Raw genomic sequence first — 138,285 nt, forward strand, 5'->3', positions numbered from 1 at the left:
AAGCAGCACGCAGGCCTAGCCTCCTTTGAGACTGGACTGCTCAGCTGTAATGTCCCGCTCTTCTCTTATACTGGAGTCACATTCATTTCTCATAGCTAAAGACCCTTAATTTTGGGTGCCACATACTTTGGCAGTCTTTTAATCACAACCACATTTTGTTTCAGGGTGGTTTTTTTTTTTTTTTATATGAAGTTACTGATTTGAACATTTTTTTTCCATGCTAGCTCTAATAATCCTGGGTTAGAAATCACAGGTTATTACTGAATACACATAAATCTTGGGACAGACCTGTTTCCAAATTAGAAAGTCATCCTCTACCTAGCAAGAGAAAACAGTGTCCAAATTCCAGGCAGCTCTGCACACAGCATATTGCCATCACTATTAACTTTGACATAACACTCAAACAGACTTTTGAGATGTGAATGGAGGTTAATTTTTAACTGATAAAGCTTTTTTTCCCCACCCACCCCCCACTTGTTTTTGATAACCATAGAATGTAGCCTAGATAGCCTAACTACACCACTTCTGGGATCATCCTTTTATTTCAAAGAGTCAATGTTCTGTTGGGTAAGCTCCTGAAGATTTTATTAAATAAGCATTTATGTAGACTAATATCTTACCTCGGCCTCCTATAGCTTCACAGGCCCACCTTACCTGCCCTCTTTCCAACCAGTGTTCTGCAGACTCCTGGCTTGAAATAGGGCAGCAGCAGTGCCCAGAAATGCCAGAGGTGCTTGGACACAGGCTGAAGTAGGAAGATCCACTGTGAAGACTAGGTAATGTGAGATTTCTCGGGAGGCAGAGATGCACCTGGTCTAAAGCTTGCTCACAGGGTCTCTCCCATCCCATGGGTCCACCATGTTCCCAAGTCTTCCAACAACAGTCCACCAGAGGGAAGGGCTCTCTGGGTTATGACGACCCAGAGAAACCCAGGTAGAGCAGCACCTGGGAGCTTAAGAAATCTGTAAATGGTAAGATGCCATGAAAGACCAAGATCTGATAAGGTAGTGAAGATTTAAGGAGTATATTCACCCCCTAAAAGCCTCCCTACCTCAGTTTAGAGTCCAAATAAGGAGTGGGCTCCAAAATCCTGGGATGGGAAACCCAGAGGAATGTGCTATATTACCTGAAATTGCTGGGCCAGCAGCAGTGGCTCCCTCCGAATATCTGGAGGCCTCACCTGTGGTAGGTGATTTAGAAGATGTCTGCCTCAAAGTTTGCTCCAAGTACCATTTCTAGAATAGACTGGCAAACCCCCCTTCAAATCCAGTCTGCTACCTGTTTTTACATGGTCTGTAATTTAAGAATGTTTTACAGATGAATTGGTTTAATGTTTGGGAACCCCAATGAAAAATGACTCCCCAAATGAGTTCCATTCTTATTAGTAGACTTGTACTACAAAACATTGCACTTAAATTTTGAGTTCTGTCAGTAAATACTGGAAATTTCAAATATGCCTCAGCTTGCAAAACAAAATACTTGCTATCTAGCACCTTCAAGAAAACTGCTTTTCATGTTCCAGAAAACTAGTATCAGGACTTAGCATGACAGAAGGGAGAGGCCCCAATATAGAAAAGAGCTGTAGGGCTTCTTCTGTGTGGACAAGACTCCTAGCACCCCAGGGGACCTGGAGGACACTGGACCAAAGGGTTAAGTGTAAAATAATTTGTAATGGGCATCTCTTGGGACTCAAGATTTAAATTAAATGCTTAGAGTCCATCCTAATAGTCTGCTGGGGTCAACTATTGAAGCTTGGAGATAGTGACCTACAGGAGGGTTGTGTGCTGGGTGTTGAGAAAAGGGGTCATCAGACTCCGGTGGGCATGGTAGGGTTTAATATGTGAGGTGGGGGAAAAAAAACAGCTAAAAATGTTCTGCGGAGGGTGCCTAGTGGGCTCAGTCAGAAGAGCCCACATCCTTTGATCTTGGGGTGGAGTTTAAGCCCGATGTTGGGTTTAAATAAAAGTTCCTGTTGAAGGGCCCCAAGATGCTTCCAATTTGATAAAGGAATGTGCTAGTAAAATGTACCAGCATCTTAAGTTTAATGGATATTCTCAGCCATGGTTGGCAGTATGAGAAAATAGGGTTAAAAGGATTCCAGAAAAGCAGCCAGTGGGTAGTGGCACCATCACATGTAAGGTAACCATGATTGCCCTAATGGACAGTAAAGCCCATAAGGCAGAATAAGGGCTTCACCTGGCCAGATCAGCAGTGAAGACTAATAGACCTCTGTATGGCCAGGGGCCACACATAAGCACAGCCATAAGGTCTATCACTTTCTCCTCGCAGCTATTACTCTGGCTGTATGAGCGGAAAGCTAATTGAAAATCATGATCTTATCTTAGAGTGGGAACATGAGAAGGCCAGGTGAGAAGTGGATTTCCAGGCCAAGTTCATCTCACCATAGGTCAGATAGGTGTGCAGACTCCTCAGGTTATTGCCCTGAGTGAATTAGTATGAAGGGGTACACTAGGTAGCTGACAAAGCACCCCCTCCCTCACCTCCCGCCTTACTCTGGATCCCTGGCTTGTGAAGTAAGAGTCATAATGGTAGGAAAGACCGAGTCCTCTTGGCCTCCCAAATGTCATTACCTATTCAAGACCTTGAATAAAGAGAAGTGCCACATCTGAGGTTTGGGCCATGCTCATAGGCTTTGCAAAGGCAAGCAAATAATCTTTTAATTGTCTGGTTTTAACAGATGAATTCTGGTAGAGGAGAGCAGATGACTAGGACCTTAACCAAGTTGTTGCCTCCACACAGCTCAGCTTAATGTGTCTTTGCCATATAGGCCAACAACTCTCCAGCACTTGAGAAGCTCCTGACCTAGGGAATACATTCTCTTCCATCAGCATCAAGGAAATTAAAAAATATTTTATGTTCTCATAACATGGATATTAGAACACATTCCCTGTCTTTCTCCAGGGAAACTGGAGACTGATAACTCCTGATAACTTCTGCTGTTACAGTAGAGTCTGAAGAGACATTGATCATCTTGCCATGATCCACTATATTAATGTCCTCATTGGGTTTGTTGGGGAGAAAGCACGAGTGCTCTGGTTGACTTAGGAGGACAGGTGTGCTCGAGAGAGGAAGAATTCAGGGCTCTGCCACATTAGGGAAGTTTTTAGGGTCTAACAGTCTTGGGTGAGAATGGGCAGAGTAGGGTCCTAGGGCCAAATCTGGCCTGCTGCTTGGTTTTTGTTAAATGTCTTATTAGCATACAGCCATGCCCATTTGTTTTGTCTGGTGGCTGCTCTTGTAAACTACATTGGCAGAGATGGGTAGTTTTAACAGAGACTGTGTGGCCCACAAAACCTAACATTATCTTAGTGTATGTACAATCTGAGCCTTTATAGGAAGAGTTTACCAATCTTTGGCCTTGAGCAGAACTAGGACATTTCCTCCAAGGTAAAGGCCAAGATCATGCATCACTAAGAGGCAGAAATTTTGGTAAGACATTTTGGATTTTGGAGAAAGTTTACACATGAAAATACAGCTCCTACCTAATTATTAGGTGACCAGAAGGCTGCAGGGGTTCTGCAAGCTGCCCAGCCATCTGCCAAAAAGGACAGTAGGCCCCATCATGGAGGTATCTGTTCGTAAATGGTTTTGTGTGGTGTCTCTGACAAGTCTCAACAGTCACAGCTTAGACCCTGAGTATTACAAATCAAGGCCATGTCTCCTCCGTCACAGAGCTATTTACTATTCATAAAGCAGCTCCTGGAGCACCTGGGTGGCTCAAACATCTGCCATTGGCTCAGGTCATGCTCCCAGGGTCCTGAGATGGAGCCCCATCAGGCTTCCTGCTCAGCAAGGAGTCTGCTTCTCCCTCTCCCTTTGCCCCTCTTCCCCAACTCGTGCTTTCGCTTTCAAATCTTTTTAAAAACAAAAAGCCTCCAAAAGCAGCTCCTAGAGCTCCTGTGTTCACGCTGCACTAATACCACCCATGCTGTAGGATGTTGGCAGATGTATCAAGTCATAAGGCTCTTTTTTTTTTTTTTTTCCATTCATGAGAGACATGGAGAGAGAGAAAGAGGCAGAGACACAGGCAGAGGGAGAAGCAGGCTCCATGCAGGGAGCCCGACACGGGACTCAATCCCGGGTCTCCAGGATCACGCCCTGGGCTGAAGGCGGTGCTAAACTGCTGAGCTACCCAGGCTGCCCTCATAAGGCTCTTTTTTTTTTTTTTTTTTTTAATTTTTTTTTTATTATTTATTTATGATAGGCACACAGTGAGAGAGAGAGGCAGAGACACAGGCAGAGGGAGAAGCAGGCTCCATGCACCGGGAGCCCGACGTGGGATTCGATCCTGGGTCTCCAGGATCACGCCCTGGGCCAAAGGCAGGCGCTAAACCACTGCGCCACCCAGGGATCCCCTCATAAGGCTCTTTTAAGGCATCTCAGTTTTGTTTTTCGTTTTTGTGTAGAAATTTTTGCATATATTTCATGAGATTTGTTTCCAGGTATTTTATTATATGTTACACGTGTGTGTTTTTTTTAATTCATGAGAGACACAGAGAGAGGGGCAGAGACCCAGGCAGGGGGAGAAGCAGGCTCCATGCAAGGAGCCTGATGCAGGACTCAATCCCAGGTCTCCAGGATCACACCCTGGATGGAAGGCGGTGCTAAACCGCTGAGCCACCAGTGCTGCCCTATATGTTACATGTTGTCTCGGATTTGATTTGCTGCGAGTATTTTTTTTTTTTAAGATTTTATTTATTCAGAAGGGACACATAGAGAGGCAGAGACATAGGCAGAGGGAGAAGCAGGATCCATGCAGGGAGCCCGATGCGGGACTTGATGTGGGACTCGATCCCAGGACCGAGGGATCATGACTTGAGCTGAAGGCAGACGCTCAACTGCTGAGCCACTATGGATTTCTTTTTTAATTTTTTATTTATAATAGTCACACACACACACACAGAGAGGCAGAGACACAGGCAGAGGGAGAAGCAGGCTCCATGCACCGGGAGCCCGACGTGGGATTCGATCCCGGGTCTCCAGGATCGCGCCCTGGGCCAAAGGCAGGCGCCAAACCCCTGCACCACCCAGGGATCCCCACTATGGATTTTTTTAAAAGTAAACTCTACATCCTAGTGGGGTTTGAACTCACAACCCTGAGATCAAGAATTGCATGCTCTACTGACTGAACCAGTCAGGTGCCCCAAGAAATACTCTAGATTTAAAATATATATATTTATTTATTTATGAGAGACAGAGGCAGAGACGCAGATGGAGAAGCAGGCTCCCTGCGGGGAACCCAATGTGGGACTCTATCCTGGGATCATGCCCTGAGCTGAAGGCAAACACTAAACTGCTGAGCTACCCAGGCTCAGATTCTTTTTTCTTTTTCTTTTTCTTTTCTTTCTCTTTTTTTTTTAAGATTACTTATTTGAGAAAAAGAGAACTGTGAGGGACAAGCAGACTCTGAACTGAGCACGGAGCCCAGCACGGGGCTTGATCTCAGGACCCTGAGATCATGATCTGAGCTGAAATCAAGAATCAGATACTTAACAAACTGACTCACCCAAGTGTACTCAAAAAAGATTTATTTATTTTAGAGAGCACCAGGGTAGGGGGCAGGAGAGGGTGAGAGAATCTCCAGAAGACTCCCCACTGAGCACAGAGCCTGACATGGGGCTCAGTCTCATGACCCTGAGATCATAACATGAGCCAAAATCAAGTCGGACCTTCAACCAACTGAGCCACAAAGGTGTCCCGAAATACCATGGATTTCTATATTGATTGTGGCCTTGCTAAATTCACTTAGCTATGCTAATTTAAATGTGAATTTCTACATAAAAAAGTTTGCAAATGATAGTTTTATTGATTATTGTTTAAGATTTTATTTATTCATGAGAGACAGAGAGGCAGAGACAGAGGGAGACAGGCAGAGGGAGAAGCAGGCTCCATCCGGGTCTCCAGAATCAGGCCCTGGGCCGAAAGCGGCACTAAACCGCTGAGCCACCGGGGCTGCCCTTTTATTGATTTTCTAATCTTTATGTCCTTTATTCTTTTCTTGCTTTGTTGCCTGCTCTTAGATCTAAGTTTGTTTTTTATCATTAGAACTATGATGCTGAAAGAAAAAAAAAAACAAAACGACACTGAACGAAGTTGGGGTCAGAGGACATCCTTGTCTTATTACCAAATTCAGAGAGAAAGCTTTTGTTATTTCTCCCTCAAAATATTGTTAGGACTGGCTCAGTCAGTGGAACATGCAACTCTTGATCTCAGGGTTATGAGTTCAAGCCCTATGTTGAGTCTAGAGATTATAAGTAAACTTAAGAAAAAGAGGGGCACCTGGGTGGCTCAATCAGTTAAGCATCTGCCTTCAGCTCAGGTCATAATCCCAGGATCCTGGAATTGGGCCCCACATCGAACTCCCTGCCCAGGAGGGGAGGCTCCTCCTTCTTCCTGCTCTTATTCTGTCTCTTTCTCTCAAATAAAATCTTAAAAACAAAAAAAAACCTTTCACAGTTCTAAAGGGAAGAAGTCAAAATCAAGGTGTTGGCAAGGCCACACTCTGAAGTTCCAAGGAAGAATCCTTTCATGACTCTTTCTAGCTTCCATGGTTGCCCACAACTTGCTGTTCCTTGGCTTGCAGCTGCATCATTCCCATCTCTGCATCTATTGTCACATGGCCTTATACCTGTGTCCAGATTTTTTTCTTATAAGGACACCAGTCATTAAATTAGGACCCAACCTAATTCAATATGACCCCATCTTAAAATGATTATATCTGCAGGAGCTCTATTTCCAAATAAGGTCATACATAGTTCCAGGTACTGGGAGTTACAACTTGGAACATAACCTTTTTAAGGTACACAGCTTAACCCACAATGCATACATTCAGTTTTCTTCTGAGAATCTCCATACATCATCTCATGTTTAGTCTTGCTCTGATCACTCCAAAATCTGCATCTTCTTTCTCTGTGTCTATGTTGTCTGGTGTCTGGTTTGTCTTTTATGCCTGGATATTTTTGATAAGGACACATATCATGTATGTATATCAGAGGAATAGGATAACCAGAAGACTGATGTGGTGGAATGCCTGAATGGCTCAGTGGTTGAGCACCTGCCTTTGGCCCAGGGCGTGATCTTGGGGTCCTGGGATCAAGTCCCACATTGGGCTCCCTGCATGGAGCCTGCTTTTCTTCCTATGTCTCTGCCTCTCTCTCTCTCATGAATACATAAAATCTTAAAAAAAAAAAAAAAAAAAAAAGACCCATGTGCTATTATCATTTTTGAGGGGATGGTGGCAGGAATGCAGCCAGATTTTTAAAAATTGCCCTAAGAACATAAGCTCAAAATGGCCAATATGTACTCAATGGAAACCATAAAATGGCAATTTGAGAAGAGCCAAGTCTGTGAACAAATTTGGAAAATTTCGTAGGCACCAATTTGAATGTACATTCTGGTAGGGGTGGGAGACCATAACAAATCAATAAAACATCAGTAGTATGAGAATTAGGGCTGAATACAAAGGAGCAGCAGCATACAGTGATGAAAAGAGAATCCTGGTGCAGTTGTAGTGTGGTCAGGAGGCCTCCTAACAAGGGCCTAAAGGAAAGGAGTTGGTAATGCAAGGATGCTGGGGAACTGGGAGAATGGCCAGTAGAGGGAAGGGAGTGTGGTGCCTTAAGGCTGAGGCTGGAGCCTACACTGTGTTCAGACAACACCTAGGAGGCAGGGCGAGTGTAGGAGAGAGTGGGTGAAGATGGAATATTGGTAGGGCCTGGAGTCAGAAGTAGGGCCTATAGGCCATGTTAAAGGGATTTTTCTCTAAGATAAATAGGGTATCTCTGGTTCATCTGGAGCAGAGTTGATCTGATCTTGCCTTAAGAATATTCCTCTGATGGCTGGGTTGAGACTTGAGTAATAAATTCATCTACAGAGCCAGGCATAGGACCTAACCAGCTATCTACCCAGATGGCTCCAGTCATGCTCCCTTGTGTTAGCCGTTGGCCTTACTTCTTACCCTAGGTTTTAGAGCATTTTACATAAAAATTGAGGATAAGGGGTGCCTCACTGGCTCAGTCACTAGAACATGGGACTCTTGATCTCAGGATTGTAAGTTTGAGCCCCACATTGGGTGTAGCAATTACTTAAAAATAAAATCTTAAAAAAAATGAAAATAAGGTGCTGCTACCTTTTGGGAAACAGAAATATTACAATGTTTAAGCCATTAGTCTTAGAATAAAAACTTACAACTTTTTCTTTAGTAGGCCCTTATTTTAAAAACTCTGATGACTACTTAGCAATACAAAGTAATGAACTATTGATTAATATAACAACATGGCTGGATCGCCAGAGAAATATAGAATGCTATATAACTTGTATATAATATATAATATTATATTACTTATATATAAAATTATAGAATATTATATCAAACTTTCCCCTTGATTGTTTCTGAATGCTGGGTTAAAAACTGATTTACCTAAATGAGACATCTCTGTAATGTTCAGGCTTTCTGTAATAAGCATGAAAAATATTTGCAATTGGAAAAAATAAGATGGGGCACCTGGGTGGCTCAGTTGGGTAAGTGTCCGACCCTTCGTTTTGGCTGAGGTCATGATCTCATGGGTCACGGGATCCAGCCCTGAGTTGGGCTCCACTTTCAGCAGGGAGTCTCCTTGAAGGTTCTCTCCCTCTGCCGCTCCCCTTACTCTTGCACCCACATACTTTCTTTCTTCCTCTTCCTAAAATAAATAAATAAATCTTAAAGAAAAAATAATAAGATTATTTAAATTTAAAAATAGGGAAGGGGTGCCTGGCTGGCTTGGTAGAGCATGAGACTCTTTTTTTTTTTTTTTTAAGTTTATTTAAGTAATCTCTATATCCAACTTGGACTCAAATTCAGGACCCCAAGATCAAGAGCCTCATGCCCTTCCGACTGAGCCATCCAGGCAGCCAGAGCATGCAGCTCTTGATATCCAGGTCATGAGTTAAAGCACAACATTGGGCATAGAGCTTACATAAAAAATAAATACACATACATACATACATACATAAAACAAGGAGGGATATAGATAGTCCCCAAGTAGGCACAATCACTGGGTTCTTTCTCAGAGTGATAAATACCAGAAAGGCAGCGTAGCCCAGTCCTTGAGAAACACTTCAGGAGCAAGATGGCCTCCGAGAACCTCTGAAAACTTTGGTCTCATCCTATGCACAGATGGAATAATACAAGTTCCCATAAGCTCCTGGGAAAATTGAGTTAACACGTGAAGTGTTTATAACAGTGACCATCACATATTAAGCGTTCAATTAGGTAGAAATTACCCTTTGCTTACTCTGGTTCTTTCCTAGGCAAACTCCTCCTCTGGGAGAAGACAACAAAAGGAGGAATTGTAGCTAAAGCCAAGAAGAAACAGGCCCAGGGAAGGGGGCTCTGGGGCACCGGGAGTAATTTCACAAAGGGAAGCCTGGGCAGAGACTCCTCTCATTCTATGGCTACCTTTCCCTCTCCCTTCCAGGGGGTTGGTGGTTGAAATGGGGAGTAAGGATGGGGGTAGAGGCAGACTTGTTCTTCTTGGGAATCAGCAGCCCAACTCCAGGGCCTAGCTGCCAAACTCACAGGCTAACATGGATTCCACCCCCTACCGCCTATCACATTCCCTGACTTCTACCTGTGATTTTTTTTTTAAAGGTTTTTAAAAATGTATTCATGTGAGACAGAGAGAGGCAGAGACACAGGCAGAGGAAGAAGCAGGCTCCACACAGGGAGCCCAATGAGGGACTTGATCCTGGGACCCCAGGATTACGTCCCGGGCCGAAGGCAGGTGCTAAACTGCTGAGCCACCCGGGCATCCCTTACCCATGATTTCATCCAGACCCCAGATATTCTCCATGAGCTCCTTACCCCAGCCTTGGACAGGCAGAACCAGCCTAAACCACTAGGTACCAGCCTGTAATTGGACAAAGTCAGGCTCACTGATGCTGGCCGATGAAGGAGTCACACATGCTGGGGGTAGTGGGGTCATGGCGTTCTCCACCCCAGAGTGGTTACTTATGGGAACATTTGATCAGATGAAGTTAGAATAAAGCTGTGTTTGGCCGGCAGAAAGGAAAGCAGGCCTGGGACTGGTGTCCACCTCAAAGTGGAGCCTGGGCACAACATTAAGATGGAAGTGGAATGTGTGCAGAAACCCTTTACCAGAGCGGGTGCCCAGGTTGGAATCGCTGAGTCTCAGGTCAGAGTGTCTTAGGTCCCACTGCACCTGGCAGGTGTAGTCAGTAGGGCATGTCATTTGTGATCTCCTGGTGAGTTCGAGCCCCAGGTTGGGTTTTTGAGATTACTTAAATATATAAACTTTTAAAAAAAGCAGTTCGGTCACCCAGAAGGTAGAGTTCTGACAATGTCACCATGGTGTCTGCCACCCCAGCCTCACAGAAAGCCATAGCCTTTGCTGTTCTAAGCACAGCTCATTTTTACTTTCTCAAATGTGATCCACTCACACTAGCATCCCCCCATGCCCAAGGAGAAGAGGACACGAATGTACCTCACTCCCCAGGATAGCAAAGCAAGTCTGGAAGATGCTTTTCAGGTGCTCTGGCTTAGCGGGCACTTCTGGCTGCTTCCTCAAGGTGGGCTCCACCAGCCCGGACGCCCCAAGCTCTCCGGCCTTTCTCCTGCTCCCACCTCCTGTGCCAGCTCAAAAGGGCTAGTGGTTCTCCCTGCAGGGGCCGCACCTACCTCCTCTTTGATCTCATTGCCTATGTTCCATTCACACTGACTTTTCTCTGGTCCTCAAAAGGCTGACTGCAAGCACTGTTCTCTGTACCAGGAAAGAGGTTTGTGCGCTGGCTCCTCTAATCATGCACTTTTGAGGATTCAGATGTCCTCTTTTTTTTTTTTTTTAAGATTTTTAAAATCCATTTATGAGAGAGAGAGAGAGAGAGAGAGAGAGAGAGAAAGGCAGAGAGGCAGAGACACAGGCAGAGGGAGAAGCAGGTTCCATGCAGGGAGCCCGACGTGGGACTCCATCCTGAGTCTTCAGGATCACACCCTGGGCTGAAGGCGGCGCTAAACTGCTGAGCCACCCGGGCTGCCCCAGATGTCCTCTCTTAACCCAATCACATCACCCATTGCTGCACATGCACACCTGCTGCTGAAACACACTCATTTTGTTTTCTTCACAGGATGCACGAGCTTAGAATGCTGGGCCTTATAGCATCAGTCCTGGTGGGTGATGAGCTTGGCACAGCCACCGACACCCATGGGTCCCTGCCACCCTTGGTCATCCACTTAGACAGTGGCTGCACTTTCAGCCAGGTGTCCCGAGTCTTGCTCAGGTTCTTGGAATTTCTGCTGCAGCTCTGGCCCCACCTTGGAACCCTCCCCGACCCCTATCTCCTATGTGTCCTGTTTCAAGGGCCCTAAGGAGATCTCTGAATCTCATTTTTATACCTAGGGGCCTGGGATGGCCTGGCAACCAGGAGGCGGGGTTAGCTTTCAGACTCCCCTCCTCTGGCCTCCTAACCCAGGTCTACAAGTCAGGGGCCTGAAGTCCAGGACGCATTGTAATTTCCACAGGACCCAGCACCACCCTGAGAAGTGGAGGGAGGGTTTGGAAAAGTGCACCATTAGAGAGAGCTGGCTTGAAGCAACACCAAGATGCACCAACATGGCTGTCCCATCATCCCAGATCTGGTGCACCCCAGACCCTGCACCACTATCTGGCAGAGACAGGGCAGATCTCTGCTGCTTCAGCCTGCCTCTAATCCAGGGTCAATGCAGGGATCAGGGGCTGGACTCTGCACCTTAGCTCCTTCCATCCTGGACTATGGAAGTTGGCATGAAGGATGAGGCTGCAGGATAGACAGGCTGACGAGGTGGGAGAGGCATTTCCCCAGCTGCACCCCGTACATGTAGGGACCTTTCAAGTGAGGTGTTTCAGGAGTGGACTTTGGACATACCAGGACCTAGATTTGTATGGATGGCTTTTGGTTCTAGATGCAGGATTTCTTGGGATATAGTGCATAAGGTCCTACAGGATATTATTTGGGGTGGACAGAGAGTCCATGGGTTTGTCTGAGGTTTATATAGGGTTTTACTGGGGTGGGTTAATGAAAGAATTGCTTCATTTTCTGAGCTGTGTGAAAGCTATAGAGCATTCACCAAGTGAGGTGGCATCTTAGTGGAGTCACCCTCCTGGGGTGGGATCCCCTCCTGGGGATCATTTTAGGTGAGAGAATGTCATGGGTACCTGGCTCACTGGGACTTCTAGGGCCTCTAGGCAAGGTGTGGAAATGGTAAGGTCCTTTGATATAATATTGAGGTATCCTGCACGGTGCATGGATGAGACAATTGCAGAAGATCAATTATCCAGAAGTTTTCAAAGTGGGGGGCATGCTGGGAGTGGGCCTCAGGACAGACATGTGGCCACAAGAAGCATTAGCAATTCACAGGAACCCCTCCCCACTAGCCACTGAGGGGCCAGGGCATTCCTGAGCAAGATGTCAGAGTCCCTGCCCAGCCCTGCCCAGACCCACAGAAAGTCACAAGACCACTGGAGGGGGGAGATGAGACAGTTTAATAGAGAAATAAGCTTTGGACAGCCTCCTGATCAGAAGGGAGCCTTTCTTGGAGTGAAAGGCCATTATGGAGGCTAAGGCCGCCAAGTAGGGAGGGAACAGCATGGGAGATGGTACCAGGAGTGCCTGTGCTCAGCAGGTACTGGCAGAGCCTGAGGAGAGAATGGGGGTCAGGTCCTCACAGACATGGTTACTACAAAGACAACCAACCCCCTCAGCCTCCCGAAACCCCAAGGCTGGGCTGGCTCAGGACAGCCTTATGCATGGTATTTAGTAAGGCTTGAATACTACGGCCATCCTGCCTGAGTGCCTGGAAGTCTCTTAAAGAGGCCAAAGAAGCCCGTCTCACCTGGAGTGATGAGTGGAGTGGCTTTCTCAGGTAAGGGGCTGAGAAAGGAACACATCAAATTAGCATCCCCAGCCCTTCTGTCCTTATCCCCCAAGATGACGCCTGGTGTTCCCTCCCAGGGGGCACACGTACTTGCTATTCTTCCATTGTCACCTTAAACAATACTAAGGGTTCTAGCTTTCCCTGATGTGGGGCACTTCAGGGTTGATTATCTGTGAATAACAAATCCCACTGCAAGCCCAGGGAGTAGCCAAGAGGCTGTCCTCTTTAGCTAAATTGCCGGACTTTACCCCACATAGGTGTGCTCAGCTCCAGGGGCATACAATTTCCGGGCTCCCCACCCTTACCCCATCTCACCTGTGCTTCTGATTGTATTTGCATTTGCATTTTCCACCTGTGAGAGGATGAGATTGTCAGTGTGGAGAACCTGGGGAGCTTGGGCCATCACACCCCTCCCCTTGTGCCCACCACCCTACCAGCCCCACCACTCACTCAGGGCTATCAAGATTCCAGCGATGCACAGGAGCCCTCCAAAAATCATCCCGCCCAGCTGCAGGCTTTCCCAGTCTGGGGGAGCAGAGAGTGAGCTGGCACCAGCCTGGCTCCAACCCCCTCATTCATTCAAAAGATATTAGTGATCATCTGCTTGTGAAGATGTGCTTACATTTCAGGCAACAAAAAAGGCCAGTAAACAGAAACGCCGTATACTAAATGCTGTGAACAGCACTATGAAGAAAAAATAAGCAGGAAAGCACAGAATAAAGAAGGGAGTTGAAAGGCTTTTTGATCAAGGCAGGCTTTTCTGAAAGGTGGCATTTGCAAGGAGGCTAGGGGAAGAGGAAGGGTGTGCAGGGTCTGTGGAGGATGGTGGCAGGCAGAAGAGGAAAGCTGCTGGGGCTGCAGGGCGACAAGTAGCTGGTGCTGGGCTCTGGCAAGTTAGAGAACTGAAGGAATGTTAGGGGAGATAATATCCTGGGGGCCCAACAGTCTCCAGCTCCTTCCCCAGAAATTTTCCTAAATGTCTCATGGGTACCTTCCCTCCTTTTGGAATGAAGCTCTCCCAAAGACCATGTTGCATGTTGGCCTCTCTCTCTTGTCATAGACCATGCTGACTCTGTAATCCCCAGTCCCAGCCCTCACCAAGCTCTAGCCAAGAGGTCCAGGAAAGACAAAGGTAGGAGTGGGGGATTGGGGTATCAGCTCTTACCATAGTAGAAGGGACTGTCTTTATCTGCAGGAAAAGGGGAGGAAAATAAAAAAGAATAAGGACCAGAACCAGGAGGCAGGATTTTTTTTTTTTTTTTTTTTTTTTTTTTTTTTTAGGATGTGGGGTCTTAAAGGGAAAATGTGGGGTAGCAGGAGCAGGGCAGTTTGGAGTCCTACTCACCAACCAAGTCATTGGCTTCCAAGGCAGGCAGGCCTGGGTGGGAGAAGCAGAGGGAAATGGGTATTCATTCAGGACACTGGTCTCAAAATGAATTAGCAGGCATGTCCTCAGCCCAGAGCAGGCTCCTGGGTGGGGGACGGGGGACCCTCACACCTTCCCCAGCTCTAAATAGCCCTGGAATTTTGCCTCACCATAGCCTTTGTGCCCCCCTGCCAACCCCCAATCAATCTTCCCACCATTTCTCGGGCTTCCAGCTATTCTTCCTTGCATTGAAATGGGATGGTATATTGGTATCTTTTTACCCTTCTCTGAGAAGCCTCCTACACAGACCCTGGCTAATGCCCTATCAGGGAATAGGGAATGCTTCTCTCTTTACGCCAACAGATGGTTACTGTTTTCCAAAGTTCAATTATTCAGGACAACTTTTGCAATACCCACTTCCTCCCTGCACTATTATTTCCTTAGTGTCACTCTTTAAATTGACAGTTTATTTTATTTTTAAAGATTTATTTATTTATTCATTCAGAGAGAGCGAAGAGAGAGGCAGAGACACAGGCAGAGGAAGAAGCAGGCTCCATGCAGGAAGCCCGATGTGGGACTCGATCCTGGGTCTCCAGGATCACACCCCAGGCTGCAGGCGGCGCTAAACCGCTGTGCCACGGGGGCTGCCCTAAATTGACAGTTTAGATGAAAATCCATTTGTTCAACATCAGACCCCCTTTGGGAAATGCTGCCCTCGTTTTCACTGCCTTGGTTGAGAGGGTAAGTGGCAGGAGGTTCATTCTGGGAGGACTCACCTGCCAGTGTGAGGAGCAGGCCCTGCGTCATTCTCTTCATGGTACGGCTGCAGAGGGGGGCTGCAAGGGAGGAGGGCGGGTTGGGATCAGACAACTGGGATCTGCCCTAGGTTCTGGGGCAAAGAGCCAGGGCACAGATCCTGAGGGTGCACTTGGTTTATGAGGTGGTCTTGGGAAAGTTACTAATTTCTGTTTCCTTATCTAGAGATGGTAATAGTAAACGCCTAGTGGAGTTACATGGATTGAGTTAATACTAGTTAAGTACTTAGAACCTTGCTTGCACATAGTAAGTGATTTGTTAAAGTCTTTGTTCAAGTTTTTAATCAGATGTCTGACCCTAGGGCAGAGGAGCAGGGCTACTCTTCTAACTCAGCCTTAGGTTCCTAACCCCCAGTCAAAAGGCTAAGGTACCCTGAGCTATTGTTCCCAAAGGTCTGGGCCCCGGGCAGTATCAGGATGAATTCCAAGATAGTCTCTGCAAAGGGCCAGGGTATCCAGGGCTGTGCAGCAGAGTAACCAGCAGCTGAGCAGGGGAAAGGTGGTAGCGGGAGCATGTGAGAGCCTCCCATCCCAGCCCCAGCCAGGGATCCTACTTTGGGCAGCCCCAAATTCCATAGCAAGAAACTGCCTGGTGGGTGGAAGGAACATTGCTTCTTTCTTTTTCCTTGGGGTGGGAACTATCCCACGAGTTTCTAGTGGCTGCTTCCTTGAGATAAGACCCCTTCCAGCTCTCTGCATGTTGTTCGCTACAGGCAAATTTAGGGATTATCAGCTGTTGCAAACTAAAGCCCCTATTATCTACTGGGCCCAAGGGGCTGGAACTCTAATCCCCTCAAAACCACCTAACAGCTGTGTGACTCAGTGGGTTACTTAACCTCTCGGTGCTTCAGTGTCCTGTAAAACAAGGAAAATTAATAGCAACTGCATAAGGTTATGATTGAATTAAATGAATTACTATATGTGAAGCCTAAGTATAATGCCAGGCACATACTAAGTAATGAAATGTGTTACAATAAATAAATACATAGCCCTCTATTTGCTAAATGGGATGCTGATTCATGAATGACTTAATAAGGCAAATTTGATAGGTAGTTATATACACACATGGGTCCTTTTGCCCTAGATGGGAGGGACTAGTAACATGCAGCTTCTGAATGTGAGAGTTTATCGGCTTTTAGCAGTCTCCGAAGCAGGCCTCCTTTAGACTCATCCCCTCTCACCACCCTAGGATTCCTGAGTCATGGGGGTTGCAACTCCACTTTATATATTCTTTAGCCAAAGACTGGTTCCTGTTTCCTCCCGCCCCTAACCCACTGTCTATATGATAGTGGTCACAGAGCAAGTGGCCTCCAACCATCAAACACCTCAAACATGCATCCTGTTACTGAGAATACCTGGGCACCCACCACCTCTTCCTCAGACTGGTACCCCCTCCACCCTCACTCTTCTTCTGTCACCCTTCTGCTTAGCAGCCCTGAAGTCCTAGAAGACACTCACCTGAGAGCAGAGCGAAGATCTGGAAAGGCTGCTGGGGCTGGATTCAACTCAGGTGGGTTCCAGCTCTTTAAACCCAGCAGCTCCGCCCAGGGCAACAATACGGGCAGACAGGAGGGAACTGGTCAGATTCCTTAAGATTCCTGTAGCTCCTTCTCTCCCAGCCTCCTCCCCCACACTGTGCTCTTGAGACAGCTTGCCCTACCACACCCAGTGCTGAGCTCCTGGAGGCCCCAGGGCCATCAGAGGTGGTGGGAGAGGTGGTGGGAGAGGGCCGGGCTGGGCCTCAGACATTTCTCTAGAGAAGATGGACTTTCAGCTTCTTCAGCTCACCTAGATCCTAAAAGAGGGGTCCAGAGGGGTGCTGGAAGGGGACAGGATGTTTCTGGGTTATTGTGCCAGCAGTGGGGGTTCCAGGACTTCTGTGTGAGGTATCCTGGGGACAGCTGAGTTGATTAGGAGTCAGGGACTGGTGCTGAGGCTCCATTTGCTCAGTGGTCCCATTGTTTTTCCTTGGACTGGGTGTTTATTGAGGGGGAGGGCTGGGGCTGATGGCACCCTTCAGGGCTGCCCACCCTCTGATGAGTCCCAGACACCCACTTAGCCTAGGGAAACTGATAGCTGGGATTAGAAACCACCCTGGCCCAGACCCTGGTTTCCTGCCTGCTCCACAGTGTCAGGGGAGGGGTAGTGCCAGGAGGACGACTGCAACTCCAGGCTAAATAGTGGGCTGCTTCCCTCTGTGGACCCCCATATCTGCCTTATGTGCTTCTGGCCAAACTCCCCTTTCATCCCTCCCTCCACCACATGCTTTTAGCCTGTGCCCCTGGGTCTGGATGACCCCAGGCCTCTCCTTCTTCCCCAATTCCTGTGTTCACTGCTTTTGCCACTGGATGGTGATCAGCTGAAGGCAGGACTGTTGCCTCTCTTATTCCCAAAGGCCTCTCTTTATTCCTGGACACCAATAAATAGATTTTAATTGAATTGTTGAGTCAATGAAGACAGGAAGCCACCAGACGCTCCCAGTGCTGGGGATCAGGGAGGGAAAACAAAGCCCTGAAAGGCAGGTTGAGGAGAAAGGGTGAGTAGGAAGGGGGAGGATATTCCTAGTGTGAATATGTTCACCTTCTCATGAAAACCTTCCATGGTGCTCCCTGCCTTCAAGATTCAGTTTCTGGGATGCCTGGATGGTTCAGTGTTTGAGCGTCTGTCTCCCTTTGGCTCAGGGCGTGATCCTAGGGTCCTGGGATTGAGTCCCCACATAGGGCTCCCTGTGGGGAGCCTGCTTCTCCCTCTGCCTGTGTCTCTGCCTCTCTGTGTCTCTCATGAATAAATAAATAAAATTAAAAAAAAAAAAAAGGATTCAGTTTCTGTGGAGTTCAAACCCAGGGGCTCTGGGGCCAGGAAGAGCTAGAGTTGAAGCACAGCCTGCCATTTGCTCACTGGGTAAGCTCAGGTAGCTCCTTCATCATCTGGAGCGTCCGTTCCTTCTCTAAAATGGAATAATGATAGGACTGACCTCTGAGGTTTCTGGTGTAGGTTCTGCAGGAGCATGGAGCTGCTCTGTGGTCAGCCCTCAATATGTATTTGTGGAATGAGTGCCTCCCAGACCTGGTGTGAGGAAAGTTTGTTAACCTTGAGATCCAGAAGAACCATTAATTGCATATACTTTGAAGTCAAATCCAGGCTCTGTTAGTTACTTGCTATGTGCACCCGAGCAACTAATTCAGCCTTTCTGCCTAATTATTCATCCATAAAGTAGGAACCATGACCGAGCCTACTCTGAAGGTTTGTGGTGATTGTGACATCTGATTATGCTGCTCAGTTCCCTGTAACTGTAGCTGGGAATGGTCCTGATATACACACAAAGAAATCTGCAATATAAGAGAAAGGGGGTCATTGGTAGAGAGCCCCCCATGGAGAAAGCACATTCCAGAGAAGAGAAAGGAAGTATAAAAAGGACCTTAGGTCCATTTCTCCAGAAGGCCCTAGTGTCTTTGCTCTGCCCTGCAGCTTCTGCCCTCTTCAGGGATCCTCCACTCCTAGCCCTGGCACCATGAGATAGTATCATCTTTAATAGATAGGTAGAAAGAAGGGGCAACTGGGTGGCTCAGCTGGTTGGGCAGCTGCCTTCAACTCAGGTCATGATCCCAGGGCCCTGGGATTGAGCCCTGCATTGGGCTTCCAGCTCAGCGGGGAGTCTTCTTCTCCCTCTCCCTCTGCCCCTCACTCCACTTGCGCTCTCTCTCAAATAAATATATATAATTTTTTTAAAAAAAAGATTTTATTTATTTGAGAGAAAGAGTGAATGAGAGATTGAGCGTGAGCAGGGGGAGAGGGAGAAGCAGACTCCCTGCTGAGCAGGGAGCACAATGGGGGGCTTGATCCCAGGACCCCAGGATCATGACCTGAGCCAAAGGCAGACGCTTAACTGACTGAGCCACCGAGGTGCCCCATCAAATAAATAGATAAATAAACAAAATCTTAAAAAAAAAAAAAGAAAAAAAGACAGGTAGAAAGAAAACTTCACCTGAGTCTGGTGGTATTGACACTGGTCCAAGGTAGGGGGATAGGTTGAGCCAGAGGCAAAATCAGGGAGAGGGAGCCGAGCTACCTGTGTGTGACTTCTGCAAGCACAACGGTAAGTCACTACCTCATTTCTTCATTTTGCCAAAACTGGCTGTAGGTGTAGGCGCACCATGGCTGAATAGTGCATCTGCCCCTCTGGGGGGCCTCAAAGGCTGGCCATTCCCTCAGTGGCAGGCAGCAATGCCTTCTACACTGGAAGTGGTGCAAAGTCAGTTCCCAGGTTAATGAATTTATCTTCTTAGATATTAAAAGCAGTACTTATTGGGACACCTGGGTGGCTCAGAGGTTGAGCGTCTATCTTTGGCTCAGGACATGATCCAGGGGTCTGGGACTGAGTCCCACATTGGGCTCCTTGCGGGAGAGCCTGCTTCTCCATCTGCCTATGTGTCTGTGTCTCTCTCACTCTCTCATGAGTAGATCAATAAAATCTTAAAAAATAAAACCAGGGATCCCTGGGTGGCGCAGCGGTTTAGCGCCTGCCTTTGGTCCAGGGCGCGATCCTGGAGACCCAGGATCGAATCCCACGTCAGGCTCCCGGTGCATGGAGCCTGCTTCTCCATCTGCCTGTGTCTCTGCCTCTCTCTCTCTCTCACTGTGTGCCTATCATAAATAAATAAATAAATAAAAATTAAAAAAAATAAAAATAAAACCAGTACTTATAAATGGTCATGAAAGTGGGTGTTGAAACCTTTAGAAGTTTTGCATATTAAGAAGTGTTCACTAAATTGTCCGTTCATTCATTAGCAGTGTTCAGGATGAACAACCGCTCTCTCAAAGTATAATACCTGAGAGGCTGGCCTGGCAGTGAACTGTTTTCAGGAAATCACTTTCAAGTAGGGCTGGTCATAGCCCTGCTTCTTGGACATGCATTCCTCATCAGAATCTCTGGAGCCATCTATTTGGGTCTGATTTCTTATCTACCAAATGGAGAGCTGGGTAAGAGGCACTGAGGCTTACAGGGAAATCAAACCTTGGGGTGGTGGAAGGCTGGGAAGAGTGGGTGATGGAGAGCCAGACTTAGAAGGGTGGGTGCAGATGACAGCTGGGAGGTATTAAGAGTTGAGAGAGAGAAAACTGCAAGATCCAGTTCTAAAGTCCTTCTTCCCCTTCTGGAGTCAGTGTTGCAAGGTATACAAAGGACCTCGTGTAGAAGGAGGGAAGTCTGTTGCCCAGAGTGGCGGCCTGAAAATCAGCGCTGACGCTCAGGATCCTGCCTCTGCTCATGTCAATCACTGCCCCACCTCCTCACACTCTCAAACTGTGATCTTCCCTCTTCTGCAAGCACCAACTATTGCTCTGTGGAAAACAGAGATGCATCCTCAAAGCCATGAACTTCCCTGAGGAAAGGCAATAAAACAGGAATTATTTCTAAGATCGACCAGAAATAAAAGAGAAGTGACTAGCATCTTGCCTGGCACGTAGTGGGAGCATTTTTTTTTTTTTTCTCACCTTCCAAGATGGACTGAATATCAGTATCAGCAGAAGGCTGGGATTGTCTGTTTTGAGGGGGTCTGGTAGAGGGGGGAGAAGACCCCAATCGTGAGGGGAGAGGTTATCTCTCTCCTCTGAGGCTTTTCCCAGTTGTCTCCGATGTTTGATCCCTATGAGAAATACATACTGAGATCCCACCCGGACCCACCTCCTGGGCCGCCTCTCCCAGGGGTCTCGCTGCTCTTCTTTCTGCATTTTTGTCAGGTCCCCCCATGTGTGTTGAGGGCTAGTCTGGGCCCCCAGATCTGGGGCTCACTCCCTTTGAGGATGGGGGTCGGGGGACGAAGGTCGGACAGGAAGAGATGCAGCCTGCGCGAGGCGGTTAGCGGCTGTCAGACAGGGTGCGAGGGCGGCCCTCTGAGGGCTCTTCTAGGCCTTGGCCGACTCTCGCGCCTCAGGAAGGCTGCGGATCCCAAGGGCCATCCGGAAGACGGGATACGGGCACGAAGCGGGGGCGGGGTCCCCCGAAGGGGGTGGGATATAGGGATCTCCGCGGCAGCCTCCCCTCAGCACGGCAGAGCAGGAGCCGGGCTCTCAGCGGCTGACGCTGGGCTATCTTTGGCGGACTCCGACCTCCAGAAGCTGCTCCCCGACCTCTCCGAGGCCCGGTGCAGGAGGCCCTCCATTACCGCCCTCCCCCTTCGCGCAAAGGACCGAACGGCAGCCAATTGAAATAGAATCGTGTGGCTTCCAGCCAGTCAGCACTGAGATGGCCGCCGAGGCGGGGCCGCGGGTGAAGCCGCCCGGGAGGCGACGGCCCAGGTGGCGGGGGCGGGGCTCTTCCGTCCTCCGTCCCCGCGTGGATTGGCTGCGCCGCTGCACCCGCGCGCTCGTCCCGCCGCCGTCCTCTTAGGCGCGCGCAGCCGCTCGGCCGTCTCGTCGCCGTGGAGGGGTCGCGACGCGCGCGGGGTCTTGCCGGAGTCTTCGTCCGTCCGTTCGTCCGTTCGTGCCCCGCGATTGTCACGGTCTTCCGGAAGTCGTGGGACCCTAGAGGCCGTGAGGAATAGCTAAGGCTGAAGGGACAGCCCAGTTGCTGAGTCCGGAGCAGGCCAGGAAGGAGGAAGACGAGAGCAGGGCGGCCTGAGGGACGGGCGGGAGGCGGCGAGCTGCATGGAGTGAGGCCAGGAAGCCGGCAGGGGACCTTGGACTTGGGGAGGCTGCAGACCCGTGTAAAAGGAGAGGCGGAAACGGTCCACCGAACGGAGGCCGGGCGACGTCACTTCTCAGCGACTGTCATTCTGCTTCTGTTAGATTCAGTAATGCTTCCCCCCACCCACAAGCCCCTTAGCATCCTTGTCCAACCACTCTAGGTGTCTCGTCCACCAGATTTCTCAAGCCCTCCATCTTGTAATCAGGATCTCGTGGACGCACCTCCTCTTCACTTCCTAGGGGTACTTGACACTCAACAAGTTACCAATAACTAAACTAAGCTAACTACCTTCCCAAGTGCCTGGCTGGCTAAGTCGGTAGAACATAGGACTCTTGATATTGGAGTTGTGAGTTCGAGCTCCACTTTGGGTGAAGAGCCTACGCAGTTAAGTGTCTGCCTTCGGGTCAGGTCATGACCCCGGAGTCCTGGGATCGGAGCCCCCTGGAGCCCCTTGTCGGACTCCCTGCTCAGCCGGGAACCTGCTTCTCTCTCTCCTGCCCCACCTTCCTGCTGTCTCTCAAATAAAATCTTAAAAAAAAAAAACAAAAAAAAAAACAAACTTGGGAGGCCTGGGTGGCTCAGTGGTTGGGCATCTGCCTTAGGCTCAGAGCATGATCCTGGAGTCCCAGGATGGAGTCCCACATCGGGTTCCCTGCATGGAGCCTGCTTATGTCTCTGCCTTTCCCTCGCTCTCATGAATAAATAAATAAAATCCTTAAAAAAAAAATCTTCCCATTGTCACAACATATAATTTCTATACCTACTGTTCAGCTTGAACTCACAACCCTGAAATCAAGAGTTTTATTTTTTGGCATTCTCTACCAACTGAGCCAGCTAGACACCCCAATTTCTTTCTTATTTATTTATTTATTTTTATATATTTTAAAGATTTTATTTATTCATAAGAGACACACAGAGAGAGGCAGAGGCATAAGCATAGGGAGTAGCAGACTCCCCACAGGGAGCCTCATGTGAGACTTGATCCCAGGACCCTGAAATCACGACCGGAGCTGAAGGCAGATGCTCAACTGCTGAGCCACCTAGGTGTCCCTATTTATTCTAAAAGTAAACTCCAAGCCCAATGTGGCGCTTGAACTGTCAATCTCAAGATCAAGAGTCAAATATTTTACAGGCTGAGCCAGCTGGGTACCCCTAGATATTTTGAATCAGTAAGTGTATTTTTTATTTTCACTAGGGTGCCAATTGTCAAATTTTTCACCCTAGTGAAATTTTCACCCTAGTGCCAATCACTATATATGTACTACATGTGCCATGCTTTTTAAAATAAGTTATAGTGGTTCCTGGCTGGCTCAGTTGTTAGAGCATGAGACTCTTTTTAAATTTTTTTTAAAGAAGATTTTATTTTATTCATGAGAGACACAGAGAGAAGGCAGGGACATAGGCAGAGGGAGAAGTGGGCTCCTCGCACGGAGACCAATGTGGGACTTGATCCCAGAATTATGGGATCACACCCTGAGCCAAAGGCAGACGCTCAACTGCTGAGCCACCCAGGCATCCCAGAGCATGAAAATCTTGATAGTAGAGTTTACTTACTAAAAAAAAAAAAAGAAACAAAAAGAAATGATAAAATAAGTTACAATTTGATTTTACAACTTTTCAAAGTATTTTCATTCTAATATAATTAACCTGTTATCTATTTAATAATTCAACACACATTTTGTTTTTTTTTTTTTTTTTTTTTAAATTTTTATTTATTCATAACAGGCACACAGTGAGAGAGAGAGAGGCAGAGACACAGGCAGAGGGAGAAGCAGGCTCCATGCACCGGGAGCCTGACGTGGGAATCGATCCCGGATCTCCAGGATCACGCCCTGGGCCAAAGGCAGGCGCCAAACCGCTGCGCCGCCCAGGGATCCCTCAACACACATTTTGAATCTCACCCCAGTTCCAGGAACTGGGGATTCTGAACCAGGCAATGCAAAGCTCCATCATGGTGAGGACAATGAGTTGGAAAAAGAAATAGATGGTACAATATTTCAAGTATTGATTGATAGGTGCACTGAAGACACATAAAGCACTGAGACCTAGAGAATGATGGAGGAGAGAGATCGCTTTCTTAGACTGGGAGGTCAGAATTGGTCAGTGATAGAAATATAGTTTTAGGGGTGCCTGGGTGGCTCAGTGAGTTAAGCGTCTGCCTTAGGCTCAGTCATGATCCCAGGGTCCTGGGATCAAGTCCTGTGTTGGGGTCCCTGCTCCATGGAGAGCCTGCTTCTCCCTCTTTCTCTGCCTTCCTCTCCCCCTGCTTGTGCTTTCTCTCTCTCTCTCTGTAAAATAAAATCTTAAAAAAAAAAAAAAAAAAAGAAACATAGGTTCAAAATATTTGTATGCCACAAATTGCCCTTTGCTGTTCTTTTTTTTCTGGTTAAATTGAGCCAGTGAAGTCAAACATATACCCAGATTTTAGATTAGAGCATAATTTACAAAAAGGGTTTTTTAATCTAGAGCCAGTGGCTCTGATTCCAAGAAATGTCTATCAAGTCTGTTTATCTTGTTAAAACAAGACAACAGGCCCTTCAATGGAGTCACTCATGCTATGCCCCACATCACCAAACTTAGACTTAATCTAATTACAGTTTTGACCTTTTCCAAAATGGAATCTTAAACCAGTCAATCAGGAACTACCTGATCATCACTAAAGGGGTAATCTGGCTGATAGACCCCTGCCGTCTCCTAAAGGAAAGTGACCTTACCACAGCCAATCCACTTTTTGCTAGTATAACTTCTTTGTTCCCACTCCCTTTTGCCTATAAAGTCTTTCATTTTGTGCAGTGCCTCAGAGCTCCTTTCTATCTGCTAGATGGGATGTTGCCAGATTCATGAATCATTTAATAAAGCCAATAAATAAGATCTTTAAAAATGTGCTCTGCTATTTTTTTTAGACAATCTATATTTTTATGTAAGTTAGTTATAATAAGTGTCTTACAAGGAAAATTAGTTATTGTCAGTCATAGAATAAAAGAATGTTTTTACTGGCACTGTTGAAAATCAAAAGACTAAAAATGGTGGTTCAAGAGACCAAATGCACTATGATTGGAAAGATTCTGCATTGGAGCTGACTTTAGTTTTGTGATAGCACAGAATGTTGACTCTGAATGTCAGTAGTTTCCAGAAGCTTGTCTGTGAAGTTAAAGAATGCATTGAATTTGTGGCCGCTTGAAATCTGAATGCAAATACAATCAAAGCTGGACAAAGTCTTTGTTGTCTCCACTGCATTAGCTAATTTAAAAACCCTGCAACATTTTACTGTCATTTGTTATGCAGTTTTACTAGTGGACAAAGGGAGTTAGTGTTATATTCTACTCCAATCAGATTACAAAAGAGAATAACAAGTTCCTCCAAGCAATGTTTACCAAACTAAAAAGAACTATTGAGAAACTGAAGTTTAGTAAACAATGGGAAATAAATCATATTGTAAAAATTGAGTAGCAGTGTTAACTTTTTCTTGTAATGTAAAATTAAAATGCCTTGTAGGTTGGTGTATACTTACCTTAACTTCTTAAGAAACTGGTAAAATATTAATGTATTAACTTCTAATGATCAACATTGGGATTTTCCACAGCGAGAGCTGAAGCCATTCCCTCCACCACACGCCCTTGGAGAACCAGTTTTGCTGCTAGAGGTGGGTGGAGTTTGCTATAGTCTACTCTTTCCTCCATAGGACTGAGACCTTCTGGGCTTCTAGGTTTGAGCACAGTGGGGTACACAGATCTCAGTTCCATTTCAAAAGGGGTACACCTGTCTTAAAAAACAATATTACTTATGAAAATTGAAATTGTGTGAACCTGGTGCCCAGCGGTGATGCCCCAGGTATGTCACTCAGAGAATAAACACACCTGCCCCAGAAGACCCCCATGGGCAGATCCCGGAAGTGGAAGCTGAAGCCGCGCAATGCCAGTTCTCTCTAGGAAGAGAATGCAAAATTATGAGCATAATGTTTGTGTGATATATATTATTTTTAAATTAATCTATATACCCAAGGTGGGGCTCAAACCTACGACCCTGAGAGCGAGTGATACACTTGAAAGACTGAACCAAAAAAAAAAAAAAAAAGAAAGATTGAACCAGCCAGGCAGCCCTGAAGGTTTATATTTGTTTATTTTTTTTATTTTTATTTTTTAAAATATTTTATTTATTTATTCATGAGAGACACAGAGTAAGAGAGGCAGAGACACAGGCAGAGAGAGAAGCAGGCTCCATGCAGGAAGCCCGACGTGGGACTCAGTCCCCGGACTCCAGGATCACACCCTGGGCCAAAGGCAGGCACTAAACCACTGAGCCACCCAGGGATCCCTTATATTTGTTTATAATGACAAAGCAAAGCAATCACAAATTTTAAAAGCTGACAACAAAAATTTTAATATAACAAATTTTAAAATTAATTGCCTGTCAAAATATTAACTTTACTGGTAATATTAACTGCATAATCATAGCCACTACTTCATATGATAGTGATTTTCAATATTTTAAGTTAGAATATGTAAAATTAGAATAATTTCTATGAGAAAGAAGGGAAGATAACTGAGCCTTCTATAGAGTGATTAACCTACACTCTTCTTTCAAAGATTTTTATTTATTATTTGAGAGAGAGAGAGAGAGAGAGAGAGTGCACGAGCAGGGGAGGGGTAGAAGGAGAGAGAGAGGGAGAAGCAAACTCCCTGGTTAGCCGGACAGGGGGCTAGATCCCAGGACCCTAAGATCATGACTTCAGATGAAGGCAGACCCTTAACAGACTGAGCCATCGAGGTGCCCCTAGAGTGATTAAACTACTCTTCTAAAAACATTTTTACTGATAATTTAGAAAATTTGCTTTCAGCTTCACAATTTATCATTGCTAATGTCTTATAAAAGTTTTGGGTGCTGTCAAATTTGGGAAAGCCTCTATGGAGTGTTTTTTATGTATGAGCAGCCAGATTGCAGGATGTTTCACGTTTTCCTGTGCATTGACCAGTCTTCACCATACACTTCTGCCACCAAACCTCCAGAGGCCTTGGAAGAGGCCCTGGGAGTATGTGTGGGAAGGGAGGGTGGGGCCAGGCCTAGAGCATCTTGGAGAAGGAGGAAGGGGTCTCCGTGGAGCCTGGATAGTGTGTGTGGGAGGTCTGGGCATGGTGAGGGAGGATAAGTGTGGATGAGGGGAGTGAGGGGGTGGGGCTGGGGAGACAAGGTCTGTGTATGTGTGTGTGTGTGTGTGTGTGCGCGTGGTGGGGAGAAGCCACTCATGAGGAGGAGACTGGGGTGTGGGGACACAGAGTAGGGGAGGCCCAGAAGGTTGTGGCCAGAGCTTCGGGAGATCCAGACTTGGGGTGGGGCTTGGGACCTGGGAGAAGAGGACCTGGGCTTGTGTCGGGGAGGGGCCTGAATGGGGGTGTGGTGACACTGGGGGACATAGGAGAGGGGGTTTGGTTGTGGAAGGAGGCCCAAGTGTGGGTGGAGTTGGGTGTTGGAGGAGGGTCAGTCCCTGGGGTGGGGAGTTGTGTTCCAGCCTGCCCTGGCTTTGGGGAAGGGGCCCAGATGTGGGGCTGACAGACATGAGGGTGGATCCCAGAGCTTGTGGAGTGGCCTAGGATTAGGGGGACAGAACTTTGAGGTCATCTGGTTGTGGGAGATGTGGGGGAGGGGGTCTGGACATGGGCAGGGATCTGGGCAAGGGAAGCTGGAGTGGAGGGTCATCTGACTGTGGGCAGTGGCCTGGCTTGGGTGAAGTTGGGGGTTGGAACCCAGGCTTAAGCTTTGGTAGCTTTAGTAGCTCAGAAATGTTCCCATCAGGACTGTTTTTGATAGAAGGAAACCCAGTGTTAATATACAATGACTAGAGAAAGAAAATTATGGCATTTCTTGGGTTATTTGGTGGTGAAGTGAGTGATTTAGTCATGGATTAGGGTAAATACCAGAGTATGGAATGAAAAAAAGTTGTAGAAGAATGCCATTTATATATAGATTAAGACTGTATAGTGTAAAACTATGAATGAAAGTACTGGAATAGATAATATAAAAAGTAAGTGCACAGTTCAGATAGGGTTGCCTCTAAAAAGCAAGGAACAGAGTGAGGTCATGTGTGTACAGAGAGGCTTCACCTGCCCCAGTAATAACAGGTCTGTTAAACAGGACTTGGTGCTAACTTGTTTGACTATCGTACTTTATGTTGTGCAAGAAAATCAACCAGAGCACAGGTGAAGCATAGTTGATGCTTGGCAGGAGGAAGCTATGAGGGAGTAAAGGGACTACTAATTTAAGGAAGGCCTTCCAGGTTTTTCATGGGAATGGTACAGCTGGTTTCTGAAATGGGAATAGAGGGATTATTCTGAGGACCAGCAGCTGTTGTTCGGACAGCCTGGGATCAATGAGGAATGGAGGGAATGTTCTGAGGATTAGCAGCCGGTAGGCTGGGCAGGCCAGACTTTATGGAGAGGGATGAAGAGGAAGAGGTGGGGGCTAGGTTGTGTGGATGGATGAGGAGGCACAGCTGAGGGGATGGGACATTTGATAGCCACCGGAGCCAGGTCTCACATCTCAGGTCCTTTAGAGTCTCTCAGACATTTAGTTGGATACTCACAACTGACGAGTTTAGAGTCACTGTACCCATTTTACAGACAAGAAACTGAAGTTTGGAGAGATTAAGTGAATTTCCCCAGGCCAGTGTGACTCCAAGTTTCCTTGTCTTTTTTTTTTTAAAGATTTTATTTTTTTTTATTCATGAGAGACACAGAGAGGCAGAGACACAGGCAGAGGGAGAAGCAGGCTCTGTCTGGAGCCCGATGCGGGACTCAATCCCAGGACCTGGGATAACCACCTGAGCCGAAGGCAAAGGTTCAACTGCTGAGCCACCCTGGTGTCCCCCAAGGTCCCTCATCTTAACACTGTTCAGTATCACACTTTGCAACATGAACTCATTGACTCCTCACCACACTGCTGTGAGGTGGACCCTATCAGTATTCTGTTTTATAGTCAAGGAAGTGGAAACACAGAGAGCCAGATGGTAAGTAGTGAGACCAGAATGAGAATCCAGGTCAGGTGCCATTATCTAGGCCTCAGGGCCAGTGACAGTGACAGTGGTGGTGGTGGTGGTGCTTGAAGAAACTGAATGTGGCCAAGGGCTGACAGGCAGTGGGGAGTGTAAGAAGGGAATGCAGGAGGATAGTGGGTGGAACATGTGAGTTCCCGTCTAACCTCTCCATCCCTCCACAGTTACTGCATCCCCAGTTCTCCCAGAGCCTGCCTGGTGCCACAGGCACGGATGCAGTCCTGGTTCTGCTGGTGAAGTGGTGAATGAGTGGAGTGCTCGGTGCAGGTGAGGAGGTGGGTTGGGACAGGACCTGTTTTTTGTCAGCCAGGCAGAAGTCTTCACTGAAACCCAGGGAGGATTAACGGGCCCTCCAAATTCACAGCTGTTTATCAGCCTCAGTAAGAGAGCCAGTTGGGAGAAAGCCCGCAGTAAGTTTTGTTTTCTCCCAGGCAAGTGCCTGTAGGCATTTTTATGTATATGAAAATGTACATCATGTATACGAAAGAGGATAGGCAAACACTGGCTAGAGGAGAGCTGGGGTGAAGGTCTGGGAAGCTGGACAGCTGGACCTACTGCAACAGGGCAGCATCCTAGTCCATCCGGGGAATGCCCTGCAGTAAGCTCCCTTCCTTACCCCCCTCTCTTTCATCCTTCTGGGTCTCTGAGGTGTTTGCCTCTGTATTTCTGTATCTTTGCTATGTCCAGGTGTCTCTCAAAGGTTTGCTACATTTGCTCTTGTCTGACATTCCTGTGACTCCAGATGTCTCTGTGGTACCTTTCAGGCCAGGCCCAGCCACTCGCCCCTAGGTAGGCACCAGGCCAGGGGTTACCTCATCATTTTATCCACCCAGGGACCTTCCTGGGGCTTGACCTCTGAGTCAGGCAAGTAAAGGTGTGGGATTTCCCTGCAGTTTTCGTTTGTGGGAGACAGGGACGAGTCCACCCCGCATAGCCACAAGGTGGCAGTAGAGGACTGTTGCCGCGTTACTTCCTTGCCGAGACCCTCCCAGGTTAGGAGGACTCCCAGGTTTGGGATTTGGGGGCTTTTTGTTTTGTTTTATTTTTTAAAAAAGATTTTATTTATTCATTCCTGAGAGACCCAGAAAGAGACGCAGAGGCATAGGCAGAAGGAGAAGCAGGCTCCATTGTAGGGAGCCCAATGCGGGACTCGATCCTAGGACCTGGGAATCACGCCTGAGCTAAAGGCAGACGCTCCACCCCAGAGCCACTCAGATGTCCCAATTTGGGAGTATTTGTTCAAATTTGAAGTTTTCTTTAAAAGTCAGGACTAGCCCACCAATTCTCATGACATTTAAAAGGTTTATGGGGTTCCTACTGTGCCAGATGTTCTTTGTTGGTGCCCAGGTTCCTTTATTCTAAACTGGGGTTGATAGAATAACCTACCTAGTGGAGGTAATGTGACATGAGCCCTGCTGCAGACTTAGTGCCTAGTGAGCACCATTATGGTCACATGCTCCTATCCATGTTCACTGCTGACTGGTGCTACCCCCATCCTGGGTCAGGGATCCCCTGGGTGCACTAGGGCAGGACCATCTTTGGCTTGACATTACTAGGGTTTTAGTGGGAAAAATTTGTCTTCATATAGTGTCCAGGTGCCTTGACAAGTATACTTAACTAATCATGAAGGATCTGAATATGTATTTTTATCACTGAATACATCTTATCTATCTAGAAATGTCAAAAAAATTCTGTGTAAACATTATATTTATACATTTCTTAACCACTGTACAGCTGGAAATGCCTATCTTTACTTAACTACAAATAAAAATGTGTATATTTTTGTACATTTTACCATTTTTCCACCTGGAATCAGTTTAAGCACCATTGTATACTTTTTCTTCATTTTTTCAGTATATATGTAGCCACTATATTTGTCTAACCACTCTCCATATTTATATATAATTTTTACTAAAACAGTCTACAGTCTTCTGTAGGAAGATGGTTGTATAATACCCTTCATAGTTGGCACATCAGATTCTAAATTTTTGTTTTTTTAAAGATTTTATTTATTCATTCATGAGAGACACAGAGAGGCAGAGACACAAGCAGGCCCCATGCAGGGAGCCCAACGTGGGACTTGATCCCAGGTCTCCAGGATCACACGCTGGGCTGAAGGCAGCACTAAACCGCTGAGCCACCCGGGCTGCCCCTCTGCCTCAGTTTTACAGAATGTCTTATGTACTACATGCTTTATATCACTGACATGTGCGCACCTTGCCAGTGCTCTTCATGAGGACCTTTTTAAGCAGACTGCTGTTTTCCATCATTCTGAGCAACCATTTTCTGGGAGGACCTGGTAGGTGTTTGGATCCAGAGTTTGTGGTCAGAGAATCACCTGGGGATTCAGAGAATCAGCCTGGGGGAAGGAATGGTGGGCTTTGGTTTTCTCACAAGCAAAAGGGGCCTATGAGTTAGGGTTCGGCATTATTCGACACCCAGGGTTTAATAGATAGATGTTTCTGCCCCCTCCAAATTCAACTGCCGAAATCTAATTCCCAATGTGATTGTATTAGGAAGTGGAGCCTTCTGGAGGTAGACTAGGTCATTGAGGGTAGGGCCCCCATGATTGGGATTAGTACCTTTATATTTTTACTTATTTATTTAAATATTTATTTATTTATTAAAGATTTTTATTTATTCATGACAGACACAGAGAGAAAGAGAGAGGCAGAGATACAGGCAGAGGGAGAAGCAGGCTCCACACAGGGAGCCCGACGTGGGACTCGATCCCGAGTCTCCAGGATCACGCCTTGGGCTGAAGGAGGCCCTAAACCGCTGAGCCACCCAGGCTGCCCTAAATATTTATTTATTAAAGTTTTTTTTTCTGGGATCCCTGGGTGGTGCAGCGGTTTAGCGCCTGCCTTTGGCCCAGGGCGCGATCCTGGAGACCCGGGATCAAATCCCACGTCAGGCTCCCGGTGCGTGGAGCCTGCTTCTCCCTCTGCCTGTGTCTCTGCCTCTCTCTCTCTCTCTCACTGTGTGTCTATCATAAATAAATAAAAATTAAAAAAAAATAAAGTTTTTTTTCATTTATTTATTTGGAAGAGAGAAAGAGCACAAGCAGGGGGAGTGGCAGAGGGAGAAGCAGACTCCCTCCTGAGCAGGGAGCCGGATGATGTGGGGCTTGATCCCAGGACCCTGAGATCATGACCTGAACTGAAGGCAGACACTTCACCAACTGAGCCACCCAGGTGCCCCTGGATTTGTATGTATGTATGTATGTGTTTATTTATTTGAGACACAGTGAGAGGGGCAGAGACATAGGCAGAGGGAGAAGTAGGCTCCCTGCGGGGAGCCCGATGTAGGACTCAATCCCAGGACCCTGGGATCGTGACCTGAGCCAAAGGCAGACGCTTAACCACTGAGCCACCCAGGTGCCTGATTTGTACCTTTTTATTTTTTATTTATTTTTTTAAAGAACAACATCTTTATTTATTTATTTTTAAATTTTTATTTATTTATGATAGTCACACACACACACACAGAGAGAGAGAGAGAGAGAGAGAGGCAGAGACATAGGCAGAGGGAGAAGCAGGCTCCATGCAGGGAGCCCGATGCGGACTCAATCCTGGGTCTCCAGGATCACGCCCTAGGCTGAAGGCAGTGCCAAACCGCTGAGCCACTCCGGCTGCCCATTTTTCCAAGATATATTTGTGTTGTAGCATAAATCAATACCTCATTCCTCTTTATGCTCAAATAATATTCCATTGTGTGGGTATATCATATTTTGTTTTCCATTTGTCCATTGATGGACATTTAGGTTGTTTCCACCTTTTGGCAGTTGGGAATAATAGTGCTATAAACATTTGTGTACAAGTTTTAGTGTAGAAATTGGTTTTCGTTTCTTTTGAGCATATATCTGTGGGTATAATGTCTGGGTCATATGGTAGCTCTCTTTAATTGCTTGAGAAATTCACAGACTGTTTTACGAAGTGTCTGCACCATTTTACATTCTCATCGAGTATAGTGTTATAATTTCTTCACATCTTCATCAACATTTATTGTTAGCTGGCTTTTTTGATACTAGACATCCTAGTGGGTGTGAAGTGGTATTGTGGTATTGATTTGTATTTCTCTGATGACTGTATCAAGCTTCTTTTCATGTGCTTATTGGCCATTTTGTATATCTTCCTTGGAAAAATTTCTATTCTGATTCTTTGCTCACTTATAAACAGGGTTATTTGTCCTTTTATTATTTTATTCTTTTTGATGCTATTGTGAGCATTTTTTGAAGTAAATTTTTGGATTGTTCACTGCAAGTGTGTAGAAATACAGTAGACTTTTGTATATTCTTATTTTATCCTGTAACCTTGCTGAACTCATTTTTTAGTTCTTAAAATAGTTTTTTTTTTTTAGTGGATTCTTTAGGATTTCCTATAAACAAGATCATGTCATCTGTGAGTAGAGATGGTTTTTACTTCTTCCTTTAAAATCCAGATGCCTTTTAATTGTTTTTCTTGCTTAATTGCCCTGGCTATCATCTCCAGTACAATTTTGAATAGGAGTGGCAAGAACAGACATCCCTTGTCTTATTCCTGATCTTAGGAGAAAAGCAATCAGAATCCTGATTCTCCACCACCTGTTCTGGCTTGCTTCTGTTGTTGTTTGCTTGCTTATTGATTTGCGACTTCACTTGTCTGTTTTAGTGGAGTCTATTTTCCCTACAACTGAGCCTCTGATGACACTCCTCAAAGAGTGTAGTCTTAGGCAAGTGCACCCTGAGGTGATCATATTTTTAGCAGGGTTCTTTTTGACTCTTTCCTTGATCTCTCTGTTTAGCTGTCTGCCTCATTTGGTATTACAACAATGTTAGGTTCCAGTGCCCTGGGCATAAATTGCTCATTGGTCTGATCCAATTAAATTCAGGCAAGGGAAGTTTCAGAGGCTGCCTTTTTTTTTTTTTTTTTTTAAAGATTTTATTTATTTATTCATGAGAGACACACACAGAGAGAGAAAGAGAGAGGCAGAGACACAAGGAAGAGGGAGAAATAGGCTCCATGCAGGGAGCCGGATGTGGGACTTGATCCCTGGTCTTCAGGATGACGCCCTGGGCGGAAGGCAGCGCTAAACCGCTGAGCCACCCCGGCTGCCCCAGAGGCTGGATTTGGAGTAGGTGGGCTATTAGCTGTCTTTTTTTCCTGGTTGTCTAGTGAATTAGCTGGCCTATGCTTTAGTTTGTTGCTCTTAATCAAGAGGAACTATTGTTTTTAAGAGTGTCCTTAGAAATCCCTGGGTGGTGCAGCCGTTTGGCGCCTGCCTTTGGCTGCCCAGGGCGCGATCCTGGAGCCCCGGGATCGAGTCCCACGTCGGGCTCCCGGTGCATGGAGCCTGCTTCTCCCTCTGCCTGTGTCTCTGCCCCTCTCTCTCTCTCTCTCTCTCTCTCTCTCTCTGTGTGTGACTATCATAAATAAATAAAAATTAAAAAAAAAAGTGTCCTTAAACTTGAACTTCTCTACACTCCATTTCAAACAAAGTCAATTTCTTTGTGGAGAGCTTCCAAGCTCTTTTCTAAATGGCTGCCTCTCTCCCCCAGGCAATATCTGTGATCTATTTACGGAGCCGAGTGGGTGTGGTAGCCTCTGGTCTTCTCAGTTTACTTTCCCAGGTAGTGTCAGAAATGAATTGTAGGACAGCCAGCTGGTGTTGCAGAATTGTATCATGGGTAGAAAACACACATATCTGGTGTCAGGAGTGTTATGAGTTAAAGTAGTATGAGAATAAAGAGAAATACGAGGGTGTTTTTCATTTTTTAAATAATATTTTATTTTTAAGTAATCTCACCCAGCATGGGGCTGGAACTCACAACTCCAAAATCAAGAGTCACATGCTCTAACAAATGAATCAGGAATGTTTTTCTTATGCAAAGGGTTACTGTATTTCACCAGGAGAAGCAGGACACCAGCACTTCTCACTACCTGGAGTTAGTGTCAGATCCCATAGTCTAAGGGTTCACCCCCTCAAGACTACAACACTTCAGATGCCAATTGCAAGTTCCATATTGCCATCTGTACTTATGACTAACTGGCTATAAATTGGGGTTCCTATGACACCCTCCTAGGGGCTTACAATTTGCTAGAGTGGCTCACAGAACTCAAGGGAATACTTACTTATATTTAGTATTATTAAGGGTATAATTAAGGATATAATGAATAATCAGATGAAGGTATACCTAAAATGAGGTCTAGAAAAGTCTCAAGAGCAGGAGCTTCTGTCCTTATGGAGTTGGGGTGTGTCACTCTCCTGGTATAGAAGTGTGTTCACCAACCCAGAAACTCTCCAAATCCCATATTTTCAGAATTTTATGAAGGCTTCAGTATATACATGGAGGCATGATCTATCATTAACTTGGTCCTCAGCCCCAGAGGATGGGGGATGAGGTTGAAAACCTCAAATTTCTAATCATGGCTTGGTCTTTCTGGTGACCAGCTCCCATCCAGAAGCTATCCAGGAGCCCACCAAGAGTTGCCTCATTAGAATTAAAGACACTATCACCCAGGAAACACTAAGGGATTTAGGAACTCTGTGTCAGGAACTGGGGTCAAAGACCAAATATTAGAAAAAAGATGCTCTTACTGCTCTTATCACTTAGGAAATTATAAGGGTTTTAGGACCAGCCAGGAACTGGGGACAAAGATCAGTATGCATGTTGTTAATTATTTTACACCCTTGTTGGGGCCTGAGGGAAGAGGGAGACTTGTCTTTTTGGCTACATCTGCCCTGAGTAGAGCTTTTGTCAAACTAAGCCGAGGAAAGGAGAGGAAGGACAGAGCAGGATGCGGTTCAAATCCAGACTCTCATTCTTCTTACTGAGTTTTAGTAGATTTTCTTGAATAAATGTTTCTTCACTTATTGAATACCCTTTGGACAATTGCCAGAGACTTTAAATGGTGTGGTAGTAAAAAAGTAATTTTTACCAGCTTTGCTTGTTTCAGTAGGGATTGGGCTCCTCATGCAGCCATCCTGGAAGTGGAATTCTATGAACGGGATTTCTTAACAAGTGCTGTGGTCTTTGCAGAGACCCTCAGAGAAAGGCCCTCCAATTTGGTTCTGCCCTCAGCCACTGCCTCCCATTCTCCCACCGTGGTACGGAGGAGTTGTTTTCATATATTACATGTCTTTATTTAGCTTGTATGGATGTGTGTCCTCATTTTGTTCCACAGTTTTTACCAAAAGTCCTTCAAGCAGGGAGGTGGCAGCAGCTTGGCCGGCCAGTATGTCTTATACATGGATCACTGTTGCTCCAAGGATTCCCCATGTAGTCCACTAACAACCCACCTTCCAAAGCTTACTTGTACTTCTCACTTTTCACTGCCTTGTTCTTTTCTTTGGGAAGATTTCTTCCTTCCTGGGGAGGTGGCAGGATGGGGGGGCGGGTTCCCAGGCCACAAATCACCTTGGAGCCTAAGGGCAGCCCCTACAGATGGAGGTCTACAGAGATAAGCCCCAGGTAGCCTGACACTTGACTGGCCTCATGGCAGGGGAGTGGGGCCAGCAGCTGAAGGAAGCTTTGTGCTCTGTGTGGCTGTCATTGGCAAGTGCTTGACGGTAAGCTTTTGAGAGCCCAGGCACTCGCTTCAAAGGCATTCATCTCGATCAACAGACTGCCACCTACATGGCACAGCTACTAGCTGTACGACTAGATAAGGTGCCAGGGCTGCACCATCCATGAAGTTCCCCTCTTACAAATCCCTGGGGGATCTAGATAACCCACCCCAATTCCTGCTCTTATGTTTTAAATTGGCCAATAAAGAGTGAACCTCTGAAGCTCTGAGCAGCCCAGGCACCAAGGAGAGGCAAGTGGCTGAGTATGACTTCAGAGCCAGGCTTGCCTTGCCGTCCTGCTGCAGGGGGGGGGGCACTGGGACCATGAGGAAAGATTTTGGCTGTGCTCATTCCTCCCCCTCCCCCTTTCCAGAAATTCTATTTCTTTTTCAATTTCCCCATCCTGGGAAAGCCTTCCGACTTCTATAGCTTTATCTGGCTTATGTCCACCTGCTCCCCCAGACCTTTGTCATGCCCTTCTCCAAACTTTGCCCTCCACCTTCTGCTGCAGCTGGTTGGCTTCTTCTGTGTACCTCATCTAAACCTGTCCCTGGGGGGAAGTGCCTTGCCTTCCCTGTGCCACAGCAGTCCCGGAGCTGGGGGCCCAGCAGCCCATGTTCACAAATGTCTGCTCAGTGCCTGCTCACTAAGGCAGCGAAGACAAGGCGCCTGTGTACAGTGGGCCCTGGGGGTAGACTTCTCTATCAGCAAGCTGGGGGAAGGCTCCCTGGAGAGAAGTGGCAGTAAGCACTGCACCAAGGCCACGCCCATCTGGGACACAGGGTTTGTAAGCCTGTCACAGAGAGAAGTTTGGCCAGGAATAAAGTTTCAGAGGCTGATTTTCTGCTCCTGACCTGATGCTCTGTCTGCTCCTGACCTGATGCTCTGTCCAGGGTTTGATGGGCAGATTCGACTGGCAGTGAGCCACACCCTGAGGCTGGGAGGCTCCTGCTGCCCCAGGCTTCTATTTAGGGCTGCAGGGGCAGGGAAGCACCAATGAACCACCTGCTGTTTGCTGCCAGAACAGTTGATGGAATCAATTGGTGTCAGTGGGCACCCACTGAGATGTCCTGCTCTAGAGACCTGGGAACATCTACGGAAATCTGGGGTTGCCACATTGTTTTCTGTGTATTTGGGGAAAAAAATTGTGCTCGAAAAAATGAATAGCTGAGACAGTGTGCAGTGAGCAAATAGAAGCCTGGGAACCTTTCGGGGCACAGCAGGGTCTTCTTTCTTGTGGTTTATGGTGCGGTATCACAAGATGAGGCCAAAGGTCTGGTATCCAGAAGGAGGCAGACACTTGACTCTAGGCCCCCTGCATCCAGGCCAGGACTTCAGGGGCTGCTCACTGTACCTGGAGCAATGAGAGAAGCACCAATCCTGAGACCTGGACGGCCCCCTCCACTCCCCAGTCCACACCCAGGCTGTTCAATATAAAAACATAATTCAGGGGCACTGGATGGCTCAGTGGGTTAAGTGTCTGCCTTCAGCTAGGGTCATGATCTCAGGGCCCCAGGATCAAGCCCTGAATGGGGCTCCCTGCTCAGTGGGGTGCCTGCTTCTTACTCTGCCTCTCTCTCTGTCCCTCCCCTGCTTCCCCGCACTTGTGCTCTCTCGAATAAATAAAATCTTAAAAAAAATTCAAGCTAAGGTAGACTGGCAGAACTGAGAAGAAGGTTAATGGGGGACAGATAAATAATCATCTATCTGGTCCAGGCTGGTACAGCAGCTCTTATTTCTCCAGAGCACTGCTAGTGATGGGATGTCTGCGGGCAGGGGAGCGTGAAGGGAGAGGGTACCACCCTGGCCTCGCCCTCCCAGCATTGCTGCTGGAGGTTGTCCTTGCTCTAACCAGCCCCTGCTCCGCCTTCTTCTGTTTCAGAGGTGCATGTGTCTATGTGGAAGGTTAGAAATGTAGCCACATCAGGCTGTGGATGGTGAGCCTGCCTGCTACTCCCTGCAAGGCTGAGTGGTGCTGAGGAGGAACTGGGGAGAACCACTGCTGAGCTCAGCCTGCTGGCAGCCACACCTCTGCCAGAGAGCCCTTGGCCCCAAGGAGCAGCATCTCTTCTTGAAGCCCATCCCCCTGCTCTCTCTGCAGGCAAATACTGGTCTGCTTTCTGCCACTATAGATTAGTTTGCATTTTCTGGAATTTTATATAGATAAATTCATACAGTATATACTCATTTGTCTGGCTTCTTCCCATCAGCATAATTGCTTTGAGATTCATCCGTCTTACTGTGTTCACTCTTTTTATTGCTGAGTAGTGTTTCATTTTATGGATGTGCCATAATTTGTTTATCCATTCTCAAGCTGATGGACATTTTAGGTCGTTTCTCTTGTTTGGCTATTGCAAATAAAGCTCCTAAGAATGTTAGTGCATAAATCTTTATTTGGGCATATATTTTCTTTCTTTTCTTTTTTTTAAGGCTTTATTTATTTGAGAAAGAAAGAGCATGGATGGGGGAGGGGCAGATAAATAAGCAGACTCCTCACTGAGCAGGGAGCCCTACACTGGGCTCAGGCTCCATCCCAGGACTCTGAGATCATGAACTGAGTGGAAGGGAGACACTTAAAGACTGAGCCACCCAGGTGCCCCCATAAATTTTCATTAAACTTGGGTAAATAGCCAGGAGTGGAATGACAGAGTTGAATGAAATTTGTGTGTTGAAATTTATAAAAACCTGCTAAAGGACAGCCCGGATGGCTCAGCGGTTTAGTGCCACCTTCAGCCTAGGTCCTGATCCTAGAGACCCCGGATTGAGTCCCACACTGGGCTTCCTGCGTGGAGCCTGCTTCTCCTGCCTGTGTCTCTGCTTCTCTCTCTCCTGCGTTTCTCATGAATAAATAAATAATAATAAAAAATAAAAACCTGCTAAACCTTTTTCCATAGTGGTTGCACTATTTACGTTCCACCAGTGTAGAAAGTTCTAGGCTCTCCACATCCTTGCTGACACTGGTCTTTTTGACTGTAGCCATCCTAGTGGCTATGTAGTGGTATCTCTCTGTGGTTTTAATTTACACTTCCTTCATGACTAATGATGTCAGGCACCTTTTCCTGCACTTATTTGCCATGAGTTTATCTTCTTTGCTGAAGTGATTATTCATATTTTTTAACCCATTTAAAAAAAAAATAGGAACAAAATCTTGTGCAAGTAAGTGCTCACAACCTTCTCCTTCCTCTGTCTTCTGATGAGGTGTTGGTGTTTTTGCTGCTTCTAAAGGGGCAGAGATGGGAAAAAGGGGCATGGGTCTAGAATGATCTATTTAGAACAGACCTGGGAGGATGGGAGCAGGGAGGGAAGGAATCAAAGAATCCTGTTGAAGGAGAAGAAGGCTAGGAGCTAGGGAGAGAGGAGGGCAGAGCTAGGGGATCTGCTGTGAGGATCCTCCCTTCACAGTCTGTCCCAGAAAAACCTAGGCTCTTTGTGTCTGCTTGCTCAAAGCTTTTGGAACTGGGTCAGTGTTACGTTTGGCTGTGTGGCTACACTGAGATGATGGGGCCAGGGGTGGGGAGTGGTTTTATTTGAGTGTTACATAAACATTGAGCAGTTGCAGTTTTACTCTTGGTCTTGGTCTTAGCAACAAAAGTACAGTGATGGAGAGGGACAGAGTGGGGAAGCATTTAAAAAATATATATATTAAAACATTTTTATTTTGCAATAATTATAGATCCATGAAAAGTTTTGCAGAAATATGTACAAGGAAGTGTCACCCTTCACCCATTTGTCCCCAAAGGTAACATCTTCCCTATATACAGTATGATATAAAACCAGGAAATTGGCAGTGCTTATTCAGATTTCAGTTTCACCTGCACTTGTGTGTGTGTGAATGTGAATAGTTCTGTGCAATTTTATCACAAGTATAGATTCATGTAACTAGCACTACACTTAAGGCACAGAACAGCTGTAACCCCAAGACTCCCTCCATCCCTCTCTCTCCCTCTCCTCTTCTCTTAACCACCAGTGACCAGTAATCTGATTTCCATCTCTATCATTTTGTCATTTAAAAAATGTTACATAAATGGGATCATACAGTGTGTTGCCTTTTGAGGTTGAATCAGTGTTGCTTTTCTCACTCAACACAATTCACTTGAAATGCATCCAAGCTGTTAAACGTATCAGTACACTGTTCCATTTTATTGCTAATTCTTGGTATGGATGTACCACAGTTTGTTTAACCACTCACCCACTGAAGGACATTTCCCCCTACCCCCCCTACCCCCAGTTTTTAGCAATTGAGAATAATGCTGCTATGAACATTTGTGATCAGATTTTGGAGTGAACATAAGTTTTCATTTCTCTGTGGCAGATGTCTAAGAATGTGATTGCTGGGTTGTACGGTGAGTGTATATTTAGTTTTATATGAAACTACCAGATTATTTCCCAGAATGGTTGTACCATTTTACATTCCCACCAGCAACGTATGCATGATCTAGCTTCTTTGTATTGTCGCCAGCATTTGGTGCCACCACTATTTTTTATTTTTGTCATTCTGATAGGCATGTAGTGATACCTGATTGTGGTTTTAATTCGCATTTCCCTAATGGCTAATGATGTTTAACATCTTTTGATGTGCTTATTTGCCCATGTATATGTTCTTTGGTGAGATGTATATTCATGTCTTTTGCTCACTCACTGAGGAGATTTTTAAAAAATTGGGTTGTCTTCTCATTGGGGTAAAAGAGTTCTTTATATTCCAGATTCAAGTCCTTTATCAGCTGTGTATTTTTCAAATATTTTCTCCAAGTTTCTAGCTTTTCTTTCCATTTTCATAGCAGCATCTTGTGTCTTTTGAAGAACAAAATTTTAATTTTGATGAACTCTACTAGTTTTTGTTTTGTTACGGATGATGCTGTTTGTGTGCTTTATTTAAGCAGTCTTTGCCAAACTAAAGGTCACTAAAATTTTCTCTTTTGTTTTCTTCCAGAAGTTTGTGCTAATTACACATAATTATCTTCAGTGTTTGATTGCTGAAATGACCTATAGGACTCATACAGTTTATACTCATGTTTTATTACAGGCGTTGCAGCTCCAGCAGAAGAAGGAAATGCACGGGAGGGGTCTGAAGATCTCAGGTGGAAGCTTCTTTGAACATCTACCACTCAGTTACCCAGGATGCACTTTGATTTCAGGTCTCAAACTACTTGTGTACTGTGTATGCAAAGCCCCTCAGTACTGGAAGCCTAAGTCTACTCATGATGGGTCTTATATTTATATTGAGCTGGTCACAAAGGCACATTACAGCTATGTGACCAGCCTAACTTTTAACATCCCCCAGGCCTCATTAAGACTGGGTACACATAACCAATTCAGTGATTACTGAACAGTGTTGACAGGCTGGTGGTCCTGCTCTGAAACAACTCACTACCTATGGGTTAGGACATCATTTATCTTTAGTTAATATAGTCTAAGTGTTGGCCAAGGGTCAGTACCTTGAGATAAATGTGTAGTTAACCCAGATCAGCTGAAGTTAACCCATGCTATATAAACATTACAGTTTTAGATTGTACATTTAGGTTTATGATTTATTTTGAGTTAATTTTTGTATATACAATTGATTTATGTGTATTGATATTGTATCTTCCAACCTGTTAAACTGATCAGTGAAGATTTTTAGGGGTCTAGTGGTTTGTGGCATAGTTAAACATTTCCTCCAAAGTAAAAGGCAAATTATTACCTCCCACCAATAAGAAGAAAGCACAATGTTTAGTAAGCTTCTTTGGGTCTGAGGTTGGTATATTCCCTGGGTGGGAATGTTGCTCTGGCCCATTTACTGAATTATACGGGAGGCTTTTGGTATTGATTGGGGCCCTGAGCAGGATAGGGCTCTGTATTAAGTCAGGCTGTGCTGCTGGCAGCCCTGTCACTTGCACCATACAGTCTAGCAGATCTTATTGTATTTGTATTATCTGTGTTAGGAAAAGATGCTATCTGGAGTTTATGGCAAGCCCCTATGGGAGAATCACAATGTTGACCCTTAGGGTTCTGGATCAAGGCCATGTCATCTATAATTGAGGGTTATATGTATACCATCCAAAAAACCCAACCCGTTCCAACCTACCAGCTCCTAGTGTGCTATTTCCATCTCCCTGATGGTCCTTCTGATGGAACCCACCAAGACGGTTCAAGTGATTCTACAGCCAGAACTGCCCATCTTGAGCTGGGGTCTACCAGACCCACCAAGTCATCAGGTCAGTGGGCCCACCAGTAGTTTACAGTACTGGTGCTACAGTAAGATGGTAGCAGCTCATCCCATATTGGACATGTGGCTTACAGGGTCAGGTGGCACAAATAACTTGTACAAGCAGGTGGCCAAAACCCTGTGTCACCCACTAATGTTGCATCAGGGCCTCTCAGCTTATAAGAAGGGTCCCTTATATACAGCTTACAGAGGAGGGGGGACATGATAAAGCTTGAGCCATGAACAGGTAGGTTGAGATAAGCCAAAAATGCTGCTATATGACAGCCTCCTACGAGGTGGCCCTGAAAAACAGTGCTGAGGGGAAATCTCTCGATGGGCAGAAATTCAGTGTCATTCACTTTGTGTGTAAAGAGGTGGACTGGTGATTGGAATATATATGAGCTCAGGGTTGTGACTCATGGCTTGGCTGGCTAAGCAGGAATCTAGAAGGAGAAATATTGGAGGATATGGTTGATTGAAAATTACATCCCCATCCTCCAAAGATATGTCCATATTCTAATCCTAGAACCTTTGGACAAGGGGTCTTTGCATATATAATTAATTTAAGTATTTTGAGATAGGAGCATCTGGATTATCTGAGTGGGCCCTAAATGCCATCACATTTGTCTTTATAATACAGAAACAAAGGGAGAGTAGACACACACAGAAGAGAAGGCCATGTGATCATGGAAGCAGAGATTGGAGTGATGTAGCCCCAAGCCAAGGACACTAGCTCACCATAAACTGGGAAAGGCAAGGAACCAGTTCCTCCTAGAGCCTCTGGAGGGAGTGCAACCCTGCCCATACATAGATTTCCATCTTCTGGCCTCCAGAATTTTGAGAAAATCAATTTCTGTTGTCTTAAGTTACTAAGTCGTTTGTTATGGTAGGCCTACAAAACTAAGGATCCATGGGACCAAGTATGCAAAGGTCTATGTATCATATCTTCCTATGGAGGAAGATAACCATGTATGCAGGTATACAGCAGGGCTTGCCCACTGGTATGGACCAGCACTGGCACACTGAGGACATGAACAAGGCAGCCATGGTGGCAGGGGTGAGGTGTGCATGGATCCAACAGCACAGGCTCCCACTTACCAAGGCTGGTCTGAATACCATACTGGCTCACTGTCCAACCTGTCAGCAATAGGGACCAACACTAAACTTGCAATGTTGCATTATTCTCCTAGGAGACAAACCAGCTACTTGCTGACAAGTTGATTATCCTGAGTCCTTCTACTCTGGATTGTCTACTACCCAGTGATCATTTTGAGTGGAGCTGACACATATTCTGAGTGTGGGTTTGCCTTGCTTCACTATCTGAGGGCATACAGAGTGTTTAATCCATCAGTGTGGGATTCTGGATAACATTGCATTGGACCAAGGAAGCTCCTTTGCAGCCAAGTAGGCATGTGACTATGGGCTGTACTGGTTCTAGCATGTGATATCCTCCTCCTCCCCTCTGGAGCTGCTACCCTGACAGAGGGCTAGAATGGCCTTTTTGAAAAAAAATTTTTTTAAATTTAAGATTCTATTTATTTGAGAGAGAAAGCATGAGCAGGAGGGCTGGGTAGAGGGAGAGGGAGAAGCAGACTCCCTGCTGACCAGGAAGCCTGATGCAAGACCCCATCCCAGGATCCTGGGATCATGACCTAAGCCAAAGGCAGATGCTTAACTGACTGAGCCACCCAGGAACCCCTGGAATGGCCTTTTGATGGGGCAGCTGAGGTACCAGCTAAGAAACTAATCCTGTAAGGATGGAGTGCCATCCTCCTTAGGTATTTCCATTATAAAAGGCTGTGCCACTTCCCAACAGGTAGAGTACCAGGGGGTGGAGGGAGGAGTGGCCCTCATTCTCAGCAATCCACTTAGAGAATTTTGATTTTCTGTGTCTACAGCTCTAAGCCCTATAAGCCTAGAGGTCTTGGCTCCAGAGGGACATGGCTTTATCAGCAAATGTGAAGCCATGACTGTCCCCCACTAACTTTGGATTTTTTGTGCCAAGAGGCCAGCTAGTAAGCAGAGGAGACACCATCCAAGGAGGCTGAGTCCCCAGAGGGGATGGAGCCAACATGAGTCCAGAGGACACTAACTCCTATCCTGATGCACCTGAACCAGGGACTTTTTTTTCTCTTTTTCCATCTCTCTGCTAACCATTTAGCCCTTTCTTCCTTCTAGGCCTCCACACCCTATCCAGTCTGATATCCTCAAATTTGTTGCTCTTTCTCCTTCTCCTATTCTAGGCCACCCCTTTCCTTGCCAGCTTCTTCCATCTCGTCCAGCCTATTTTTCCATCCATCTATAAGCATCCCTTCTCTTTGTATTTTATTTTATTTATAAGATTTTATTTATTTATTTGAGAGAGAGAGAGAGCACAAGCAGAGGCAACAGCAGGCAGAGGTGAGGGGGAGAAGCAGGCTCCTGGCAGAGCAGGGAGCCTGATGTGGGGCTTGATCTCAGGACCCTGGGATTATGACATGAGCTGAAGGCAGATGCTTAACTGACTGAACCCCCTAGACACTCCTCTCTTTGTATTTTATATCAACCTACCCAAGAGTCCTTCTTATCCTATCCAGGCCCTCCCCTTCCTAGGGAAGAAAGCAAAAGGGTGAGACAGACCACTCTGGAGAAAGACTACCTTGTGGTTTTGAATTCTGCTCAACCAGTATCTGAGTCTTTGGGTAATTAACATTTTGGGGCCTAATTTTCCCCATATGCTCACAATACTGCTCCTATCATAGGGTTTTCAGGGTTTGAAGGAAGGTTTATTTATTTTTTTAAAAAATATTATTTATTTATTGAGACACAGAGAGAGAGAGGCAGAGACACAGGCAGAGGGAGAAGCAGGCACCATGCAGAGAGCCTGACGTGGGACTCAATCCCGGGTTTCCAGGATCAAGCCCTAGGCTGCAGGCTGCGCTAAACCGCTGCACCACTGGGGCTGCCTTGAAGGAAGGTTTAAAGAGCTTAGGGTGGACCATTAGTAGTAATCAGCATTAGCTATTTTCATGTGAGCTCTTTGATGGGATGGACCTTCTTTTTTTTTTTTTTAAGATTTTATTTATTTATTCATGAGACACACACAGAGAGAGAGAGAGAGAGAGAGAGAGAGAGAGAGAGAGAGGCAGAGACATAGGCAGAGGGAGAAGCAGGCACCATGCAGGGAGCCCAACGTGGGACTCGATCCCGGAACTCCAGGATCATGCCCTGGGCCGAAGGCAGGTGCTAAACTGCTGAGCCACCCGTGGACCTTCTTTTTATTTTTATTTATTTAACTTTTTTTGAACCTTTTTTTCAATCTCTGAGGTGATGAATCTTCTCTGGCCACAAATGGGGACAAAGGAACACACCCTGTTCCTATGCTATCTCTCTCTTGGCCCTTTGCTTCATCCCAGTGATGGGCTGTCTGCCCATGAGTGGAGTTCTCAGGTGTCCCTGAGGAGGGAGAACCTGGGACCAGTGTCTGGGCTCCTACCAGAGCACCAGGGAACATGGTGCCTCAGCTCCAACTTTGCTGCTAGTAGTGAATACAGAATGTTTTTTGTTGTTGTTGTTGTTACCATGGTGGCATGACCAGCTATCCTGATGCTCATTGGCTTAAAATGGCAGCCATGATCTCATGAGTAAGAAGGGCAGGCAGGTCTCAGGCAGCTACTCCTGCTCACTGAGTGTGCACTGGGGCTGCTTGCTGGTGGTCCCTGGTAGCTGGAGTGACTGGTCTGGAGGTCCCACAATGGCTTCATTCACATGCCTGGTACTATGGTGGAAATGGGCAGAAGGCGGCTCAGCAGGTTCTTTTTTTTTTTTTTTTAAGACTTTATTTATTCATAGAAATGCAGAGAGAGAGAGAGAGAGAGGGACAGAGACACAGGCAGAGGGAGAAGCAGGCTCCATGCAGAGAGCCTGATGTGGGACTCGATCCAGGGTCTCCAGGATCTCGCCCTGGGCTGCAGGCGGCGCTAAACCGCTGCGCCACCGGGGCTGCCCTCAGCAGGTTCTTTATGCAGTTTCAGGATCTTTCAACACCATCTCTTCGGAAGGATAGTGGGAATTCTTACATGGCAGCTGAGAATCCCAAAGCTGAGTGTTCTAAGAAATATAAAATCCTGAGTCCGAAGCTGGGTCAGTACTATTTCCTCTGTATTCTATTAGTCAAAGCAGTTAAAAGTCCTCCCCAAATTTAAGGGCAGAGAACAAAGACCCCACTTTTCTATGGGAGAAATTCCAAAGAATTCATGGCTATTCTTCATCTGCCACAATGGAACAGCCCAGATCCCCCTCTGAGACCCAGCCAAGGACTGGTGAGTTGGGAGGGAAGGAGGACACCACCAGGCAGAAGTTACAGCACTGGGTCCTTGGTTGGCTTAGCTGGTTAAGCATCTGCTTTTAGCTCAGGTCATGATCCTAGGGTCCTGGGATAGAGCCCTGTGTTGGGCTTAGTGAGGAGTCTTCTTCTCCTTCTCCTGCTCCCCTGATTGTGCTCCCTGTCTCTCAAATAAACAAATTAAATTAAAAAAAAAAAGGGGGGATGCCTGGGTGGCTCAGTGGCTGAGTGTCTACCTTTGGCTCAGGTCTTGATCCCGGGGTCCTGGGATGAGTCCCACATCAGATTCCCATGGAGCCTGCTGCTCCCTCTGCTTGAGTTTCTGCCTCTCTCTGTGTGTCTCATGAATAAATAAATAAATAAATAAATAAAATCTTAACAAAAAAAGAAGTTATAGGGCAGGTGAAGGTTCTGTCAGGGTGGGGCTTCCTTCAGGGTCAAGAGCCTTAGTGTCCAGCTGAGGCTACTCCATGGTCCAACAGAGCAAGCCTCTGTGCTCCTCCAGTCTATTTTCCTCTATAAAATAAGAGTTGATGATTTCCAGCCTGTCCAGAACTATCCAGCATCCCACACATATCACCTTTATTGTGGCTGAGAGATTTCGTGGAAGCCAACATGTCCTGGGGTAGGAACTGCTACTCTTCTGAACATTGGCCATCCACCTTCCTAAACTCAATCTGTGCCCAGCCACAGGGATTATTTATGGTGTCATACAAAGGGGCCTCATTAAGCAGTAATCCTTAAATACAGTAGGGTACTATTTATGTTCATTATTTTGTTTAATTAATTAATTTTTAAAAATATTTAATTTATTTATTCATGAGAGACAGGGAGAGGGAGGGAGACAGAGAGAGAGAGAGAGAGAGAGAGAGAGAGGCAGAGACACAGGCAGAGGGAGGAGCAGGCTCCATGCAGGGAGCCTGACATGGGACTGGATCATGGGTCTCCAGGATCATGCCCCGGGCCGAAGGCGGTGCTAAACTGCTGAGCCATCCGGGCTGCCCTGTTCATTATTTTAAGAACTAGCATATCTGTATCAGTCAGCGTTCATGTCATCACAGCCTTATTTATAATGACCTTCTTCACCACCCATTCTGTATTCTCTTTACCTTTAGCAAGCACCTCAGCTGGTATGATTCTCTACCTGGTAGGGTGACCCAAATCTTCATTCCTGAATGGCCTGGGCCATTAGCAGTTGTATCTGACTTGGCTGTTGCAATTTTCTTTTCTTTACTTTTTTTAAAAAAGATTTTATTTATATATTCATAAGAGACACAGAGAGAGAGGCAAAGACATAGGCAGAGGGAGAAGCAGGCTTCCTGTGGGGAGCTCGATGCGGGACTTGATCCCAGGATCCTAGGGTCACTACCTGAGCCAAAGGCAGATGCTCAACTACTGAGATACCTAGGTGCCCCTGATACAGTTTTCCACTGATTTTAATCACAGAGCATCGTAGTATAAGAGACTCCCTAAGGGATCTTCTGTATTCCAGACACATTTCCTTACCCCCATTGTGTAGTAGCAGCCCAATTTGCCCTTGGTAATCAGGATCAATCACCCTATATAACACAATGACTTCCTTATTTGCTTGTTGGTTCAAAGCCCAAAGCAGTCAGGTGGCGGTCTCAACTTCTAGTTCAATGGAATCATTGTGTCTTCAGGGGTCAGTATTCCTCCCTTTGAAACTAGGGCTTCTAGGTTAGTGGAGCATAATGCAGTGAGGGTAAGAAGCAAAATTTTTGCTAGTGGATCTTGAGGGATAATGGTGAGTAGAGCCACTTCCATTTCCACTTCTTAATTCCTGAAGCCATGAATCCTGGCTATGGGAAAAATAGCATCATATATTGAATGCTGATTTCTGCATCCTGCAAGGCATTGTGACAGTCCCTCAAGGTATTTCTCCCTACCTGGCACCAAAATGAAGTCTTTGAAAGGCTCTTCCACCATTATATCAAGCCAACTGCTTTAGGATGATGGGAAACATGGTAAGATCAGTGGATTCCATGAGCATTTCTTCATTTCCATCTCCATTTCTTCACTCCATTTGCTGTGATTTGAGTTCTTTCACCAGAAGTGATGCTGTGTAGGACATAGGGCATTCTGTAAGTCCACAGATGGCAGTTTGGGCAGAAGCATTGTAGGCAGGAAAGGGGAGTCTATATCCAGAGTAAGCTTTTATTTCCATACGACCAAAGTTCTTGCTGTCCCTTCATGATGGAAGGTGTCCAACATAATCAACTTGGGAATGGCGCCATACTGGGGACTTAGTCTCTGCTGCTGGCAAGTATGCCAGTGGCTATAGCCAGGCTGGTCTTGGTGAATGATCCCTGTTGCTGATCCCAGGCATAACCTCCATCCCTGCTATTAGGGCCACTGCTACTAAGCCCATCAGGTGATGAGGAGGGTGGCTGGGAAAAGGGGCTGAGTAGTAACCATGGAATGGGTCATCCTATCTACTTGATTATTAAAATCCTCCTCTGCTGTGGTCACCCTTTGGTGAGCATTCACACAGGACACAAATCATGTTTCTTAGTCCAGAGAGGTCTATCCAAACACCTTTTCCCCAAACTTCACCATCACTAATTTTCCAGTTGTGTTCCTTCCAAATTCCCTGATTGTCTAACCCAACACTGGCTGCAACCCATGAATCGACAGACTCATGCCTCTGGCCATCTCTCCTTCCAGGAAAAATAACCAGGTTTATTGTTATTCTCCAAGATCAGTCTGTTTTCTGCACAGGCCAGTTGAGTGGGGATGTGGTAGAAGTCACCAACCCTGCATCCTTCAAGTCCTTGATGGTGGCACTAATCTCTGCAGACCTTCCAGTAATTGCTTTTGGTTTACTGTTTTTCTAGGCAGAGGCAGTTCTAGTGGCTCCTACTTGGCCTTTCCTGCCATAACAGCCCTCACTCCCTAGATCAGGGAATCAATGTGAGAATTCTGCCAGTTGTTGAGTATGTCTATTCCAATTCTGGAACTGGACAAGTAACCAACCGCGGGGTGGCATTAGGGATCCACTGTGCCCATTGTGAGATGAACCTGAGCTAAAACTCCATGGATCACCTGTCCTCCCTAAGCTCTGAATGTGGGTTTCCAGGAGTTAGTTCAGAGTTACTGTCCAATAATCTCTGAAAGGTATAATTACTTCTCTTTCTCTAATGCACAGCAGTGACCCTGGCAAACAGCCGTTGGTTCCTTTGGGGAAGGCTAAGAGAATGATTAACGTATAAATTTTTGTTAGTTTAGTGGGGTCCTTCCTCAAGGGGACCTGACCTCCCCTTTATTTAAGAAGTTCTGAGTCTGTAAAATGGTTTAAGCCTGGATTTTTTATAAAGTTTTTGTTTTATTCAGAGAGAGAGAGAGAGAGAAGAGAGGGAGAAGAGAGAGAGAGAAGAAGAGAGAGGCAGAGACACAGGCAGAGGGAGAAGCAGTTTCCATGCAGGAAGCCCGATGTGGGACTTGATCCCAGGACTCCAGGATCATGCCCTGGGCCAAAGGCAGGCGCTAAACCGCTGAGCCGCCCAGGGATCCCCTTAAGCCTGGAAATTGAATGAAGCCTATGACTCTCTATTTTTATGATTCAAATGAGACTTCTGTTCACCTGACCTAGAATTCTACTAGTATATATTAAATAAGAGTTTAGTAGACTGCTCATTTATTTCTCTTCTAGGGACACCATGGTCAATTAGCTAACATCATAAGTCTTTGTGAGTCAGACTATTCTGATTACTGCACTGATGGTGTTGTCCATAACCACCTTGCCTGTTGGTGATTGAGGGCCATCATTTGGCCTCTGCCACCTCATGATCCAATCATCCCCATTGCATTTGGGGATCCCAATTCAGATGCATGGGTCAAAGTGAGAGTGCAAGAGCCTTGTTGAGGAGCAATGCCTATGAAAATAAAGCAGGATGACACAGTCCTGGGCAGATGGAGACTCATTCCATGATGCAGGCCTGAGAAAGGCTTGGTCAACCTCATAGGGGCTCAGAGCAAGGACTGCCTTTTGAATAGTGCAGCACTGAGTGGAGATGGTCAAGTGAGCCTCCTGCCTTGCTCAGTTATCTGGGGCTGCTGTGGAAGAGTGGACTTTGGTTCCAATACCATGGATGAACAGAGAAACATAAATTATCGTAACTTGCAAGGTCTTCAAATAATCCTGATTTCAGGGCAGCCCAGGTGGCTCAGCAGTTTAGCACCGCCTTCAGCCCAGGGCCTGATCCTGGAGTCCCGGGATCAAGTCCCATGTCAGCCTCCCTGCATGGAGCCTGCTTCTCCCTCTGCCTGTGTCTCTGCCTTTCTCTCTCTCCCTCTGTCTATCATGAATAAATAAATAAAATCTTAAAAAAAAACCTTGATTTCATTAATTGATATTGAAAGTTTGTGGCCTGCCAAAGGAGCCTGGGTGGTACCTGCCCACGGCGACCATACCTTGTCCTCTAGTGAAGGTTTAGGGAAATTATTGTAAATAACAAAGGGCACCACATTTTGTGCCAACTGACTCAGTCTGTGAATAAATTTCTAGTTCCTATCTGTGCATTTGCCTGTTTAGTCAAGGATAACTGTACATGTTGACACCTGGCATAGTCCTATCTCCCAGGAGCACCTGAGGCTGGGGGTCACCCACAGCTTTGGCCTACAGGACCCCTGACATCAAAGAAAAAACTTAGAATCTGAATTATTCCTTGCTATGGCAGTACAATTTATTTTCTTTCCCTTGGTTCTCAGCCTTTGTCCTTCATCTCCCAGAGAGAGGCCATGGGACAAGAATAAATTTGTGAACCAGGCTGAAAACTAGGTGAGTATAAAGATCTAGAGTCTTGGAGCTCACAGGAATGCTCAGAATGGCAGTCAACATGCAGAAAGATTTAAGCCCTGAAGACTGCATCTAACTCCATACTTTGCTATGCACTGGCTGTGGGATGTGGAAGTTCCTTTAACTTCTCTGTGCTTCCCAGCTAATGAGATAACCACAGAACCTACCTCACCAGGCTGAGAATGCAATGAGTTACCCTATGTAGAGAGCTCAGAACAGTCAGTGAGGGCTCAGTTAAGTGTGGCCTGTCATTAAATCTACTAGCTGTCGAAATGCTGAAATAAAATAATTTCTCATGCTTTAGTAAGCCCTGTCTACCCCACAGCACTGTCCTGATGGCCAAATGAAAGTTCTTTGCTGCCTGTCCCAAACCAGTCCCCCAATGGAAAGAACTCTCCAGAAGAAAATGGCTCCCCAAACTATGTGCTCAAAATTCCTCTTGATAACCAGACCCAGGTTTCAGGCGTTCAGGCAGGGGACAGCTCAGCTCTGAGCTCCTGAGGACACCTTATGGGCAGCCTTGCCATCCTGTCTGAGTCCCTTTGGGCTTCATTCCAAGCATCCTGAGGTGCATCACAGTCTCCAGTTCCACTGTGGGGCCATGGTCTTCAGTTCATTGTTGTCTGTCATCCTAGGTTGTCTTTTTGGATCTGTTTCTTGGGCTTTACAGAGGATGTTTCTTTAATTTTTTTTTTTTTTTTAATAGAATGAGCACGAGCAGGGTGAGGGCTAGAGGGAGAAGCAGGCTCTCTGCTGAGCAGGGAGCTCCATGGGGGGCTCCATCCCGGGACTCCAGGATCATGACCTGAGTGGAAAGCAGACGCTTAACTGAGTCACCCAGGCGCCCCTGTACAGGAAGTTTCTTTGGGGAGTATGGGGGCTCAAGAGTGGCCAGGGGGAGGCTATTTTTTATGCAACCTGGGCATTAGTGGCATTGCCTGGGAACACTTTTGGAAGTCTCTGTCCCTACTCTTCTGGCCTCTTTACCCCTAAGCGGTAAGGGATGTTCGCCCCCCACTTTTTAATTTTTTTAAAAGATTTTATTTATGAGACACACACACACAGAGGTAGAGACCCAGGCAGAGGGAGAAGCAGGCTCCATGCAGGGAGCTCGACGCGGGACTCGATCCCGGGACCCCAGGACCACACTCTGGGCTGAAGGCGGCGCTAGACTGCTGCGCCACCGGGGCTGCCCTTAATTTTATTTTATTTTAAAGTAATCTCTACACCCAATGTGGGGGCTCGAACTCACACCTGCAAGATCAAGAGTCCCATCCTATGCTAACCGAGCCAGCCAGCTGGTCCTGCCTCTCCCTATTTTTGCCAGGCCCCAGCGACGAGGCCTCGCCCGAGCGTCGGACAGGCTCACGCAGCCCCCGAGCACCCGGCGCTACCGGTCGGCCTCTTGGCCCCGCCCCTCGCCGCGCTGCCGACCAATCCTGGGCTCCGCTCCCCGCGCGTCACAGAGGCGCCGCTGGGGGGCTTCCCGCAGGCGGGCGCTCGGCGCGGTGTTGCCATGGGGACTGCAAACAGCCGGGGCCGGGCGGAGAGAGGAGGACTTTCCCTAGAGGAAGCGGCCTCACCTCGGGAGACGCGCACAGGTACCCAAGGAGCAGGTGAGTGCTTGAGGGGCTGCGACCGTGCGAAACCAAGTCTTTCGGAGCTCCCTGCCCAGCCCTCCGTGTTGGTTTCTGAAGATTTGGGCCCCTCCTCCCGTCTCTCACCTGTGTCACCAGATTCCTTCTACGTGTATCCTGGCCTCTCAGGTCCTTGACTCCTCCTCTCCGACACCAAAGTTGTTTCTTCCTCAACAGCCATCCCTTTCTTCTTCGTCAAAGTAATGACATTCTTCGGGCGTCTTGAGCGAAGTGTGCAGAGCCAAGTCTCCCCTTGAGGGTCTTTGCCGTCGTCAGACATTGGATTGGAGGGGACAGCCTGACCCGATTCTGACCCGTGGATCCGGAGACCTGGGACTGGGTGTGTGTGGTCTGGCCGTGTGGTCTCCGTAAATGCCGTTTGGAGCTGTGGCACCCTCAGTGGCCACCAGCAAGGAAAATCCCCTTGGGGCGGGGAGGGCTTGGAGTCGTGCCTACAGTGGCTGAGAGGTTGACCTATCTGACACTCCACTGGTAATACCCATTTCTCATCCCCCGGCCACACCTCCAAGCTTTTAGCTTTACCTCACCTTCCCACTTCCTTGAAGTTCTCTTCCCACTTTGCTTGAGGTGGCCTGCCTCGGTCTTTTCTCAGTGGGCCCCCTGCACCTCACCTTCTCCACCCTGGATGGAGGCAGTACCACAGGATTAGCCCTCCGACCTTTCCTCATCCCACTAAGGGATGTTACTGAAGCTGTAGGTTTAAGTCTTGTGGGCTGAACTCTCCAAACCACTGTCTCCAGTCCGTTTTTCTGGACACAAGGCCCAAATAGCCAACTACCTTATGTACATCTACACGTGGGTGTCTAATAACTATCTAAAATTGAGCATGTTCAAAATAAAATTGATGATTGTCCTTCAGCATTCCCCATTTCCAGGAAAGGAGCCAGCTTTACCTGGAGGCCCAGGGCTTGCCCTGTTTTCTCACTCATATCCTGTCTGGTCCTGTCTAAATCCCATTGCTCTCCACAGCTCCTGCTCTAAACTATTGCAAGACCCTAAGAAGGGATCCCTCTGTTGTTTCTCTGGAATCTAATCAACTCTCCCTACATTTTAAATGAGAGCACATCACTGTGACTTGGGCAGCTGGCTCCCTGCTGCCTCCCCTGCTTCTTTGCTCGGCTCACACTCACCCCTATGCAGTCTCCTAATGTAACAAGCTCATTGTTGCCTCTAGGACATTTACCTTCCCCAGCCATCATATCTAAACCTGCCCACTGGTCTAAGGCACTCCCAAACGGGTAATATTCCAAAGAAAGAAATATCACTAATAAGCATGTGAAATGGTTTTCAGCTTAACAGTGGTGATTGAATTACTGGGCCTGGACCTTAAGCTTGGCAGGTGGCTTGCTTTGGCCAATGAAACTCTTGTGGCTGTGATGTGAGCAGATGCTTTTTCTTCTCTGTTTCTGCCATTTTGAGCAAAAGAATATGCCCAGGTTCTCTGTTGCTCCCAGGAGAATTAAAGACCCAGAGAGCAGACCTGAGGCCAGACTAAGCCAAGCCTGTTGGCTGAGGCCCAACCACCCCACAGGTGCATGAATATGAAACAAACTCTTATATGCCAGAGAGACTTTGTGGCTGGCTGTTACAGAGCGTGATTCTAGCAATAGCTAACTGATATGCTTTCATGGGAACTTTTATAATTCACAAAGACATATAATTTTTCATCTAGGAAACTGGCAGTGGTATATACAGATAGAGAGACCATGAAATATGCATTTGGCAAAGGTTCGGGAAACAGGAATGTTAGTTTACTGCTAGTAAGAGTGTATATGGGTAGCAACCTGTTTGGAAGCCTTTTTTTTTGTTTGTTTCTTCTCAATGGACTCCATGCTGGGCATGGGGCTTGAACTCACGACCCTGAGATCAAGACCTGAGCTTAGATGAAGAGTCAGATGCTTAACCAACTGAGTCACCTGGATGCTCCCTTGTTGGGAAGTCTTATTTGGCTATTTATGTCAAAATTCTTTTTTTTTTTTTCCCAAAGGATTTTTTAAAAGATTTTATTTATTCATGAGAGACACACAGAGAGAGGCAGAGAAACAGGCAGAGAGAGAAGCAGGCTCCATGCAGGGAGCCCGATGTGGGACTCAATCCCCGGACTCCAGGATCACACCCTGGGCCAAAGGCAGGTGCTTAACCACTGAGCCACCCAAGCATCCCGTTGCGTCAAAATTCTTAAACTAACTCAATAATTCTACTACTAAAAATTTGTTCTAAGAAACAATTAAGGGCATGCACAAGATAATTATCAACAAGGGTATTTACTAAAATGTTATTTCAAAGGGTAGTGAAATGTAAATGTTAGCAGGGGACGTTGTTGCTTTATAATTTCCAAACGATACATACTGAGCATTTCTGAGAGAAACATCATGTTGGGGATCCCTGGGTGGCGCAGCAGTTTGGCGCCTGCCTTTGGCCCAGGGCGCGATCCTGGAGACCCGGGATCAAATCCCACGTCGGGCTCCCGGTGCATGGAGCCTGCTTCTCCCTCTGCCTGTGTCTCTGCCTCTCTCTCTCTCTCTCTGTGTGACTATCATAAATAAATAAAAAAAAATTTAAAGAAGCATCTATTATGTGGAATTCTTGGCAATGTGCCAGGCAATGTGCCAGGCAAGTAGGTCTCGGAGGGAGGACTGGGCCCCATGTATCCATGGCCCACTTTCTGTCCCATTGCCCAGAGTTCACCGTCAGGTTTCGCAACATGCAGAGCACCTCAGCTATGGATGTTTGCTTACCCTCCTGGGGGAGCAGAAATTCTGCCCTGAAGAAATGGAGGCAAAAATGGAAACAGGAGGAGTTCTCCAGTAGGGAGAGGTGCAAATAGGTACAGGGGCTTTGGCAGGAGCCTAGAGCTGTAGTGGGGGAGGGAACAACATTGTTCTAGAGAAGCTATAGAAACATACTGTACTGATTTCCCAGGGCTGCTCGCATGTCATCAGTGAGTTCCCTTGATGAAGAAGCACTTACTCAGGATCTTAGCTCATCTCCAGGCTGGGGCCGAAACAGACAGTGGTCATCAAAGCTCAAAAGGACAGTCTTCCTTCAGGTCTCCAAGTGAAAATGAGATATAACACCATGGTCACTCATAATGCTATGCTGTTCTAACTTCTTTGCACATGTTAATTCATTTAAGATTCATAACAAGCCAACGTGATGAGGCTTTCCTCATTATTCTATGGAAAGGGAGAACAGAAATGCAGACAGGCCATGGCTAGTTTATAGCAGAACTGGGACACAAATTCAGGAGTTGTTTTTTTTTTTTTTTTTAAGATTTTATTTATTTATTCATGAGAGACAGAGAGGCAGAGACATAGGTAAAGGGAGAAGCAGGCTCCTCGCAGGGGGCCTGATGTGGGACTCCATCCCCGGATCCCAGGATCATGCCCTGAGCCAAAGGCAGATGTTCAACCACTGAGCCACCCAGGTGTCTCAGGAGTTGTGATTTAGGTTCCATACGCTTAGCCACTGTGGCTTAGATCCCAGCTGGTTGTCAGCCTGCTCTCAAATACCTTCTCTGCCTCACTGCCTTGCTGGGAAAAGGAACAGACTCGTGGATTGTCCTGGCTGGCCACATCAGGGACTGCTGCAAAATGTAAGATTACTTCTTAATACCAAGATTCCTTTGGGGGTAGGGCTGAAGCAGAAGATGATCATGGGAAAGTGTGAGCTTCAGATGTCTCCCTAGGTGTGAGCCCAGTTTTCTGTCATCTCATCCTGGGGGCTGGGGGCTGGGGAGCAGGAGGCATGCTGGGCTGTCACCAAGTTTTCATTTTCTTCTCCATTAGAGCCCAGGCCTGTCACTGTCTGTCTATTCATGGAGTTTGTAAGTGAGCATGAAGGCCCATTGACTGAAGATGTGTGACTTTGTTCCCCTTGGACACTGAGGGCAATGCAGTACCAATGCACAACGCAATGACACACAAGTCTCCATGGATTCCTGAAACACAGGTCAGTGCCCCAGCCCCAGAGTCATGGTGATTTGCTTATTTCTTTTATAATCCAGGAGTTCTTACTCAGTTCCTTTGGATAGTCTTACAGGTAATGTTAGCTGATGCTAAGAATCCCGTACCCATGAGTCTTTTTTTATAGTGTCCTTTGCTTAGTATCTAACCAGTCCCTTCCACTCTGGATTTGAGACAGTCCTTTGTTGGACATGCAATTTCTGGCTTTTAGCTTATAATGGATCTTCTGGCAAGCATGATAGGAAAGCAGAAACCATCTGCTGAAGATAAGACTGACTGACTGGTTAAATTACAATAGTAACGAGCAATATCATAATTAAGAGAAGTAACCTTCTGTGGAGTTTGATACAGGACTATACTACAAGGATGTCCCCACATTCACATAGCCAGGCTTTTCAAGTCATCCTGTAAAGCATACAAACTCTAAAATGTTTTTATTAGTATATTTTATTAATGCTTTGTACATTTGCCTATACAAAATTAAACTCTGAATGATAGAACTTCACTTTTAGATTTTATAGCTTTTCCTACCCTGTAGGCTGGATAAGTAAGTCAGCAGGTCAACTCTTTAATGTTGCACTAATAAAAAAAAAATGTGGAGCTAACTAAATGTAAGTGATAGCACCATGCCTATTATTTCTAGAGTCTCTTGCACATGATTGCCATGTCAGGGTGATAAGGTAAGGGAACAATCCTTTGGGGCTGGTGGCTATCCAGGAAATACCAAAGTGGGGTTGAGTGTAAAACCATGCTGACAGTCTTGGTCTTTTTGAGTTTAGTGTCTGACTGTAAGAAAAACAACATCTAAAAGAGGCTTGTCTGAAGAGACTGGCCTCTTGTTTGGGGCTGAATCCTAAGTACTTGAGAAGAAGACCCAGGTACAAAGCCACAGATAGAGAATGTTCTAGAGCATATGAATCTAGTCCTTCCAGGATACATCATAAATGTTGTAAAACTACAAAGAAAATCAATCAAGGAAATCATTACAGCTGAAGATAATATGTGGACCCCCTTAGGGTCAGGGGTTATGTTTATATTCAAGGCCAGCTGTTTGTACCCTTGAGATGGAGACTCAGGCTCAGGCACACAGAGGATGTCTGAGGTAATGGTGTGTTCCATTTCATAGGCTGAGTCTTTACTTATGAATCCACTAGTCCATATTTATCAGTGTTCCTTATATCCTACTTTTGTAACATCTCGTATAAAATATCACATTTATTCTTTGAAGGTGAGAAACATGATTTTTAAAAAAGATTTTATTTATTTATTCATGAGAAACAGAGAGAGAGAGAGGCAGAGACACAGGCAGAGGGAGAAGCAAGACTCCATGCAGGGAGCCTGATGTGGGACTCGATCCTGGGACTCTAGGATCACCCCCTTAGCCGAAGGCAGGCGCTCAAACGCTGAACCACCCAGCTGTCCCGAGAAACATTATTACACACAAAAACTTGAATGCAACAAAATCTGTGAGAGCCTAGGGCACAACCCTTGAGTCTCCCTTGCATAAGTGTCCTATGCAAATATGGTTCAGGAAAAACTCACCTTCAGGATGAGTTAAGGAAAAAGAACCAGCAAAGGATCACTTTGAAGATACGCCTAAAAAGAGAAGTAAAGGAAACACAAATGGATAAGGAAGAAGACTGTTGCCTTGCCTTGAGTTGCATGGAAAGCTGACCAAACATCTTGTATCACATGGCACATAAAGGAGTCACATCTGCAAACGAGGGACACATGTTGTGATACGAGAGCTAAGGGGAGAGTGGCAGGACCTCAGAGGAAGTGAAAGCGACCTGGCAGAGCTCAGAGATGGAAAAGGCCAACTGGGAAATGATGTCTGGGAGCAGGCAGTGGGGAAAGGAGTCGCTGTTTTCCATGATACAGCCTTACAAAGGTATTTGGCTCTTCAAACTATGTGACATATAACTATGATTTGAAACATTTACAAAGAGCCTCTTTCTTCACTCCGCCCAATGTCTGAGCCCTCTGGACAGATTCCCTTGCAGGACTCCTTAGCAGTCTGGCTCATTGCATCTGGACATCTGAGCACTGAATAAAAGATGAAGATATGGGGACCTGGAAGTGATGCAGAGACAACAGTTTAGGTTGTATACCATTACCACAGAAACATCCTGTCATGTGCTGTGGTTGCAGCTTCTCAGGGTGGGACCAGAGGCAGACTAGGAGGAGTGTCAACCTCTACTCCACACAGTATTTCTGAGCAGCTGTTCTCCTGCTATGTCTCTTCTCTCCCCTAATCTTCCCAGACCATTGGGTCCTTGGGAAGCACCAGTTTCCTGGGGCTCAGTGAGGAATGGGGAAGCTTCACTTCTAGCTTAGTGTGTGAGGGTGGCATAGCAAGTATCAGATGAGAAGCCTGTCACAGGACAGACAGAGCAGAATAAACACAAGCTAAAGGAGATAATTAGTGGAGGACCCAAAGAATGAAAGACCAGAGTGAGTGAAGTGAGGAGGTTCATTAAGCATCAAAGAAGACAAGAGAGTGGAAAAATAAGTCTTGGAATGAAAATGCATGAAGAGGGCTATATGTACTAGAAGACCCATGTGGCCCCAAGAACTCAACATCTCTGACTCTGGCTTAGAAGAAGCCCAAGCCTTCAAGCTGTGGCAAGGTCAGGGCTTTTAATGAAATAGCATCTGTTAAGGAGGACCGGGTGACCTAAGGGCTATACTGCCCAAGGATCCATGGCCTGGGCCAGTTTCTTGATGTGTTCTAGAAGCCAGTGCTTGTTACCACTTTATTCTTGGAGACATTGAGTGAATCAACAATGAACTGAGCCAAAATTTAAAAATATCTGCACAGAAATGTAACAAGTGCTGAGAATATGGCCAGATTGTGATAGAAGGCCAACGTAACAGAACTACCTTTTGAAAAACCCACAAGGCTGAAATCCAAAAGTCAGCTCCCAGAAGATATATTCATAAATTTTTTTCCAGAAGAATCACATCTGAGTCAAGAGGGCTCTTTTGGCCCACCCCCTGGAATTTGGAAAGTCCTTCACAACCTATCAGTGATGTCCAAAACTGGTTCTCTCATTGCTGAATGTGCCTGAGAACTGGACTCTGCCTTGCCCAAGGAATCACCCAAGGACCTCAAGTCAAGCTGGGTACAGAAGGCACAAGGCCATTCATGGTGGTATTCTAGAGGGGCACGCCAGCCTGCAGAGGCTCACAGGGTCAGAGTGAACAGCCATGAAGGCCTTAGATATACAGAAAGGAAGAGAGAAAGGGAAGGTATGAGAAAGTGTAGAAATACAAAGCAACAAGCAAAACCCATCAAAGCAAGTAAAAACTTACAAGGAGAGGAGTCAAGAACTGTAGGAAAAATGACAAAACTGTGGGCCCATCTGGAACGTAGGCGAGTATCTTTGGTACCAGAGAGCCACTGTCCTCCTCACCTCTGCTAGTGGCTATAGGGCAAATTGTCAAGGACAATACCGAAATGACTACTCTGAAAGTTGTCATTGTAGTGCATCTCAAAATGAAGTGTTTCAAAGACAAGGAATATAAAATCATCTCTAGGAAGACCTGGGGATGTGATCTCAAGGCAAAGTTCCTTTCTTTTTCACAGAGTAGAATTTGGGCTCAAAGCGAGACCTCCCTTTGGCCTCAATTTCACTTAGGGATCGAGAAGTTTAATGTAAATGTAATTCTTTTCAAGAATGTTTACCTCCTCCCCCAATTTCTAGAATTTATTGTTTTATGAAGTTTGAAGTTTTAAATTTTATGAATCTATGCCAAAAATATCTTTTTTTGGTATTTTTTTTATTGGAGTTCGATTTGCCAACGTATAGTATAACACCCAGTGCTCATCTTGTCAAAAAATATCTTATGTTTAAGGATCTCCCTAGTTATGTATTTGTGACTTTATGTGAAAAAAATGTTCAAAATTAAGAATAATTAAAAGAATGCTTTTGTTTTACATTATTTTAAAGAAGCTCACCCAGAGAGTCTGCTGTGCACTGCGGGATGGGCACCATCCATCCTGTCAAAAGGAACTAGGATATGAAGAATTCAGAGTTTATGACCATGTTCCTGCTGGACTCTTGAAAAAGCACTTTACTCGTCATCCCATTTGGCCCTCAGGACTGTGCTGTGAGGGAGATGGGGTCCCCAAGGGTGACAAGTTACCATACCTCCTCCTCCACAATAAGGACAGTGTCAGGAGAGCCACACTAAAGAGCTCCTGGTGCTTCACCTCAGTCAGAACCTACAACCACCAATTTTTGAAGTGAAAGAAGGCCTGACTCATGGGGTCACTTGTTCAAGATCACACAGTCTGTGGCTGAGAGGTCCTGTCTTCTGGATCCCAGGACATCTGACCCTGAGCTCAACCTTGGTGTACCGCCTCAGCCTTACTTTCATCTGTCTCAGTCTCCCCAGCATTGGGCAAAGGGGCTCCAGTGGAGTTACTTCTTCACAAGAATCACTTTTCTCCACCAAACGTTTGATCATGGAGGGGGCTGTGAGCTCAGGTGCTATTCTATGGGTGATGGAGTTTATCATCATCATTTGCCCGTCAGCATTTGCTGTTACCCCACCTCAGATGCTGTGGCACCCGAAACTGTGCAGGTTCTTATTGTTTCCATGAATTATTTTTTCAGTTTGCTTAGGCTGTCTCTACTTACCCTGTGTTCTTGTCAGAGCACTTGCGCTAAGGGCAGGGAGGTAGGGAGAGTGACCTTAGGGCCAGTGGGGCTGCAAGGGAAGCCCAAAATGTTGCATCTAGAAGCCACCCTGACTTGTGAGCCCAGAGCAACCTGCCTCTTTCCTAGTCCCTCTTTAGCTTGCTCCTGGAGTCAAGCACTCTCAATTTCATGTTGTCAAGATGCCCTTGGGAGGCCCTGGTCAAGGCTGATTTTTCTGTCATCCTTCCAGGGCACTTTTGTGTTGGCACAATGGTAAGACATCCCTGCTTCAGAACAAGCCTTCCTTTTGCACTGCTGGTCTAACCCCCAACTGACCACAAAGCTGCCTGGCATTCACTTTGGATGCTGTCTAAAAGGACAGGCTCAGAATTTCTGAGATAACCCCTGGAAGGCCCCCTGGGTAAACAGTTGTCTTGGTTACCTTGGTTATCTGGCTGACTCTGGCAGTGAATTAATTCCTTCTGCAAGTTCTTTACTATCTCTCCAATGGACAACCTGGCCAGCAGCTCCCTGGTTAACTGAATAACTAATTTTTTCTTACAAGCTGGTGTGCACATGTCCATTGTGTCTGAACTGGGAAGCCTGGAGAATGCTGCCTCTGTTGGGATCTCAGGGGGTCCCCTATCAGTCCTTAGAAGCAGGTCTATCTTGAGAAACAGTCTTAATTTGAGGCCCATGGAGCCCATGTGCCTGATATCACATTTTTTTTAAAATTTTTTTTTAATTTTTATTTATTTATGATAGTCACACAGAGAGAAAGAGAGAGAGGCAGAGACACAGGCAGAGGGAGAAGCAGGCTGCATGCACCAGGAGCCCGATGTGGGATTCGATCCCGGGTCTCCAGGATCGCGCCCTGGGCCAAAGGCAGGCGCCAAACCGCTGCGCCACCCAGGGATCCCTGATATCACATTCAATGTTGTGTGTAGGGATGATGTATTCAGAATTGTGGATGACAATGTAAATTTTCTGAGGAGATGGCCAATAACATTTATTGAGTTCTCAAAGGGTCTAGGAGCCATGAGAAGTTATGAACCATTTCTCTAAGGAGACCCATCCATCTCAGAAAGGCCCAAGATTGACTCTCTGGATCCTTTTTCATTCCTGTTCCCAGACACCAAAAAGATAGGGAGGGGACTTGTAGGGAACCTTATGGTCTGGGATGAGAATGAGAATGTGGGAGGCAGTTCAGGACCTTGTGGTCTTCTGTGTCCCATTTAGAGTTCTGCAAAAATGACTTAATGACCCCTCAGGGGTCATCAAGCTTCAAGGGTCCATGAAGTATACTGCTATGGGTGGGTGTGGGGTTCCCAGAGAGGGTCCAAGTCTGCTTATACTGTGGGTCTGGGATGACCTGAGTGGTCTGAGGCTGACTTCTGGGTAATTTGCCCATGAAGTGACTGAAGCATATAGCCATGTTCCCTGTTAGGCTTATACACAGTTTACTTTGGGACCAGTTTTCCATGGTTCTGATCTCTTGTAGTGTGTAAACTGGTTTCTTGGGCAACTGGACTTTACTAATTAGGTGACTTCTTAGACACAGAAACAGGCCAGGCAGCCCAAATCAGAAACTCCTTATTTTGTACTTTACAAATACTGGGGACTTCAGTGGGAGCTAAAATTTTTGTATGTGGCCTTTCACTGATCTGGAACCTTGACAGTGGAGGGCCAGGGAGCCTTGGGATACTTGGGATATCTACAAATAGGTGGTACCTATTTGGAGGCTGTCTCACTTTCACAAGTCCTAGAAGACATTTTTCTTTGTCCTAGATCTACCTAATGATTTGTATGTTACAAACATCCTCAGCTGACATGTAATTTTTCTTGGTAAGTGGCTCCAATATATTACTACAATGCTATTTGGTTATCCCATAGGGGTATTTTGATTAAAAACAGACCAATGAGTGGTTCCCAATGACTGGTAATTGGATTTGTGACACAAGACGCTACCTGTTCTTACCCACAGACCAGATGGAAACTTGTTGCTTTCTTTTTCTTTTTTAAAAAGATTTACTAGAGATAGAGACAGAGCAAGTGGAGAGAGAGAAGAGATAGATAGATAGATAGATAGATAGATAGATAGATAGATAGATAGATAAAGAATCTCAAGCAGACTTCCCACTGAGCATGGTGCCCAGTGTGGGGCTAGATCTCTCAATCCTGAGATCATGACCTGAGCCATCCAGGAGCCCCAGGAACTTGTTGCTTTCTTTTCAGATTGCTTCTGATATTGCCCAGTGTCCATTCTGGCTCATCAGTTTCTCCTGTAGGGAAAAAGAAATTAGGTAACATAATTCAAGTAGGAAAAAAACTGGGCCTTGATTTAAAACAGAAACTCTAACCACTCAAGGGAATTCTAGATTACTTTCTTCTTTCCTCATGCCTCTTCACTTCATGCTTTACAGGAGGCCCAGAAAATGGGAAATGTGCTGCATGGACTAGCAGGTAAGTTAGATCAAGCCAATGAAGCTATAGACCTCCTTGATTAGGAGGTTTGTGAAAAAGGACTGGGAGTAGGGTGAAGTAGGCATGGCACTCAGCTTGGGCACATTTAAGGGTCTGTCAGAAAACCGTGTAATCAAGCCAATGTGTTATTCTGGTGGTGGAGCAGTGGATTACACTGTGCCTGGCAAAATGGAGCTCGGGGCCATGAGCAGATACACCAGCCCAGGGAACCCCACTCTGTCTTCCCCCATCTGACTGTGGTGCTATTGGCTCCTGGCATGTTCTTTACCACATAGTTCTTCATTAATAAAGTTACCTCCACATTTATGAAGTACTTGGGATATCTACAAAGAGCTCCTCATCTCCTTGGTGTCTTTCTTCTTCATGGGCTTCAGAGTCCTCTTCCTTCTGCTCTGGGTTGACATCTACATATGAGCTCCCAAGGGTTCCAACCAGGCAGCTTCACTGAATCCCTGCTTTTGTAAATTTTTTAACTTTTTTTTTAAAAAAGATTTTATTTATTCATGAGAGACATACACAGAGAGAGAGGCAGAGACACAGGCAGAGGGAGAGGCAGGCTCCATGCAAGGTGCCCGATGTGGGACTCCAGGACCACGCCCTGGGCCGAAGGCAGGCACTAAACTGCTGAGCCATCCAGGGATCCCCCGCCCCGCTTTTTTTTTTTTTCTTTTTTTTTTTTTACTATTGCTGGAAGTGTCCCACCTGCTCCCCACAATAAAGACAGATGTGTGACAGAAACAAACAACCCAACCCTGTAATCAAGAAAATATTTTAATGTAATCTTTTAAAAAGAATTTTATTTATTTGAGAGAGTGAGAGTGAGAACGAGAGAGATCACAAAGGGAGAGGGAAAAGCAGACTTACCACTGAGCAGAGAGCCTGATGTGGGACTCAATTCTAGGACCCCAAGATCATGACCTGAGCCAAAGGCAGACATTTAACTGACTGAGCCACCCAGGTGCCTCTTAATGTAATCCTTTAAAAAAAAATCAAGACTAATGCCAAAAAATCTATGATAAAATATAATTTTAGATAAAGAAGTAACAGTGCTATGCTCAGCTGTACTGGAATTTGATGCTGAAGGAAAAATCAGTAATGCTGATCTTTTTTTTTTTTTTTTAAGATTTTATTTATTTATTCATGAGAGACAGAGAGAGAGAGAGAGAGAGGCAGGCTCCATGCAGGGAACCCGATGTAGGACTCCAGGATCACTCCCTGAGCCGAAGGCAGATGCCCAACCACTAAGCTACCAAGGTGTCCCACTGATCTTCCTTTTGTTTAAAACTGTATAGACACTGAAAGGGCCACCCCCATGTTACACTCAAATCAGAGGGAGATGTGCAGAGATGGTTTCAGATAGACTATCCAGGGGTACTGCAGCTCAGTGTCTACACTAATAGGACATCACTATTGGGCTGCCTTCTTCAGCTCAATCTCTCCTACGAGACTCTCATAAACAACCTTATTATTCATTCTAACATCATCTGGGAAGACCCATCAACTCCTGAATAGGAGGCAGGAAACAACAATTTAGACATTAAAACTCTTTGAACCTTTGCCTTGCTGTGTCCACCAATCCTAAACTATTATATCATGACCCTTTTGCAGTTCTAAGCCTTCCAGTTGAAAGGCCCACACTCAACCAGACTTCAAAACATCTTGGCCTTGTTTCTTCCAACCAACAGGCCCCACAACACTCTGTTGGGGGTAGTGTTCTCCCTTCTCAGTTTCATCTTATGGAAGGAAAAGGAGGGAAGGAAAGAGATAGGGGAGGAGGAGGGAGGGAAGGGGAAAAAAGAGGAAGACAAGAAAGGAATGAAGAAGAAAAAAGAAAACAATGAGTATATCAGATGATTTTCTTTCTATTCTCAGTCTTCTATTTATTACGCAAACAGTAAAGAGAAGTCAAGAGAAAAATAATCACCTAAGATACAATCTTGTGGAGGAATTAAATTTGTTTTTTCTTATCTTTTCCAGTATCTGTTAAAACCACTAATAATTTAAAATAATCCAAAGAGGGATCCCTGGGTGGCGCAGCGGTTTGGCGCCTGCCTTTGGCCCAGGGCGCGATCCTGGAGACCCGGGATCGAGTCCCACGTCGGGCTCCCGGTGCATGGAGCCTGCTTCTTCCTCTGCCTGTGTCTCTGCCTCTCTCTCTCTCTCTGTGACTATCATAAATAAATAAAAATTAAAAAATAAAATAAAATAAAATAAAATAATCCAAAGAGATCATAAGTGGATTTTTATATTCCCCATATTTTTAAGTAAAATAAAAATGGAAAAATCCTGAGGCCACACCCAGCATAAGCAGATGGCATAGCTGTGTCTGCACTGGTTTGGGAGGGATCATATCAACCCTGAGCTAAATCTGAGAACAAAAGGTATCAGTGAGTCCCTCTATTCTGGATGTCTCCTCCTTAGTGTTCAGCATGGGGGTTTATTGAACGAATATTTCCTGACATTAATATCTGAAAGAATTTTGGTCACCTCAATCTTAAGAATAACACAAGTAGAAATAACTCTCATAATAATTGAAGAAGCAGAAGTTGAGAGACAAAAATATTAGTACCTGTTCCCATAAGATTAGTATATACCTCAATCTACAGCATCATTTACACTGCAGTAGACTTCTGGCAAGTGACATCCTTTCAGGGTTCATTTTTATCCTTTGAAGAACTGAGGTGAAATATCTGCAGCATTTCTTCCTGAGTTAAAGCATGCTGTTTGGGAGTGGGGCAGCCATGCACCCATTCAAAAGGGTATCTTTTCCAGCCTCCCTAGCACCTGGATTCCCTGTGTAATCCCTGTGACTGTATTTCAGGCAATATGTACAGAAAAGATTGTATGTGGTTTCTGAGTAGTGTTCTTATTTCTTTTTTAAGATTTTATTTACTTATTAGACACACACACACACACACACACACAGGTAGAGGGAGAAGCAGGCTCCATGCAGGGAGCTCGACGCGGGACTCGAACCCAGGTCTCCAGGATCACACCCTAGGCTGAAGGCAGTGTTAAACCGCTAAGCCACTGGGGCTGCCCGTAAGCAGCGTTCTTAATAGGGAGGGTGTGCACCCTTCTCCTCTTCTTATCTTTGCCCAGAATGTATGTGGGCACACACACGTGGCCAGAGTTCTAGCAGCAATTCTGGGCCATCCTGCTCTAGAATGGCAGTGCAGAGAACCATGAACCTTCATCCCTGTGGATAAACAGAGTGCTATCCATGTTTGTACTATAGCTCTTTGGGCTTTGTTTTGGAATAGAGTTAATCCTTCCTGATAAAGTCCCTCTCTCTTGGAGTTGCTGTGTGGACATCCAGGGGAAATCTCTATGTTGGCCTCTGTGGGGTACATCTGAGAGAAAGCCTGAAAGGTCACAAAGTTAAATGTCTAACATCACTAAGCTCATCACAGGAGGACTTTAGATTGCCACTTTTTTTCTGCTGCTTTTTTGTTTTTATTGATTTTCTATAATCAACAAGTATCACATAATAAAAACTAAACAGAATATAAAGAAAAGATTAAGGATATTGGCAGATAATTCACAGAACCAGAAGTGTACTTTTGCTGCCATGAAAAAATGTTCAACTTCTTGAGTTATTACATGAAAACCCAATCCTGAGATTCTCTTTTGCAGTTCTCCTAAAATCAGATTATTTTCACATAATAATACCCAGGATAATAGAAGACACTGTGAACCAACTGTTACAAATAGATATAAAACCTCCCCAGTGAGGCATAGGACAGATGGGGGTGGGAGATGTGGTAGGGGCAAGAGAGTTTGCTAAAGTACTTCTTGTGGCAAGAAAGAAATAGATACTGTTAAGTTTAAGAAACAAATACAAATAAATATAAGTATGGGTCTTAAGAACAACCACCATAAAAAAGAGTGCATTGCTTTTTAAAATTTATTATTTTTGTGAGAGAGTGCATGCCCATGGGGGTTTGGGAGTGGCAGAGGGCGAAGGAGAGAGAGAATCTCAAGCAGGCTCCTCACTCAGCACTGAGCCAGATGTGGGGCTTGATCTCATGACCCTGAGATCATGATCTGAGCTGAAATCAAGTCAGAGGCTTAACCAACTAAGCCACTCAGGTGCCCCCAGAGTACATTGCTTTTAAAGCACCGGGGAAATATTCCCCCCAATTTTTTTTTTAAAGATTTATTTATTTGTTCATGATAGACATAGGGAGAGAGACAGAGAGACAGAGAGACAGGCAGAGGGAGAAGCAGGTTCCATGCTGGGAGCCCGACGCGGGACTCAGTCCCGGGACCCCAGGATCGTGCCCTGGGCCAAAGGCAGGCGCCAAACCACTGAGCCACCCAGAGATCCCCCCCCTATTCCCCAAAATTTGATCTGTACAATGGACATATGTAAGAAAAGTAGACAAAACCTCTTAGTGAACTAGATCTATAGGGGAATTTCCTTAATCTTGTTAAAGTTATAAACCCAATCTTATAATATCTACTTAATTTACAACTTTAGAAGCATTCTCTTTTAAAACCAAGCACAATGGGATCCCTGGGTGGCGTAGCGGTTTAGCGCCTGCATTTGGCCCAGGGCGTGATCCTGGAGACCCGGGATCGGATCCCACGTCGGGCTCCCAGTGCATGGAGCCTGCTTCTCTCTCTGCCTGTATCTCTGCCTCTCTGTCTCTCTCTATCTCTCTGTGTGACTATCATAAAAAACAAACAAACAAACAAACAAAAAAAAACCAAGCACAAGATCTGATGACCACATTATAACTCAATAGTTAATGGTACCTGGGGGGCTCAGTTGGTTAAGGGTCTGCCTTCAGCTCAGGTCATGATCTCAGAGTCCCAGGATTGAGCCCCAAGTCAGGCTCCCTGCTCAGCAGGGAGTCTGCTTTTCCCTCTCACTTTGCTGCTCCCACTGCTTGTGCTCTCTGTCTCTCACTCTCTCTCTCTCAAATAAATAATCTTAAAAAAAAAAAAACCTCCATAATTAAACGTAGTTCCAGAGCCTGGCAAAACTCTAGAATAAGAAAGGATGGGGGCGGGGAGGATAGGTAGGTAGGTATGTAGTTAGATAGATAGGAATAAATGAGAGGAAAGAATGTAAAGAGGGAATAACTCTGACATAATCTGTAGGCAATGTGATCATCTACTGAGAACATCTACTACATAAACCACTATGTATTTTGCCCTAGAGCATCATGAAGCTTCTCCATGGTCTGGATGTCTTCTTCTAAAATGAGTGGGAAATATCAGAAAGGGAGACAGAACATGAGAGACTCCTAACTCTTGGAAACGAACTAGGGGTGGTAGAAAGGGAGGTAGGCGGGGGGTGGGGGTGACTGGGTGACGGGCACTTGGGGGGGCACTTGATGGGATGAGCACTGGGTGTTATTCTATATGTTGGCAAATTGAACACCAATAAAAACTAAATTTATAAAAAAAAAAAGAAAAAAAAATGGATGTCTTCTCCTTATGCCCAGGTTGTCTTTAGGGAAGGAGGGAGGAAATATCCAGACAACGGTAATTCCAACAGTAGAAAAGTCCTTGTTTCGGGCAGCCCCGGTGGCGCAGCGGTTTAGCGCCGCCTGCAGCCCAGGGCGTGATCCTGAAGACCCTGGATCGAGTCCCACGTCGGGCTCTTTGTATGGTGCCTGCTTCTTCCTCTGCCTGTGTCTCTGCCTCTCCCTCTCTCCGTCTCTATGAATAAATAAATAAAAAATCTTAAATAAAAAGAAAAATACATTATAAAAAAAAAAAAAAAAAAAAAAAAGAAAAGTCCTTGTTTCCACCTCTAGCATCCCAGGGTTATCATGAGAGACAGAAAGACTTGGGATTACCACAGCTTCTAAATATTTTTTAAAGATTATTTTTGTTTATTTGACAGAGTGTGCACAAGCAGGGGAGAGAGGGACAAGAGAGGGGAGAAGGAGGAGCCTAACACAGGGCTCAATCTGTGGACCCTGCTATCATGACCTGAGCCAAAGGCAGATAGATGCACAACTTAATGAGCCATCCAGGCACCCCCCAAAAGCTAGCTTTTCTGTTTTTTACTGTATTAGTACCTTTTGTATCAGTACAAAAACATTATGTGTACTGATACATGTGTACACACACACCCTTACCTTGACCAAAGAAGTGCAAGTCAGAATCAGAAAAGTATTCACTGACATTTCATGTGGGCCATTAGCGTTTAGGTTTTACGTTAGAAAGGTTGGTAATTGTGTAATTGCATGCCCATCTAAGAGGAGGAAAAATCAAGTGTATGTACTTCACAAGAAATAAAGCCAAAAGCTAACAACAGCCAAAGGCAATTCTGATTTACCTTTTCTGGCATCAACTCCAGGATATGTTTTGATTGAAAATTCAAGGAGCAGTACAGGATCCCAGTGATTGTTTCCAGGAAGTGAGCCCAGAGAATGTGAAGGCATTTATAGTTAAACCCTGGTTAAATGTTTACATCTTTAGGAATATGTTTCTTTTGATGAGCATTTCTTGCTTTTCCAGGATGAATTAGAGATAAATTGATGGGACATGGCAAGTCAAGCATTTAGCCCTGTGCCTGACAGGCTGAGACTTCAATTCTGCAAACTCAGATGGTACAGATGGCCATGTGCTCACATGGCCAGCCCCTTCAGGACTCAAGGATGAAAAACTAGGGAGGTGTCATGACATGTCACGTGGGCTGCATTGGTGGGAGTCGAGAGGACTTCAGTATTTCATTCCATCTACATGATGAGCAAGTAGGACGTGTGGAAGACTCTCCATATGTTTTCAGGAAACATATGTAAGAAAAAAGCCAAGTCCTTATTAACAAGCTAATTTATGATATAAGCCTAGCCATTTGAGTAAATAAAAATAAAATGTTAATCTGTCAGGCCAAATGCAGATTGAGATGCACAGTTGCTAAAGAATTATTAAATAAGTGGCAAGCTTCATATGAAAAGGAAAAAATTTGGAATGTCAATATTTTCTAATTCATAAGAGATTAGTTCTCAATTGAAAAATAATAGAATAAGACTTAGGTGGAAAGTAGAGTTTCTGTCAAATCTGTCCAACATGGCTCTGTTCAAATCACCTGGAGGGATTTTCTTAAAGTTTCTTTCTTTTTTTTTTTAAGATTCATTTATTTTATTTGAGAGAGCGAGAGAGAGAGAGAGCATGCATGCACCACATGCACACACTGGGGAGAAGCAGAGGGAAAGGGAGAAAGAATCTCGAAATTCTTTGATGAATTCAGAGCCTGACTCAATCTCATGATGCTGATCATGACCTGAGCTGAAATCAAGAGTCAGACACTTAACCGACTGAGCCACCAGGTGCCCCTAAAGATTTTATTTCATTTATTATTTTTTTTATTTATGATAGTCACAGAGAGAGAGGCGCAGAGACATAGGCAGAGGGAGAAGCAGGCTCCATACACCGGGAGCCTGATGTGGGATTCGATCCCGGGTCTCCAGGATCGCGCCCTGGGCCAAAGGCAGGCGCCAAACCGCAGCGCCACCCAGGGATCCCCCTAAAGATTTTATTTTTAAGTAATATCTATACCCAACATGGGGCTTAATCCTACAACCCCAAAATCAAGAGTCCCATGCTCTGCTGACTGAGCCAGCCAGGCACCCCTAGAGGGATTTTAAATATATGGATGCCTGAGGTCTTATCTGGAATATCAGTGCAGGGGGCCTGGGACTGAGCTGGGAAATGGACAGTTTTAAGAGTCTCCAGATTTTACATTTAATTGACAGTGATGCTAAGTCAGCATTTCATTTTCTCTCCAAAATCAGATTAAAAACAATTATGATCTTCAGATAAAATAGGTGAAGCTGAAATGCTGAACCACCAACTGGGAGAGGAGCCATGATAAACTAGTAGAGGAGGAAGGGCTCAGAATGGGCTGCAGGAGGGGTCCCATCCTGAGCAGCAAAATGTAAGTACCTTTCTTGCAAGATCAGAATGGGGTACAGCAGCCTCCTCTGTGTGGAGAAAAAGGAGTGGGTACACATAAGGAATCTCACACCTAAGCCATATAGGCAGAAAAGAGTCAGTTTGATGGAGAAAAGGGTGGCTTTCCTCCAAGTCTACCATTGTCTGTTCATTGTTAGTGAGAATTGATAAACCCACGAAAAGGGCAGCCCTGGGTGGCTCAGCGGTTTAGCGCTGCCATCAGCCCAGGGCCTGATCCTGGAGACCCCGGGATTGAGTCCCACGTCAGGCTCTCTGCATGGAGCCTGCTTCTCCCTCTGCCTGTGTCTCTGCCTCTGTGTGTGTGTGTGTGTGTGTGTGTGTGTGTGTGTGTCATGAATAAATAAAATCTTAAAAAAAAAAAACCATGAAAACATGTGAATGGCATGGAGCAGTTGGCCATCTCTGAGGGTTGGAATATCCACATGGTGGCCACTTGGGAGACTACTTGCTGCCATCTAGCAGGGCTGACTTGAGGCATCTCCTAAGTTCCACCCATTCCTGTCCAAAGGAGTACACCCCAGCAGGACTCGGGTAGACGGCTTCCTTGTTCTAGATAGTCTGGATAGATAACAACGGAGAGCCTGAGGATGACACAAAGGTCCTTCTACAAAAGAATGGAGACATTTTGTGGAATGCTGCCTAGCAGAGACAATGACCAACAAATGTCACCATTTCCTCCAACTTGGAGCATGCTCTCAAATAAAATGTTGATTATGAAAAGCAAATCACAAAGATATACAGCGTAAAACCACTTCTTTGAAAGTCTAAGCATATGTAAAACAGGGTGTAGGGATAAAAAAAGACATTGAATATCTATGAAGAATAATAGGTGATTAGTAAGCACATTTAGGGTCATGGCTGGCCTACAGTGGGGGCAGTATAAGAACCCCAAAGATGGTGATAATACCCAATTCTGCAATCTAAGTGCCCAGGTACATTGGTCTTTGTGCCATTTTCTTTTTTTTTTTCTTTAAAGATTTATTTTAAAAATTTATTTATTTATTCACGAGAAACAGAGAGAGAGAAGAGGCAGAGACACAGGAAGAGGGAGATGCAGGCTCCATGCAGGGAGCCCAACGCAGCACTCGATCCCAGGTCTCCAGGATCAGGCCCTGGGCTGCAGGTGGTGCTAAACTGCTGCGCCACCGGGGCTGCCTGCCATTTTCTTCTCTATCTTAGATATACATTTTATATTTCATATATTCTCTCATGTCTCAGATATTTCATTTTTTAAGATGGAAAAAGATAATCACATGAAAACCTTGACTAGTCCTGGGCCCTGTTTCATATGAATCTTCTGCAAAGAGCTGACTCAGAAAACCCCTCAAAGGAGATGCATTATCAGAAAGGAATCAGAAAAGGATCCACACAAAGACATTATGAGGAAAAGGGAAGCAAGAGGAAAACAAGAATGCTCAGACTTACTATAAAGCCAACAAAAATGGAGACCATACAACAAAAATGTTGTACTGACAGAGACTGGTTGGGGGAGTGGTTTCAAATACTTTGACAAAATGAAATGTGGAACTGCAACTTGGCCCTGCACCCTTGCTACAGGTCAGGGAGGAACCAGAATGTTCCCTGACATGGGAGATATTCTTAGGGATTTCCCCAGTCTCTCATCTATCATTATAGTTCAGCCATTCAAGGCATTTCAAATGCTGTCTATTTTGAACTCACTCGGTTTGGAGGTCTTCCTGTGTGCCAGGTGCTGTGCCTTCTCTTTGGTGTCTGGAGGTAGAGGTGATGATCACGTGGTGCCATGGGAGGGGGCATACAGGGTCCCTCCAGCAGAGGGTCTAACCAGTCCAGGGGTCTGAGAAGCTCACCAGAGGAAATAGCATTCCAGATGGAGCCCAAAGGATGAGTGAAGGATGAGCAAGAGTCAGTCATGGCAGATAAAGGCCATGTGGAGAATGGGAAGAATGTTCCAGATAGAAACAAATATGCAAAGGCCTAAAGGAAGCAGAGGGTGTGGAATCCTAAAAGAGAGGCTTGAACTGCAGGCCAAGCCCAAACAGGGATGCCTTGCAGGCCAAGTTAGAGAATGTGATGCTATCTTACAGGAATTGTTCAATACTGGCTGTTTTAAGCAAGGGAAGTATATGATCAGACTGGTTTATTTTAGACAATTGATTCTTCCATCACATCAATTTTTTCCTGATTAAGACCTTTAAACTATCTACTCTCCTACTGTTTTTTTTTTTTTTTTAAAGATTTTATTTATCTGACAGAGCACAGGTGGGGGAGCAACAGGCAGAGGGAGAGGGAGAAGCACTCTCCACTGAGCAAGTAGTCTGACGTGGGGCTTGATCCCAGGAGCCTGGGATCATGACCTGAGCCAAAGGCAGATGCTCAACTGACTGAGCCACCCAGGCGCCCCTACTCTTCTACCCTTATCTATCACCTTCCTACATAGTTCCAATTCCAGGGATCATCATCATAAACACTCCCTCAGATCAACTTTTCCCTCTCTGGCTCTACTTTTATTGATGGACTCACCTGGCTGCACCCCACAATACAGCCTATAACACTCAGGTAAGAACAAGGTGTTGGCTGGATTGTATTTTTTCTGGAGGCTCTAAGGAAGAATCTGTTTCCTTACCTTTTCCAACTTCTTGGATCTACCCATATTTCCTGACTTGTAGCCTTGCACCACTCCAGCCCCTGCTTCTGTCCTCAGATCTCCTCTGATTCTCCTGTCCTCCTTTTTCCCTTGTGATTACGTGAAGGCCACCTAGATAATTCAGGATAATCTCCCCATCTTGAGATCTTTAATCACACCCATAAAGCCCCTTTTTCTATGTAAGGTCCCATTTCTAGTTTTCAGTGCTTAGGATATGGATGAACCATTATTCTGCCCACACACCATCTTCTAGGACAATATATCATACCCTCTTCACTCCCCTTACTTTCCCAGCTCTGTCTTTGCACCCTATCACATTTCTTTGGAGAAATAGACTCCATTAGACCAGAATTTCCTTGTCATCCTGCCATTAAAATCACTCCACCAGGCACCTGGATGGCTCAGTCTGTTAAGCGTCTGCCTTTGGCTCAGGTCATGATCTTGGGGTCCTGGGATGGAGTCCTCCATTGGGCTGCTTCTCCCTCTGATCCTCCCCCAACTTGTGCACACACTCTGTGTCTCTCTCAAAAATAAATAAATAAAAATCTTAAAAAAGTAATCACCCCTACCCTGCACCTTGGATTCACACCCAGCTGGGCCTCCTGTCATCCTAGATGTTGTGTCCCTGCTCCCATCTATAGTGAGGACGTTTACCCTTGCTCTGGCTCTTCTCAGCAGACAGTTCTCTGTGGTCTCTCGTTTCTGCACATTTAGTTAGGCACTGACCTTTGTTCCAGATAATCTTCACTTAGCAAACAGCCTTGGAAGAGAGATGCTATCTAACCCTGGAGCAAAGGGCAGGCACGTGTCCTTTATCAACATTGGTGAAACTTGGCAGCCTAACTTGTTAGACTGCAAACGGGGTAAAATCTCTCTTTCAGTTCTCAGCAGAATCCATCTCCTCAAGCTTCTTCACACCTCACTTTAAAATTTTTTTTTAAAAATTTATTTGTTCATGAGAGACACACAGAGAGCCAGACAGAGACACAGGCAGAGGGAGAAGCAGGCTCCATGCAGGGAGCCGGATGTGGGACTCGATCTGGGGACTCCAGGATCATGCCCTGAGCCAAAGGTAGACGCTCAACCGCTGAGCTACCCACGCATCCCACACTTACTTTTCTCTATCATCCATTGTTCTCTTTCTAATGGCTCTTTCTCATCAGCATATAGTCATGTTCTGGCATATCTCTTCTCAAAACCAAAAAGAAACCCAAAACCATTCCTGTTTGATGCCTCCTTGCCTTCCTGCTACAAATCTACGTTGTTCTCTTTTCAGCAAAAAAATCATAAAACTATTGTTTATAGTGGTGCTGCCCAATAGAACTTCTTGGATAGTGGAAATGTTCTGTCTCTGCGTTAACTAATTTGGCAGCCACTAGCCTCATGTGGCTGTTGAACAATTGAATGTGGCTAGTATAACTGAGGAGTGAAATTTTAATTTAATTTCAATTAAATTTAAATAGCCACATGTAGTTAGTGGCCACGATATTGGAGAGACAGATCTATGGTGACTCATCATTTCACATGCTCTGTCCTTTTCCTATATGACTTCTCAGCTGTACTTGACCTAATTGACTGGTCCGTTATTCTGAGACATTTAGTCTCTGGCTTCCATGACTCAGCTCTTTTAATCCTACTGTATCACTCTCCAACTCAGTCTCCTTGATTGGCCTCCTCTGCTTGACCTATAAGTGTCTGAATACCATAAAGATCCATCCTATACCCTGCATTCCTCTCCAAGTGACCTCATCCAGTCACCTAGCATTAGATATTATCTACAGGCTGATGAGTCCCAAGTGTGTACCTCTAGCCCTGTACTCTTCCCTGGGCACTGAACACTCATCCAGTTGTCTACTTTACATATCCGTGTGGGTGTTCAACAAGCATCTCAAATTTAATACATCCAAAATAGAACATTTGATTTCCTTACAACCTGTTCTTTCAGCTTTTCTATCCCAAGAAATGCACCCTCTCTACCCAATTGCTTAAGACAAAAACCTGAGAGTCTTTGCCCAACCTTACTGTCAATGCTGCGGGCTCTGCCTCCAAAATATATTCATATTTATGTCTTCTGTCTCTACTTGCTAATACTTGACTTTAAGCTTTCATCCTTGCTTCTGATTTATGGCAATAGCATCACCACTGCTTTCTTTTGCTGCATTCTACATATGATGACTGCACAGCAGCCAGAAGGAGCCTCGGAAGTACAAATTGTTTTGGGGCACTTGGCTGGCTCAGTCGGTTAAGCATCTATCTGACTCTGGATTTGGGCTCAGGTCATGATCTCAGGGTTGTGAGATTGAGCCCTGTGTTGGGCTCCATGCTTAGCACAGAGTCTGCTTTCCTTCCCCCTCTGCTCCTCCTCCCCACCCTGCTCTCATGCTCTCTCTCTCAAATAAATAATTTTTTAAAAAAGTACAAATAGTTTTCAAGATGTTTTTTAAAAAATCCGCTAGTAGCTTTCTCTTGTGTATAAAATATCAGATCAGGAAGCCTGTCAGCCCACCTGGAAACCTCCCACCTTTGGGTCTTGTGTGAGATTCTGTACTAGGCTTATTGTTTAAACCACTTTCATTTAGATTTACCGTTACCTGAAGCCAAAAACATTCTAACTGACCTAATGCTCATTAGAGAACAGCATATGAGTAATTGAAAGTTAGAAATGAATGAAATAACCCAAACTAGAGAACTGATTATGAAATCATTATTGTGCAAAGGCATCGTATACAGGAGAGAAAATAAGATGTCATGGGCATCTGTTTATTGATATTAAATTATGCTTATTGTGTAATGTCAAGTTTAAAAAGCAAATTTCAGTGGCATTTATATATGAATACACATACACATAGATACATATATTATACACCCACTCATTATAATGAGTGTACAATTTGTTTCAAACGGACATAAACACACCCTGTAGATGCATGTGCACATTTTACAGTGGTTATTACTGGGTGGTAGGATTACAAGTTTTTGTTCTTTATGGTTTTTGATATTTTTCCTTTTTTTGCCATTCAATTTTATAATAAACAGCAATAAAAGATATTTGACACAAAAAATATTTTAGGGTGTAACTGATTAAGCAGATTGCCTTATTTATTCCAGCTTTATTGAGATATAGTTGACATCCTCATGATTGTTTAGTTTCTTCCTTTACTCACTTCCTTTACTTACTAACTTTGTCAAGGAGCTGTCAGTTCAACTTCAGGTGTCCTGCAGGAGAATTGCATTTAGAAATATTCTCAGAACATGTGGGAAGAAGGGTGTCTGCAGGGGACAACTAGGCTGAATGAAGCATGAAGGGGGTGGGTCCTGATTTCCCTTCCCACACAGTGGACAGATGGGATGGTGACTTCCCTAGTCCATCCATCCCGCTCATGCCAGAAGGCCTGCGACGGCTGCCCATATTCAGCCACCCCAGCCACAATGGTGCCAGATGTAGTCACCAGAGGGTGAGCAGAATTCAGCTGATGTTTTGAATTGCTCTCTTGACCATCAAACCAGCATAACCTGGCTTCTGTTTCATAATGCCAATCTGTGTAGCTGAGTTCCTATACTATTGCGGTATGGGTAGATCCCCACTTACTAGAGTTAGGTATTTAAAAAAAATTCCCTCTTCTCTTCAGGGACATAATAAGGGGTACTTCATCCTGATGTGACTTTGCAGTGTGTGTTTGTGGGGAGAACATGTGTTCTCCTCCCCACAAGGCCCCGAGCCTGCCGGATGCTCCCGCTGTTGAGTACAGGACACCCAGGACACAGACACTGGGCCACTGCCTAAGGAAACCTGCATACACCTAAACAAATCAAGGGAGTCTGTGTTCATGGATGGGATGATGCAACATCAGTAAGATGGCAATTCTCTCCAAAGTGTCTATAGATTCAATGCAATCTTTTTCAAAATTCTAGCAGGAATTTTCTGCAGAAATTGGCAGGCTTATCTCTGCAGGCAAAGACAGCCAAAAGAATTCTGAAAAAGAACAGAATTGGAGGACTTACATTTCCTGACTTCAAAATACTGTAAAGCTTCAGTAAAAAAAACAAACAAAAAACAGCATGGTACTGGCATGTGGACAGACCTATATATCAATGGAACAGACTTGAGAGGCCAGAAATAAACCCTTACGTTTATGGTTAATTGGTTTTCAACAGAAATGTCAAGGCAATTCAATGGAGGGAAAGGATAGTCATTTTAACAAGTGGATCTGGGACAAAGTAGGTTAGTGGTTGCCTGGGGATGGGGTAGGAGTGGGGAAGGACTGCAATATGGGGTGATAGAAATGTTCTAAACGTGGACTGTGGTGATGGTGGCTTCATTCTATAAATTAACGAAAAATCATTGAATTCACACTTAAAATGGGTGAATTTTCTGGCGGGGTAGAGGAAGACACCTCAGCCCGGGTTTGGGGTTGGGTTGGACGTAGGCGAGGTGAGATGTACCAGCTGGGTGGAGCGCTGAGGTGGGCGGGTCTGAGCTGGTCTCCCCACCCCCTTGCTGAGCCTTTCAAAGCCTTATTAGCTTCTTCATTTGTATAAACTGGAGGAACTGCCACTTGCAGTTGGTGCCCTTTGAGGCCCTTGGCATAAGAAAAGCAGTGCCCTCTCCTGTGGTCTCACTCAGCCCTCAGGGCCAGGGAGGGAGACCTGTCTGGGAGCCTCCCTATCTTGGCTTCAGAGTCCCCCCACCCCCACCGACCCTAACATCCACCCCCACCCCCCACCCCACCCCTGCCCCAGGCCTGAGAGCAGCGCTGTCTTGCAGGAGCATTGTGGCCCTCATGTACACTTAACTTTTCTCATGGCTGCATTTAAAATGTTAAAGCATGTACTTCTCAGGTATAATTCATTTTAAAACTATATTTATTTTTATTTAATTTAAAAAATATATTTTAAAGGATTTTATTTATTTATTTGACAGAGAGAGAGAGAGAGAGAGCGAGCACAAGCAGGAAGAGTGGCAGGCAGAAGAAGAGGGAAAAACAGAGAGCCAGACTGGGGCTTGATCCCAGGACCCTGGAATCATGACCTGAGTTGAAGACAGACACTTAACTGACTGAGCCACCCAGGCACCCACTAAAGAGATTTAATTTTTAAGTAATCTCTATATGCATGTGGGGCTTGAATTTATAACCCCGAGATTAAGAGTTGCATGATCTACCAATTGATCCAGTCAGGTGCCCCAATACTATATTTTATTAATCTCCTATACCCCAACTATCATCTGACATGTAATCAATATAATAATTATTAGCAAGATAGTTTATATCTTCTTTTTCTTACAAAGTCTTCCAAATGTGATGTGTATTTTAAACTCACAGCACATCGCAGTTTGAACCAGCCATTGTGCAAATGCCCATCAAGCTGCCTGTGGCTCCTGATCCCTGCAGTGGATGGTGCAGTCTTGATGTATCTGACAAACACAGGGCAAGATTCCATGTTACACTGTAAAAAGTGCATGTGTGGCCACCTTTATAAAATATTGCTGTGGGTCCTCCTGGGTAGCTCAGTTGGTTAAGTCTCTAACCCGTTATCTCAGCTCAGGTCTTGATCTCAGGGTTGTGAGTTCAAGCCTTGCACTGGGCTCCAAACTGGGCATGGAGCCTATTTTAAACAAACCAACCAACAAAAAACCAAATGCATTAAGGGTGCCTGGGTGGCTCAGTCTGTTAAAGCATCTGACTCTTAATTTCGGCTCAGGTCTTTATCTCAGGGTTGTGAGCCTTTAAAAAAAATACTGCTGCAAGAATTCCTAAATTATTGTGCAACCTAAATCCAATCCATTAAAAAAATATGTAGCCCATCCTGTACAGTTCTTCCTGTATCTTTCCAAAGTACCTTTACACCACTCCCTTATCTTGACTCCACACGGAGGAGAGGCTGCATTATCCCCACTTCCCCAAGCAGATTGCAACCTTTTGGGTCCAGGAGTTCACAGTTCTCATTCTGGTTCTGCCACCTTTAAGCTGTGTGGCCTAGGGCAAGTCTTCTGACCTCCTTAGGCTCAGTTTTGTTATTTTAAAAATGTGGATGATAATAACATCCCTTTTGTAAAACAAATATTTATTAAGCTCTAGAGAATAAGGCCTAGCATTGTTCTAGATGATTGGATGCAGTGGTAAAAAAGCCCTGCCATCATGGAACTCACATTGGAGGCAGCTGCATCCCCTTCCTGAGCTATTGAGCTATTGAGAGAATTTCAGCAAAACAATGCATGCACACAGGCACTCAGCTCAGCTTGGTCAGAAGGACTGCTGGGGAATACAGGTAGTCATGCCTTCTTCATCGTCATCATCATCATCACCATCCTCTTTTCAATGCTCTCCCTCCTAAGACAGGCAAAATATGTTCCCACAGACTATGACACACAGGAACTTGTGCTTCAGATTAAGAGTCTGAATCTTTTGGGACAAAGGAAGAACTGGCTGGAAAAAAAAGCATTTCAAGCACATCATCACTAGCACTATAATCACTTAAAAACAGTTAAGTCAACCATGAAATTAACAAGGAGCAGAAATCTGTGTTCCGTTCCATTCAGATCGCCATGACTGGGCTTCACATTTACTGAGATATATACCTCCCATGATCATCCTGTGCCACCAAGGAGAGTGTCCCTCTTTGGAGATAATATTCTCATTAATGCTAGACAAACAGAATGCAGGCTTCAGCAGCAGTCCCAGCCCCAAGAATATCTGACCATGTGACAAGTGTCTCTCCTCTTGAGAAGACTAGGCTGGAGGTAAGGAGAGAGATCTTCTCAACGTGGCTCTGCCCTACATTCTGCTCACTCTATCCACCAAGACCAGTGTACCTGTGCTCTGCCTCTAGCCTCTGATCTTTCAACCCATACCATCATCCTCTACCAGAGTGGAGCCAGAGTGACCTGGGGAGTTCCATAGGAAATCCCAGTCGTAACTAAGGTGGGCAGAGGGACACATGATTCTCAGGGAGATGGCACACAGAGGCAGATGGGAGTTCTCCTAGAGTCCAATCAGATTGGTCAGGAAGAGGGCACGGTTGTCTTTAGGAGGTGGGCAGCCCACGTGTGGATCAGCATTGCTTTGTCAGAAGCAAACCCCTTAGCTCTGCTGAAGCCCAGCTACATTTCTCCCTTGAGCCTTTCTCTAGAATCAAGGGAGGGCTTGCCTGACGTGGCTAACAAGGACCCTGTTTTGCCATCCCTAGTTTCTCCGTTCATGATCCTGGGCCCTCAGAAAGTGAGCCCAGTGATCTAAGGCAAAAGGCTTTTGCTCACAGATATTGTCTGGATCCAGAGGACTGTGGGGGCCACTTCCCTTGACAGGGTTCAGTTTAATGAACTTTAGCAACACAGTCTTTCACCACCAAGTCCACTTGGTCCAGGTACTACCACCAAGCTTCTTGGGCCCACAGGATGAGCCTTCACAGTCTCACATGATTTTCTTTCTGGAAATCACCCAGTTGCAAGAGCTCAGAGTTGGGAGGGTTTTCAGAGACTCTAAAGTCCAACGTGTGCACTTTTATACCTCAACATTTCAGAAATCAGAACATGCCTCTCCATTGGCAGTCTTGACTTTGTGTAGCCTAAGTGGCAGCCCTGAAGTTAATACTGCTTCCTGCACATGTCACTCCTCCTAGCTTGACTGGATGACCTCAGCGCCTCAGTGTTTCCATTAACAAACCATTGAAGGACCACTGCGGGAAGAAATGAATCCTGGAGGTGTCTGAAACATTTTGCTGACACCTACTGGTAAGATTGAGAAAGTACTAGCATCAAACCTTGCAGAATGGGGAGCAGTGGCATGGGAAAGTATCCAGAAAGAGATAGCAGGGTATTATGTTCAGAAATGCCACATCTGATGGCACAGAGGATGGTATTGTGTGGAAAAATGTGGGCATTGATGTGTCAGAGTCAGAAAGTGAACCTCAACACCTCTCTCTCCGGGTGTGTCTCTCTCACACACACACATATACACTCTTTCTGCCCTGGGGATAAAGTACCTCCCATGACTGGGCAGAGACTTGAGTTCTTTCCTCTTCTTTCTGTCCCTGGGGGCTGTTGTGACTGGGAAAGCAGCCCAGGAATCCATATTAAGAATCACTAAGCCCCAGCAGGTGTTTTCACATTTTTGCCTGCTCTTTGCCTCAAACCAAATCAGATCCTTTATATTTGCAATTGATTATATTCTAATTACACCAATAATACATGAACATGTTGTTATTTAAAACAATGAAACTTGGGCGGCCCAGGTGGTTCAGCGGTTTAGCGCCGCCTTCAGCCCAGGGCCTGATCCTGGAGACCGGGGAAATGGGAGTCCCACATCAGGCTCCCAGCATGGAGCCTGCTTCTCCCTCTGCCTGTCTCTGTCTCTCTGTCTCTGTCTCTGTCTCTGTCTCTCTGTCTCTCATGAGTAAATAAATAAAATCTTTAAAAAAAATAAAAATCTTTTTTAAAAAATAGCATCTTACAGTTGCTATTTCCTCCTGCATGGCCACTCCCTCCCTGCCACCAAGCCCAAGGCCTTCTCCAAAGATGACATAACTAATGTGTGTATCCCTGGTGAGAGTATTTTTCCTCAATTTGCTTTTGCATAATTTGGATTTAGTCTGTAAGTTAAATGGTTAACATAAATGGTATCTTATGTATTCATGCTTTTGCAATATGCTTTCTCCACTTAATAACACAATCTTGGAAGAACTTCTCATATTAATGCGTATAGGACAACCTCACTCTGAACTGCTGAATAGTCATAATTTATTTACACATTTCTGTGTTGATAGACATTTGGGTTATTTTATTTTATATATTTGCATGGCTATTATAAACAGTGCTAAATAAACATTCTTGTATATCCTGTTTATGCCTATGTGCAGGAAGTGGAATTTTTTGGTCTAAGGGACTGTATATTTCCATTTTAGAAGATATGGACAAATTGGCCTCCAAATTGCTATACCTATTTGCACCCCTGCCAGTCCTACGTAGTATCAGTATTGACAGTTTTTTCCAAGTTAATGAGAGAAAAATGTATCTCAAATCTTGAGGTTGCATATTTTTTTCATGTCTCTTGGCTATTTCTATTTCTTCTTCTTTGACCTACTTGTTCAATCCTCACACCCCTGCATCACTGAATTTTCCTTACTGATGTCATAAGGACTGTTTTGCCTATTATACTCTTGCCTGTGATAGATGTGGTGTCTGTTGTCTTCATGCTGTAACTTGTCTTTTACATTTGCATCTAGTAACTTTTTTAAAAAGATTTTATTCCTTTATTTGACAGAGAGAGAGAGAGCGAGAGAGAGCAAGCACAAGCAGGGGGAAGGGCAGAGGGAGAGACAGAAGCAGATTCCCTGCTGAGTAAAGCCCAATCCGGGACTTGATCCTAGGACTCTGGGATCATGACCTGAGTCGAAGGCACTTAACCGACTGAGCCACTCAGGCACCCCTTTTGTGTCTTTTATTGTAGGGAAAGTTTTTCTTTTAAATTCAATGTAGCCAGATACATTAATCATTTATTTTACAGATTTTGTAATCTGTGTCTTAAGAATGACTTTCCCACTTCAATATATATTCTATAATATTTTCTTCACTTATAAAGGTATTTTAAAACATTTCTTTCAGGGCACCTGGGCGGCTCAGTCAGTTGGGTGGCTCAGTCAGATTCTCTCTCTGCACTGCCCCACCCCTACCCTGTGTGCATGTGCAAGCAGGCTCTCTCTTTTTCTTTTTTAAAAAGATTTTATTTATTTATTCATGAGAGACACACAGAAAAAGGCAGAAACATAGGCAGAGGGAGCAGCAGACTCCCTGCGGGGAGCCTGATGTGGGACTCCATCCCAGGACCCTAGGATCACGCCCTGAGCTAAAGGCAGACGCTCAATTGCTGAGCCACCCAGGCATCCCTCTCATCCCTCTTCTCTTTATATAAATAAATAAATAAATAAATAAATAAATAAATAAATAAATAAATAAATATTTATATTTCCTTCAAATGATTTTTATTATTTTATTGGGATAAATCAACTGGGTTTGAGTATTGGGAGGAAGCTACCTACCACTATTACGTTACAAATTGACAGTCATTCTAGTACCATTTTTTGAATGTATATTTTTACATTCTTAGTTTTTACAGTAAATTCCTAAACGCATGAGGCAGTGTCAGTTTCAGGACACTATCTCCTTTCAAAGTGAATATCTATATGTTTATTCTTACATATTGTTTCAATTATAATAGTTTATTATAGATTTTTATGTATCATAGAAAATTTCTACCTCATTGCTTTCCTACCTACATTGCATTCTTGAACATTTTCTCCTTCAAATAAAAGAATCTGCTCATCAATTTCATTGGGAAAATCTTGTGTGGTTGTAATTAATGCCGAATTTAAATTCTATACTAATCTGGGGGAAAACTGACATGTTTGCACATGGCAGAGCCACCCAGAATCTGTCCAAACAGCACTACTGTGTTCCCGGGGTCTGCTTTGGGTTTTACCCATTACCTGTGTGTGTTTTTTCCCCATTATATGTTCATTTTTATTTCATTACTTTCTTCTTTCCCAATCACTTTATTTAACTTTTCTTGGGTTTATTTTGATGCTGGCATTGCTGCTTTTGAACTAAGATAGTGGTTCATTTATTTCTAAACTTTCTTTTTCTCTAATAAATGCATTTAAGGTTTTAAATTTTCTTTGGATACTGCTTTGAAAATATTTGAAATATATATTTATTTTTTGCTTTGAAAATATTTTGCAATTTTTTTAATATTTTGCAAATTTAAAACATGGAGTACTTTGTCATCCATTTCCCAGTAGTTGGTAATTTCTGTTGTGATGTTCTTTAAAATCCAAGAGTTATTTGGAAGTGTTTTGTAATTTGGGGGATTACTCATTTGCAGCCAGTGAATATGGGCTGCCTAAATTATACTTTTGGATTTAAGAAATACTTAGAAGTTTATATCAGGAAATTTTTGTGTTTTTTAAAGATTAATTCTATTGTTGGTAGAAAGATTTTAATGAAATAATTTAAATTATCTGTGTATCTACCTATCATCTGTCATTTTTTCATTTTCTCTGTAGATTTCTCAACAAAGTGCATTAAAAATTCCCACTCTAAGGGGAGTTATTTTAATATTTCCTGATATTTCCATCAGTTTTTAAAAATGGTTTTCCCCCTCGAGTTTTATTGAGATATAATGAACACACAGCACTACATAAGTTTAAGGTGTACAGCATGACTAGACATACATATATATTGCAAAATGATTACCACAATAAATCTAGTTGGCATCCATCACCCTGTATAGTTAAAAAAATTTTCCCCTTGTGATGAGAAATTTTAGGATTTACTCTTAGCAACTTTCATATATACCATTAAGCACTGTTAACTATTGTCATCATGTTGTACATTATACCCCCAGTGCTTATTTATCTTATAAGTAGAAGTTTGTAGCTTTTGAACACCTTCACCCAGTTCCCTACCCACATCTCCTTCCTGCCTCTTAGCAACCGTAAATCCAATCTTTCTTTCTCTTTTAAAATATTTTATTTATTAGAGAGAGAGAGAGAGAGAGAGAGAAAGCACAAGCAGGGGAAGCTGCAGGCAGAGGGAGAGGTAGAAGCAGTTCCCCCACTGAGCAAGGAGCCTGATGTGGGGTTGATCCCAGGACCTTTGCATCATGACCAGAGCCAAAGGCAGATGCCCAACTGACTGAGCCACCCAGGTGCCCCTTGATCTCTTTTTCAAGAAGTTTGGGGTTTTAAGATTCCACATATCAGAGAGATCATACAGTATCTCTGTTGTCTCAAATAGCAGGATTTCCTTCTTTTTGAATGACTCCATTCTATCTATCTATCTATCTATCTATCTATCTATCTATCTATCTATCTATTTCTAAGATTTTATTTTATATTATTTTATTTTTTTTAATTTATGATGGTCACACACACACACACACACACACAGAGGCAGAGACATAGGCAGAGGGAGAAGCAGGCTCCATGCACCGGGAGCCCGATGTGGGATTCGATCCCAGGTCTCCAGGATCGTGCCCTGGGCCAAAGGCAGGCGCCAAACCGCTGCACCACCCAAGGATCCCTAAGATTTTATTTTTAAGTAATCTCTACATCCAACATGAGGCTTGAACTTATAACATGAGTCACATACTCCACTGACTGAACCAGCCAGGTGCCCCTCTATCTATCTGTATCATAATATCTCCATATCTCATATTTTGTAGGCTCTTTCCATGTATTGGCTATTGTAAATACGTTGCAATGAACATGATGGGTGCAGATATATCTTCAACATAGAGACTTTCCTTCAGATATATACCCAGAAGTGAAATTGCTAGATCATATGGTAGTTCTATTTTTAATTTTTAAGGAACCACCATACTGTTTTTCATAGTGGTTGTACCACTTTGTATGTTCACAAACAGTACACGAGTTCCTTTTTTTCCACATCTTGAGAACGTTTATTTCTCCTCTTTTTTGTTGATAGCCATTCTTATAGATGTGAGGTGATAATTTATGTGGTTTTGATTTGCATTTCCCTGATGATGAGTGATGTTGAGCATCTTTTCATGTACCTATAGGCCACTTGAATATCTTCTTTGGAAAAATGTCTATTCAGGTTATTTGCCCATTTTAAAATTGGAACTTTTTTTTTTTTGCCATTGAAGTTTACAAGTTCTTTATATATTTTGGATTAACCCCTTAGCAGATACATGATTTGTGAATATTTTCTCCCATTCAGTAGGTTGCCTTTTCATTTTGTTGATCATTTCCTTTGCTGTGCAGAAGCTTATTGGTTTGATGTAGTCCCACTTGTTTATTTTTTATTTTGTTGCTTATGCTTTAGATGTCCTAACCCAACAATCTATGTCAAGAAGAATTTCCTCTATGTTTTCTTCTAGGAGTTTTGTGATCTATGTCAAGAAGAATTTCTTCTATGTTTTCTTCTAGGAGTTTTGTGATCTATGTCAAGAAGAATTTCCTCTATGTTTTCTTCTAGGAGTTTTTTGATTTTAGGTCTAACAACTAAGTTTTTAATCCATTTTGAGTTAATTTTTGTGAGTGGTGTAAGGGATCTAGTTTAATTCTTTTACATGTGAGAAATAACTATTGAGATATAATTCACAAGCTATAGAATTCATACATGTAAACTGTACAATTCAGTATTTTGGGCATATTAAATTATTAACTAAAAATGGTAAAACATAACAAAATTTGCCATTTTATTTTGTTTATAATTTTTATTATTTAAAAATATTTTCTTTATTTTTTTGTGAGAGACACAGAGAGAGGCAGAGGGAGAAGCAGGCTCCATGCAGGGAGCCTGACGTGGGACTCGATCTCGGAACCCCGGGATCACGCCCTGAGCCAAAGGCAGAGGCTCAACCACTATTCCACTCAGGCATCCCTTATTTATTATTATTATTATTTAAATATTTTATTTATTTATTCATGAGAGACAGAGAGAGAGAGAGGCAGAGACACAGGCAGAGGGGGTAGCAGGCTCCCCATGGGGAGCCTGATGCAGGACTTGATGTGGGACTCGATCCCAGGACTCCAGGATTACGCCCTGGGCCAAAGGCAGATGCCCAACCACTGAGCCACCTAGGCTTCCCTTATGAGCAGGAGAGGAGGGGCAGAGGGAGAGTGAATTTTTTTTTTGAGAGAGAATCTTTTTTTTTTTTCATGGAAAATTGCAATATCCTTTATTTTATTTATTTATTTTTATTATTATTTTTTTATTGGAGTTCAAGTTGCCAACATATAGCTTATCACCCAGTGCTCATCCCATCAAGTGCCCCCCTCAGTGCCCGTCACCCCATTCCCCCCCACCTCCCTTTCCACTACTCCTTGTTCATTTCGCAGAGTTAGGTGTGTCTCATGTTCTGACATCCTCACTGATATTTCCCACTCATTTTCTCTCCTTTCCCCTTTATTCCCTTTCACTATTTTTATATTCCCCAAATGAATGAGACCATATAATGTTTGTCCTTTTCTGACTGACTTACTTCACTCAGCATAATACCCTCCAGTTCCATCCACGTCGAAGCAAATGGTGAGTATTTGTCTTTTCTAATGGCTGAGGAATATTCCATTGTATACACAGACCACATCTTCTTCATCCATTCATCTTTCGATGGACACCGAGGCTCCTTCCACAGTTTGGCTATTGCGGACATTGCTGCTAGAAACATTGGGGTGCAGGTGTCCCGGCATTTCACTGCATCTGTATCTTTGGGATAAATCCCCAGCAGTGCAATTGCTGGGTCGTAGGGCTGGTCTATTTTTAACTCTTTGAGGAACCTCCACAGTTTTCCAGAGTGGCCACACCACTTCACATTCCCACCAACAGTGCAAGAGGGTTCCTCTTCTCCACATCCTCTCCAACATTTGTTGTTTCCTGTCTTGTTAATTTTCCCCATTTTCACTGGTGTGAGGTGGTATCTCATTGTGGTTTTGATTTGTATTTCCCGGAGAGAGAGAATCTTAAGTAGGCTTCACGTCCAGCACTCTGCCGGACGAAGGACTCAATCTCACAACAGGAGATCTTGACTTGAGTTGAGACTTAACTGACTGAGCCACCCAGGGGTCCCTAAAACTTGCCATTTTAAAGTGTAGCATTCAGTGGCATCAATTACATTCACAGTGTTATATAACTATCAACAGTACTTCCAAAACTTTTTCATCATCTCAAAGAGAAACTCTGTATCCATTAAATAAAAACTCTCCTTCCTCTCCTCAGCCCCTGGTAATCTTTTTTTTTTTTCTTAATTTTTATTTATTTATTATAGTCACAGAGAGAGAGAGAGAGAGAGAGAGAGAGAGAGAGAGAGAGAGGCAGAGACATAGGCAGATGGAGAAGCAGGCTCCATGCACCGGGAGCCCGATGTGGGATTCGATCCCGGGTCTCCAGGATCGCGCCCTGGGCCAAAGGCAGGCGCTAAACCGCTGCACCACCCAGGGATCCCCATCTTTTTTTTAAAAATATTTTATTTATTTATTCATGAGAGACACAGGGAGAGAGAAAGAGAGGCAGAGACACAGGCAGAGGGAGAAGCAGGCTCCACGCAGGGAGCCTGATGTGGGACTCGATCCCGGGACTCCAGGATCACGCCCTGGGCAGAAGCCAGGCGCCAAACGGCTGAGACACCCAAGGATCCCCAGCACCTGGTAATCTTAATCTATTTTTAGTCTCTGGATTTGCCTATTCTGGGTGATTTATATAGGGAAATCATACAATATTTGTACTTTTGTGTCTGGCTTATTTCATTTAGTATATTCTTTTCTTTCTTTTTAAAAAGATTTTATTTAGTTGAGAGCGAGAGAGACATGAGCAGGGGGGAAGGGTAGAGGGAGAGGAAGAGGCAGCCTCCCCGCTGAGCAGGGGGCCCCACATAGGACTTGATCCCAGGACTCTAGGATCATGACCTGAGCCAAAGGCATCTGCTTAACCGACTGAGCCACCCAGGCACCCAGTATATTTTTTTCAAAATTCATCCATGCTGTAGTATGTATCAGGGCTTCACTCCTTTGTATGGCTGAATAGTATTTCATTGTATTTATGTAACGTATTTTGTTAATCTATTCATTTGTTGATGGCAATTAAGTTGTCTGCACCTTTTGGCTACCCTGAATAATGATGCCAAACACTGGGATACAAGTATTTATTTCAGTTCTTGTTTCTGTTCCATGGTTTCTATTTCTAGGTATCAATACCTAAGAATAGAAGTGCTGAGTCATACAATAAATCCATGTTTAGCTTTTTGAAGAACTGCCAAACTGGTTCCCAGAGCAGTGGCACCATTTTAACACTCCCATCAGCAATCTATTAGGGTTTCAAAGCTGTGCCTTTGGTATCTAATCCAAGAAACCATTGCCACATCCAATGCCATAAAAATGTCATCTATGTTTTCTTCTAAGAGTTTTATATAGTTTTAGCTCTTATTTTTAGATCTTTGATCCATTTTGAGTTAATGTTATATATGATGTTAGGTAGGGTTACAACATCATTCTTTTGCATATGGATATGCAGTTTTTCCAGTACCATTTGTTGAAAAGACTGTCCTTTCCCATTTAATGGTCTTGGCACCTTTGTCAAAAATCATTTGATCATATACATAAGGATTTATTTCTGGGTTCTCTATTTTGATCCCTTGGTCTCTATGTCTATCTTTATACCAATACCACACTGTTTTGATTTTTGTTGATTTGTAGTAAATTTTGAAATCAGAAACTGAGACCCCCAAGCTTTGTTCTTTTATCAAGATGTTTTGTCTATTTGGAATCCCTTTATAGTCCATATAAATTTTAGGATGGATTTAAAAAATTTCTGTAAAAAACATCATTGGGATTTGATAGGGATTGCACTGATTCTGTAGATCATGTTGCATAGTATTGTCATTTTAATAATATTAAGCCTTCCAATCAATGAACATGGGATGTCTTGTCATTTATCTATGTCTTCTTTAGTTTATTTCAGCAACATTTTGTGGTTTTCAACATATAAATCTTTAAGGTTCTTAATAAAATTATTTCTAATTATTTTACTCTTTTCAATGCTATTGTAAATGGAATTTTAAAAATTCCTTTAGATTGCTCATTACAAGTATATAGAAATACAACTGACTTTTGTGTATCAATTTTATATCCTATAACTTGACTGAATCATTTATTTGCTCTAGCAATTTTTTTGTGTGACTTCCTTTGGGTTGTCTACATATAAAGTCTGGTGTTTGCTTTGGCAGCACATATACTACGTATAAAGTCTGCAAATAGAAAAAATTTTACTTTTTCCTTTCCAATTTGGGTGCTTATTTTGCCCTTTTCATGACTAATTGCTCTAGCTAGAACTCTTAGTATTATGATGAATAGAAGTTGTAAGAATGGACATCCTTGCTTCGTCCTGATATTTACAGGAAAAGCTTTTAGTCTTTCACCATTGAATATGTTGTTAGCTGTGGGTTTTTCATATATGACGTTTATGATGTTGAAGTAGTTTCTTCCCATTTCTAGTTTTTCTGGGTGCTTTTATCAAGAAAGGGTGTGGAATTTTGTCAGCTGTGCACTTGTGTGCATGTTTTCTTTTAATTGCATCCATGTCGATAGAATATCAATGGATCTTTTTTTTTTTTTTTTTTTACTGTACCCAGTCTGAGATGTTTGTTGTTTTAATAGGAGAATGATGTACCTCAGTCTCATGTATTGTGATTAAGGATGTGCTTGGTTTGATTCCTGCCAGTGTATTTTGTGCTTTCAGTTTTCATGCTATTTTGTTGGTTTTACATTTCCTTTTCCTTTCCTCTTGTTATATTAGTTTACTCCATTTATTTTATTCTCAGGAATATTTTAAGCCATGAGAGAATAGTGCAACTCTTGCAGTTTAATCTCATGATATGTTCCTTAAGTTTTAACATATTGCTAAACTTTTTTCTGTTGATGCCTAGCATTGATCTCTGTTTCTATTCTCTTTCTAAACAAAACAAAAGGGGCGGCCCAGGTGGCTCAGAGATTTGGCACCTGCCTTGGGCCCAGGGCGTGATCCTGGAGACCCGGGATCAAGTCCTGCGTCGGGCTCCCTGCATGGAGCCTCCTTCTCCCTCTCTGCCTCTCTCTCTCTGCCTGTGTCTCTGCCTCTCTCTATCTCTCATGAATAAATAAATAAATAAGATCTTTAAAAAAAAATAAACAAAACGAAATTCTCAGGACATTTTTTTTTACCTCTACCTCTTCCATCATTTCTTATGAAGTTTAGAAGTAGTATTCTTTTCCAGATTATTATTATATATTTATTATCTGTACTTTTTTCAAATTAACATTATTGGTTTTCTTTTTATCATAGCCTCTTGTATTCTTTATCTTCCTCTATACCTATTTTGCATTCTGCTAGAATAAATATTTTCATAATTCTTTGTCAAGTTTATGGGTATTAAAAGTCATACATAAGTGATGTATGTCTGAAGACTTAAAAATTATTCCTTAAATGAATATTTCTCTATAAACAAAATCTATATTTAAAATTATTTTCACTCAGGATTTTGAAGGTACTATTCCATATAAGTTGTATGTTTGTAAAAAAGGAGAAACTTTATGTACATTTCTTTTCTATTCCTTCAGATAAAAATCTCTTTTACTTTAAATCTCTGAAAGTTTTAGGTATATCTATCTTCAGAAGTCTGGAATTTCACTGAGCTATTATGAGGTGTGTGTGTGTGCAAGTCAATGATTTTTAGTAAATTTATTTATTTTTAGAGAGAAAGAACAAGCTGGAGGGGCAGAGAGAGAGAATCTTTTTTTTTTTTTTTTTTTTGAGAGAGAGAATCTTAAGCCGACTCTGCACCCAAGCGTGGAGACTGATGCAGGGCTGGATCCCATGACTCTGGGATCATGATCTGAGCTGAAATCAAGAGTTGGACACTTAATTATTTATTTATTAAAAAAGATTTATGGGCTGAGTGAAGTAAGTCAATTGGAGAAGGACAAACATATGTTCTCATTCATTTGGGGAATATAAATAATAGTGAAAGGGAATATAAGGGAAGGGAGAAGAAATATGTGGGAAATATCAGAAAGGGAGACAGAACGTAAAGACTGCTAACTCTGGGAAACGAACTAAGGGTGGTGGAAGGGGAGGAGGGCGGGGGGTGGGGGTGAATGGGTGACGGGCACTGGGGGTTATTCTGTATGTTGGTAAATTGAACACCAATAAAAAATAAATTAAAAAAAAAAGATTTATGGGATTCCTGGGTGGCTCAGTGGTTGAGCGTCTGCCTTTTGCTTCGGTCATGATCCCCAGGTCCTGGGATCGAGTTTTGCATCAGGCTCCCCCTGGGGAGCCTGCTTCTCCCTCTGCCTGTGTCTTTGCCTTTCTTTGTCTATCTGTTATAAATAAGTAAATAAAATATTTTTAAAAAAGATTTATTTATTTGGGAGATGGAGAGAACACAAGTTGAGAGGGAGGGGCAGAGGGAGAGGAGAGAGAGAATCTCAAGCAGACGTCCTGATGAGTGCAGAGCCCAATTTGGGGCTCAATCCTAAGACCATAAGATCATGACCTAAGCCAAAATCAAGAGTCAGTTGTTTAACCAACCCAGGTACCCCTGATTTTTAGTAAATTTAAAGAGTTATACAAACATTGCCAGAATTCAGTTCTAAACATTTCCATCACCCCAAAAAGATCTCTTATGCTCATCTTCAGTAGGTACTTATTCCTATTCACAGTCCCAGGAAATAACTAATCTACTTTCTGTCTATAGATTCGTCTGTTTTGGACATTTTAAAAAAATGAAGTGATATAGTGCATGGTTTTTTGCTTCTAGTTTCTTTCATTTTGCATAATGTTTTTTTTTTAATTTTATTTATTTATTCATGAGAGACACAGAGAAAGAGGCAGAGACATAGGTGGAGGGAGAAGCAGGTTCCTCATCAGGAACTCAATGTGGGACTCGATTACAGAACCCTGGGATCACAACGTGAGCCAAAGACAGATGCTCAACCATGGAGCCACCCAGGTGTCCCTGCATCATGTTTTTAAGGTTCTTTGTGTTGTACTTCATTACTTTTTATTGCCAAATAGTGCTCCTTTGTATGGATAAATCACACTTTGTTTATCAGTTGGTGGACATTTGGGTTATTTACCCTTTTTGTCTCTTGTGAATAATGCTGCTATAAACATTTGCATACGCATCTTTGTGAGGAGATAGACTTTAATTTCTCTTGGGTAGAAATCTAGGTGTGGGACAGCCTGGGTGGCTCAGTGGTTTAGTGCCGCCTTCAGCCCAAGGCATGATCCTGGAGACCTGGAATCGAGTCCCACGTCGGGCTCCCTGCACGGAGCCTGCTTCTCCCTCTGCCTGTGTCTCTGCCCCCCTCCCCTCTCTATGTCTCTTATGAATAAATAAATAAAATCTTAAAAAAAAAAGAAATCTAGGTGTGGAATTGCTTGGGTTATATGACAAATTTATATTTACCTTTTAAATAAACTGCCAAAATGTTTTTCAAAGCATTTGCATCATTTAAATGTCATCAGCAATGTGAGTGTTCTAGTTTCTCCAAATTCTCACCAACACTTTTTATGATCTTTTTGATTATAGCGACCCTGGTGGTTGGGAAATGATATCTCACTGTGGCTTTAATTTTCGTATCCCTAAATAATTAAAGGTGTTGAACATCTTTTCATTTGTGTATCGGCCCTTTCCATGTATCATTTGATGATATATCTCTTCAAATCTTTTACCCATTTTAAAATTATGTTGTTTGGCTTTTAAAAATATTATTTACTGAGTTGTAAGAGATCTTTATTTATTCCAAATATGTTTTTTAAAAATCAGGTATAAAATTTAAAAACATTTTCTTCTAGACTGTCTCTTGCCGGTTAATTTTCTTAATCATGTCTTTTGAAGTATAAAAGTTTTAAGTTTTGATTAAGTCTAATCTATTTTATCTTTAGTTGCTTGTACTTTAGGTTTCTTATCTAAGAAACCATTATTTAAGCCAAAGTCAGAATAATTTACACCTGTTTTCTTCTAGAAGCTGTATAGTTTTAGCTTTTACATTCAAGTTTTAGATGTATTTTCAGTTAATTTTTATATATGGCTTGAGGTAGGGGTCCAATCCATTCTCTTGCATGTGAGTATTGAGTTGTTCCAGCACCATTTGTTGAAAAGACTATTCTTTTCTCCTTTGAATTGTCTTGGCACCTGGGGTGCCTGGGTAGCTCAGTAAGTTAAGGATCTGCCTTCAGCTCAGGTCACAGTCTCAGGGTCCTGGGATTGAGCCCCAGATTGGGCTCTCTGCTCAGCATTGAGTCTGCTTCTCCCTCTGCGATCTCTCTGGCTCTCATTCTTTGCTCTCTCTCAAATAAATAAATAAAATCTAAAAAAAAAAAAAAAAAAAGAATTGTCTTTGCAAACTTTCCAAAACCAATTGCTCATAAATACAAGGGTTTATTTTTGGACTTTCAATTATATTCCATTGATCTATATATCTATCTTTGTCTTAATACCATATAATCTTGATTATTGTAGCTTTGTAGTAAGTTTTGAAATTAGGAAGAATGAGTCCTCCAACTTAGTTCTTCTCCCCTGCCAAGATGGTTTTAGTTATTTTGGGCTCCTTAAATTTTCAAATGGATTTTAGGATCAGCTTGTCAATTTCTTCAAGGAATTCATCTGGGATTTTGATAGAGATTGCTTTAATCTGTAGATCAATTTGGGGAGTATTGCCATCTTAACAATATTCGGTCTTCCCATCATAAACACAGAATGTATTTCCATGTATTTAAGTTTTCTTAAATTTCTTCCAATTATGTCTATAGTTTTCAGTGTACAAGTCTTAAGTTTCTTCTGTTAAATTTATTTATAAATGTTTTATAATTTTTGATACAATTGTAGGTGGAATTTGTTATGGGTTGAATTTTTATCTCCCAAAACCCATATGTTGAAGTCCTAACCTTTAGTATCCTAGAATGTGACCTGATTTAGAGTTAGTCTCTATGGAGATAATCAAGTTAAAATGGGAATATTAGAGTATGCCCCAATTCAATATGACTGATGTCTTTATAAGAAATAGAAATTAGTATGCAGATATGCACACAGTGAGAACATCATGTGAAGATCAAAGTTATGCTGCCATAAGCCAAAGAACTACCAGAAGCTAGGAAAGAGGCCTGGAACAGATTCTTCTCTCACAGCCCTCAGAAGAAATCAATCCTGCCAATACCTTTAATTTTGGATCTCTAGCTTCCAGAACTGTGAGACAAGAAATTTCTGTTTAAGCCACCCAGCTGGTGGAATGTTGTTATGGCAGCTTTTGCAAACTAATACAGACTTATTTTCAAATTGTTCTTATGTGGTGTATAAAAATACAACTGATTTTTGTATATTGATTTTACAAGTACAGCAAGGTTTACCTGAAACCTTGCTGAACTCATTTATTAGCTCTAATAATTTGTGTGTGTGTGTGTGTGTGTGTGTGTGTGTGTGTGTATGTGTGTCTGTTCTTTAGGATTTTCTACATTCTAGATTATGTTATCTGCAAACAGGGATAGTTTTACTTCTTCCTTTCCAATCTGAATGGCTTCAAGATTTGTAATTGAATATTTTTCTGGCTTTTTGTTCACTCACATCTCTCTATGGATACTAATTATACTTACTCTAACATCTATTCTGTTTTCTTGATTAACTCTAGGTCCTTAAATATTGATTTCCATTGGATGCATTTAGTTCCTCTTTTGTGTTTATTTTCCTTCGTTGTGTGTTAAATTACAGGGACATATGATTGTGTTCATTCTTGCCTTTGCCATATCCTGTTTATCCACATAGGAACATTCCTGCAAGTCCTGCCCAAGGAACATGTATAAGCCCAGCAGTCAGTTGTGAGCCCCAGTGGTGGAAGTTCCTGGAAAGGGGTGACTTGTCTTCTTGGAAGTTGCCCCAGACTCTCTCAGGTCTCTGAAGCCCAAGTGCCTATACCTACTGTCTCTGTCCTGGAGCAAGTGAAGGGGGAGGACAGAAGGCCTAACCCCCAATTTTTGCCCCTAGAATCTCCAACCCTCACCCCTCAGTAGCCCAGGTCCCTCTGCTCTTGTGAATCCTTCCTCTCAGAGCCTCAGAACCCACTTTCGGAGTAGTCTTCTCTTGATATGGTTTCCTAAGAAAGTATCTTGCTATTGTATAAATTTATTCCCACAAGGGACTAGAAAACTGACCTCATTGGTTTCATCCTCTCATCTGTATGACAGACGCACTATTTCTCTCTTAAAAGGTCAACATGGAGGGGATCCTTGGGTGGCTCAGCAGTTTAGCGTCTGCCTTTGGCCCTGGGCATGGTCCTGGAGTCCCGGGATCAAGTCCTGTGTTGGGCTCCCAGCATGGAGCCTGCTTCTCCCTCTGCCTCTCTCTCTCTCTCTCTGTCTGTCTATCATGAATAAATAAATAAAATAAAATAAAAAGTCAACATGGAAATGGACACAGAACACATTTTGGGAAGCCCCTGTGCATTGAGGTGCATTCAGTGCTCAAGACTGCCCTCATCACCTTATTGCAAGTAAATTAGGAAAGTGCCTGTACAGTGCTGGCCTGTCTGTGGGGCTCTGAGTCCCTGACCAGTGCATGGCCAGACTCTGTGAGAACTTAGAGGAGCAGAAAAGACCAAGCACCCTTCCAACCTTGGACCAACCCCTGGAGAATTCCAGAAATTCCAAGCTGACAGTGCCCATCATGATGAATACCCAAGCCCATGGTAGTGGCCCTGTGATTGATGCTCATGCTTAGCTTGGAGGTGCTCATGGGAGTGTCTGTTCACACATGCAGTGTTCACACATACACCCTCTACCCCTGCTTCACATATGTGCACCCACATAGACATGCATATATACTACCCATGCCCAAGCATGGATGTGCATACATAGGTGCACCCACACAGTTTTATTCTTCAGTTTTTCTCTTTCTTTTTCCATAGTTATCTCTGCTTCTTTATTTTTTCCTATTCCTTTTCTACTCTTTCTCAAGGAATCTTCTCTTCCTTCATCTGTCTCCTTCTCTGTTCTCTCAGCCTCATTTTTGGTTTTCTGTGTTATTTTACCAGCCATTGGCTATGCTGCAGACAGGGCAGCAGAGGTTGATTCAACACCACTCACTCCACCATGCCAGCCCCTTATGGGGACGTGGCCCCAGAGCATGGGATGTAAGGCTGATGCTGCTCCACTGCCCCTAATTAAGTGGGGCTGGGTCATGCTAGGAGGCATACAGTGATGTGAAAATCAGAACCAGAGACCCAATGCAGTGAGCTCACACAGCAAAGACACTGCCGTCCTGTGATGAGGCCCAAGGTGCCCACCCAGACCACCTACTGTGCCATCCCTTATTCCCTGGGCAGGGGTTTATGGGACATTCCCTCTAGGAGCAGCTGTGGTTCTAATCCTGTGGTCATCAGAGGAAGTGCCTCTGGTGCAACCTGGAAGAATGGCTGGGGTCTGGCTACGTATAACTCAAGACCAGGTAAGAGGCCCCACAATGAAGGGGATGGGCCTGTTCCTGAGTGATCTGAATTCTGCTTCATCCCTGCCATTGGCTTCGAGCAGGTTTCCCAACCTCTCAGGGCTTAGTGTGTGTGTGTGTGTGTGTGTGTGTGTGTATAATGGCTGCCTGTTTCCCCCATAGAATGTGGGCGTAACAAGATCTGAGAGAGCGGCCATCTTGCCTAGCTAAGTGAACAGGAATCCTTTCTTGCATTTTCCACATTGCCCACAAAAAACTGTGCCTGTTTTTTCTATGAATTCATTCACTCATTCACTTATTTAATGAACATGTGCTCAGGGTGTGACACCATCCATTGGAGGGTACAGCAACATTATCCAGCCCTGACCCTTTGAAAACCATCTTGTTTCCTCTTTCACACACTCCTTCTCTCTTCTCCAGGAGACCTTTAGCTTATGGGCCCTTCCAGCCCAGAACCCATTGACTACTTTTTGAAGCTGACATTTAAAAGCAGATAAACCAGAATGATGGGGAAAACTTTCTAGTCAGTTATAATCTGTTTAGATTAAAAACAAATATTGTTAACAGTGTACCTACATAGGAACTTTATCTTCAGTAGGATTTTTGATCCAAATGAGAAGAGTCGTTTAATTTGTGAGGAGAGATAGAAGTTGGATTTTGATAAACACATCAACCTCCAGAAAGACAGAAGTGCTCAACTGGTGGGAACATAATTCTCTCATGTGACTCTCCCCTTTCTAGAAGAGAAAGGAGCAGGGAAGGGGAGATAGGAAGGGGGCATCCACACACCATTGCTGTCCTGGCCTATTTTGGGTCAGGAGCCTGGGAGATGAGAGAAGCAGGCAATGTGGCCCAAGGGGCTCCATGTCCTTCCTCTTTAAGACCAACCGGGACACCTGGGTGGTTCAGCAGTTTGGCGCCTGCCTTCAGCCCAGGGCGTGATCCTGGAGACCCCGGATCATGTCGGGCTCCCTGCATGGAGCCTGCTTCGCTCTCTCTGCCTGTGTCTCTGCCTCTTTCTCTGTGTCTCTCATTAATGAAAAATAAATAAAATCTAAAAAAAAAAAAAAAAAAAAGACCAACCATACCTTTTTTCCAAGGAGGCTCAGTGTGCTGTGTGGGAGATAAGGGACTAACTGTACTTCCTGAGAAATTCTATCAGCCTCCAGGAATTATGACTCTCAAATGAATGTTTCTGTTGTTCAAAAGCAGTATCCAGTCTTGGAGAGCTTGCTTTGCTTGCCTAGTTAAGCATGTTTTGGGAGGTGTGTGTATGTATTGTCAACCTCTGTTCACTGCCATGTGCTAGGCACTCTCCTGGTGTCTTCCATATGTTACCCTCTACTTTATCTGAAGAAGGGGCATCAGTTTACTCCACTTGGCTAATATGGAAACTGCTGCTTGCAGGGTACAAGAGACTTGCCCAAGTTCAAATAGCCAGTAAGTGGCAGATCTGGGATGGGAATTAGCTATGGCTACCTCCAAGTCCTCTGAGGCCACAGTCCTCTCTCTCTAGTGCAGGTATCCCTACTGTCCTCCTTTGCCTCTCAGTTTGGGATACCAGCCCTTACCTTCAAACTCCATGCTTTGTGGGCTTCTAGTGATTCCTTATTGAGAGGCACCTTGGGCTTCCAAAGAAGAGAATTACATGGCCAGGAAGGCTCACAAACTGACCTTCAGCAGCATAAGAGTGAAGGAAATGGAAATGACCAGAATGGCTATAGGAAAAATTTCACTCCACCTCCAGGATAGTAGGTCCATTGTAATGCCACCATGATGTTCCACCTTCACAGCCCTCAGCTGGAGACCTGCTAGTGACTCAGTGTCCAGAAAGAATAGGCTCAATTCACAGGTTCCCATTATGCAGCCAAGAAGGAGATCATATTTATTGAGTGTATGTTGGGCCAGACACCTTTTAGTGGAATTCTTCCCTTGGGCAGTGCTATCAGAAAGACATGATTGTCTCATTGAACAGGTGAATAACAGTGTCTGGGAGGTTGACAGTGCATGATTATTTGGGCATTAATGTTGGCCTTCCTGCCAGATTCTGCTGCAGAAACAGAGACCCTATAAGCCCGGCACCAAGTACTTCCATTTGTTGTTTGAATCCAAAATTTAAATGGCCTTTGATTACCCAGAGGAGGAAGGCTATGGAGCTCAGATGTGGTAAATTATTTACTCCAGAATCATTGCCCCAGGAATTTTCTGCCCTTGGAGCCATGTAGTACAGAACAGGGACATTTGTACGAGGCAGATCTGGGTTACAGTCCTGGATTTACCACTCATTGGCTGTGCCTTAGTTTCTCAGAGTTAGTTTCTTGTCTAAAATGGGAGCAGCAGCAGTGCCCATCCCACAGGACTGCTATGACAATCAGAAGAGAAGAGAGATTAGTGGATGTGTGATATAGGAAGTGGTCAGAAGGTAACCCCTCAGGAGCAGAGAAGGAACAGTGTTGTACCACTCAGTTGTTCTGGGAACAGGGAGTTTCAATTCAAATGGAGCTACTGCCCAACACAGCAGCTATGTGGGAACTTGCAGTGTCATCTCAGTGGAACTTTCTCTTGCAGTGATTCCTACCACTCTTGGGATTTTCATACTTTAGAAAGGTGCAGCTGGATACTCAAGAAAGGGCATGTCAGCTGTCTGTGGCATTTGCAGGGTACTTGGGCACACCCCTACCCCGACTCCTTCTAGTATCCTTAAGGAGGCCCTTCTATCCTGACAGCCAGATGGCCAGAAATTCCCTTAGACGCTGGCCGGGGCTCTGTCCTTGGTGCTGATCAACATCACACCCGCTACTGGTGGCCAGCTGCCAAGGACCCCTCAGGAAGAGTGGGCCTTTCAGTCTTTGTATGAAGCTGGATTTGGCTCCAGAGTTGTAAGTTCCTGAGCCTTCACAGTATCTGAAACCTGACACCACCTGGCTGTCCTGTTTCAGAAGCAGGTGCTAAGGCCCTGTTTGGCCTTGGGAGCAGCACAGCATGCACACCCTGCTGCTTGTAGGGCAGTGGTCAATAGGCCGGGGTGGCTGGAACAGAAGCAGCTGCCGTGGAGGCACTCTCCTACCAGATGCATAAGCATTCCAAGGTGGAAGGACATCAGTTCTGGCCATTGCCCCAAGTAAGTGTTGCTTTGATGTACTCTTTTCCTTTCTATGCAGTGATTTTTTTAAAAAAATCCCCAATCTTCTGTGAAATTAAAAAAATTGGACATCTTTAAGAGACAAGTTGAATCCCAGCCTTGGGTACTCAGGGGCCTGGACTCGGTACCATCTCCTGGGGCAGAGTCCTTTGGCTCCTCCATAGGACTTCCTGCCTCAGGGTGAGGACTGAACCTCAGAAGTCCCCATGTGCCTCCCTCAAGGATACCCCTGGCTGAATCATACTTATAGTATCCTGATCAAGATTCAGGCTATGTTTCTAGCATACATATATATAAAGTTGCTTGGATGAAGCTGGAATTGGGGGCTCTGAGGTCTCATACTCAACCTTCTTCCCACTCCTTGGGAACCCACAGAGGTCACACTGAAAACCATGACCATAGAAAGAGCCTTGTAAACTGAGAGTCCAGGTGAGGTGAACAGAAAAGTACAGCCTGGGGGCATTTTGAAGTTCTCCCCCCAACTTCCTTACCTTTCAACTCCTCCTGGCCCTGCTAATTTGCAAAGGTAAATTACTGTAGAATAGCTTAAGGTAGGAGTTCTTAGCTCAGATGAGATAGAATGTCTCAGTTCAGAAAACTTGCCCATAATTATGCTCTACAGGCAGGGAAAAAAATCTTTAGTTTTTGTATTTAATGCAACAGACTCTCAGATAAAATGGCTACATTCATATACAAGTCTAACTTGTTTCCAAATTTCCATTGAAATGACCATCAACAGAATAAAAAATAGGAAAAGAATGGATCAATGTAAGAATTGAAGTGTGGCATTGCCAAACCAGAAATTCAGATATTCAAGATAGTCTTCCAGAAAAAAAATGGGACAAGATCAAATAGAAAGGAGGGCTGACCTGACCCTTGGCAGAACCCCAAGATCATTCTGTTTGGAGATCCAGGAACTGACAGCAAGGAGAGCTGGGGGCACAATTGGATTCCACTCTCCTTATGAGAAGAGACTAGAACCTTCGGTCATGGCAAAGATGGAGTATAAAGTTATGCTTGATATGTGTACAATAAAAAGTGTTACCACACTAAGCAAAGAATGAGGATACCACCCCAACCATGGCTGCCATAATAAATATGGTTAAGAGGAATGGTTCTGATCAGGGTTAGAAATGTCTGGATTTTTATTTAATCTTCAGTATCTGAGTGGCCTTGGAGAAATTACTTGGTTATCTCGGAACCTCAGTTTCATCCATCAATGAGGGTTATTTTAGGATCCACTTCATAGAGCTGTGAGGATTAAATACAATAATCCACATTATGGGCTTACAGGTAATGGCAGTGGTTTCCAATGCTGGGTAAACAAGGTGATCCATTTACATCTATTTATTTAAAATAGAGAAATACAGCTTTACTAATGGTTAATATGCAGACATAATCCAAACGTGAGGTAGATTTTGATCATATCTAGTAAAAAGGCCATGTACTTGGGGCTGAGCAGGAGCTCTCATGCAGAAAATGATCAGTGATCCTCTCACACATTTCCTGCCTTCTGAATTTTGTACCTATCATGGTTTCCCTGGGCCCAGCTAAGGATACATATAGATTATATTTTTTTTTAATAGTTGAATCTTTGCTTATATTGTCTTTGGCTTTAGTCTTAATGTAATGCTGAATGAATTAAGAAGTAGTCCCTCTCCTTCCATTTTGTAGATTAGACTGTAGAGAATTGGTATAGTTTCTTTCTAGAATGTTTGGTAGAGTCCATCAGTAAGCCCATCTGGGCCTAGTGTTTTATAAGGTTATAAACTATTGATTCGGTCTCTTTAATAGATTTGGACCTATTCAGATTGTGTATTTCTCCTTGTGTGAATTTTGGCAGATTATGTTTTTCAAAGAATTGGTCTGTTTCATCTAGGTTATCAAATTTGTAGAGATAGAGTTGTTCATCTTTCTCTATTATTCTTTTAATGTCCATGGGGTCTGTAGTGATGTCCCTCTTTCATTTCTAATATTAGTAATTTGTGCCCTCTCAATTTCTTACCCTGGCTAGAGGCTTATCCATTTTATTTATATTTTCAAAGAACTAGTTTTTGGTTTCATTGATTTTCTCTATTGATTACTGCTCTAATTTTTATTATTTCTCTTCTTTGGTTTACTTTGGATTTAATTTGCTCTTCTTTTCCTAGTTTTCAAAGGGAAAATCTTAGATGATTGATTTTAGGTCTTTCTTCTTTTTAAATATATGCATCCAGTGTTATAAAGTTCCTGTTCACTTCCTCTGGAGGTTGGGGAGTGGTGCTCAAAGTTCCACTCTGGAACTCAAAGTTCCAGGTTTCTAGTCACAGTTTGGTCTTTCTGATAACCAGCCTCAGCCTGAAGCTATCTAGCACTTGCCAAGAGTCATTTTATTAGAACAAAAGGTGCTTCTATCACTCAGGAAATTCGAAGGCATTTAGGAGCTCTATGTCAGGAACTGGGGACAAGGACCAAACATATATTTCTTATTATATTACAGAAATTCAGGCAGATTGGAGGGAGACAATCTTGCTGAGCATCCCAGCTCTGAATGGGAAGAGAAGACAGGGTGAGACCTAGGAGGCATACGGGAGGTCTCGTATGTTTTTTGAAAATGAAGAGGGTTAGATGTTTATATAGAGGACATTAAAGAGAGAAATGGGGGGAAGTATATTTGAATACACAGTATTAAAGAGGAGGTAGGAGGGGATGGCATCCAGAACAGAGGACAAGAAAGTGCCTGTGAGAAAAAGGGTTGTGTTCTCCATCAGGAAAGGAAGGAAAGAAGAATGGATGCAGACAAATGTGTAAATTTGAGGATGCATGAGACAATTCCTGATGATGGTTTTGAATTTCCCTGTGAGGTAAAAGAGGGATAATCATCACTGACAAGGAGGGAAATAGAGAGAAGCTTGGGGTTTGGGAAAGGTCTGAAGGACTTGAAATTATTGGTAATGTTTAGAGAATTTGAGACAAGTAGTTGAAAAACTCAAACCATAAAGGAAGAGGGCCTAAATAGGACTCTAGTACACAAATTAAGACATTCTTTCCATCAAAAGACAAAGGAGTAACATATAAGCCACAAATGGGGAGAAGATTTCCAAATAACAGGACGTTTCCCAAAATGTAACATATTTAACTCTTATTGCACTGGCACTTAGGATATACAGAAAGCTTCTAAATCAATAAGAAAAAGAATAATCAATAGAAAACTGAGCAAAAACCTTGAATAGGAATTTTACTAAAGACTAAACCCAGGGGTGCCTGGGTGGCTCAGTCGATTAAGCATCCAACTATTGATTTCAGCTCAGGTCATGATCTCGGGGTTGGGAGATCAAGCCTCTGCACTGGGCATGGAGCCTGCTTAAGATGTTCTCTCTCTGTCCCTCACTGCTACTCAGACTGTCTCTAAAAAATAAAAAAAAAATAAACCCATGGGACGCCTGGGCGGCTCAGCGGTTGAGCATCTGCCTTTGGCCCAGGGCGTGATCCTGGGGTCCCGGGATCGAGTCCTACATCGGGCTTCCTGCGAGAAGCCTGCTTCTCTCTCTGCCTGTGTCTTTGCCTCTCTCTCTCTGTGTCTCTCATGAATAAATAAATAAAATCTTTTTTTTTTTAAAGACTAAACTGAAATGACTAATAGATATCTGAAAAAGATGTTTTATATCATTTATCATCAGGAAAGTGAAATTTTTAAAAAAGATTTTATTTATTCATGAGAGACACAAAGAGAGAGGCAGAGACACAGGCAGAGGGAGAAGCAGGCTCCATGCAAGGAGCCTGACGTGGGACTCAATCCCAGGACTCTGGGATCACACCCTGGGCTGAAGGCAGGCGCTAAACCGCTGAGCCACCCAGGGATCCCTGGGAAAGTGAAAATTAAATCCACAATGAGACAACACTGTACAGCCAACAGATTGGCAAAGATTAAGAAGTCAATATTTAATAAAATATTCTCTTTATATATCGGTAAAGGACACATATTCCCAAATTTGGGGGATTAGGACATAGACTTTTTTGGCCATTATTCTGCTTACTACAGATTGGAACAATAAAAACTCTATACATTGCTGGTAGGAGTGTATATTGTTATAACCACTTTAGAAAACAACTGGATATTTCCCAGTAGTGTTGAATATGTGCATTTCCTATGAATCAGCAGTTCTACTTCCAACCTATACCTAAGAGAACTCTTGCACCTAAGCACCATGAAATAGGTACTGGAATAATCAAAGGTATCTAGTCCTAATAATTCTCTGATTGCATCACCTTTTTTTTTTTTCTACTAAAGATTTTATCTATTCATGAGAGACACACAGAGGGAGGCAGAGACATAGGCAGAAGGAGAAGCAGGCTCCTGGGGGGAAGCTTGATGTGGGACTGGATCCTGGAACCCCGGGACCACAACCTGAGGCAAAGGCAGATGTCTGCTCAACCACTGAGCCACCCAGACATTCCTGATTGTATCACCTTTTTATTCTTGGGGATGCTTACTCTTTTCCAACCATATGAGATGTATAGTGAAGGATTTGACTGGCCTTTGTTCCCTGATTCCAGGGAGGGAGACTCTAAGTCCTTAAAACTTCTCAAATGATAGGAATATCTTTGTTATTCATGGTGGGCCCTCAGACCACCCCTGAGTTTAAGCTAACAAGATGACTCAGGATAGGGGCTAGTCATACCAGCAAGACCAATAATGGGATTAGAGGGTTGGGACCTTGAGACATGACAACAGTCCAACTTCTGGGGAGGGGAGGAGGTTGGACATTGAACAATATGGGCAATGAATAATTCAATCATGCCTATGTAATAAAACACTGGACACAGAAATAAGAACATAGAAGCTCAGGTGAACTTCCCTGATTAATAGTACTCTGTGCTGGGAAGGTGACACATTTTGACTGTGTGGGGAGAGGTCATGGGAACTGTGTTTAGAACCTTTCCAGATCTTGCCCTATGAGTCTTTTTTTGGGGGGGGGGGATTGGTCCTGATTTGAAACCGTTTTGTTATGGTAGAACTGTAATTATGAGTACAGTGCTTAGCTGAGTTCTGTGAGTTGTTCTAGTGAATTATCAAACTTGAGAGGTAATGGGAACCTCTACATTTATAGCCAGTTGGTCAGAAGCTTAGGTGGCCTGGGGACCCCTAAGCTTGCAGCTTGTGTCTGAAATTATTGTAGTCTTGTGGGGACTGTGTCTTTAACCTGTGAAGTTTGACTTAACTCAGGGTAGTTAGTACCATAGCTACATTGCACAGACCCTTCTGTATTAGTCCTGCCTCAGGACTGTTATACTGGTTCCTCCCTCTGCTGGAACACCTTGCCCCAGATGGCCACATGGCACCATCTTCAAACCATTCAATTTCTGGCTAGATGTCAACTCAGTGGGAAATACCATAGAACTGCAAACTCTAACCCTGGTACTTTTCATCTTTTCCCCTGCATTTTGTTCTTAGTACTTCTCATCTTTTAACATACAATATAATTTCTTTTTTTAAAAAGATTTTATTTATTTATTTATTTATTTATTTATTTATTTATTTATTTATTTATGTGAGAGAGAGAGAGAGAGAGAGAGAACAAGCAGTGGGGAGAGGTAGAGGGAGAAGCAGACTCCCTGCTAGGAAGGGAGCCCGATGTGGGACTCCATCCTAGGACTCTGGGATCATGACCTGAGCTGAAGGCAGTCACTTAACTGACTGAGCCACCCAGGCACCCTATAATTTCTTCTTTAAAAATGTTAATTCTAGTTATATGTCCCTAGGATACCCATGTGGGAAGGAAATTTTACCTGTTTTGATCACTGTTCTGACCTAATAGCTAAAGTAGTGCCTGGCACATGGTAGGTGCTCAATAAATATTTGTTTAGTGACTGACTGAGTAATAGAAAAAATATGTTAGCTTCCCAAACATCAACTAGACCAAAAAAGTATAACAGAATACCAAACAATAGTCAATATTAATTAACTACACTCATCAATGTGCTGAATCTCACAAACATAATATTGATGATACAAGTAAGTGACTAAAAAAATACAGAGTATGATTCTATTCACAAAAGTTCAAAAACAGGCATACATATCTAGGGATAAAAATTTAAACATAGGGAAATAAATATCAGGATAATGATTACCTCTGGGAGGGAGGTGGTGGGGAAAGCGTACAAGAGCAAGCAATTGGGGAAGGGCACAAAGGGAGCTTCTCTTGTACTGGCAGTGCCCTATTTCCAAACCTAAGTCCTGGTTCCACTGGTTTTCTCATTGTGATTATTCCTGAAACTGTCATACACATTTCATACATTATTCTGTGTGTAGCACATATTTTCACAATTTAAGAAAAGGAAAGAAGTGCATTTGGGTGGCTCAATCAATTAAGTGTCTAACTCTTGATTTCGGCTCAGATCACGATCTCAGGGCCCTGGGATCGAGCCCCACATCAGGCTCTGTGCTCAAGCAGAGAGTCTACTCGAAGATTTTTCTCTCTCCTCACTCATGCTCTTCCTCTCTCTCTCTCTCTCTCCCCCAATCCAATAAATAAATAAATCTTTTAAAAGAAAAAGAAAGATCTACAGGAGGATGACTAAGTAGTGTTGAGCTCTCAGTTTCATTGACAAATTTATTGTGAATTTAGAGTGATAGCAGGGCTGTGTGATTGCCTCTACCAGCTCTTAGATACCTGAGGGGACATCTGGAGAAGGCAGAGTTGGATTTATCTGTCACTGGAGTTTCATCAAGTGAGAGACATGAGGGTAAAAGAATCAAGAAAATCCAGGGTGTTGGCAAGGGAACAACTGAAAACCTGCTCTACGGAAACAAGGCTAAAAAGGAAGACAAGTGAAGTTGGGAGGGAGAATGCTGAAATCCCGGGAAAAACTAGTTTGGATGGATAATCAGAGATCTAGAGGACCTAGCGCAGTCAGTGACCTGCACTCCACAGAAGTAAAAAGCTGTAAGCCAGTGCCATCTTTGTGATGAGAGGTCTTGAAGGGGAATACATTTGAGGCAAGACAGTGTCTGGGTGCAACAGGAACAGTGGGTGGCTGTTTTAGTTCCCATAACCTCCAGAAATCCCTCTACCCTAAGGCCAGCGCAAATAAAACAACCTTCAAAATACTACCAGTGTCCAGCTATGCAGATGTGCCTTGGAATGTGCTCTGGAGCATGGACAGCAAGACTGCTTGGGGCAAAAGGACTGTTGGCTTTTCTCTTTTTCTCTGATTCAAGTACTTTTGGCTTTATCTGTAACACATGTCGAGTTTCAAACACTTATCTTCATGAGCATGGCTACCCTGTTCCAAGCAACCATCATTCATCATCTGACTATTGGAACAGCCTTTAACTACTCCCTCCAATTCCTCTGTGCACCCTATAGACTTCCTCATTTTGTAGCAACAGTGGCAATACTGTATTCATTGGCAGTAATAAGTCATCCTGATTCCCTTCATAATAATAGATACAAAAAGGAGGGGAAAACCAAAAAAATACCTAAACAAAAAAGAGATGACAAGGTCACAAGAAACCTCTAATTATATTGGAGACTAAAATAACTTTTTAGGGGCGCCTGGGTGGCTCAGTTGGTTAAGCTTCTGCCTTCAGCTCAGGTCATGATCCTGGGTTCTGGGATCGATCCTGGCATTGGGCTTCCTGCTCCACAAAGAGTCTGCTTCTCCCTCTCCCTCTGCCTGCCACTCCCCTGCTTGTGCATGAGCGCACGCTCTCTCTCTCAGTCAAAAATAAATAAACAAACAAACAAACAAATAAAATCTTTTAAAAAATGAAATTATTTCTTAATTTACAGATAGTAAAATTCACTCTTTAGAGTACAGTTACTTTAGGTTTTGACAAATGCATAGTCATGTGACCACCACCACCACAAATCAAGCCACAGATACACTTTCAGGTCCCTACCATTTTCCCTATGCTGGAGTCATCCTTCCCTACCCCTCAATCCCACCAACCCCTGGGGAACACCAATCTGTTCTCCACTGTGTAATTTTGCCTTTTCTAGAAGTCATATAAATGGAATCATACAGTTTGAATCTTTTTGAGTCTGGCTTCTTTCACTTAGCATAATGCCCTTGAGAATCGTTCATGTTGTTGAGTGGTATTCCATTGTATGGATGTGCTACAATTTGTTTATCCTTTCACTCACGGAGGGACTTTTGGGTTGTTTCCAGTTTGTCTCAAGAACTTGACAGAATACGAACTACATTCAGTAGCAATATAGATTTGGACTTGATTAGCCGACCTGACCTAACTGATATATGCAGAGTATTCATTCCTTTCAAGGGCATATGGGACATTTACCAAAATAGAACATATTCTGGGCCATAAATGTATGAGTAGATTTCAGAGAATTGAAGTCATTCAGAGTTCATCCTCTGCCTGTTATATAACTAAACTGGAACTCAATAATAGGAAGATAACTAGAAAATCACCTAGCATTTGGAAACTAACCAACACCCTTCCAAATAATTCATGGACCAAAAGAGAATCAAAATGGAAATTGAAGAATATCTTGAGCTAACTGATAATAAAAAACCCTGAAAACTTGTGAGACAGTAAAGCAGTGCTTGAAATGTATAGCTTTAAATGCATATAGTAGAAAAGAAGTTTGAAAATCAATGAGCCTAGCTTCCAACTTAAGAAACTGAAAAACAAAGCAAAACAATAAATATCTTCCCCAAAGCAGAGATACAGACATAATAAAACAAAGGGTAGACAGCAATGAACTAGAAGGTATAACAAATAAAACAAAGTCAAAAGATTTCTTTGAAAAAGATTATAAAATTGACAAAACTCTAGCAAGACTGATCAAGAAAAGAAAGAGAAAACAAAGATTCTCAACATCAGAATGAAACGTGGGACACCACTATATATTCTGCAGACATCTGAGGGCTAATATAAGGATGTTATGAACAACTGGTCAGTAAATTTGAAAATCTAGCCAAATTAAAAATATTTCAAAAAGACAATTTATCAAAAGTGACTTTGGAAGAATTAGCTAATCTGCGAGGCCCTAGATCTATTAAAGAAAATGAATCTAATTTAAAACCTTCCCATCGTGAAAATCAAGGTGCAGATGGTTATTAATATTCTCGTTGAAAACCAATTGAGAGCACAAATTTATGATTTGTGTATTATCACTTATGTATATTATGCTTTAAAAGTTATATATGTTCACTTAATAATAACAAATGCTCGCTTAAATATAGTGGTGGGTGGGGGTACTGATGAAACAAAATTGGCCACATATTGATGACTGTTGACGTTGGGCCAGTGGGCTTACTACTTTCTTAGCTCCTACTTTTGTAAATGTTTGAAATTTTCCGTAACAAAATATTTTTGTCAGGAAAAGTCAGACCATAACATAACTTTGCAAAACCCTCCACCAGCTTGGCATTGAGTCAAAGCCACAATGGGCCAATGGCCAATCAGGGTCTCCCTGATCTGGTCACTTTGGCACTTCCTGGAATCTCACTCTCTACCACACTTGCCACTCTGTCTCCTCGTTATTTGCTTGCACACACTCAACGCATATTCTTACATCTGGGTCTGTGCACTTGGGGTTGTTCCCTTTGCCTCAAATATTCATTCTTCGGACTTAGTTGTGACTTGCTTCAGTCAGGTCTTGGCTCAGATGTCACTCCTTCTGCAAAGACTTCTCTGACCTGCCAAAATAAAAGAATTCCACAAACTGGACTCCCTATGCCCTGTCTTTACCATGCTTTTCTCCAGAGCATCTGCATCATCTGACCTATAAAATATTTTCTTGTGCTTTTTATTTACTGCCTGCTTCCCACAAGAATGCAACCTTCAACCAGACAGGAGGATTCACACCTGTTTCCCAGTGCCCAGAATGACACCCAGCGTACTATAGGCACTCAATAAACATGTACTGAATGAGTGAATGTGAAAGGTCCCCAGCCCCACCAAGGGGGGGTCTATGAAGTACTTACTTCCCCTTTCCTTCCACCCAAACCTCTTCATCCTGTGAGCTTCCTGGCCCTAGACCTGTTCCACTGTAAAGGTCACTCCTGACACCTGAAGTTGTGACCAGAGAGGGAGGATGCCTGTTCAGAGAACAAGAAGCTTCACTGGGAGGCAGAAGACCTGGATCCCCCTTCCTCCTCATAGTGGTTTTGGAGAAATGGGGACTATAGAATCTCTCAGGGTGGTTTTTGAGCCTTGCTCTGCCTGCCTGCCTGATCCTGCAGGGTCATGTCACTTCCCTACCATCAGTTTACTCACCTGCAATGGGAACAAAACCAACACCAACTTCACAAGATGGTTGTAATGGTTAAGGGGAATAATCAAAGGGACCAAGAGTTGTCTACGGAAGCGGTTCCAGAAGCCAAAATTTGGGCGTCTCTAGGGAGTCCCCAAAGGTTCTTTCACAAATACGGTGGTCACATCACCGTTGGGGGTGTTTGTTGGGCTACCTTTTCGTAAATGAAGGCTGGCTCGCTATCTCCCTGCGCTCTCTCTGTGCCTCCTACCCCTACCCTGTGCCCCGCCCACGCGCTTTACCTCTCGTTCCACCTCGGTGCCGCGCTTTCCCTCTCCACGCGCCCGCCCCGCGCCCGCCCCGCCTGCGCCCGCCCCGCACCCTCGCCCCGCGCCCGCCCGCCCGCTCCCCGCGCTCTCGCGCCCGCCCGCTCCGTGCCGCCCGGCCCGCTCCGTGCCCGCCCCGTGCCCGCTCCGCGCTCGCTCGCGCTCCCGGCGCCGGCTGCGGAGGGAGCCGCTCTGCCCGCAGCTGGCGCAGCGCGGGGGCGGCTGCGGGTGGGCGGGTGCCGCGGGCCCGGGCGCCGAGCATGAGCCGCCGCCGGCGCGGGCAGCGCGCTGCTTGGGGCCCGACTGCTGCGCGGGGGCTGCGCGGGAGCTACGCCGGCCGGGACCGAGGTAGGCAGCGGGCGCCGAGCCTCAGTCCCCCGGTCCCTCCCTCTCCCGCGGGCAGCCCGCTCCGGCCTCCGGCGCGGGCGGGGCGCACGCGGGCCGCGGGTCCCGCCCGGCGCGACTGTCGCGGGGCCAGGGAGGGCACCGGCTGCCGGCGCGGGGCGCGGGGCGCGCGTGGAGCGGGGCGTGCGGGCGCCCAGCGCGGAGTTGCCGGGAACTCCGCCCCGGGCTGGACAGCGCCGGGACCCCGTCCCCAAGCGCCTGCAGGACTCCGGGCGGCCTCTGCCTGGGCGTGGCGGGAGTGCGCTCCGCAGGCGGGCGCGGGCACCGGCTGGCAGGTCCGCTGCCCCGGGCTTCGCGTGGGGGAGGGGGCTGGGAAATCTGAGGAGCTTGGGGCTGCGCAGTCGGAAGTTTCCATTTGCTTGTCTGCATTCTGGGCCCCGCGGTGGCATCTCACGCCCTTGCTGTTTGGCGAGGAATTGGGGCGTGAGCTCAGCATTTGAAGGGAGACGACCAGGGCGAGATACCCCTCTCTGCACCTTGGGCAAGGGTCATTTCAAGGACCGTGCTGTCTTTGCCCCGGGCCTTGCAGGGCTTGGGGCAGGTGCAGTTGGTTCTGGGCTGCGTGTGCGAGGGAGGGAGGGGGCGCCTGATGTTTGGGGAGACACGCATCAGGCCCTTGCCCCCTGCATCCCTAGCGGCTTCTGAGCGCTGGAGCTGGTGGATATTTACGGGAGGCTGCCTGCCTCTTGGGAGCCACCTGGGGGCTAAGATGTGGTGGTGGCCAGCCTCCTTCATTCCCTGCTTGGAGCTGTGAGTCCCATCTGGTTCACCCTCCCCACTACTGTCATTCTTTCCCCACCCTCTGGAGCAAAGGCAAGGCCCAGGTGGCCACCTGCCCTTGGAGTCCAGGACATATAGAGTCAGGTTGGCGTTCAGGGGAACCTCAAAGAAGCAGTGGTCTGCTCTGTCCCTCTGGGGTCTTCCGCCTCCTTCTGGACACAGTCTTGCCCAGTTCAGCCTAGCTTCTCTCCCCACAGGAGGCCTAGAGTGCAGAGCAGCAGCTCCCATTATGAGCAGGGAACTAAGGAGTTGGGAGGCCACAGGTCTTGACTTCTGAACTGCAGCCAGGTTGCAGGCCTCCCAGGGACTCAGCTTCCCCATCTCTAAATGGTTTCAGTGACTTTTAGGGGTATTTCCCCCAACATCCAGGGACACTTTGCACTGGAACCTCAGGACCCCAGCCCAGAATAGGAGGAGGGAATCTAGAGTGGAAGGACGTAGAAGATGTTGGCTCTGGACATGTGGATGAGTTCTGTGCCCTGCTAGCTTTTATTTGTTGTTAGAGACATGGGTCATAGTGACCAGCAGCACTCGGGGTGGTCATGGCTAGGTAGGGGGTGGCAGTAGAACCTATAGGCCCTGCCCCTGAGAAGGGAATGAGTACTAGTAGAGACTTCCCAGAGGAGGTCTGTGTACTCTGTGTACTCTTGCATATGGCTGTGTACTCCCAGGGCAGCTGTGTACTCTTGCCTATGGCTCCTGGGTTTAAGAGCACAAGTAGCTGTCCCCAGGTATGCCATGGGGGCCTGAAAGCCAGCCAGCAAGTTTGTTTTTCTCTGGGAGGCATCCTTGAACTGCCAGCCTGATGGCTCTCTTCCACCTGGCAAATTGTGGAAATGGAACAGTTCACACAGAGCAGAGGGTTTTTTTGGTGTAACTTAGCAACTGAAGGCAGAGGAAGAGGATGGGGGAGAAATGCCAGCGCCACTGGCATTGGTGCTGGGCTGTCTTGAGTGAGGCCAGTGGCTGGTGGGCCTGGCCAAATGGGGAGGGCATCCCAATGCAAGTGGCCCCCTTAGGCTGACCAGCTGAGGAACAGACCCACTGGTCCATCCCCCGGGTCCTTCAAAGGAGAGTAACTGGGGGCGGAGATGCTCAGGTATGGCCTGAGAAACCCCTGAGTACACCTGCCTCCCCGGCTGCAAAATGATGGGCTGAATGAGCAGTATTGGAATAGATTTGGTTGATTTTTAGATTTTAACTGCAAAACCCTCAAGCCACATGTTTCACAGAAGCCAAATTTGTCAAATAGGCCAAGTAAAGGTACAGGACTTGGGGCATCCAGCCAGAGTCCTCACAAGTGGTGGTGCTGGCATAGACTAGTGTGGGGTGCATACCTCTGCATCACCCTACCCTAGAATAGGGGCTCTGGGCCTCCCCAACAGGGCCTGCTGGGGGCAGGTCCCAGGGCCCTGGTGGCAGAGAGGGCTGGTGATACAGATGGGGGCCTGTCCAGGTGGTCCTAGCACTGTTGCTGCCCCCTGCTGGGGCTCCTCCTCCCTCCCTCTTTTCCTCCTGAGGCCATCTGCTTCAGCCCTGGTCTGCTCTGGCTGTTTTTCTCTGAGAGCTTCCAAACGCTGAGCAGAAATCTTCCTCCTGTAACTCCCACCCACTCCAGGCTGCCTCTCAGTTCCTTTGCCCTTGCTTGCCCACCTCCCTCCTGTGGATGAGTGTTTACTTAGCAACTTGTCTTCCAGGCAGAATCTGAGGAGGGAGCAGAGTAGAAGGGAGGGGTGCCTGTCATCATGGGGTGCTGAAGTGGCATCAGGTAGGGAAGCTGCCAGGCCCACGGCCATGAGGGGAGGGCCTCTGACACCTACTGGTCACACGTCAGGGACCCCTGACCTGCAGGGGCCTGGGAGGATGCTCTGCTCTTTCTTCAGAGTATATGCCCTTCTCACCTCTTTCTGAGCACAGAGCCTGGGGCCGTGGGTGTGTGTGTTTATGTGTCAAAGAGTAAACACAAGGATGCCTGGCTGGCACAGAGTTGGCTCTGGGTCCGTTCAGAATGCCCCTGTACTGGGGATGCCAGGCAGTCCCAAACTGACAACCCTAGAGCAGGGTTTGAGAAGGTCAGCAAATTGTCAGCCTGGCAGTGGTGTGGCAGGAACCATGGGAGGGAAAGCCTGAAAGCCCCATTGCGTCCTGGCCTGTTCAGAGTGTAGGAGGGACAGAGACCAGAGCTCATCCTGGGGAATGGGGGGCCTTGGGGATTCACCTCCTGGGACAGGCTTCAGAGAGATTGTGAGAGGTGTCTGGCCAACAGTATGAGAGTGTTAGGATCCATACAGATGCCTGCCAGGAGGGTGGCGGTATGCCTCCAGTCTGCCGCTGACCCTGCCAGAGGGTGGGCCATAGGATGGCCTCAGGTGTCTGAATGCTCTGGTCTGCAGAAACATTTCCTAAGAACCACATAGGTGCCTTTGAGTATGGTCCAGGGCAACCCCCAGTGATCCTCTGGGGAAGTTTCTACCCACTCACTTATTTGCCAGGAAGCCCCTCAGGATCCATGTGGTGGTGCCGGGATGTGGACATAGCACAGGAGAAAAGAGCCTCTCACTCCACCTCCCCACCACGAGCACCTGTGCTGGGTCTGGGGGGACAGGCTGAGGGCCTGTGCTGCCCTGGGTGGTGGGTGGTGGTGGGAGCTCAGAACCTGCCATATCCCTTCTGAGTGGCTGTGGGGTTTTCTGCTGTGCAGGGTGAATTCAGGGAGCAGTGGGGGAGTAGCAGCTCAAGGAGAGGCTTGGCACTGGGCCTCACTGAGTCTCCCTGACTCTTTAGAGGAGAACATCCCATTTTGCCCATGGGTCATACACTGTGAGCCCCCTGAGAGAGGGAGCCAGCCCTGGGGGCAAGACATTAGGCACCCAGGGGGACTTCATTCCATTCGCCAGCTCTTGTATCATTTCCTCACAGGTGAGGTGTTGCTCTCTTAAGTTGATAGGTGATATTGTCAAAGGTGATATTATTTTCTTTAAAAACATTTTCTTTTAAAGATTATTATTCGGGGGGGAGAGAAAGAGAGAGAGAGAGAGAATGCGAGTAGGGGGAGAGGCAGAGGGAGAAGGAGAGAGAATCTCCAGCAGACTCCATGCTGAGCTTGGAGCCCTACTCAGAGCTCCATCCCAGGACCCTGAGATCATGATCTGAGCCAAAATCAAGAGTCTGACACTCACCTGACTGAGCCACCAGGCATGCCAACTTTCATGAAGCTTCTTCCAGCTTAAATACAACAAACTGCTCTCTGCTATCTCTCCCACCAGCTATTTTCCCCTTTCTCTCCTCCCCCCCCCTGCAAGTAGGCTGCCTTTGAAGCTGTGTTCTCTGCTTACTCATTCCATATCCTCACTTCCCACTCCCTTCCAGCCCACTCCAATCTGGCACGCCCTCTTCACTCCTGGAAAATGCTCTTCAGGTGCCCGTGGACATCTACAGCCCTAGTGGTGTTCACTGCTCCTTCTCCCAGGCACTTGTCCCCTGGACTCTGCAGGCCCACTCCTGTCCTCTGGCCACCCTGCAGACCTCTCTGCAGGCTCCCCCTCTTCTCCAGGGGCCACTCACTAGTCCTGTTCCTCAGAATGTGGACCTATACCGTCTCCTCCCCAGCCATGGCCTCTGGTCCCTCCATGATGCTGATCCCATTCTAACCCATATCAGTCCAGCCTGTCCCCTGGGCTCTATCAGCATTCTAGCCAGTGCCTGCTAGATGCCTCATGGATGACCATGGGCAGCCTGTCCACTGTCATTGTGCCCCTGAACCTCTCCTATTCCAGCCTCCCCGTTGGAGCAGTTGGGATGGCCAGGTCTACCCTCACATTGATTGAGTGGTCCACCCCAGACCTCTCTTCCACCCCTTTCCCCCAGCCACTGCTACCTCCACAGGTCGGGCTAAGCCCTTCAGCCCCGGACATCTGCAGCAGCATCTTTCCCCTGCGATTCCTTCCCCACACCACAGCCAGGTGACCTTTTTAACCTTCTCTTTGTAAAAAGAACCTTCTGTTCCCATGCAGGATGTCCTTTCCCCACCTCGTTGGCTCCCAGCCTTCCTTGAGGGTGCTCTCCTGCATGGGTGTGTGGTGCAGGGTGCTCTGAGCCCTCTGCAGCACATTGCCCCCATGTAGTTGTCTGTGATCTCTTGCAGTCAAGTGCACACTTGGCCTGTTGGCTCCAGTTGCCCCCTCAGCTCCGAGATGGTGGCTGGGCTAGTGGATTCAGTGAGCCTTCCTGGAATATGTGTGAAAGCGTGAGCTTGTGCATGTGATGGGGCAGAGACATGCAGCTCTGTGTGGGAACATGGGCAGGGGGCATCTGGCCTGGACTATGTTGCTGTCCCAGCTCAGGGAGAGGAGAGGGGAGCAGACCCAAAGCTCTGGGACAGACAAGGGGCAGTCTCTGGGGAGCTGGACTTTCTCAGGAAGTAGTGGGGGTAGGGCTGGGAGGCCAGGCCCCTGCTTGTTGTCACCACCACTTCCGTTTCTCCAAGTGTCACCCTCAGACTCTACCTTGAAGAGAGAGTTCTCCCTGGATCTGGTTGCCATGGCAACACTGTTAACAAAGAGTAGCTTTGGTGGAGGAGGCTGGCTCATCCAGAAGCTGAGGGGGCTGGGAGAGGGTGTGCCTGTTCTGATGGGTTTATTAGCTGAGCTGGTTTCCCACCCCCAGGGCTGCCTGAACTGCATGGACCCCTCCCTGGATCCTTTCCATCTGTGGGGCTCTCTGAGCCTCTGATCTTCTGACCCTTGCCATGTGAATGTCATGAAGTCTTTAGATTCCACCTGGATCCCAGCCACAGCTAGGTCCCCCCGGCAGACCCAGGGAGGCTTCTGACTTGGGATGTGGGAGGATGTGCCCAGTCCCAGCCCTGGCACTTCCTGGGGTGAGGAACCCTATTTTCTTGCTGTAGAAACCCAGGCTTGGAGGCCAGAACTTCTCCTACCTAGGATTTCCTGAAGACTGGGTCTGTGTTCCAGCCCCTTCCAGCTGTGGACTGTGAACATTTGGGTTCCCTTCCTCCTCTGAGGCTATGGTCTTGATTACACGCGGTAAGGACGCACAGCGCTGGGTGAGAGCCTGGAGCTTTGTGGCCCTGGCTGTAGTGACAGGGGAGGGTTGGTGCCTCTGCTGGGACCCAGGTCTCTGCCCTTAGAGGTGAGAGACAGGGATCCTCAGAGCTGAGGGACAGGGATGCAGGAGGGAGGCTGGCTGGTGAACCAGCTGGGAGCGGGGGCAGTGGTTAATGTCCCATGGGGTTGGAAGCTCACATAGAAGGAGCTCATGGAGTTCCTAGGGGGAGCCTCCGCAGCTTTCATGAGTTAATCACTCAGGGCAGGCAAGAGGCTGTCAGTTATTCATTTTATTGTTGTTGGTATTAGTAGTGGGTGGCCCCTGCTGGGTGGATGAGGCCAGGAATACAACATCAGGCCTGCCCTTGGGAAAGCCCACCTCATTTCTACCCTGCCCATGGAAGGCCAGGGCCCTTCCTGCTGAGCTCCACCACATGAAGGGGCCTCCCCTATCCTGTACTACCTCCCTCCATTGGCGTGGGAGCCCAGATGACTACCTTCAAGGTGAGTGTGTCTGTGAGTGATCCTGTGAGGGATCGCTGGAGTGGGTGACCTGGGAACACTTGGTCCCTGGGCTCCCACTGCTGGGTCAGCAGATGGGGTTTCTCAAGGATTTAGAAGCGGGGACTGACAGTGAGCAGGGTTGGCCAGAGTCCAAGCTGTCACTCTGGGGAAGACCATGACGGCCAGATTACTTCCAAGAACAAGGCGGGGAGGAGTGGAGGGAGCACGTATGGGGCGGGGCCTGGAGGGGAGCCACCCACAACCCTAGCGTCACCACCTGGACCATGCCCCCAGCGATGCAGTGGCTGAGGTGCTTAAGGGTACTTGCAGAAGCAGGAGGTCAAGTATCTGCAAACTGGCCGTAAAAACACCTCAAGGAATATCACAAAAACACTTTTTCTACCTACAATGCAGTAACGACAGAAATTAATAACAAAACATAACTCTAAAAAGTCTAATATTTGGAAAATTTTAAACACATGTATAAATACGCAGTGGGTCAAAGAAGAAATAATAATAGATCTAATAGAAATTAGATTTCCCTGATGGGAAGTGATGCAGAGCATTTTCTCATGTGCATGTTGGCCATGTCTATGTCTTCCTCTGCGAGATTTCTGTTCATGTCTTTTGCCCATTTCATGATTGGATTGTTTGTTTCTTTGGTGTTGAGTTTGATAAGTTCTTTATAGATCTTGGAAACTAGCCCTTTATCTGATACGTCATTTGCAAATATCTTCTCCCATTCTGTAGGTTGTCTGAGTTTTGTTGACTGTTTCTTTTGCTGTGCAAAAGCTTCTTATCTTGATGAAGTCCCAATAGTTCATTTTTGCTTTTGTTTCTCTTGCCTTCATGGATGTATCTTGCAAGAAGTTGCTGTGGCCAAGTTCAAAAAGGGTGTTGCCTGTGTTCTCCTCTAGGATTTTGATTGAATCTTGTCTCACATTTAAATCTTTCATCCATTTTGAGTTTATCTTTGTGTGTGGTGTAAGAGAATGGTCTAGTTTCATTCTTCTGCATGTGGATGTCCAATTTTCCCGGCACCATTTATTGAAGAGACTGTCTTTTTTCCAGTGGATAGTCTTTCCTCCTTTATCGAATATTAGTTCACCATAAAGTTGAGGGTCCACTTCTGGGTTCTCTATTCTGTTCCATTGATCTATGTGTCTGTTTTTGTGCCAGTACCACACTGTCTTGATGACCACAGCTTTGTAGTACAACCTGAAATCTGGCATTGTGATGCCCCCAGCTCTGGCTTTCTTTTTTTAAAATTCCCCTGGCTATTCGGGGTCTTTTCTGATTCCACACAAATCTTTATTTTTTATTTTTTTATTTATTTATGATAGTCACACAGAGAGAGGCAGAGACACAGGCAGAGGGAGAAGCAGGCTCCATGCACCGGGAGCCCGACGTGGGATTCGATCCCGGGTCTCCAGGATCGCGCCCTGGGCCAAAGGCAGGCGCCAAACCGCTGCGCCATCCAGGGATCCCTGATTCCACACAAATCTTAAGATGATTTGTTCCAACTCTCTGAAGAAAGTCCATGGTATTTTGATAGGGATTGCATTAAATGTGTAAATTGCCCTGGGTAACATTGACATTTTCACAATATTAATTCTGCCAATCCATGAGCATGGAATATTTTTTCATCTCTTTGTGTCTCCCTCAATTTCTTTCAGAAGTGTTCTGTAGTTTTTAAGGTATAGATCCTTTACGTCTTTAGTTAGGTTTATTCCTAGGTATCTTATGCTTTTCCGTGCAATTCTAAATGGGACTGACTCCTTAATTTCTCTTTCTTCAGTCTCATTGTTAGTGTATAGAAGTGCCACTGATTTCTGGGCATTGATTTTGTATCCTGCCACACTGCCGAATTGCTGTATGAGTTCTAGCAGTCTTGGGGTGGAGGCTTTTGGGTTTTCTATGTACAGTATCATGTCATCTGCGAAGAAGGAGAGTTTGACTTCTTTGCCAATTTGAATGCCTTTTATTTCTTTTTGTTGTCTGATTGCTGAGGCTAGGACTTCCAGTACTATGCTGAATAGCAGTGGTGAGAGTGGACATCCCTGATCTTGTTCCTGATCTTAGGGGAAAGGCTCCCAGTGCTTCCTCATTGAGAATGATATTTGCTGTGGGCTTTTCATAGATGGCTTTTAAGATGTTGAGGAATGTTCCCTCTATCCCTACACTCTGAAGAGTTTTGATCAGGAATTGATGCTGTATTTTATCAAATGCTTTCTCTGCATCTATTGAGAGGATCATATGGTTCTTGTTTTTTCTCTTGTTGATATGATCAATCACATCGATTGCTTTATGAGTGTTGAACCAGCCTTGCATCTCGAGGATAAATCCCACTTGGTCATGGTGAATAATCTTCTTAATGTACTGTTGGATCCTATTGGCCAGTATCTTGTTGAAAATTTTTGCATCCATGTTCATCAGGGATATTGGTCTATATTTCTCCTTTTTGGTGGGGTCTTCGTCTGGTTTTGGAATTAAGGTGACGCTGGCCTTGTAGAATGAGTTTGGAAGTACTCCATCTCTTTCTATCTTTCCAAACAGCTTTAGTAGAATAGGTATGGTTTCTTCTTTAAACATTTGATAGAATTCCCCTGGGAAGCCATCTGGCTGGCCCTAGACTTTTGTGTCTTGGGAGGTTTTTGATGACCGCTTCAATTTCCTCCCTGGTTATCGGCCTGTTCAGGTTTTCTATTTCTTCCTGTTCCAGTTTTGGTAGTTTGTGGTTTTCCAGAAATGCGTCCATTTCTTCTAGATTGCCTAATTTATTGGCGTATAGCTGCTCATAATAAGTTTTTAAAATCGTTTGTATTTCCTTGGTATTGGTGGTGATCTCTCCTTTCTCATTCATGATTTTATTAATTTGAGTCTTTTCTCTCTTTTTTTAAATAAGGCTGGCTAGTGGTTTATCTATCTTATTAATTCTTTCAAAGAACCAACTCCTGGTTTTGTTGATCTGTTCCACAGTTCTTCTGGTCTCTATTTCATTGAGTTCTGCTCGAATCTTTTTTTTTTTTTTTTTTCCGAATCTTTATTAATTCTCTTCTTCTGCTGGGTGTAGGTTCTCCAGCTCCTTTAGGTGCAAGGTTAGCTTTTGTATTTGAGTTCTTTCCAGTTTTTGGATGGATGCTTGTATTGTGATGTATTTCTGGGGGGGGGGGGAGATTTCTAATCATCATCCCAACCGCTGAGTATGTGTGGAGGACCAGCATGTTCAGGGTGTAGTAGAACAAACAAAATCCAGAAATAGTTAGGAAATGGACAGAACAGGTAATTGGAAGGTGCTTGGGGGAAGTGGGAGGGAGTGTGGGGGGCTTTTGTTTAGAATAGAGTAATTAGGGCAGCCTCACTGGAAGGTAGAGCTTCAGCCCCTTGGACATCTGGGGGCAGGGGCTCTTTGCAGAGGGAACAGCTGGTCCCAGGCCCCGAGATGGACGTATGTCACCATGTCCAGGAAGCCAAGAAAGCCAGGGGACACACAGTCCATGGCCGGCAGTAACTGTAGGCCATTGATGACATGTCACTCTGGGGTGAGCTATGGACTTATGGCTTTACTGGGACCTCGTGCCTCCTCTGCAGCTTAGCCATGTGCTCGTGTGGATGGCCCCAACAGAGGGGCCACTGACCTGCCACATCAGCTGTGTCCTCAACCCTGTTCTTCCCCCAGGAGAGAGCCTAGTGGAGGAACCACTGCTTGGGGAATGTAGCTACATTGAATTTGAGGTGCCCTGGGAAGCTAATAGAGACATGACCTGTGTGTGGCCACGTGGGTGGGGACTCTGGAAAAGTCACTCTGGGTTCCTGACCCAGGGTACCTCACCTTCTTTCTTACCACTCTCCCTAATCACCCCCCCTTCCTTCCCTAGGATTCCTGCCCAGCCTCCTCTTAGGACTGCCCTTCCTTCTCCGCAGTTTGTAAAGTTTGGTGTATTGTATTTATGTCATTAGGCATCCAACAAGTAAAACGGGTCTATGTGGAGCATGTCTCCTCCCATCCCTGCCAGCTCCTAAGGCAGAGACCGAATTATTATCTGTTTCAGGTTTCCTCCTGACATTTCTGGTCCATATCCATGCACAACACATTATTATTTGTTACGCACAGGGTAGTGACATACTTTGCTTCTCTTGCTTCATGGAGCATCTTGGGGCCCCATTTCAGTGTGCATGGAGTGGAGCTGCTATTTTTATTTATTTATTTTTAAATATGAGAGAGAAAGTGCCTGTGTGAATGGGGCAGGGGGCAGAAGGAGAGGGAGGGAGAATCTCAAGCAGATTCCATGCTGACCACAGAGCCTGATGTGAGGCCCCATCTCAGTGATCATGACCTGAGGTAAAATCATGAGTCAGACACTTAACCATCTGAGCCACCCAGGTGCCCTGCCTTGGCGTTTTTAACATCAGTATGATCTTCCACCAGTGGTTGCATGGTTATTCATTCATCCAGGCCCTGAAAAGTAGTCATTTAGATGGTGTCCACTCTCCTTTTATAAGCAGTACTGTGGCAAGCGTCCTTGCCTGGATATCATTTTGCTCCAAGTATGAGCATATTTGTAGGATAAATCCCTCAATATAGAACATCGGGTGAAATGGAGGTGCATTTGTAATTTTGATAGATTTTGCTAAGTTGTCCTCCTCATCCATAGTAATTCATATTTGTTGGTAATATATATAAACACCTGTTCTCCACTCCCTTATTTTTGCCAATTTGATAGGTGAAAAATGGAATTTGTCACAATGTTAGTTAGCATTTCTCTTACTATGAGTGAGATTTTAACATACTTTTGTATGTATAAGATTCATCTGTATTCTCCTTGGTGCACTGGTATCTGAATTATTAACACAGTATTTCTGTTGGGCTGATGGTATTTTTCTTTTTTCTTTTTTTTTTAAGATTTTATTTATTCATGAGAGACACAAAGAGAGAGGCAGAGACATAGGCAGAGCGAGAAGCAGGTTAACTGCGGGGAGCGTGATGTGGGACTCCATCCCAGGACCCTGAGATCACAACCGGAGCCAAAGGCAGACGCTCAACCACTGAGCCACCCAGGTGTCCCTGATTGTATTTTTCTTATTTATTCATAGAAGCTTTCTATATATTAGGAAACTGACAGTTGGAGCATGAGTTGCAAATCTTTTCCTCAATTTATTTTATTTTCATTTTGTTTGTTATAATTTTTGCCATGCAGAATCTAAAAAATTTAAGTAGGCAGTATCGTACATATTATGTTTGAACCTTGTGAAATTACTGTTTATACAGGTCAAAAATGGTTGCCAATCAGTAATTTCACAAAGTTCAAACTAACAGAAAAACTTCTGTACCCTGAAACTATAAAGAAATACTCTCATGTGTTCCCCTCATAGGCTTATGGTCTTGTTTTTCAAATGTATTTGGTTTATCTGGTAGGACTCCAACTTTATTTTTTTTCAGATGGCCATCCATTTGACCAACACCACTTATTAAACAATTACCTTTTCTTTACTGATTTGAAATATCACCTTTATTCATACTAAGCTGCCATATGTGTTTGGGATTATTTCAAGACTTTCTTGTTTGCTTCATTGCTCTGACTGTAAATTCCTGTGCTGATACCATGTTTCAAGTTTAACTGTTATCATGAAATTTTCAAACAAAAAATGTAAAGAGGATAGAATCATGAACTTCCATATGCACTCATATTTTTTCCTTCCTTCCTTCCTTCCTTCCTTCCTTCCTTCCTTCCTTCCTTCCTCCCTTCCTCCCTTCCTCCCTTCCTCCCTTCCTCCCTTCCTCCCTTCCTCCCTTCCTCCCTTCCTCCTTTCCCTTCCCTTCCCTTCCCTTCCCTTCCCTTCCCTTCCCTTCCCTTCCCTTCCCTTCCCTTCCCTTCCCTTCCCTTCCCTTCCCTCCCCTCCCTTCCCTTCCCTTCCCTTCCCTTCCCTCCCTTCCCTTCCCTTCCCTTCCCTTCCCTTCCCTTCCCTTCCCTTCCCTTCCCTTCCTTCCTTCCTTCCTTCCTTCCTTCCTTCCTTCCTTCCTTCCTTCCTTCCTTCCTTCCCTTCCCTTCCCTTCCCTTCCCTTCCTCCCTCTCTCTCTCCTTCCTTCTTTTTTTCTTTCCTTTTTCTTTTATTTTTCCTTTGGCTGAAGTATTTAAATAAAATCCCTGACCTCTGTAATTTGCCCCATATACTCTGGCAGTGAATTTCTCAAACAAACAAGGCCATCTCCAAACAGAGTCACGTGGTCATTATCACACTTAACAGGATTATTAGCAGTTCCTTGCTGTCATCTAGCACCCAGCACATATTCTGTTTTCCTTAGTTGTCTTAAAAATGCTCTTCTGTAGTTGACTTGTAAAGTTAATAACCATGTTGAATCCATGTGTGGCATGTGGCTTTTATTTGACACAGTCTGTGTAGTTTGAAGCAGCCCTTGCTTCCCTGGTCATCTCTCTTGAAGCCATTGGCTTGTGTCAGAACCGTGGTGAGTCTGTGTCTCTAGAATGTCCTATTTTTGAGATATGTCTGTTTGCTTCCTCACAGCATCATTTCACGAGTTCCCCGACTCCTTAGTATTTTCTCCAAACCGAGTTGAGCTCAGACAACTTCATTTTACGGGGCTCCACATTATTTGGCAAGAATGCTTTGTGTTGCTGGCCTGTACTCTGCCCGAGTCTGTCACAGTGGGACTGGTGGCAGTGGGTGTGGATGTGGGGGCCATGAATGTGGGGGCCATGGGCCCTCACCCGCTGCGTCGGTTCCATCCTTCTGGCAGTTTCAGCCCTTGACAACCACTGTCTGAGTCAAGTATCCCATCAAGGACTGCAACACGGCACCTTCCTAACTTCCCAGTGCACATGCAGGATTCTTCTATAAAGAACGTTCTCTCATCAACTGGGCTATTTGGTTCCCCAAAAGGATCTCAGTCAAAAAGGCAAGGGAAGTACTAAATTCTTTCTTTGCCAACACATGGCTGATTTTGCAATCTGTGCTTGTCTCCATAACTCAGCAGCCTCAGCCTTTCTCATCCAGTTGCTTTTGCCATTTTGTTCAGACATCACTCTTTCTTTACCCTAGTGTTGTTCTATCTGCTGGGAGCTTGCCTTGTAGACTGTGCTGGTATTTCCCGTGGCTGGCACTGCAGCTGGCCGGTCCCTGTTTGTGACGTCCCAACCCATGAGTGGTCGGCCCAACCTAGATTTCTCATCAGTCCTGATATGTTGAGGGGCGACCTTACAGCAGGTGAGGTTCTTCCCCCAGATTGCTAGATCTTTAGTGTCGCAGAGATGCCTGCACATTTGGGAGGCTGGTGAAGGGGATGTGTGGATAAGCCTCCCTGGATCTGGGGAAGAAGTGCATCCCAGCTGTCTTGTTCTCTCTCTGTCCACTGGTGTGAGCCTCACATTCTGCATTAGGAAAGTGAGGAGAGTGAGAGGGGAAGCTGAAGGCCACGACAGGCTCAGATCTATTGAAACCGAAGAGGTGCTTTTGCATGGTGGAGAACATCAGGTGAATGTCAGACAAGTGGCACCCATGGCAGAGTTCCCAGCTGGGAGAGATGCTGTCCCCAGAGCACTGGAGAGGCAGGGCATCCTGGGGTACAGAGAGAGCTGGGTGATGAAGAAGAGCCTTAGGAGCTGGTCCATAACAGCCTCTCAAGGCAGAGATTGAGGTCCCAGAGAGGGCAGGGCCAATGGGAAGCGTCAGCCCTGTGAGTCCCTGGGTTCCCAAACTCAGTGCCCTGAGGCATCTATGCTGACTTTGAGGGGTCTGAGGTCTGCCCCTGAGCTGCTGTGCCTGCCTTTGGGGTCTGATGAGGGCCCCTGCAGGTAGGTGGATACCAGGAGGGTCAGGGGCAGTGGGCAGAGTGTCCCTGATTTCAGTGGCCAGAAACACCCACTAGGAGCAGATTCCGTTCCTAAAGCCCTCTTTGCCCTCTCTTGCCAAAGGTCCCTCACAGCCTGGCATTGCTGCCTGGCAGCACCAGGCTTAGAACAGGGCTCCAGCAGCAGGGGTTTCCTTGTGCGTGTATTAAGGGTTCAGTGTCTAGGTAGCCTCCCTTCCATTCCCCTCCCTGTGGAGCTGATGCTCCCAGGTGGTGCTCCTTGCCCCCAGGCCTTCAGGTGGTCTGTCAAATGAATGAACCCACAGAAGCTGCCTTCCCAGTGATGCAGTGCTGGGGCCACAGAGGTGGCCATACTGGGAGCTGTCTGGCCTGCTGAATCTACACTGGTAGACACTATGGGAGGTATGTCACCTGTAGCAGGGGCTTGGCTGAGTGGGGGCTGGAGAGTCTTCAACCACAGAAGCATTGAGGAATTCTGCAGGCAATGAACAGGAGCCGAGAGGCAGGGGCAAAAACACTGTGAGAAAGCAGGTTGCTGGAAGCTCCTAGGACCCCCCTCCCACCTCCTCCCCCCCCCCCCCCCCCCCCGGTGTGTGGGGCAGTGCTGGGCAAGGGAACAGCAAGCCTAGGGTGGCCTTCCTCTTGAGCCATCTGCTTCCTAGCCCTGCCTTACCTGGTCTGGGCTCCAGGTGACCCCAAGGCCACCTCTGGTTGGGCCTGGTGGGGCACTGGGCTCAGAGTTCAGCGCCTTCTTGCTTCTGCTTCCCAGGCCCTCCCTCTCCCATCTAAGATTTTAGATCATTGGTTCTCAAAGCGGGATACTGGGGCCAGCAGCATCAATATCCCTTTGGATCTTAAAAAAAAAAAAAAAAAAAGAAATACAGATTCTCAGGCCCTGAATCAGACCTCCTGAATCAGATACTCTGGGGGAGGAGGCTGCAGTGTGTGTTTTAATAAGTCCTCCAGGGGATTTCAATGCCCATGAAAGCCTGAGAACCATTTCTTAAGAGTGAACAGCTCAGCCCAGGGTTCAGGTACGGATGAGAATAAGACCCTCACTCTTGGTTCTGAAAACTTCCCAGGCCTCAGCCTGTGGTTCTGAGCCCAATGAACCCTACTGAGTGCCACTAGGGTCAGCCCAGAATGTTCTGTCCATTTGGGTCCCAGATGTTCACTGTGTTGAGGCCTGGGTATGTATATGACCACCAAAGGCACACAGAGCAGGGACCTTTGAGTTCAACACAAAACAGGAGCCTTGCTGTTCATCATATTTGCTTTGGTCTCTAGAGAGCTGCCCGTGGCATTCAGCTGATTCAGCCTTGGTCACAGCAGAAACCTTCCCCGGCCCAGGCTGACTCCACTTTTGGGATGGTCCTCAGGGGCTTTGGTCCATGTCTTTATCTAAAACCCTGTAGGGGAGGTTAGTGACTGGCCCAGGGCCAGGATGTGGGGGAGCTCACTTCTCGGGGCAGCCCTGCCTGTAACCCCCATACACATTCAGCTCAGACAATTACTTGGGAGTTACTGGACCCAGTTACTCAGAGCACAGATGAATCAGACTTCCCGTAATTGGCATTCAGGAACTTAGGAGCTTGGAAGGGTTTCCAGGACACGGGGTGGTGGGGGGTTTGCTGACATCTCTTGTTGGCATCTCTCTCCTGGCCCGGGGGGAACAACATTCAGATCAAAGAGCCACTTCTTGCCTGGTTAAATCCTCTTTAAATGGATCATTTGACAAAGGATACCTGACTTTGGGTAAGGGAGGGGGTGGGACAGGAGGGAAGGGCATCATACTTTGCGGGCCCTTTATGTGAGATCTTTCCACTCTCACAGAGCCTTAAGATAGCGGTTCTCCAGTTCTACAGAAGCACAGAATAGGCTCAGAGAGGCTGAGAAAGCCAACAAAAGGTACGCAGCAGGAAGGCTCAGACTGGGACTCAGACCCGGTCTGGCTGTCCCCACAGTCCCAGGCCCTCTCATCCCGCAAACCCAAGGTACGAGGTCCAGGAGCAAGTGTGTGGTCTGGGACTCTCCTCTCCCTCCTCCCTCTCGTAGAAATACAGGGAAAAATGTTTAGTCATGAAATAAGTCAAATTGATGTCCTTACCTTTGGATTTGATGGAACTGTAATGTGTTTGTCTGGTTTCTGAAGCTTCTGGAGGGGACACAGTGGGCAGAATCTGTACAGCCCCTTGGGGCGGGGTAGGGGGAGAGACAGGTGCTCCTGGGTGGGCGTGGGGGGCCCCTGGGTGGGGCAGCCAAGGAAGCAGCTGTGGGCTGAGGCTCCTGGGGTGGTGTTGGCGAGGCCGCGACCTTGCACGCAGCATGGTCCTCCTGGTCTGCCCGCCAGTTGGGCACAGGGTGCTGGACATGCCTCAGGGGAGGCGCACGTTCCTTGGCGAGGCCCCGGTGCTCACAGCGCCCGCAGCCTGGCTGGCCTTCCACCGGCAGAGGGCCAAGCTACGTCAGGCCTGGTGGGTCGGGGGCTGTTTGTGAGGAGCTGTCCAGGGAGGTCCATGGGGACACCATGCCTCCAGAGACCGTCTACCTACATGGCCTAGGCTGCAGCACCTGCCTTTCCCTCACCTGGCCCCGAGCACAGAAGGGGCCCTGCACTAAGTACAAGGGGCTGGCGAGGTGAAGAAATGTCAGCAGAGAGCTCAGGGAGAGGATCTTACCCCTCAGCCCCTGCTCTCCCACTGAGCCGCCCAGCTCTCACCCTCCCCAGGGTCCTGGGTAGATGTGGGGAGAGACTTGTCCCAGGGAGAACGGGGGACAGGAGCCTCTGACCCTTCAGAGTCGGGGGAAGTCCCAGGTGGGGGAGGGTACAACTGATGTGAAACCCCATTCTATTCATTCACCTGTGTAGCTGGGCTCACTGTCCCTGGAGCCCCCGGCCTGCTGCCCACCCAGCCTTTTTCCCTAGGTCATCCACAGTGCCCCTTCCCGTGGTTTCCTCTCTACCACGGATGCTTCCCTCCCTCTCTGCCTCTGCCCACCCTTAGCTCCACCCCTCCGTTCTCTCTTTACCCACTGCCCCATGGCAGGAGAGTGCATCCCTCCCCATCTCCAGCTAGGCCATCGCCCTTGCTCTGTAACTAAGCCCCCAGCCTTGCCCTGCACTCTGGTCCACTCCCCAGGTCGAATTCCTGGGAGCCTGTACCCTGGGCTGCTGCAGACTGTGTGTCTCTAGGTGAAGGCCCGGCTGGACCTTCAAGACCCCTGCCTAGGCTGGGCCCCACCCTGACTCCGCCTGGGTGGCTGCCTGTTTCTGCACTGCCTCCCTTACACCCTGTGGCTGTGCCGTGTCCTGGCTCCTGCCCACGTCTGATGGTCACCATACCCTACTCTGCACCCCTCCTGACTTCCACCTTCCTCCCCTGCAGCTGAGCCACCTGTCCCTGTCCCACCCTTCCCACAGGGGAACAGAACACCAAAGCAAAGCTGAGGAACTTCCAGCGAGGCCAGGCCAGGGTGACCTCTGGGGGCTATGTGGTCAGAGGAAGAAGGAGAGGGAGTGTCCACAAGGCCCCTGCAGCCCCTCCTCCCTCTCTCGGCCCTGCCTGTGGCCCAGAGACCCTGGAGACATGCCTACGGGCCTGCCCTCCCATTCTGGAGGTGCAGGTGTGGGCTATGGACACAGGAGGCTTGGGTGCACTCTGTGGGGTGGGCACCTGGGGTGCCTATGCCTCATGATGCTCTGTCAGGGGCACTGTGGGAACCTCACCTGCATCAACTCCTCTAGTCTCATCAGTCCTGAGAAATAGGACAGTTCCTGTCCCCATTTTACAGGTGAGGAAACTGAGAGTTTAAGGGAGGTACAGGCTGGCTCCTGGATGCACTAGTGCCTGCAGAGAAGGGGGGTGCTGCAGGGGAGGCAGGCCCAGGCGTGGGGTTTCAAGGTGCAACTCACTTCAGGAATCATGGGGCCCCTTGGTGGGCCTTGGACCTGTGGTGTCCCATTTGGAGATCCCTGTGGAGACATTACTGCAGGTGGCAAGGCCTGTCCTCATTCTTCCTCTGGGGCCTCTGGGGCCTGTGAGGCCCAGGGGCTGGGGGAGGGAAGGGGCCTCCCTGATCAGATGCAGTGAGAGGGCCCCAGAAAGCACACTGAGGGGTGCCCGTAGGTTCTCTGAAGGCTATGGATTTTCAAACACCCAGGCCTGTTGTCGGGGCTGTTGGGTTCCATTGTGGTTTCTGTTACCTGGCTTAGCAGACAGCAACTCCGTCGACATGCTACTGGTAAAGGCCTGGGCTCTGTGTGCAGTCTCCTGTGGCTCAGAGGCCCTGTGCCACCCCTGGCAGATCTGGCTTTTGAGTTTGCCCACAGCACCCCAGTAGAGCTGGCTTGAGAAACATCATCTCAGGCAATTTCTCTGGCTGCTTCTGCTGGGTGGGTAAGGTGCCCAGACATTCCTTTCATTTTCCTGTTCCCACAATGCAGTGAGCCACTCTAGTAGCTCAGAGCCAAGGCCCCTGGCCTGGCTGGGCCCAGGACAAGCAGCATGGCACAGCTTTCCCATCTGTGTGGAAGACAGCCAGGTTGAGGCTGTCCCAGCTCTCTCATGGGTGCACAGATGCTCAGCGCACCCTGCCTCACTAGACCCCGAAGACTGTTTCCTTGAGGACCTCATGGCGGTTGATCGGCCACCTTCCCTTGTCATCCTTTCCCTCGGCCTACCTAGCTCTGTTGCCTCTTGCTGACAAGAGTCCCATGGGCCTTTGGTGGTTTTGGGGCCTCCTCAGGATGCGGATGGTGGGAGGTGTTAGTGACACCAGGTTGAGGCCCTGTTCAGAGATGCCTGGAAATCAGAAATGCTTCCTGCCTGGGAGCTGCTGGGCTATAGGTCTAGGCTCTGTGACACATCTCCCCTGCAAACCCCCTGACCTGACTCCCCAGCACTGAGCTGTTGCTCAGGCCTGGGCTCTCCTCCCTTTCCTTCGTGTCTAAAGCTGGGGGCCAGGAAGCAGGGAGACCACCTTCCCACATGGTCCCCCACAGTGGAGAGCTTAGGGAGCATGCAGGTGGTGAGGGTGCAGCTCTGGTTGGAGCTAGCTTTGCCACCTCCCACCTTGCACACATTGCTGCTCCCTCTGGGTCTCAGATGTCTTCTCTGTAAAACAAGGTGACCTATAAGCTGTGTTCCATGGCACGGTGACGCTGCACATTGCTGGGGACCTGGGCTTCCTCCGGCCTGTCCCCTGGCCCTCTTCCCCCACCTGGCATGAGGCCCCCAGGGCTCCACCTAACTCAGTCTCTCAGGGTCCAGGTCCAGGAGTGGGTGAGCCCTGGCCCACCAGCTACGTGTTGGGGAGTGCCGCACCACTACCCAGCTTGGCCTGGCCCTGGGTCAGTCAGCAGCCCAGCCCACAGTCATGGGCTCCCTGCAGACCAGGGGACCAGGGCCACCTCGGGGTCTCTTTCTGCAGTGCTTCCCCCAGGCAGGGGACTAGCACACAGTCTCTACCGTAAATAATCTGACAGAGGTGGCAGGGGAGTGAGGAAGGGGAGAGAGGGAGGGAAGGCCAGAAGGACCTCCCTAATTCACATGCATGACATAGCTTTTAGTGTTGCTTGGCAGCCAGAGGAGAATGGAGGGTGACAGAGAGGAGCCCAGACCTTACCAGTGCCCCAGCCCTACTCCGGGCTAACCTTCAGTGGACAGACAAAGCTGGGAATCAGGCCCCAGGTGGCTCCAGGTTCTCCATCCAGGGCTGTCTTCCCAGAGGAGCCAAGGGTGATGAGGCTCCTAGGAATGGCCACACACCTAACACCTGATGGTCCTGAGCCAGAAACTGGGTGTCTCCCTCCCCCAGCACTGGGCTCTGGGGTCCCCCTGATGTGGGAGTCTGGGCTTTGTTTCTACTTTGACCCTGGCCAGTGTCCTATGTCCTTGGATAGCCTGTTTCACATCTCTGACCTCAGTTTGCACTCTTGGAATATGGGCCAGTAGTGCTCATGGGAGTTACCGTGAGGAGTGAATGACATAGATGTGATGTTTCAATCCCAGGGCCATTCAGTCCTCAAGGGCATGCTGAACACCTGTAAGTGGGGGTGCAGGACACTCCCCTGTCCCCAGAAGCTTGCAGTCTAAGAGAAGATGAGGGTGACAGGTCCCCCCAGATTACCCCAGGCTTTTGGATAAATTGGACAAAAGTGCAGCTCTGAGACTGGATCAGGACTGGAGTCAGCTCTGCAGTCAGCAGACAGTCTCTGGGATGACTGCCCAGGACACTAGAGGGATCCAGACCCAGAGTGGCAATCAAGGCAAGGGTGGTGGTATTGGGTGTGAGGGACAGAGGGTGCCAGTGGATGCTGGCTCCCGGGAGGGGCCTGTGTCAGGACAGTGACTTTGGGAGGGTTTTCCTGCATCCCCAGGCACTTTTCTCCTTGGCATTTCCACCTCAGCCGAGCCAGAGGGCCTGGGCTGAGCTGGGTGGGGCTCCATTCTGCTGAGCAGTGACCAGGCAGTGGTGGAGGGAACTTTCCAGGAAGGTGCTGGAAACCCCAGAGCCTCCTGGTTTCCTCTCCAAATGCCTGGGAATTCAGTGGCCTCTGCCCAGGAGGAAAATCCCCAACTTTCCCTGCAGTGCTCTGTGGACAGGGCTGCTGAGGCCCAGAGCCTACAGTGGGTGTGTGGGGTCCCCTGTGGTCAGACCCCAAGGGGGACATGTCAAGTGTTACTCATGTCATTGCTCGCATGCCCTGAAGAGGCAGCCTCCTTTCGTCCCTCCTGTTAGCCATGACTTTGGGGACTCTAGGGAAGATCCCTGCCTGAAGCTCACCCCACAGTGACTGCGAACCACAGCAGTAGTTTCGGACTTGCTTTGGCAACACTCTGCTCAGTAAACACAGCCTTCCAGAGGGGCGCCACTGCGCACTGGACCTCCAGGCCCGCCACCTCCTGCTCCTGCACCTGCAGGGCCCAAGGGACCCTGTGTGACAGCGCTGTGCTGTGCATGTGAAGGCGCCGGTGCCAGGCCCTCCTAGCCCACAGGACTGGACTGGACATGTGAGAGAGGGAGGGACCTGGGGGGGCAGCAGTGTCACTGTGAGTCAGGAGGTGGAGAGGAGGGGAGAGGAAAGACCAGGCGCAAAGATCACAGGCCTCAGTGGGCGCCGAGGCGGGTCCTAGAGGCAGCAGTGGGGCCCATGGGCGTGCAGGAGGTCTCCAGCCCCTCTCAGCTATCTTGGTATCATTGTCCCAGTGAGGTGCTCGGGAGGCCTGAGGGCAACCTCTCTGTACCCCCTGCCCTCTCTGTGTGCCCTCCAGCTCCTGGGCTTCCCACATCAGGTGTTATGTCCAGCCAGTTTCCTCCTCAGACCCCTCTGGCTGGGATCTTGGGAAGCATTTTTGGAGGGATGCCTGTTGGCCAGACACCCATGTGTGCTGACACGTGCCAGGGCCCTGCATGCATGTCTCCCTTGGTCCTCACAGCAGCCTGGCAAGGTAGGGGAGGATGTGCCAGACCCAGGCCCTGCTCCTGAGCACAGCAGGGGCAGTCGGCCGTGCCTGTGTGGCTGCAGAGCGGCTGCTGCGTGTGGGTGGCCTCCAGAGCCCATGTCAGATAGCCTTGTGCCGTGGAGCACAGGAGGTGTATGAGGCCCCTTTCTGGTGCCACCGCAGCCACATTCTGGTGCTCTGAAGCAGAGTTGGTTGCCTTGGCCCTGGGACCTGTGCAGAGTGGCTGCCCCACGATGCCACAAACTTAATGGCTTCAGTAACCCTTACTATGCCTTTACGGCTCTGTGGGTCAGAAGCCAGTCTCAGCGGGTGAAGGTTGAGGGGCCCGGCTGTTCCTCCTCTCCGGAGGCTCTGCTTCCCCGGGGGCTTGTTCCCTATGTTGTAGAACTGGGCTCCCCCTTCCTGCTGGCTGCTGGCTGAGGCGCTCTCGGCCCCGAGGCCTTGCTCCTGGCTCCTTATGTCTCCGAGCCAGCAGTGGGGGTGTTGGACCCATGTCTCCAACCCTGCCCCATTGCAACACCTCTCTCTCTGGCCACTTTGTTTGTTTCTCCCTGAGTTAACACTTATGTGATTAGATTAGGCCCGCTTGGATGATCCAGGATGATCTCCCCAACTCAAGAGCCTTAATTTAATCACATCTGCGAAGTTCCTTTGGCTGTGTAGACTTTTGGCCAAAAGTCTGTTTTGTCACATTCACAGTTACAAGGATCAGGATATGGACATCTTTGAGGACCATGTCCACTGTTGGGGCCTTACATGGGCATCCAAGAAGCCTCTTTAAGAGGGGCTTTAGGTAATCACAGCCCAGGGCAGACCTGGTTGGGGATCCCCTGCAGACTAGCCTGGTTTGGGGGTATCTGGTCCCAGCACCCTCCCCATGCCACACGTGGGAGTGTAGGGGAATGACAGTCCCTCATAGTGGGACTTTCCCTGTCTAGGAGTGGACCCTAGGGAAGGTGTGGTAGTCCTTCCCATGATCTGGCTCCTGGTGACCTCTTGAGGTCCTGAGGGAGGGGGTACATGCCCTACAAGCAGAGTTCGGGGTGAGGCATTTGCCCCCACCGGGGAGGCTCTGTCAAGCAGGATTGAAGATGAGTGGTCAGAGTGCAGGGGGAGCATCCACTCAGAGCAGGGAGCTTGGGACAGGGGCGGAAAGGGTCCCCGGGGCTTCTGTCAGGGTGCTGGCAGCCAGAGATCCCCAACCCAGCTACCCCTGCCACAGGCAGGATGGACAGACTCTCTGCCTCAGCTGGATGACCAGCCCTTCCTGTGGGCGACTCTCAGGCCTGTGAACACGTGGCTGCAGAGGTGGTTGCCAGCCACCTACTCAGTTCAGATGGTTCTGGCAGCCCAGCCCAGCCCAGAGCTGGCCTCCTCTGGGCTTGGTGCCTTGCTAGAGGTACCAAGCTTAGGGCAGAGAGGGGAGAGCAGATCTAGAAAGAAAGAACACTGTGGGTGTTTACCGTGTGCTTTGGGGCTCTGAGTATGTGAACCCCTGTTTCCCTCTCTCCTGTCATTCATTTGTCTGTGTGCACTGCACCCCCCCCCCTCCGCCCCCAGCCCAGGCCCCTGCTGGATGCTCTGTCTGGCCCCGAGTCCCTGCCTCGTGGCCTTCTAGCCACCGTGAACATGCTTTCCCTCCTGGATGTGAGCCTGGACCTGTATCAAGGCCTATCCCACCCTACTGCATTCCACTGTCAAAGCCCTGGGCTTCCAGGTTGAGTTTCTCTGCCTGCACCAGGCCTGGCTTGGGGAGGTCAGCTCTGCGTCATCTTGGGTGCTCTGCTCCACCTGCTGACACCTTTTGATCTGGGAGTCCCCTGATAGGGAGAATGTGTGTGTTGGGGTTGGACAGCAACCCAGCACGGGGTTGGGAGGGGTGCCTTAGTTGGCCTACCCGGGGCTCCAGGGCCTGTCTGTTCTTGGGCATCTGACCTGGGCACGTCTCCATGCTGGGTGCCCCCAGCATTGGTGGGGGGACAGGTGCCCCCTATGTCCTCATTTAGAACTCTGGCACTGCACCCCATGGCCAGGGTCAGGTAGAAGCTCGGTGTCACTCCTGTGTGTCCTCAGGGGTGCACCACCCCCCTGCCCTGAGGCCTGCCCCTGCATGTTCCCACATTACCAGTGATCAGACATGTCATGGGGACTCCCAGGGCACAGCCCCTTCGCTCGTCTTCCTGTGAGCCCAGTAGTAACACAGGAAACCAGGACTTATGAGGGGCAGGGGCTGGTCCAGGTCACCCAGCCAGAGGCAGAGCTGGGCCAGAGCACAGCTTGTGTCCTTGTCCAGCAGCACCCTGTCCACTCTCAGGGTCCAGTCCTGGAGGAGCAGTCGGTGGGTAGAGGCAGTTCCCAGCAGCCGGTGGCACTGAACGAGGTTGCTGAGCCCTGAGTGCTGAGGCCCCACCCAGATTTCCCACAGTCCTGGTGGGACCCAGCTCTCTAGCCGCCACAGCCGGCACCCTTCCCAGTCTCCTCAGGGGCTGCAAAATGAACAGGCCTGAGCTGCTTCCCTGGCCACATTCGGAGGTGAGCTGGCACAGCTGTGGGCTCTGGGTTGACATCTCAGTTTTCATAGCTGCTTGTGCCCATCACACACGCCCAAGCCTCCTGCTCTGTTGCAAATGAGGAACAGCAAATCAATTGATGTGGCTTTTTCTTTTCTTTTCAATACATGTGTGGGTATGTTCCTGCCCCAGCATTTGTGCCTCATGGGGAGCTCCTAGTAAAGCTCTGCCTCACAGGATGGCGAGGGGGTGGGCTGGGAGGTGCAGGCAGCATGCAGCTGCACCCCACACTGGGGAGGGGGCCTGCTGCCGAGCTCACTGGGCCACTTCTCACAAGCACTTGAAGTGGCTGCTACCAGCTGATGTGCACTACGTGCTGGGACGGGGGCAGAAATAGAAATTGAGTCTTAGAAATGGGGTCACATAACAAGTAAAGCCAGGCTCCGACCCCCAGAGTAGCCTCTTTGCATGGCCCTTCCTGTTGGATGTCTGGGTTTCTGGTACCTCCCCAGCCCTCCCTTGTGGGTTGCAGAGGTGACTATTGCCTTCTGTGCCTTGCAGCCCTACAGGGGCCTCATTATGCTGTTTGCAATGCAGTTTGCTCTGCCCTGTGTGATGACCAGGCCCGGAGGACTCTTATTTTGCGAATTGGGGCAGAGGCCTTCCCACACCAGACCCTCCAGGTGCTCAGCAGACTGCAGGAGCCTCTGCCTGGCCCAGAACAGGTCCTGCCAGCAAGTCTCTGCCCAAGGACCCAGGGGTCTCAGTCCCCTTAGCCCTGTCCTGCCCTAGCCTCTGGCCCTCTTTCTGCTGCCCTATAGGAAGCTGTGCTTGGCTGGGTGGCAGGTGGAAAGACTGCTGAGTCATCATACCCCTTAGGTGCATTTAACGTTTTTTTTGGCCTGACCTAGGGGCTGGGCAAGCACAGACAGTGAAGGGACTGGCCTGAGGGGTCAGTGGTCCCCAGTACACCCACACCCAGTGATCCTCAAACCTGGCTGCACATTAGAATCCCCCTCAAGCTGGCAGGAAGCATAA

General features: G+C 46.1%; 1 protein-coding gene, 3 long non-coding RNA genes and 1 pseudogene across 9 annotated transcripts; 3 read left to right on the forward strand and 2 right to left on the reverse strand.

Moving 5' to 3' along the window:
* Positions 1–12,520: 12,520 nt before the first annotated feature.
* Positions 12,521–21,456, reverse strand: FXYD4 (FXYD domain containing ion transport regulator 4). Of its 3 annotated transcripts, none has more exons than XR_005380376.1 (9): positions 20,796–21,456; positions 20,606–20,667; positions 15,074–15,133; positions 14,277–14,309; positions 14,097–14,120; positions 13,382–13,456; positions 13,022–13,283; positions 12,890–12,927; positions 12,521–12,692 (listed from the first exon to the last, which is right to left on the reverse strand). XR_005380376.1 is itself a non-coding variant. In XM_038578123.1 (9 exons), exons 1-9 carry the CDS (start codon positions 20,840–20,842, stop codon positions 12,673–12,675), a joined length of 396 nt encoding a protein of 131 aa, XP_038434051.1. In that variant the 5' UTR covers positions 20,843–21,449; the 3' UTR covers positions 12,521–12,672. The 3 variants fall into 3 exon arrangements, 2 of the variants coding, with proteins under 2 accessions (XP_038434051.1, XP_038434052.1); XM_038578123.1 differs by having other exon boundaries at positions 13,247–13,283; positions 20,796–21,449; XM_038578124.1 differs by lacking the exon at positions 13,382–13,456 and having other exon boundaries at positions 13,247–13,283.
* LOC119877685 lies at positions 21,447–83,307 on the forward strand. 4 transcript variants are annotated; one of them, XR_005380379.1, is made up of 11 exons: positions 21,447–22,038; positions 25,381–25,440; positions 29,007–29,109; positions 41,411–41,522; positions 51,624–51,693; positions 53,039–53,327; positions 57,158–57,320; positions 64,404–64,443; positions 70,945–71,224; positions 72,222–72,364; positions 82,646–83,307. It is a non-coding gene; the product is annotated as an uncharacterized LOC119877685 (long non-coding RNA). The 4 variants fall into 4 exon arrangements; XR_005380380.1 differs by lacking the exon at positions 82,646–83,307 and adding an exon at positions 72,911–73,360; XR_005380378.1 differs by lacking the exon at positions 82,646–83,307 and having other exon boundaries at positions 21,449–22,038; positions 72,222–72,643.
* On the forward strand, positions 64,450–65,321 carry LOC111092978 (annotated as a pseudogene).
* Positions 83,308–103,280: 19,973 nt separating the features above from the next.
* Positions 103,281–112,615, reverse strand: LOC119866559. Its single transcript, XR_005380383.1, has 3 exons — positions 112,094–112,615; positions 111,682–111,805; positions 103,281–103,408 (listed from the first exon to the last, which is right to left on the reverse strand). It is a non-coding gene; the product is annotated as an uncharacterized LOC119866559 (long non-coding RNA).
* A 326-nt stretch (positions 112,616–112,941) lies between these two features.
* Positions 112,942–124,405, forward strand: LOC119877687. Its single transcript, XR_005380382.1, has 3 exons — positions 112,942–113,036; positions 118,780–118,918; positions 124,347–124,405. It is a non-coding gene; the product is annotated as an uncharacterized LOC119877687 (long non-coding RNA).
* Positions 124,406–138,285: the final 13,880 nt, after the last annotated feature.

This window comes from Canis lupus, chromosome 28, assembly GCF_011100685.1.
Source record: "Canis lupus familiaris isolate Mischka breed German Shepherd chromosome 28, alternate assembly UU_Cfam_GSD_1.0, whole genome shotgun sequence".
NCBI lineage: Eukaryota > Metazoa > Chordata > Mammalia > Carnivora > Canidae > Canis > Canis lupus.

What these genes read in the sequence shown, in the direction of transcription:
- FXYD4 (XM_038578123.1), bottom strand. Translation starts at nt 20,842, where the DNA reads ATGCAGAAAGAAGAGCAGCGAGACCCCTGGGAGAGGCGGCCCAGGAG. An exon ending in TATTCAGTCCATCTTGGAAG is followed by an intron (nt 15,134 to 20,605) that starts GTGAGAAAAAAA and finishes CCTCCCTTGCAG; the next exon opens with CCCCCCTCTGCAGCCGTACC. An exon ending in AAATACAATCAGAAGCACAG is followed by an intron (nt 12,928 to 13,246) that starts GTGAGATGGGGT and finishes TTCCTTTCTCAG; the next exon opens with CCCCTTACCTGAGAAAGCCA.